The sequence below is a fragment of the Halictus rubicundus genome, chromosome 15 (assembly GCF_050948215.1).
Source record: "Halictus rubicundus isolate RS-2024b chromosome 15, iyHalRubi1_principal, whole genome shotgun sequence".
In the NCBI taxonomy this organism is placed as follows: Eukaryota; Metazoa; Arthropoda; class Insecta; order Hymenoptera; family Halictidae; genus Halictus; species Halictus rubicundus.
Window position 1 is genome coordinate 825,344 of NC_135163.1, and position 141,555 is coordinate 966,898.

General features: G+C 40.1%; 2 protein-coding genes and 1 long non-coding RNA gene across 34 annotated transcripts; 1 reads left to right on the forward strand and 2 right to left on the reverse strand.

Moving 5' to 3' along the window:
- Positions 1-650: 650 nt before the first annotated feature.
- LOC143361798 (fatty acid CoA ligase Acsl3-like) lies at positions 651-37,768 on the reverse strand. 10 transcript variants are annotated; one of them, XM_076801477.1, is made up of 9 exons: positions 30,111-30,545; positions 15,222-15,332; positions 5,236-5,590; positions 4,427-4,795; positions 3,694-4,089; positions 3,248-3,560; positions 2,435-2,698; positions 2,075-2,350; positions 651-1,901 (listed from the first exon to the last, which is right to left on the reverse strand). In XM_076801477.1, the coding sequence occupies exons 2-9, from the start codon at positions 15,239-15,241 to the stop codon at positions 1,747-1,749; spliced, it is 2,148 nt and encodes a 715-aa protein (XP_076657592.1). In that variant the 5' UTR covers positions 15,242-15,332; positions 30,111-30,545; the 3' UTR covers positions 651-1,746. The 10 variants fall into 10 exon arrangements, 9 of the variants coding, with proteins under 9 accessions (XP_076657592.1, XP_076657591.1, XP_076657595.1 ...); XM_076801476.1 differs by lacking the exon at positions 30,111-30,545 and adding an exon at positions 29,455-29,880; XM_076801480.1 differs by lacking the exons at positions 15,222-15,332; positions 30,111-30,545 and adding an exon at positions 32,317-32,455.
- LOC143361804 (uncharacterized) lies at positions 32,028-45,605 on the forward strand. Its single transcript, XR_013083525.1, has 2 exons — positions 32,028-32,227; positions 37,782-45,605. It is a non-coding gene; the product is annotated as an uncharacterized LOC143361804 (long non-coding RNA).
- Positions 39,574-113,140, reverse strand: Para (sodium voltage-gated channel paralytic). Of its 23 annotated transcripts, none has more exons than XM_076801457.1 (31): positions 113,009-113,140; positions 110,109-110,286; positions 104,995-105,027; positions 96,198-96,353; positions 94,675-94,880; positions 89,015-89,143; positions 85,991-86,082; positions 84,100-84,312; positions 83,541-83,601; positions 82,952-83,261; positions 81,691-81,957; positions 78,721-78,777; positions 77,189-77,620; positions 76,154-76,244; positions 75,975-76,043; positions 71,548-71,798; positions 70,955-71,128; positions 69,824-70,174; positions 67,039-67,243; positions 64,554-64,652; positions 63,092-63,218; positions 62,479-62,603; positions 62,116-62,375; positions 61,280-61,453; positions 57,603-57,725; positions 53,356-53,478; positions 52,234-52,428; positions 51,516-51,761; positions 50,856-51,126; positions 49,258-49,562; positions 39,574-48,311 (listed from the first exon to the last, which is right to left on the reverse strand). In XM_076801457.1, exons 2-31 carry the CDS (start codon positions 110,253-110,255, stop codon positions 47,541-47,543), a joined length of 6,063 nt encoding a protein of 2,020 aa, XP_076657572.1. In that variant the 5' UTR covers positions 110,256-110,286; positions 113,009-113,140; the 3' UTR covers positions 39,574-47,540. The 23 variants fall into 23 exon arrangements, with proteins under 23 accessions (XP_076657572.1, XP_076657570.1, XP_076657566.1 ...); XM_076801455.1 differs by having other exon boundaries at positions 63,092-63,221; XM_076801451.1 differs by having other exon boundaries at positions 63,092-63,221; positions 67,009-67,243.
- Between the last annotated feature and the right edge of the window lie 28,415 nt (positions 113,141-141,555).

Here is a 141,555-nt window from a genome sequence, read left to right on the forward strand (position 1 = left end):
GAAATCGCATTAACAGGGTCCGTAACAATTTCAGCCCAGTGCCAAAAACTCCAAACACGATTGGAAAAGGAGCATCAGCTGCTAAATCGATAATCTAACACCCTCTGTTATTTTCCACATAATTCTCCGTCTCCTTATACAGTCGCAAGATACGAGTAAAACCGTTCCAATATGATCGTCCCGCATCCCGTTCTTCTCGGTTTTACTCGCGCGTTCCGAATATCAATACTTAGATACTAACCATCCGGTGGACGCTACCATCGCGGTGCCCTATGATACAAAGTCCCTTGGCGTACAATCTACCATCTTTTGCCACCCACGGAACCGCAAAGAAAAAATCCTAATTCCCATTCCTTCGTTTGATCTTTTTTTGGGGGGTTCAAGGAAGACTACCGGTTGCGAGCAGAGAATTCGTGCAATGGAAACATGTGATTCACGGTGACACAGGGAATCGAAGAAGAAATTGGCTGAACGATCCTCAACTCTGAAACAACGATGAAACTATCAGACAGGTGGGAGAATCGACGAATACAACGAATGGGAAGACTAAAAATTAAAAATTAATCGAACAATCGCTTGGTTTCTTATCTCGTAGACATCGTTTTTTTTTCTTTTCTGTAAGCTCACACGCATTACTTTCTAGTATCCTCTTGTTTTTTTTTTTTTTTTTTTTTTTTGGATACGTATATATACACACGTGTATGTATATGTATTGTTATATACATATATAAGTATGCAAGCATACACAACAATGAAACAAACACCAATGCATACGCGCTCTCGCACACACTTAAAAAATATCGTTCTGCTGCAGTAGTAGAAGGGAAATGATTTCTTTGTAATGTTTTGACTCGGTATACTAGCTTTAAAAAGTAGGCAAAAACGTATTTGACAGATATATTGTACAGTACGTGAAGAAGGGCGAACGAATCGCCGTTATTTCTCTAACAGAAGACGAGGTCGAATTTATACGAGGTCGTAATTAAGAACATATTCTTGTGAATCTAACGTTCCGCGTCGTTAACGTTAACTATTAGTAAAGGCTGACTCGTAGATCGATTTTCTGTATATACATATAATAGCTTAACGTAGAACAGAGCGACTCTCCCTAACCGAAGAGCCGTGCCCTTCTGTCTTTGCGAAAATGGAACTCTACTATCTCGAATAATACTTGAGGTAAGTACACCATACGTGTTGTGAACTTACAAAATTAGCACAATTGCAAAGCTGACGGTCCATTTGTCACAAAGTTACATCAGTAGTTACATTAATTGTTCTTTTTATAGACAGACATAGAAATTTCATAGGAAGAAAAGCGACGACTTTCCTTGCCGACGAGGCATGGTCGTCCCGCACAGTTTTCATTTATACTTCACACTTCCAGATATAATATTGACATCTACGTGACTCATCGATCCTAATCTCGACACACGACCGTAAGCGGAAGTCTCTCCAACCGAAATGAGAAGTCGAATTAGTAACGCGAGTATCCCCGAAAATATACTTGTAATTTTAATATCGAATAGACAATACCGACGTCGACGACCGATACCTGCTACATTCCCACGGTTAATTGAGAAAAGGAAATTGACTTTCGAGTCTGAAGCGTGTTTTCGTAACCGGCCCGCGACCTCGACTCACAAACTTATATATATAAAGGTGGTCGAGTCGTCGTTCTGTTGGATATGGAAATGTAAATTTCGAACCGCTTCATCGATTACATTTCTTGCAGGTTTTGGCGCGGCATCACGAGGCGTACATCCTATTGATTTCGTGCTGGTATCGTTCTTGCACCGATTTCCTCTTCAACTTGAACGCGGCCGTGACTAATCCCATGTCCGGGGTCCATTGCTCTGTGCACAGTTTCACCGCGCCGGGCACCTCGAATCTTTGGAGGTTACCTGAAGAACGGAGACAACGAACATTTAGTTTCGCCAGTTCAGAATAAATAAAATCTCCCATTATCCAAAAAATAATTTCTATTTTTCGTACGAATTATAAAAATATGTTAAGCTAGAAGTTAGTAATTTAATTTTTGTCAAAATAACTGTAAATAAAAGATCTAGATAGTTACATTTCTTAGCTTGTTCCACTAGCTCCTGCAATACCGCTTTCTCGACCTCAGGATTGTTACAGAGTTCATCTATGGTTTTCCCAGTGATACCTATATTCGCGGCAATCTCCTCTAGATAATAATGATTAGGAACCACCAATGCCACTATGTACGTTTTATACGCGTCTCCGTAGACGCAAATGTTTTCCACGACGAGACATGTTTTCAATTCTGCCTCAACCTTGCCCAAAGACACGTATTCACCAAGTTGCAACTTGACCAGATCCTTCTTTCGGTCTAGAATTAATATTAACAAATTAATAGAAGATTGTAGTAGTAATACTTTTTCTGATCAAAATGTTAATATCGTTGCAAACGCACCAATAATTTTGATACACCCATCAGCGTGGCATTCTCCAATATCGCCTGTTCTGAACCATTGCCGCCCATCTTCCTGGAAGAAATCCTCCTCCGTTTTTTCCGGCAATTTGTAGTAACCAGCAGAAACGTTTTGACCTCCAATAAGGATTTCTCCCCGGGGATGAGGAGTGTCTGTAACCCTGTAACCAGCCTCTTCCCAGTTTTCCAAACGAATGTCGCAGATTGTGGTTGGTGCTCCTACTCTTCCTGTACTCCTGTCATAGACTGAAAGAGAGTATTGTTCCTCAATATAAGGTTTACGTTTGTTGATACAGTACTCTCTCCCAGTAGCCGGATACGGGATTGTAGAGAAATATTTTTCCACGAAATGAAGGGAAATATTTTTTCACTAGATGGTTCTCCCAACAGTTCGCGACGAAGGTTCCTCGGACATAAACGTGGTCGTTTGCATTAACCGTTTGATATTTGTTTGTGAGTAAGTAATAAAGAATTTTGTAATGGTGACGTCAACTTATATCAACATCTCTACCGTATTTTAAATATGTAATTAATTAATAATTTGAGTAAAATATGTAAGTACCATAATAAAAGATGCGTATCATTTTCGATGTGTACTGAACGAACTATTACGAGAGTTGCTTTTGAAATACGAACACGAACATGCTTGTTCGGTAGTGACCGTTCGAATGCATTGAAGGAAAAGGTGAACTATTGGGCGAGAGTATTTTTAAAAAACAACAAGAAAAGTTTCTTTCACGGATTAAACAGTTCTGCAGCTATGTGAAGCAGCATAAACTTATAAATGTTACATACCATCCATAACAGTGGCGCACGAAGTTGTTTCTGTGAGACCATAACCCTGGGTCACAGTAACGCACAGGCAATTTTTCACCTGGGTATGTGTGTCAGGAGACAAAGGTGCTCCTCCGCAAAGTATTAGCCTAACTCGTCCACCAAGAACCTGCCTGGCAGCGCCAAAGATGTATTTGTCAAAGAATGGTGTGTCGTATCCTCGCCTTGCCCACTTCAGTTTATACTCGTAAGCAAAATTGAAGATTGCTTGCCTGAACAGACCAGATTTTTTCACTTTCTCGTTGATGCCTTTAGAAATACGGTCGAGAATAAGCTAAAAATGATTTAAAATGATTTAACAGTTGTTCAACTGAAATCGATTATTTTTATTTAACCTTTGTGCACTGTTCATTCGAAGCAGAAAAGAACTCGACAATAAAATATTATGTATGACTTTGTAAACCTACTGGTACTGCAGTTAGGCAAGTTGGATGCAAAACAGAAGCATCCCCCTTAGATCCTCTCTGTATTTTGCTGCTCGAATCAATCATAGTAAGTGGTGAGCTATAGCCAATTGGTACACCGGTAAGAAGACACACGCTCTCGGCAAGTAATTCAAAGACATGAGCCAGGGGCAAAAATCCCAAGAAAACATCGTCTGATTTGATTTCCACGGCATCACAGAAAGCCTTCAAGGTGGAGATGATGTTTTCATGAGACAGAAGTACTCCTTTCGGCACTCCAGTGGAACCAGACGTGTACATTATAATCGCAGTATCGTTCGATTTGGGTGGCGACATCGGTGAATTTGAATTGTTACCCGTGTCAATTACATGGGAGAATGCTATAAGATTGACACCCTCCTGCAAAGAGAAATCAGTGACGAGTTAATTAAATTTTCATTACTTCTTCAATAGTTATCGTATGTTTAAATGCATAATGAACTGAACACATTTGCATATACTTTGAATGCAACAGCTAAATGCCTTCAAATTTGTATAATGTAATTCGTAAGTTGGGCATAATTCATACGTAAACTAATTTTCTGAAAAAAGATACTCAATACTGGCAATACCCCATTTATCGAGCTTTAACATTCATCGATTCTCTCATTAACTCCTCGCAACAGCTATTGATAAGCCATTATGACAGCCAGTAAAACGAACTGAATATCTTGACACCTCGACACCAATAACTTACTTTATAACCGGTGAGATCCGTCATCTTCAGTTGATCTCCCATGAAAACAATCGTCTTAACTAGAGGTACTCTTTCAAGGAGTCGTTTGAACTTTGGCAACAAATCGTGACTAGTTATCACCGTATCCACTTCCGTCTCGTTGATGCCATGCGCTATCGCATCGTCGCCTAACGTCGCGTAGATAGTAACCACGGTCAAGTTCTGCTTGAAACAACCATAAGCTGCGATCATCCATTCCACCCTGGTCTCAGCGAACAGCACTATGTTTTTACAAGCAGTGAGACCCAGGTCTTTTAATCCACGACTAAAGGAGTTGGTGAACCGATCCACCTCTGTATAGGTCTTCCATTGATACTCTCCCATTTTATACTGAAAACGAAAAATGAAAATCACTTAAAAATGTCTGTTCGTTATTCGCCCGAAGAAATTTTTCTATCTCTGTTTACTAATTTTGATAACTCCAATATAAAATCAGCAATTTTTTAAAAATCGATTTTGAAGTCAGAAATTCGGAAAAAATATATGGTTGTGTGTGCTGTCAGGTAGAATGTTAACAAATTTTTTCGCAATTTTTTGGTGGAGCATAAATAATTTGTTAAAACCGTGTTCACCCTATAACTACACTTGTAGTAAGGGTACCGACTTGAAATTTGCCAGGCAAGGTTTTCTTTAGGGGTCGAATGGTATGATAAAAAGTCAATTTGATTTGCGGGGACATTCGACCACTTATCCTGCTATACCGTTTCCAAACAAAGCCTACCAATCCAGAAAACCCTCGTAAAGAATAAGACGATCGTTCGTATCGGCACCTTTTTAAATATTCTGCCATTAGGCTGAACCTCGTCCTCCTCGGCAAGGATTTGTCTAGTTCCAAGGCACTTTTTCTCGCTGTGCATCTTTGTGACCCAGGACAACATTTTCTCGAGCGTGTCGATCTTCTCACGCTCGAGGGCGATGTGCATCCGCTTCGGAGGGTCAACGCTCCTGAAGGTGATAGTGTGCTCATCCGTCGTGACAGCCCGAGCCTTGATCCTCCTCGAGGCCTTCCTCTTCTCCCAGGGCCGTTGCAATATGAGATAGACTGGAAACGTCAGCAGGTCGTACACGTAGGAAAGCGCCTTGATCGCGTAGATCGCGCCGGCAATCCAGAAGCTTTCCATTTCCCTGGAAAAAAAGACGGAGCAGGAAGTTAGAAAAAATCTTGTTTCCCTAATCCCGGGAGCATCCTCGGCTGTTTTGCAAACGTCGCCGTTAACGCCCACCTCAGACCGGGAGGTGAATCGTATTCGAATAAAATCTCAAACAAATTATATCGGCATTTCAAGAGTTAGGCCGTCCGTCCACGATGCGTCGCGTCAGAGACGCGTACGCGTAGCGTCTGAAGCACAATTTCATTTTGCCAAAAATGCGTCGCGCCAGAGACACGTACACGTACGCGTGGTGTAAAAATTGAAACTCAAAGTATATGTATGTCTAGAAATTAATGCAGATCTGTGTGAAAAGGGATATTTATATCCAGTCGGGGACGATATTAAGTGGACACTCTTGATGACTTGAATTTTTTTTTAGATATTAGACCGATTACAATTGGTTGAAATGATAAAAAAATGAAAATATGACGATTTTTCAACTTTTTTATGTGAGCCTTCAACGATAATTTAAGAAATGTGTTTTGTAGATTCCGGTAACTTACATACATACTGAAAATTTCATTGAAATCGGTCAACGTTGCAATGAGCTACAAACGTTTAACCCTTTCGTTACGGCACACAATGCGGACAAATCGCCTGTTTTCGGCACTTCTCGTAGTTCGGTTATTAATGCATATATATAGAGGAAATTTTTTACAAACAATTATATTTACCAATATAGATCATAATATTAACAAAAAAAAATGTATTATTAAAAATTAACAAATGGCAAAATTTTTTACAACCAAATTTGTTTACAAATGTATACTTATTGTTAATTATTCACAGAAAATGAAATTTAACAATATAACTAATACATTTAAAAAGAAAATAACAAATTTTCCACGATAGATCCTAAAGGAAAGGTATGGACACTTCTTAAAAAGTTTATAAAATTGAGAGTCGCAAAAGTGGCAGACAAAACTATGAAATTCTTAAACTATAATAAGTAATGTATCCGAATATGCATAAATCTCAGGACATGTTTTGCCGTTTTTGTTTTATGTTAATTTGAAGTTTTATATGCAATTAAGAAATAAAACCACCGTTGAAAATTTGTACAAAAAATAGATCTACTTTATTAAATGTCTAAAGAATGCATATTCCTTGGTAAGAACTTTCCATTACACAGAATTATTATTGCACACTCATTTACAGTTAATATAACATTTTTCGATTTTTGGCACTTTAGAGAGTGCCTCCATGGCCAAATTTTTTCACAAAAATCTAAATTTGGTTACTAATGCATATGCAATGGTAATTAGACACAAAAAATTAAATTTAACAATAAAATTAATAAGTTGAAAAAAAAATTATTTTTATGCATAAAAAAATTGTTAAATGATTTTTAAATGAATAATAATATGCATTTCCTGCTAATAAAGAGTTCTGCGAAAGGAAATTTTCGTGCATCGTCAAATAAAAATGTAGTGAGATGTGCCCGACTTGTCCGCACTGTACGGCAGTCCGCTCCGCCAGAGTGACGCCACTGAACGGGGCACCGCGCAGAAAAGTGTGCACGATGCACGTCGGTAGCCTTTTCGGTGTTTGCAAGTTGCCGGATATATACGGCAGCCGTACACACAGGTCGTCGCGTGTATGCCGGATATAGACGGCACCCGTAACGAAAGGGTTAAAGATGATTACTAGGGGTGTGCGAGGAACCGAAATTTAGGGAACTCGATTGTCGGGACAAGTCGGGAAGAGGTCGAGTCGGGTCGGGTCGGGTTCCCGAAAATTTCGAGATCCCCGAAGGAATCGGGTTTCCCGAAAATTTCGAGAATATAACATATGACACTCTTGAAAATAATTCGTGATGGACAACATTCTTTCAATTCACAATAAATAATTACACTTATTATTTATTTGTGCCCCATTCCTATTCCACATATTCCGAATTGTATAAATTTATAATGATTAATTAAATAAGTAAAGAGTACAATAATGTAATTTCCCGAAAACACCTACAATAAAAAAATCCAAAATCATGAATGTATTCATTAAAACGAATATAAATGGTTAGTGGGTTCTCGGAATTTTTTGGAAATCACGATTCTTTAGGGAATCCCGAAATTTTCGGGTACCCGTCCCGGACCCAAAAAATTTCGTGTTCTCGACCCGACCCGATATTTCGGGTTCTCGCACATCCCTAATGATCACATAAGGGCGAAATTCCCAAGCAAGGTCGAAGATCTGAGACTTTCACCCTTAAGCTCTCATCTTGAAACGTTTGTAGCTCATTGCAACGTTGACCGATTTCAATGAAATTTATAGTATGTATGTGAGTTACCGGAATCTACAAAACGCATTTTTTAAATTATCGTTATAGACTCAGATAAAGAAGTTGAAAAATCATCATGTTTTCATTTTTTTATCATTCCAACCAATTCCAATCTAAGGAAATTTTTATTTACTCATTGTCTAGCAAACTAGTCGAGTCATTTGGACCAATTTTAAAAAAGTTATGCGATTTTTAAGAGTGTCCATTTAATGTCGTCCCAGACTTTACGCTAGGCGTAATGACGACTGCATGCAGCGACGATTACGTGACAATGACGCGACGATGACGCGACGATGACGCTTCGTGGACTGACGTCTATTATTTTACATGGGTTGCGGCACCGAAGCTTACAGCAAGCGACATTTTGTCGCGTACGCGCCTCTGACGCGACAGAGGGCCGTGGACAGAGGGCCTGCCTTAGTGTTAGTATCGCGTGAGAAAGAGAAATATATTTACAAATAAAACATTTTTGTTTTCAATTATCCTTTTATGAAACATTTTCCAACATATTTGTGACATTTTTCTAATTAAAAAGAGACCAAACACGATACAGTTCGGACGATGTTTGCTTGTTTCATTGACGATTCAATAAAATCTCGAGTATCAGCACCGATGATATCTAAATTCCCTGTTAACCTTTCTTTCTTGCTTATGTTCGCGTGTAAACAGATCGATCTAAAGTGGCTGATATACAACACGATTCGTTAAACAAATCAATGAAGATTTAATCTGTCTAATCAGTTCGGATAATCGTTCCCCTCGATCGTGATTTAAACACGTAAATATGATCCAAATTGCATCGTGTTTGGTGTCCTTTTGGTCAGAAAAGTGTCACATATGTATATCGTAAAGGTGTCACAAAAATATCATTAGAAAGAAGAAAGCTTTGTTACGTAGTTATTCGCATCAGTATAGTAGCACAGTAGAGTCAGTAGCGAAGATTTTTGGCTATTCAAGATCATTCATGGCATCCGAAGCAGTATTCGACGATTAGACTTTGTAAAATACGGGTAAACGTCTACATTAAACAAAATTAATAGCATTCTTATTTTATTGTGATCTATGAAACAAATGAAATTTTTTATTTACTCTGTTGTTTGTAAAATGAAAGCAGTAATTTGCGCGAAGATTCACAATCTGACGATGATAGTATGATATACGCAATTAAAATAGAAAGGAAATGTAAATTGTAAAAACTAGAGAAACGATCTTGAGCGAGCAATAGTCTTCGCTTTTATAACACTGCTTGCATCATTTAATATTGGCGAGTCCTTGAGCATGGTCAATGGTGCTGGCATAGCGTCAGTAAATATTCGAGTATGGAATTACATGCAGAAGACTTGTTATTTTTGTTTGAAACGTAACAACTTTGTATTGCTGTAATTAGTGATGCAATCTCGCGAATCGTCGGACAAATGTTCTAGTTTTAAATAAACAACGATAGTCGCATCGTGCTACTGCGACAAACAGAATCGCAGGGTTAAAGTACGTTGCTAGTCGCGTTCATTAACATTTATTTAACCCTCAACTGGCACGGATCAGGATGACCCACATAGTCATCGCGATACGCCCAGAACGATCAGATGCAGTATCAGCTGCATGAAAACTTTCCGTACTCCATCATTGTCTCACCGTTGATCTTTTCAATGAATTTCCAATAAACAACAATTTGAACGTCTTCTATATCAACTGTCTCCGAATCTTTAAGCAAAAGTAAAAATTGTTTGGTGGACATTTCTATCTGACTTTAATAAGCTGAAACTAATACATTCAAGCTGTTACAGTTTTTTAAACTGTACTCTGCTTTAAATTATATCTACCCATTGTTAATATAAATATTGAGAATGGTCAAGAATGCAAAAGGAAACCTTTCGCATCGATCTGCAGTCTATTTGTTACCGAGCGCGAGTTAACAAATCCGACAGAAATTTTAAAAACATCGACAATAATAATTCATTTTTATCGAGTTACGTTCGCTCCTCGTCGATTCATTTTCAAGTCTTCCAACTTTCGCCAGCTTTCCTTCGAGATGCTCGAAACAGGATTACGCTATCGAGGCATGCATAGTGCAAAAATAATGCGCGTCGGCGGACCCGATCTGCGATCACGCTATTTCGTGATCGTCAGATTTGATAGAATCAACACCGACTGCGTACTTTAACGGTCCTGGCTGCCTGTGGCACGCGTTTCGATAGTCAACCTGGCAGCTGAATGGACCGCATGCGAGCGTGGCATCAAGCGTAAGGACGTGCAAAGAAAACCAGTGATAACAAAGGGAAAGAAGAAAGTGTCTCCAACAGGTCCCCTATTCATGGTGTTTAGTAATGGATACTTTAAATTTATGCAACCAAATGCTGCTCCATTATAAATCTCGTTTCAATGGTTTCAACTTTTTACAATCAAATCTTCTATGTATTATAAACCTCGTTCCACATTTTTAAATTTATTTCATCAAATCTTTCTCTATTATAAACCTCGTTTCAAATTTTTTAATTTATGCAACCAAATATTTCTGTATCATAAACCTCTTTTCAAATGTTTAAATTTTGTACAATCAAATTTTTCTCTATTATAAACCTCGTTTCAAGTTTTTAAATTTCTGCAACCAAATCTTTCTGTATCATAAACCTCTATTCAAATTTTTTAATTTTATAGAATTAAATCTTTCTCTGTTATAAACCTTGTTCCCAATTTAAAAATTTTGTACAATCAAATCTTTCTCTATGCTCAGTACAATTAGTCTCTATATTCGAGAGCCAGTAGTATGCCAAGTGGCTTGTTCAAAAAACAGAGCAATCGGCCATTTAATTTTTGAGACTTTGACTTAAGTTTCGAGAATCAAGGTCAAGTGAGATTGAGCTCCAATTTTGCACGTAGGTAAAAAAAAAACGTTTCGAGAAAAACGCGTTTAAAGTTTTATACCGACACTGCTACTCCGAAGTATCATTCTCCTCGAGGAATCGTCAGAATTTTGTCATTTCAACAAACGTAACCCCTACGTCACCGACCAGCATTTTCTACGATAATCAATGAAAATATCTAAATAAAAATTGAGGATACGATCATAAAGACCAGCCTCGTATCTTAAAATGGTTTTATAATAACCTGCTTTAACAGTGTTTCTTGATCAAAACACGTCATAACATTTGCATTCTAAACTCAGACATTTCATATGCAACTACCCAATGCAATAAAAAGAAAATGGATTTTCTGATTCGTCTACATGAGATTGCTCCGCTGAATGGTGGTTTCCGTCGGTCTCTTGATTATAATAAGGAGCATAGTAATTTACAGGAAATAGTCATTCGTACAATGTTTTCGTTTCACCAGGGGTAAGAGCACATCGTGAGTCAGCATTCCGGAGCATGCGCTCCACAGTCTAGAAAATGTTCATTTGCCGGGTTAAGTATCACTTGCGCGCATAAAGAAATGTTTCTTCCTTAACAGGGCAATTGCACGAGACAGCCGAAGGCCAGTTTTCAATGAAACCGTGCCTCGGTCTGGTTACGATCGGACCCGCGGTTCCTGAATTTCCCGGCTCCAGGAAAGCCTGGAGAGCTTCACACAGTTTTCCGGAAACGTCTCTTGAAACCAGAGAGGAAAAAAAGAAACTGCTTCCCGAGTCCCACCGAATCATGCAATGAGAAGTTATGAATCCCACGTTTCACGTTCCCGTCATTTTTACGCTACGCTACCCGCGGTGGTTACATTATCCCGGGTTCTCCGACACGTACCGGGTGTCCGAGAAAAACAGAACGAACCTTGGACAATTTATTGGTTCATCCACAAAAGAATCGCTACACTTCGTTGCGTTCATTAGCTTCTGTTACAATAAAGAATTAATATTGTCCTAGTGTCAGTCCTTATCAAATAACAAATACAACTTCATATTATGCAGAGCACCAAAAAGAGGGCATTTTTTTATCCGCAAGTTTAGACCAAATTTAAAACACATAACAGTAGCTTTGAATTATAGCAAATTTCAATTGAATGTTCATTATCAGTGAAAGTATACAGGATATTCCAAAAATGCTGTACTTCCTTGAAAGGAGTGATTTCCAAGGTCGTTTGAAGTAACTCTTTCCTTTGAGAAATTGTTCTCCGCGGCTTTGTTAAAGAGTTATTACCGGAAGAACGCGGACCAATCTGAGCGTGGCTACAGCGGACGGATTCCGGCTCGACCAATGCCGACGCCAACGTTCGCTGTAGCGGCGCTCTGATTGGTCCGTGTTTTTCGTTAATAACTTCTTCACGAAATCACGGCGAATATTTCCGCAAAGGAAAAAATTATTTCAAATGGTTTCACGAATCACCCCTTTCAAGTACAACATTTTTGGGACATCCTGCATATGACCCAATGACAACACTTGACAAGAATGATAGATTTGTCTACGAAGACGAACAAGTGTATACGATTCTATAATTTGCTCATAAATCAAATTTTCAAGTGATACTGATTTTAGTCCCACTTTTCAGAAAAATCGACCGCTGTGCGGCACACCTCTGCTTCTTGGTGAAATAAACTCTACTATGGCAGATATGCATTGGGTACACCGGTGTCTTTCGCTGCAGCCGCTGTATCCGATGCGAAGTGCAGGAAGCCATTGTTCGCAGAAATAATTGAAAACGACGAGGCTCGGGCCTAGCGTAGACAGAGACATTGCCTTTCGTTTGGAACCACAGATAGGAGGACATGTGCGTGACACGAGTCGCTCGTTACGCTGCCTTTAACCGCTTACGTTGCGTCTGCCACGCACCTAACACGTTCAAAGTCCGCGGAGATATTCGAGCCTCGTGTTAGCAGGCTGCAATAGCACCATCCTTTGCTCGCGTTCCTCGGTGACCCTACACTGTGTACACTTTTAACGGGTATTCTGGTTTTGAACCTTCAAAAAATTGACTTTTCTTTTTTGCATTTTCTTCAGGTATACCTACAGTTTCAATAGACTCTTTTATCTATAGCGAAACGCTTTTCTTCGCGAAACATAAAAACTATACGATTCAGAAAAAATTATATACTAATTTACATTCGCGTGAATTTTCTTGCAAAATTTTATTTTTACGAACTTCTGTTGGCTACGAATAAACTGGAATTTTGAATTCCTACGTTGTAAACAATGTTACATACGGTAAAACCAAAAGTAAGTTATTTCTGGGAACATAATATTTGTTGAAACGATAAATGTTTTTCAAGGTATTCGATCAAACAAATTTTTCGTCTGTGATTTTAAGAGCTATTTTTACACCGACGTTTCTCTTTGAAATGGATGATTGCAGGCAAAAAAATGCCAAATTCTTATGTGAAGACGTCAAACCGGATCGAGAGAGAATGTCTTTTTCCCAAGGTAATTCTCAGAGTGAAATAAAAATTCGAATCGAGGTTTTGAAAAATTAAATGTTTTCAGCACTTGAAAATAAAAATGTTGCAAATCCAATATCTAAATGTCAGAAGGATTTTCCTAGGAAACAAACACAATTATTTGAATTTAATGTATTTTGTGCGCAGATTAATGATTCGTATTAACGAGATCTAGCTGGATCTAGCCCAATACGTTCACTGCCTCCGAATCAAAATACATTGAGAAAGATTATAAAATACTGTTAATTTAATTTTGTGTATGAGAGGATAAAAATCCACGGTGAAAGGTTTATCGCAGACAGAAAAATAGCCTGAAGAGCAATGTCAGCGAATAAGGCCTTCAATTAAAAAATGCGTTTATCACTGATCACTGCTTAATTACACGGTTCATTCGCAAAGATAAACTGTCCGACGAGTTAGTGATTGAACTTTGCCCTATAATCATGTAGCTGCATTGTTCATCCTTCCAGATAACAACATTTCGGTTTCACAAAGTGCGCGTTCTCTATTTAATTTGAATACAATAGTACTCGTAGAAACCACTTATACAAAAGTCTACATAAAAATAGTAGCGCTGAAAAAACTCGAAGTCATCGTTCTAAAAATACACGGGGAAGAGAGACACACTCATTATCTCATAAATATCTGTTGCGTCATCAGTACGAAAGAGCTCTTTCTTTGATTAATACCGTGAGTTGTCTTCAACTTCTTGGTAAACATACAATAAATATAAATTGGTGAACATAAATAAAATTTCAAACGGACTAAATATGGCTGGTTTCCATCTTTCCAAAATTGAAATCAAATTAAATTCGTTCATTATTCATATTTAAGCATCGATTAAATGTAGATACACAATGAATATAAATTTTCTCTTTCCACGAGAAAATTATTAAAGACAAAAGATAGTCTGCGGATCTTTATGCAAAATTAAAATTTCCTGTCTCAATCGCGATAAACAGGTTTGACATAAGAATTCATTCCACTACTTAATAACTTTAATAGGTTGAAATAAATGTAATAGCTAGACTGCGGATTTGATGCATTTATAATAAAATTGGATAGCTGCAATTAAAGCAGTGGATCAATTTATTAAGATTATTAAAGTAAGATAGAAATTTCTGTTTGGCTCTTTTAGTAGATTGTAATCAAGTTAAACATTTTTTATGTTGGATAAAGGTCCGCAGTCTAGTAATAGCATTTTTAAATTCTTGTAATGTTTTTACTAGGCTGAACTTCACTTTCTGGGACCAAACATTTTGCACTTTTTGTAATACAATCCTGTAGATTTTGAAGAGACAATAAAAAAAATGCAAATTCCTATCAAAAATGCTTGAAATCGCTCAAGTTTACGCGCGTAATAACTTTTGAACGAGTGAACTCCGCGCTTTAAAACTTGTATTTTTGTAGTTTTCTCGTCGAAATCTATAGGATTGTATAAAAAAAGTGCAAAATTTTTGGTTCCAGAAGGTGAAGTTTAACCTTTTTACTATTTTATGTTTCGTCTATTCAGTTTTAACGTAAATGTATAAAATTCGCAGTCTAACAAAAAATTTATAATTATTATAGCTGTGAAGAAAATAATACGGTAAGCGTTTAAAGATGCTAGAAGAAGACATAACGCTGAGAAGAAGAAACATAGGGAACTGTACAGATTGTACACGAAATATCGTGAAGAGGTGTAGCATTCTTTGCGCTCTGAGTATCAAAGCGAACGGTAATTTAAAAATGTACATTAGGTGGAATACATTAGTGCAAAGAACGAGTCGTGAGAAGGTAGGAAGAAAATAAATCTTACAAAATAGTTTTCATTATCAGCGAGATAGCGTTAGCAGTCGCGCAAATGAAGCATTGGAGAAATTGTGCGGCTCCACGCGTAAGACACATGCGAGCATGCAAAAGTTCTGTGCAGCAGTGCTAAGGGGAAATTAGCGTTGTCTACAATCGTTGATGGCTACAACTCACTGTCTGTCCTCCACGATCATGGTGCCAGTATATCCGGTCACCGGTTATTATCCTGAGATACGTACCCTCCGGTACTTTAACGGAGGTCGGCTTTGTTGCGGATTAATGGCACTGCAAGAAAAACCATTGCCAAAACATTCGGACTGGTTAATAAGTTTTCTGGGTGTATGCTCCTCCTCGTCTGTCCGGGGCAGATATTGTTTCCCGATTTCCATCAACAATCATTCGGAATCCGCTCTCGACGCGAATACCAATTCCTTTTCGATTGCAGCCGCGGGCGTAATTTTACCGTGACCTTGATACGCTAAGCGAACCGCGATATCGATCTCGAAATATTGGAGTCGAATGTCATATGTTAAACAACCTTTCTGCGACACTGCATTGCCGTTGATAACAGCTGATCGTACGAGCTCCGTCGGCGCTAAACAACGGAACATTTACATTCAGTATAGTTCAATCCTGTTTGCTTGTTTAGCGAAACTAATTAGCGGAGAAGGACGAACCTGTCGGCTATCGTTCGAAGACAGTATAAAGTCGTAAATCGCACGTTCCGAACATACAGTGGGTGTTAAAAATATTCGTACAAGGTACCGATCAACCGATTTATGTCTTCCATAGAAGTATTTTGTAATGACACAATAATCATTCTACAAAAATGTATTACAAGTTGACAATATGTTTGTCGTTCGAATATTTTTTAAAATCCTTATTGCCCATCATTGACAAGAAGCGAGGGATTCGATCGTTTTACGAAAATTCAATGAGTTTTCAATTGCAGTAATAGTTCTTGGATTCGTCGCTAGAGGCCCGATGCGGGTTCTCGTTGGTAAAAGTTCAACCGTCGATATGTTCCTACGAACCCTTTTACCTGTGCAAGCCTAATCACAGAACGAAACCCGCTAGATATCGCCACCAGCACCTTGCAAGGGACTATTCTCCGCAACATCATCTGGCGATGCACTAAAAATCCCTTCGATGATCTCTGCACAATCCTTTCAAAGTCAAATCGATTAATCTTTCCTTTTAGAAAATTCTAATAATTCGAATCTAGAAATAATCCACTATACCGAGAGCTTCCGAGACCGTGGCGCACTGAGCAAATATTAATCCAAACGAATAAACGATATAATTAGATTAATCCCATACATTTATGAAATTCTAAAAATTCAAATCTCAAACTAAAACAATTTATTATATGGAGAGCTTCCGACGCCTTACCAAAAAAATGGTACTTCCTTACGCAAAAGTTGAAGTATGTGTAGATTTATAACGAGAAGAATACTTTGACGACTCAATTGTTATGCAAGTAGATAAGGTGAGTAATGCATAACCATGTTGGTCGAGCCGTATTCGATGTCAGGCGCACCTGACGCCATGTTGGTCTCATTGGAATCGTAACTTCGCAGTATAATCACCATCACTCTTCCCACACCTTAACACCTGTACGATTCTTAAAACCGTGAACGGTGTATCCATTAAAAAATAGTTAAGTCAACAATAAATAAACATGCTAATCTGGTCGTCTCCCTTATCAGATATCATTTTGGTCTCATAACTTAGCAGTAGATATATGTAATCATTCGATTGCGGATTCTATGCACTTGTGGCAAAGTTTAACAGGTTGAATACAAATCTGTGAAGACATGACAAGAATTTATGAATGTTGTTACATTCTTTGCGACTTAAAAAATGATTAATCAGAAAAAAATACATTTCTAACTGCTGGTCCTTACAATTGACTTCGACAATTTTTATTTTTCATAAAGATCCGCAGACTAATGATCATTCTCCTCGTTCTCCAGTAACCACAGTTCGTTGCCGGCGTATCAAAGAATAGTTAGTTGCGTCGAAAATTATGGTCTCATAATAAATAGTAATGTATGAGGAGCAGAGTTCAACGCCACGGAGGCCCGAATTTGAGCGCGCCGCGGAAGCCCGAACTTGAGCGGACAGCGGAGGCGCCAACTTGTGCGCGCCGCGTGGGCATTTTAGGACGCAAGTTTCGCGAACCAACGTGCTGCATTTGCATTTCGAATGTTATACAATATATAGGTCACGAAAGACTGTTAAGACGACACTCGACTCGACTCGCAGTCTTCCAGAGACCATTGACTGTGCACCGAGTGGTACGGTCAAGTGCACTTTACCCTCGACGTGCAGCCACGCGCCCATTTATCGCAGGACGAACGTGTCGAGCTGAAACATTGCACGAAATGTTAAATGCGAGGAGCGATCATAAAGAAACCGGACTCTGTGTCCGTTTCCTTGCGACGGTAATACATCAAACTAATTTGCATCATAAATTGGACCAAACAACATGAATTTTTTTTTAAGATTGATTTTCTCATGTCATAATTCCTAGGAATCTTGACTCTGCGAACCGGTCCTGCGCGCGTGTTTATGTCTATTCGTCCCGTTGGACGGACTATAGTTAAATATGAAAAAAATAAAAAATAAATAAAATATAACGCGACCTTCGAGCGACGAGCGGCGAATAGCACGTTATGGAAATTGAAAAATGAATACTAAATTGGCCGAGTCGCCTACCTCTGGGAAATTGCATCAGACGCAAACCGCGCATTACATAATACAGGTTGGAAACGAAATGGCCAATTGGACTGCTGGACCCGGATCTTTCAATTGAGCTGTTTAGGCAGATTCCTTCCTACCACATCCTCTCTATTCGAAAATGGTAACCGCGATTGAAATGTGTAACACACGAAATCATCGCTGAAATGCGACTAAGTAAATCAACAAGCCGAACCGGTTTGATATTACGTCTGCGATTCTCGCCTTTTTACCAGTTAATGTGAAGAATAACTTAGCCTTGGACATGAAAGACTGTTTCCGCTGATTGATTGTTAATTTGACATCGAGGGTAAGCGCAATTACCGATTTGTTGCGGGAATTGTAATTGTTAATCGATACAAGGAAATTAATTTACACCTGTCAGAAGTGTTATTCACAGTTTGACTTCTGACTGCGGCTAATTTAACCCTGAAATTTACCATTGCTGCTGTTTTTAAGTTTTGAAATAATTAACATTTAAATAGGCCATGAACAAAAACGGTTGTCAGCGGCGAAGATATTAAATATTTATAGTTTCCTTCTTTCTTGTTGAAATAAATTTTAATTCGTAATGTACTATTGCTACAGTAGCCAAATTGAAATATTTCCTTTCTCATACTTCCATTCATTAGAACCCCCAAAGGAAAAAAACTTTTTGTAAACAGAAAAGTTGAATAAAGATCTATAAAAAAATTTTTTAAAATTACAAGTGTGCATTTAGCAACACTGCGGACAACATTATGTGAACACGGTAATTTGTTAATGTAATTTGTACAATTCAAGGAGTCCTATATTAATTAATTCTCTACTTAATCTATGTTTTCAACTAGCTCAAAACATAAATATATTCACAGCGAAACCTACCATCAAAGCTTGCATATTAATTTTTTCCTCAAAAATGGTAATCTATACACTTAGGTGTATTATACGATGTATTTTCTCACTTTATACTTGTTAAAGTTAAATACATCTATAACTGGTGCTTAATATAAGAAGAAAAACTGCAATATTAACACTAGGTTTACGGAACACTAAAAGTGACTATTTTAAATGGCTTTATAATAATAACAAAAACGTATTTATTTAGATTTTAAGCCATTTTTATCGTAATAGGTGCTCAAAGAAATAAATCTATAAAAAAATGTATTTATTTAGATTTTGTGTCATTTTGATCGTAAGTAATATGTGCTCAAAGAAATAAATTCATAATAAAAACGTATTTATTTAGATTTTAAGCCATTTTTATCTTAAGATGTGCTCAAAGAAATATTCAATAATTCTTCACGAATATACGCTTAACAATTGTAAATTAAAAAATTTAGAACTCGTCATTTTGACAGGTCCCGTAAATATAGTGTTAAAGTAGACGAAAGCTAAATAAATCGACTCCTTCTCTTCCCGTGAATAGTCTCAGTAATTGAACGACATAAAAGTAACAGATCTGTTCCAGTGTTAAAATAATCAATGAAGAGACTCGAGTGTGTCGTAACTTATTTAGAATGACGAAGTCCAACGGCAGTCGGCGATCGAATAGAATAAAGTCCATCCTGGAGCAATTGCGCGATTATCCAGTCATCGAGATAAACTCAGTTTCCGCTAATTCGTGCGAGTAGATTAAACGGAGACGGAAAGAACCGGCGCGTGCAAAGTCTACTCCGAAATTAGATCGATGTTCCACGCTCGTGGAAGAAGAATGCCGCGGTATCGAGACGCGACCGGCAGACCGGTAGCGTAAAAGAAACGACTCAGAAGCTGAGAGGGCCACTCGCGAAACCCTGCCCTCTTTGAAAATAGACAACGGGGTCACCGAGCCGTCGCACCTACTAGGACACGACTATACAGGGTGTTCAACTTGTCGACCACCATTTTTGCCCCGGACAGGTGGTGTTAAGGGAATTGCGGGCCTCGGGTTAGGTCGGGTCAGAATCCCGAAAATTTGCAATATTCGAGTACCCGAAAAGTTAAAATACAAAATTATATTGGAAGGTCATTAAAAAGTATTCCTGAGTTTAACACTAAACCTACCACAATCGATCAAAATGACCGGTTCCAGATTTTTTATTTTACAATTATTGAAATAATAATAATTATTTAATAAGAAATAATTGTATAGATATCTTTAGTAGAACATGTATTACAGTAGGAGTCGCAGCAAGTCTAAATAAAATCAATCTTGTTATTTTTATATGGGAACATGTACCAGTTACTTTTAAGACTCGGTAGGTTTAGTGTTAAACATTTTTGGAAATCTCAAACTTGACTCCACTCGACTTCACCTTCGGGTACACGAACATTGTAAACTTTCGGGATCCCGATGCCAAATTGTCATAGCCGAATAACATGGTCAAATATGCCCTTGGACTATTCGATAGGGCATCGAGGACAAACATGTTGTGTAAACTGTTACCCCTATATCTCGACCGGAAGAGTAGTTATGCGGTGAAATGAAAAAAGAATAGTTTATGTGAAAATTCTGAAAAAATCGAACAGGTGCCAAATACCCAAATACATATACCGCAATTAATTTGGATTTTTAAGTTGAAAATCCTGGTTGTAAAAAATCGAAAACCTCAAAAATATCGGAAAAATGCAAATATTTTTATAGTAGCAGTGTACAGGTATAAGTATTGTTCATGAATTTTTTCAGATTTTTTGGTGAACGTCCCTCTTAAGCTTCAATGCGAAATTTGCATTTTTCCGATTTTTCAGGGGTTTTTGATTTTTTACAACCAGAATTTTGAACCTAAAAATCCGAATTAATTGCGGTGCATGTATCTGGGTATTTGACATCTGTTCAATTTTTTTTCATTCAGTATTAAGCGCTTTCAGAGCGTTTTATGATATTTTAAGATGATAATAGGAAATTGTTAAAGAAACTATGGTAAATGGTCATTCGATTACTAGGATGTCAATGTAAGGGTTAAACCCGTAATAAGTCTGAATAAATACGATTTTATTATCATTGAGAAATAATTTATATCGATCGTATTTAGTGCTTGATGGTTCTGATGTGAAGCCAATATCAATTTTCTGTACAATCAATCAATTACGAAAAGAAATTCAATGTCCTATTAATAGAAATCTATACTTTTAAATTTAATGTGATAACGGCTTTTGCGATAACTCATATTATTTACAGTTGAATCAGTACTATTTCATTTTCGTAAGAACTTCACTATCTTGATTTAACTCTCTGCCTTGTCACTAAATTAATTTTGATTTTATTTCTTAGAAATGTGTACAACTTTAGATAATTCTCGATAGTGAGTCGTTGAAAGGGACTCGAAGCAAGAAATTGAAGATACGATCTACATTCCAGGAAGAACGATAACTAATAGTATTTAGAACGAAATTTTAAATAAAAATGTACACTTACTTGGAAACGATCTACAACTGAAAACTCGATAATTGCGATTTTATTTAGGCCGACAGAGGAATCTAGGAAGCTTCAGATTCCAGAAGTATTTGTCACGAAACGAGGACACCCTATATACAGGGTGTTAAAAAAACAAACCATTCAATTTTTATGTGGTACATAGAACACAATGTACTTACCGAGTGAAAAAGCCTTAATAAACATAGGTCAAAAAGTCAACCGTTTCTGAGATGTAAACATTTTTGTATATCAGCATCAAGATTGACTTACTGGCTTCCATCGCATGCGACGGGATCGAAATCAGAATGACAGAACGACTGACTGCCGATGAAATTTTCTGTAGGAAACTGAATGATAACGTACAGAGCGCGGTTATGCGGAAGCCAATGAGTCAATCTTCATGCTAACATACAAAAGTGTTTATATCTCAGAAATGACATTTCGACCTATGTTTACTAAGGCTTTCTTACTCAGTACAGTGTGTTCTATATACCATATAAATATTGAATGGTTGTTTTTTGATCACCCCGTATATACAATACAGGAAGACATTCAAGCGATTCAACCTTGAGCAGTATTGCACAGTCTGGGATAAAAAATGTCATTTCTTTGTTTTGAAAAGTTCCAAAGATTTCTTGCATGTTCGGCCATCTATGTGGACACTGAAATTAGCATTCGTAAAAAAATGTTCGTGTCTTTTGACATTTAGAAAAGGAAGAAATTCGGAGTTGATTTCTATTTGAATAGCTAAACTTCTTGAAAGCGGAAACAACCAGGTATCTGTGACGTTCAATGTGACTATCTTATCTTTAATCGCGCAGTAGCTGATATTTATCCTGGCATTGTCTATCGACGATATTGTGGCTCTTGGCGTATCAACATTTCAGATAAAAATGTCAAATTATTGTGCTTGCGAAAGGTCAAAATCCCAATGTCAATAGCAGCATACTTCGCGCAAATCCAACCCGAGTCGCCAGATCAAGACTTACTCTCCCACTCTAATTTCTCCTTCTACCGCGCTATTCCCACACTTCCGCCGCGGTTCGGCCATGTGACGCGTTTCGTCTCTGTCGTGCATACTCCGGTACTGGCAGAGAGAGGGTCACTTTTTCCCCTCAATTCGTGCTGCCTCCCCTCATCTGGCGACACTGAATCTTATTTTTCTTTCTCTGTATAGTAACAACGACTGCAGCTAAAGTTACTGTCTGTGCATCAGCCATGTTCTTTGAAAATTGATAAGAAAGTCTATACGGTAAACGTAGTGTGAGCGGGTTCAACTGTGTTCCACTTTCCATTACTTATTTACGATTGCACAAGCATAGAGACTAGGAAATGGATCGTGTGTGGCGGTCTTTAGGAAACAATGGAGAAAAATGTGGATCGTCCCGAACGTTTGACCGTCAGAAGATCTTTAAGCTCTCTGCTTTCCTAGTTTCCACGATGTTGACCGGCTTCTAAGCCGTTTACGCCAAGGCTATGGCCTGACCATTAAAGTATAACGCTACGCGGTATCGGGTCACAACCCTATTTGCTGCTTCAAGGCAGAAAATATTGACCGCTGAAGGTCAGCGTGGCAGTCGTCCTACCGAGAGATATATCTTGCTACCCACATGCATGCTGCGCCTTTGATTCAGGTTTCTGCATAACGAGCTCGCGAAACAGATTCGGTAATTCCCTTTCCTTTCATAAGTTCAATGTTAAAGATTATCGGCCTTGATCCGCAATCGTTTACGTAAGTCCGTCTAACACGAGATGATTACACTTCAAGTTGATAAGTGGGCTCAGAAGCTAGGGGCAATGAGCAACCACCAAGAAATCTCTGAACCGTGGTGCACAGTCCGTTACTTTCGTTTCCGAGTTACTCACGCTTTCCGTCGCTTTCCTCGAGACTGTATACCAGTCCCGTTCAGCTTTCGCATACGCGAGCATACGCGACTTGGCGGACAACGAACCACGTCTCCTTTCGATGGTTCAGTATATTATAATATTTGTCCCGCTGACGTCACATTGTCCTCAGGCATGCCCGCTGACGTCACATTGCCCTCAGGCATGCCCGCGGACGTCGGTGGGCGCCCTTGCCCGCCGAAAGGTTTACCGAACGGGACGGCTGTACTTGTATACATACCGAGTAAAGATGAGTTCATCACGCACACTGATATCTATGGTTCGTAGAACAAAATTAGTTTGTCATCGTATCTTTCGTTATAAGTCTGATTCATCCGAGATCGAAGTCGTCGGGAAAATGATTAAGCATGAAATTAGTAACTGAACTGATTAGCTGCAAAGATGAGTTCATTTAGCAAGCGAACACTTTCACAGGAAACTTTCGATCCAGACTGTACCACACACAGTTATGTATTTACACTAGTATGTAGGTCATTTTAATTGAACCTGAACTGATAAAACACTCGAAGATAACGAACGAAGTGTGTGTGGGTTTGTGTGTGTGATTAACCTGAAAGTCTTTTTTTCGAGCTAACATATGATGCTAAGAATAAATCGCGTTACTCAATTTGTCGCAGTAACTTGCAGTATAAACTACTTTAAATCGTGTTTGATCGCTATTCTGCGGATTTTTATGTGAAATAAAAATAAGAATTTTCTAAGTCAATTCCAATGAACAAAAGATCGATAAAACAATTTTTCGTTGGTTAATGATAATATATCAACAATGATACAATAATATTCTTGAATCATTCTACTATCTTTAGTTGAGAATAGCCTTTGTTGTTTATAAAAAGCCAATTATTTTCCTACAAGTGTAGACATTTGAACAGTGGACAAAATTATTATCAGACTGCGAATTTCGATGAAAGAAATCAAAGTGACCATCAAATTACCGAAACGCCATCATCCATATAAAAAATGTGTCCATCGCAATATGTCCCCCTCTACACCATGCTAAGTTTTCAATATACAATTTTTTTTCATATTATGACAAATAAAGAAAATGTTCAAGATGGACGAAGCTATTGACCCATCCTGTATAGATTCGTCGTGAAAAAGTTCTAACATTTGTCACTTTTCGATTTCGAACTTATTTCCACGTTCTCGGTTGCTCACTCAAGGATTGATAAGGAACTTCTTTTGAATAATTTCCGATAAGCGCCATCGTTTAAGCCCCAGACTATAACGACGTCTCGATTGTACTCTATTATAGATAGGGTGCAGCGATTAGAAAGGGTATAACCAGGTGTCGGAGGTAACCTGACGCGAAGACAGCGGTGTTCTTGAAAATCAAGTGACTGTACAATACAAGGTCTCTGTCTAGTTATCCACAGCATGTACAACAGTGAACTAACTAGTATGTTGCTTTAAGCTTTCAACGTGATTTACCGAACGGATAATAATCACACGGACACCGTGACCAAGCGAACTGTTACACAGAACGCGCCCTGCAATTGGGATGCATTGTACTACCTCCAGTCTGATCGGAGACAGACAATAGTAGAAAGATGCACACTAGTCTATCTTTACCGAATTCGATTCTAAAACCGACTCTTGTATCCAGATACATTCACCGCAATTAATTCGGATTTTTAAGTTAAATATCCTGGTTGTAAAAAATCAAAAACCTCGCATTGAAGTTTAAGAAGGACGTTCACCAAAAAATCTGAAAAAATTCACGAATAATACTTCTACCTGTACACTGTTACTGTCAAAATATAAATGCTGTCGCTCTTAAACTATAATGCAAAATCTGCATTTCTTCGATTTTTTTTTGAGGTTTTTGATTTTTTAAAGCCAGGATTTTCAACTTAAAAATTAGAATTAATTGCGGTGCATGTATCTGGGTATTTGACACCTGTTCAATTTTTTCCAGAATTTTTGCAAGTGACTAATTCGAGAAAATAGGGCAAAAACTAATTTTTTTTATTTCTCCGCATAACTACCCTTCCGGTCGAGATATAGGGGTAAAATTATAGACAACATATTTGTTCTCGATGTCCTATCGAATGTTTCATGCGCCGTTTAATTTGCTCGAAAGAAATTTTTTATCATCTTACACTTTTTGATCATGCCTCGAAGTTCACGGTGCAGTTATTGGCGAGCGATGATGGTACGTGTGCGAAGAGCGGTGGAGCGCGTCAACGGCTCCGTGAAGCCCGGAGATAACGAGTTTTGCAACATTGAACATCGGACCCTGCGTAACTCGTGTTATGCTTAAGTTGTGCCAAGGTGAACGCGGGCTCTGCTCCGAGCGTGTAGAACGCTCGGCCTGTGTTAGGAGTCGACGAGTCGCGTTTTGTTTACAGTAGACTATCGAAATCAATTGAGATGGGACGATGCTTGCGTCCACGCCTGCTGGTCGTGTTAAATTGTCACGTAAATACATGGTTCGTAGCGTGCACGGTGCGGCAGCGAAAGTACATAGCTGATAAAGCGCCGCTCGAACCCTCCGGAACGAGATAATTTCGTAATTCCGGGTGCTCCGGTTTTCAAATTTCTCATGCTTCGACCACTTGACCCGAAAACGACGATCGACAGTGCCTCAACCGTTGAATAAAACAGGACAAGCTTACGGGTACATCCCTGCTGAAAAGTTTTCGATCGAACGAGTCGAGCGTCGGTCACAGTGGTCAATGAATATAGACAAGAAAGAAATTATTTTAGAAATTTAAAATTGTTATTGATTCACTAGAAAATTCGAATGTTCGCGGAAAAGAAGTTTAGTGAAAATGTGCAAAGTATTATTCAAGTATAGATATATTCGCCTGCCCTTTTACGATTTCGAAATTAATAGCACTGTCCAACGCCAATTTTACTTTAAGAATTTTTTCTGATTTGATCGTAACAATTGTAACAATTATTCTTACGTAATAAATATATTTAAAACATGTTTAGACTAGACTGTGTTTTGACTAGAGAGTTTTGACTAGACTGTGGATTTTTATGCAAAATAAACATTTTCTAAGTAAATAGTAGAGAAAACATTAATTTTTGCTTTCAATAATTTTATTAAGTCGGAAATAATGTAACGACATTATTAAATTCTTCTAGCGGTGTCAAAGTTGTGCACTTCACCCTAATTTAACACACTTAACAGGAGCTGCAAATTTATTTATATTCTTAATAATTGTAGTATGATAAAAATTATAGTATTTCGAAATTCTCTAAATTTTACTATTTTGCCTTTGGCTCGCTCATTTTTGTCATAAATGTATAAAACTCTGCAGTCTATTTGTAACTTAATAGTATATTTGATGTGGAAAATATTTTGGATTAATTCCAATTGTTTGCATTTAGCCAACAAAACTAATCGGAGATACTTCAAAATAAATACTTTACTATTGATTTAAGATAAAACAGACTATTTTATCAAGAATAGGATAGTAACGTTAGAAAATAATCTTAAATAAGAGATACATCGATGAATTACTGAAGTAAATCATACAAGTATTTCTTGCTGAATGTTTTAAATGTTTAAAAAATCCGATAGTTCGCTAGAAATCAATCTCAAGGGTACCGGTACAAGAAGTTCGTATTGTAAGTTATTTATGGCGTTACACTCCAGTTTGAACTCGCAAAGTAACAGTACAATGTTTCAAAGACTAAAGACTTCCTTTTGACTTCATTCTTAAAGACAAAAAAATGAAGAACAATACACCTGTTCATAGAACATGCCGCCGACCTAGTAAATATATCATAATATGCCGTTAAATTATTTTCTAATTTTACTGGCATAACCTGGATACACTCCTTGCTATAGATTCCATATTGTTCCATATTGTTGTTCCGTATTGTTGCACAAATTAGTTTAACACATAGACAAAGAATATCCTAAAACTTTTCGTGAGAAATCGTTATTGTATCAATTATAAAATAAATTTAATTTGTTATTAAAAAATATTTTCTGCGATAAGCGTATAAAGCCTTTCTAAACAATATTATTAGACTGCAAAATTACTAGAGGGAGAAGCGATTATTTATTTGGTTCTGGTATCTTGCAATTGATGCAAACCATTTTTATTTTGCGTACAAATCCGCAGTCTAATTATTATGAACGCAACAATAAATATAAAATGGTACCAGGAAGTGTATGCGAAAAATTCAAAGTCACGTCCGCACGACAACGGCCTATAACTGTTAGGTAGAAAAGACACGTGGGTGTAACAGCCGCCGTCAAGTTGTTTACAACGACATCAACCAGCCTCTGAAGAGATTCTACAGGCGTGTTAGGTTGTTTGTAGATGATTGCAAACGAAAGAGCACGACTCGAAAGAGAGCATCGATTTCATGTTACGTTCTCATTACTAATAAATTAGAGAAGCCAGCAGAAAACTATTGCTTTACTATTGTGGCCGGTAATACTGGAAGAATTCAAACGTCGGAACTTTGGATTCTATTGGATAGGGTAAGGGATCCAATCACTGTGCCTATATTAATTATACTTATTTTTAAAGCATAATGAATATTAAATTTTTTTCACTAAAATCAGTCTATATCAGTCTATCTTTTTTAATATTCATTATGCTTTAAAAATAAGTGTAGTTAATATAAGCACAGTAATTAGGTCCCTTATCCTATTTAAAATTACGCCCACCCATTTTTCGCATAAATGCATAAACTCCACAGTCTAGTAATGGAAAACAAATTTCGAATATATTGAAATAATTAGTCAGAAATGACTGTTCGATAGTCCTGTTAAAAATAATATTCAAACTCAAATGAGTTGAACCGTGTGAACTCACAGCTCTACGCTAACATTTAAATCGAGATTATCCAGGCCACTATATTTGAATCAACTTCCATTTTTAGAAAGATAGCTATCCTCTGTAATATCACAAATATATTTGTGAATTTTAAAGTACTATAAAAGAAACCACTCGCACGCCCTTATGTAACAACGAATGCCCACGCGCATCACTGCTACGTATATGTATAATAATAAACTCTGCGGAAGGAAATAGTTAATTATATGTACGACATTATGAGTTTAAGGGATATTCCCGTTAGAGGATCAACGTACAACTCCGTGGCTACTTTAACTAAAACTTTCCCACTTGACATAAATCTATTACGCAAAATTTCATATTTTATCTTTCAACGAACGCCATATTGAAATCTTTCTTTTCACCGTACGTTCAGCAATTCTTGAATTTATTAAGGAAAGCAAATTGATAAATCAAATAATGTAACCTATCCTTTCTTACATTATGATGTCGCTAATAACCCAGCAGTTGATACGACATAAAACCATAAAATAAAAGAAAAAACAAGACTAAATTTGACGGCAGACAAAAGACGGCAACGCCGTCTGCGACGAACGTGTTGTTCAAAAATGAGCCCGAGACAAAATAACAGGAAGATCAGTACGGCAGCGTTGTTTCTTATTCTCTATTCTTAGGCCAAATCACGCGCAGGCCGAATCACGCGCGTGGCGCATTCGCGTGTGAATGCAAATCGACCACGCGAGATGAAGGAACAATTCAAATATTTGAAATTGCTTAGAACACGTGCGCGTAGACAATCTATCCGCCTGCATAATCTATTCATTCTCCGATAGCATCGCCTGCCTAACACCTACATACAGTACGCAATTCGACCGTGAATCTCGCATCCAAGACCAATGACATTTTGCGGCCAAAATGCAGACAATATTTTTATCTCGGAACGAAGAAATCGCTACCAACAGCTACACCTTGCGAACAGCGCGATCCCGGATGTTTGAATCGAGACCGCTGCAAAGTTTCGAACGAATCACCTTTAGTCACTTGTATCGTCGTCAAAAAGATCACAGTGTTTCGACGGAATCGTTCTGGTCACTATAGCCTAGCAATACGGGAGTGCACGCTACGCCGCACGAACTGTGTACATTACTGTTGGGTAATATGTTTCGAATTTTCGCTCTAGCCAAATACGTACAGTCAGTCTCATCAATGATGACACACACATACACTTCAAATCGTAATAACTTCTTTATAAATGGGCTGAACGACTTCAGTTTTACTGCAACGCTAGATGGATTAATTTACTAAATGATATGTGTCAAAAATTTTGGAGTTACGAGAAGCACAGTAAAAATGGCAAAAGCACATTTTTCAAATTTTCCTGACAAATAAAAAAGTTGTGGAAAGCAACTTTTACTATATTTTTTTGCACTTCAAACCAAATGTAATTTTTTTTTAATTTTCATTATCATCTAGTAAACTAATTAACTTGGCGAAAAAACTGAAGTTATTTGGTCGATTTATAAAGAAGTTATTCTAATTTGAAGTGTTTGTGATCAATTAGGAGACTGGCTGTATATAACCTATGCAAAATAGATAGCAAGACCAAGTTGCTTACCTTCTACACTATCAACGTGTGTCCTAGCAGTTTTTGGTCTGTTCCTCTTAACGAGTTCGACGATTCCTGCCGACTAACAGTTTTCCCACCGTGAACAGTAGAGGAAATTATCACTATATGCAATCCAAGGGTCAAGAATGGTGTTAGCGTGTATGGGTGCGTGTACTATCTGGCATGTATGTGTGTGTCTCTCTGTGTGTGTGTGTGTGTGTCCGTGCGTGTATGCGTGTGTATGTGTATAAAAGAATGAGAGACGAGGAAAGGACACGAGGGACAGCGTCGATCACGGCGTGACGTACTCCGTGTAGTGGTCGACGAACGACTGAATTCGTAATGTGGGATAACCCAAGAAATTACACGCTGCTTAAGATTTCTGAATGATCTTTGATCTATGTTTCGAGCGAATCCCAATTCCCCAGGGACTATACGTACCCCCACGGTCGCGAAAGGTAAACTGGATGGACATGTGACCGTCGTACAGCTGTTCGAGTCGTTCGCCTAAGCCGACGTATTTATCTCTCGGTTCTTTTTATCGGTATTACGTCGAGAACGGGATCAGCTTCTCTCCCCCGACAGACATCGTTAGATTAGGGGGGGGGGGCGGGTAATCATTTCAAACATGCACTGCCTCGTCGGACGGTCCTTGTCGTTCTTACATTCGGTCACGGTTATCAATCGTGAAGATCGAACCTCTATGGATCTTCCTTAACCAAGAAATGTTCACTGGTAAGTCGCACAGCCGTTCGATCGGGTAAACGAAGAAAGGACGAAACACCACGTGCTTCTGTACCCGTGAACCGAAAACGAGTCCACAGATTCTACACTTTCGGCGATACGATTTATAGCACGCACACGAGCAGTCGTTGACTCAGTATTCGCGCGAACGAGACGCGAACGATAGCATTTCCTCCTTGACTGAATCACTGGTTTTCGTACACATGTCAAACTCTTAACCTATCACAAGTCGGACTGTCGCGGGTGCTGCGTATATTTCAGGGAAACTGAACATGTACCATCACACGCACTAACGCCAGCGCAGAACACCGACCACTCTATACATGCTCGATTCAGTAGCGGCCATTTTGCCAGTTCGTAGGCTCAAAACCTGAAGGAATCGATGCAGGAACTGTAGCCAAATTCGCAATAATAAATTCAGAAAATGCACTCACTTGCCTTCTCGAGGAATCACCGAATGTATCCGCTCCAAGAAACTAATTTTATTATTTATGTGTTAGGAGGAAATGTTGGTTAAATTTCAGCTCGGATTCTGCTTTGAATTCTCCCGCCACTTTTCGATGTAGTTGACAGGACACAGTTCAACATTCGACCCGTTAAAATATTGCGTTACTAGTTAACATGGCACGAAACAGCGTGAAAGTTATTATAAATTGTCCAATTGTGTATAAACAAGCCTTCACTTTAATGTAAGTCAATCTGTATGTGTATGTAAGGACCCGAGGATTTGACCTGCAAAACCGCGACGGTCATGTTCCTCAATATAGCAAGCCGGCCTGCACGTGAACCAATCAGAAGCCGAGTTTCAATGGGCGGGGATGTGGCGTGATCCGTGATGACGTCATCGTACTTCGCAATCGATAACTACTCGACGTTTAGCAAACCTTCCTAACCCATTACTGTAGTACCACACACGATCAATGTTTGGTTTGAATGCGCTACATGTCAATCAGAGATTGTCTCGTTAAAATGATTTTACAACTTCAATAAAAAAACTCAGGTACTTTAACGTTCGTATCATAATGGGGAAAACGAATGTTTCAAACATTAATATTTATAGTTTTCAGAAGGAAGGATTCAACGCCTTACCATCTTTCCGGCATGTCAAGGAAACGATCTTATCGACCATGCTTGTTATTGTCCATATCGACAGTAAGTTTTGAGATGCAATAAGATAATGTTCTCGTCATGACCTAGGATGGTTCCGAGTTCACTCATTATTAATTTGTCAATTAATTACGACTATCAACGCATTTACCCTATTTTATAATTGGTGCGGATAACGCAATCGATAACACGAATTGTAAACATTCATGTTTCGATGTACTTATCAAGAAACGTAAACAACACTATCATTTTTGCGATACCATAACTGTACTTAAATATCAACTCAATTGCAACATTAAAAGGAAAGTTAAAGAAGTCGAACAAATCAATATTTCATATTTTCCAAAAAAATTGAAACTAAACAATTTAAAGGAACCTTCAGTACAATAAAGCTATATTTTAGGAAATGTGAAGAACAAATTGAAATTTCCCTACATCAAAATAACATTCGCAAATAACTTCGTTAGACAACAATAATGTCTAAAGGTGGAGAAGTATTCGTATCAGAAGAAGAAATACGTGTACCTAGTCAACATTTAAACTTTATTAAAACCAACAACATTAACAAGAACAACAAGAACACACCATTCCGCCTGAAAACAGTCCATAGAAACTCGACTTTAAACAAATTCAATTGTTCCGCCTCAAGTCGGTTGACAACGCCATGTATATCGGTTAGTTTATGCACTCGTCTAGAGCGGTTCGCATCATGAATGATCAAGTGCCAGGAGACCTACGACATTAGTAACATGATTCAAAATAATAATAGCCTCAAAATAGTAACGCCTCTTTGTATCAAACCTTCTATTCACACAATGCGACATTGCCGTTAATGAGCCGATCATGATGCTGCAGCTATGGATGCTAAAAGCAGTGCGAGGAAACAAGCCAACAAAACCATGGAATATGTGGTTATCATAACATTTATGAGGTTAGTGACATACGAAATACGCATTCCAGTCGAGCGAACGATCTCGTTGTTGTGCGGTCCACAAATATTCTCGCATTCTGTGCTCTCACCTTCGTCATGTGGGTCATCTTCATCGGCCCGCGACTTAACATCGGTCGATAATACAGTTTCCTCTTGATCACATTCTAGTTCCCTGTCATCATTTTCTACGGTACAAGTTTTTTCAGCGATCAACAACGGTTTTTCCTCCGCGACTGCAATTGGAGCGATGCAAGGTGGTGCACCGCTCGCATCCTTTTTCCACAACGCTTCCAATTCCTCGATTTCTTTTTCATGCTCGCATAAACTCGCCGCGGCTAACTGTAGATCATGAACTGCTTTGGACAGATCCAATGCCGGATCGATACTCGCGTTATTTTTTATCTCGTTCGACTCAATTTCCTCGTGGTCCCAATCTATGTTCGCCGATGTTGTATTTTCTTTAGGAACTATGTGTACGACGTCGGTGGACTTTGACGAAGAAGACAGGTCGTCGTTCACGTCGTCTAGACTATAGGTGATGGAGCTACGAGTGCTGGTGTTAGGCGCAGTGCTATCGGTTTCTATTTCAGAACGCTGCGACGTCAGCAAATTCTTTTGGCTTAGACGACTATCACGTAAGCGATCCGCCACGCTGCTGAACGCCTCCGCAATTAGTTTAACATTTTCGTCCGCGACACGCAGATAGAAGTCGAAGGCATTATCGTCAGTCTTCTCCGAATCTTCGTTTTTAGAATCACCGATGGATTCTGTCAGTCTTTCTATGTCTTTGTTGTCCTCAATTTCCTTATGGCTCTCCTTGTTGTGCTCCGAATATTGGCTACCCAAAGTTTGAATATGCGGAACCGAGGTGTCATCAGCCTTACCGCTGTCACCTAGTTTGTCTACTTTTGTCGGTTTCTCGGACTCCGCGTCAGGCGTTTCTTTACTCAGCTGCGTGTCCGCATTCTCCTCTCCCTCTATTAAATTAACTAGATCTTGGCACAAATTACTATAAGCGGTGAAGTCCGATTCGGTATCTTGATTGGACGAATCGTTCGATTTCGTCTGCAAGCGATCCTGCCAAAAATCAGTGCTTAGAGCATGAGATAGTATGCCATTCGACGTCGCCGAGTTTTGTGCTCCAGCATTGCTCTCACTTTTCTTGTCGAAATTCTGCATCATCGTCGACGGTGAAACGTAAACACGCAGTTTCCTTCGATTTATATTCGAAACAGCATGATTGCCGTTTATGTCGATTCTCCTATTTTTCAACGAGGCGTCGGCTCGCCATCGAGTGTCGTAATCGGAAAGTTCACCGTCGCTGACCACGCGCCTGAAACAATCAGACCTCACAGGTAATGATGTAACGTCGATCACTGCATCACTGACCCCGACCTTGAGCTCCTGAAGACTAGGTTCTCTTCGAAGGTGTATCCGATCATGATTGATCAGACCGTACAGATTAGCGGACAGAGATCTGACCGCTCGTTTCTTCTTGATACCAAATGTGGTTTCCTGATCTTTCAGAACGCCGCTCTTACCTTCGGCGACATTCTTCGGCATGTTGGCATCCTTCCGCAAGGTTCTATAGGCTAAGTCGTCTGTAACAATGTCAGGCTCGCATTGCGGAATGTACAATGAACGCGGCTGATCCGGCTTGGTTGGCGTGGTGTGCAGGTAGTCGCTCTCTGTGGCGGTAGTTACTGGCCCCAGAGGTATTCCGAACGGTGGTTGCGGATCGGCCACCTTCAATGTGTTGTTCGCATGATGAATGCTACGATAAACGACATCGTCGCGTGTTACATCCGGTTCGTCTTTACGGACTGGGTAATTTGCGGCATACGGGTAATCATCAGTTATGTCTTTGCGTGACAAAACAGGTGAGGCCATTAGATAGCTAATGTTAGAGAGCGCTGATTGTCCGATTACTTCCGACAAGGATGCAGGTCTTTCCTTCGGATTCATTCGTCTATAAGCCATATCGTCTTTAGATCTGTCCGGCGAATCCACCGTATCTAACGCGACACTGCTATCGGTTCTACCGCGACGTAGAGTGAACTCCTCCATGCTACGTCGTTCCGCACGATCAAGGAGATCTTCGTCTCCGAGGCACAAACTGTTGTATATTGCTTCCAGTTCAGACAATGCTTCCTCCAGGTTCTTTGAACTTCTTCGTCTGTCTAGAACATCTTGCTCACTTGCTGTTGTCTGTTTATCGTCCTTCTTCTCCGGTTTCGTGTTCAGCACAAATGTATCGTTCGAATGATCTCGAACGGTTCGTTCAGTAGGAGATTTTGCACCTGGAGAGTTTAAAGTCCTGTTGTTAACAAACGTTGAATTGTATATATTTGGCACAGAAATCGGAGAATATTTTTGTTCGCATTTTTGGACATTGCGATCGTTGAACCTTGAGTTAAGCTGTTCGTTCCGATCGTTTCTTCGTTGACACTTCATCGCTTCTGTCTCATGGTACTTGGATTCGTTTATGTGTCTGCCTGTTGAATTGTGTCTATTGTTTGTGCATTCCGACGAGTTGCACGATTGCATTGGTATCACAGCTAGTGACAATGGACGACGTGGGCATTGTTTGGTTGAACCACACCAACTTATCTCATTGTTCGAGTCATATGGTCTTATACCTTTTAAATGATCCCTTGTTGCTCCATGTACGTTGCTCGCTTTTTCATGTGGAGATTCAGTGTACCTTGGTACTCTATATTTTCCACTAGATGGGAAAGAATTACATCCATAAGCAAATACTTTACAACGTGGATCCCTCGGTGGAGGTTCTGGTGGAGAGGAACTACGATGCACAGTCTGATTATTTCTTACGTAATCATACCGTTTTGCATAGTCACAGTTCAGTGCTGAAGAAGTTGAATCTTCCTGGTTCATGTAATGCTTATCTCTGTACAAAACATTTGGTTTCGCATATGTATTATTTTGATTTAAATCTGTAATATATCGGTTCGGAGGATATCTCGCGAGTTCAGTAGAAGATTTTGTTTGATAACTACATGCAGCAGCCTGTCGTACGTTTTCCACAGATCTTTGTACAGGAAATGTGTAACTATTAGGCTGTGCAATAGAACGAGATTGTACTTGAGGGTAAAATAAGTCAGTTTCATTAATACTTAGAGATTGATTTGCATCCATACAGTCGACACTATTGCGTTTGTTAGTTGTAGTGTTCAATTGTTCTGAAAATTTATGACTTTCATCTTTTGATAAACGTTTTATGTAACGTTCTGTTCGAGCGGCACGACTTTTTCTATTAAAGGAACTACTTTTCTGTATATTTTGTATGCTAGATTCACTCTGAAATCTATTTAATGAATTACAAGACACGCGAGAATCTTCATCAGAACTACTATCTGCACAAATGCGATCCCTTTTTGCTTCTATTTTAGCCTTCAGTACACTTTTCCGTAACTTCTTGTTTAGCCTATCCAATGATCCATCGCTACTACGAAAATGTGTAGAATCCTTTTGTAGACTAGCTGCGTCTACCGAGTTATCAATAGTACCGTTGCTTGAACTGTGTTTACTTAAATGTTGATCCGTATTTCTTTTCACTGGATGAAGAGTAACATTATGAGACTTCTGACTGATCACTGAAAGAGGTCTTGATTGTCTTGTACAATATACCATTTCTTCATCGTTTGAGGAACTGTCATAATCACGTATTGAAGATATTCGCTTCAAGATTCCTCCGATCGACCATTTTTTCTCTTTCTTCTTGTCCGATGAAGTTACTGCATCACAGACAGGCAGCCGCCTTGTTGGTGGCAAAAGACCATCCATTCTTAGGATATCTTTTCCAGTAATACTTCTCTTTTCCATTGTAAATAATTTTTTACTTAAATGAAATGCCTGAAAGAAATATAAAATTATTCAATGCTTGAAATATCAAGTTATTCGTTAAATAATATTATTCAAATTCGTAACTGCATAAACATCTAGAAATTATAGATATACTTACGAATTTACACGTATATAAATGCAGAAAATATATAAATGTGTAAGAATACTTTGCAAAGTTGTTTTGCAGCAGAAATCACCATACAGATTACATCTTATAGTAACGACAAGTTTAATCTTTGATTCCGTTTACGGATATGTTTACACTACGACCACCTTGAAACAGTGCTTCCATTATAAACAATTATACAGTATTACGTGCACGCATATTAATAGAATATTGTCTGCTAACCTCTACGCAAACGTTCAGCCGAACGAGTCAGATATGTATTCGTCGAAGGGCGAATTCCCTGTCCGTTTGCCAAAATGTTAATGTGACTCACACGTATCAGCAACGATCATTCACATCGTGTAACGCCCAAACGAAATATACGTTACGATAACTGAGGTCAGTATACATCAACTGCAGCGTCGATAACGTTGATAAGAATCCCACACCTCTTCCCCAGCCTTTCACAATGTACTGTCTTGCTTGTGTTATCTTGACAGATGATATGCAGGCAAGGGCGTATTATAAACTTCACAATTTTACGGATCACTGTTCCAGAATCGCTATTTTCGTCGTCCCGTCAGATCAAAATTTAAATACATTTAGAATTTGCGGCGGGCTTTCGGTCGTGATGCGAAGACGTTCTACGTTTTACGACCGATATATACCTTGCGTGTATTTAGCGCTGCCATTACATGGACATCAGTGAACGCGTATCACGCGTCGAACGCAAGGATACTGTCGGACTACACGAAACCGACTCGAATCAGCACGAATCAGATATGAGAAGAGAAGGGATTCATCGTTCAAACCCCACCCATTACCAGATTCCCCCTAACTCTCGCGCAGAATCACACACTAAATACTCTACGCATCGACGCGTCTTGCACACCCACCCATCGTGGATATACGTACACGTTTCGGACGTGTCAGAGGGAATATGTTAATGGGGTTAGGTTGCTTAGCAGACGTTCTGTCTTTGGAGCCTGCATGATGCATCGCATAAACGCGTCTACGATAGTTTCGTTAGGAAGCCATTTTTTGGATCGAAGCCGAGGGACATATGAATTGAGATGACAAACATTCGAACATTGTTTTATTTACCTGCAGACTATAATATTTTATGGGAAAGGATTGTAACAGGTTCAAAAATTAAATTTACATTATTCAACGCGGTAATACTCTAAAGATATAGGTTGTGGTAGTACATAAACAATTGTGGGGAGACTTCCTCAATGGTCTAAAACGGCTAATTCATTCTGCGCATACTTTGTGTATCGAATTACTAAATTTAACGCGAATACGATTGATAAGAACATTGGTTGCAGTCACCGGACGAATTATCAACGTGTTGCGTAAGATTTTTCAAGGTAACTTAAAAAAATTCGCGGCCATCGTGTGTAACATAAATATTAGCACCATCCGACTATGTGACATTCTCTCATTTAGAAAGCCAGATCGTGCTCTTTCGGCGGCCACAATCTCACCGAAGTTTTTTATCCGTGACCCGCAATATTATTCATTATACATTACACGAAGTGTTAAAGGCCCGGCAAAAAGATTGTGTTATTCTTTCGAAATTAGGTATTCGGGCTGCATCATTCCATTTCGGGGACCATATACGGACGACCAAAGACACTGGATGATGTATACGTACGTATCTCATGGAGTACCAAGGAGAAAGCCGCTTTCAACATTAATTCAGGACGTACCTTGACTGTATATGGCAAAAACTCCATAAGTAAAATCGACGAGCTGCGATCAATGCCGGAAATATTATGTTTTTCTTGCGTGCCTGGCTGAACCTATTAGTACCTAGGACTCTGTATATGATAACACATAAAAACAACTAAAAATAGTACAAATAAAATAACGTTTATAAATATATAACGGAAAATAATCAAGTACTTTTATATTGTATTCGTATTTATGGTACAGGTGCATTGGTGCAGCGCCGTTTTGAAGTTTCAGGCGTTAATAGTTGATGGATACGTTGGTCCCTAGAAATGGGGTGTCCAAATGTTGTGACAGTGAGAGATATTCAAATCTTACGACTACCTCGTATGCACTAGCTCGTATCCTGTATCCGACCTAATCTAGCACTTGTAAATAAACAGTGGGGGTTTGTTATGGCATGTAGCGGGGAGCAGCCTTGAGCGGACAATCGAATTTGGCGCGACTTGGTACTTTAGTGTCAGTACCGTACTATCGTTACTCTAGTACCCCCGGGGTGACCATTTTTTACTCGGTTCTCAAAAGTGACTGACAAATTGGCGGTAACAATGAATAAGAATTCCGTTGCACAAAAGGGTCAAATGATGGCAAGGACAACAACCGTGTGAGTGTTAAGCTTTTTCGTTTATTGAAAATATCTCTGTAAAACGTGTGTATATTGTGGCCGGGCGAGGTAAGCCGACAAAACCGAATCATTCGACAACGAAACGAAATCGGGTAGCAAACGAAGGAATACGGTGAAGACATTGAAAACAATATAGAGTCGATCGTATTTAGTATCTACATAAGTAAAGGACGAATCAACGATGCATTCGCTTACTTTTTCTTCTTTTTTTTAATCTTAGTATATTAATTATATTATGTATAACAAAGCGGTAACAACTTGTTAATTGTAACTATTACGGTAATAATCGTTTACTTTATATAATTACAATAATGTAATGTAAGGATGATCGTTAACTAATCGATAACAAACGAATCGTTTCCACCTCCATCCTTCCTTCGTCTTGATCATCATGTTCTTGTCACTTTCTTACTTTTCTTTTTTTTTTTTTGAATGCTCTTGTTTTTCCTTTGTGTGTACTCCCCTATATATTTTATTAAGTCCGATATTCGGTTTTTGGTTGAAACTTTTTTTGTATTGTTACATCTTTTTTTTTATATATCGCTCATCCCCTCTTTCGTATTAATTATTTAACAACAGTTTTTTCATCCCTTTTATTATTTGCTTTTTAATTTAATAATCGTAGTAAACATAGTAATTATTTATAATATTGTGCAAATAATCCATATTTTATTCTGTTTAATAGTAATGAATGTCATTCAACGGAGGAGCTCATCTACGTTCTCTTCTCGCTCGCTCTCTCTCTTTCTCTCTCTCACTCACTCACTCACTCTCTCTCTCTCACTCACTCACTCTCTCTCTCTCTCTCTCTCTCTCTTTCTCTCTCTTTCTCTCATCTTCTCACTTTCTCTCTTTCTCTTGTTCTCTCTCAATTTCTCATTTTCGCTCTCTCTCTCTCTCGCTCGTTCTCTTTCAATACCATTATCGCTCCTTATCATTCATGCAAATTCTCACGCTTTCTCTCTCTGTCTGTCTGTCTCTCTCTCTCTCTCTCTCTCTCTCTCTCTCTCTCGCTCCCTCTTTCACTCTTTCACTTTTTCTCACTCATTCTCGTCTTTCGCACTCTCTCGTATTCTCTTTTTCTTACGCGCACTCTCTCCCTCTCTCTCTCCCACACGCACACGGTCTCTCTGTCTCTCTCTGTCATACGCACACAGCCTCACACGCACGTTATCTCGGTGCCTCTCGGTTTGCTAGCTCGCGCGCATCCGCGATACGCGACGGCGCAGGCGCGCAACCGCGACCCGTGGTCACGTGTCACCCGTCACGTGTCCGCGCGCACGTGCAGCCCGCATGCGCATTGGCGCGCGAGCACGCACGGAGCACGCATTTTTTAAATGGACGAACCTTTCGCGTGTAATGTTTTGTTTTTTGGTTTAAATATTTTTTTTATTTTTTCGACAGCTAGCTCGTTAAAATTGGATTTTTTCTTAGCACATTTTTCGTCTATCTATCTTGTTGACCCATGGCAGTTGCTTGTTCATTATACTGGCCGACAGGCTCCGCAGCTTGACACATTTTTTTTTTCTTTATACTTGATTACTTGTGTTTAGTTTATTTTCATTTTTTTTAGACCAGCTCTAGGATCTTCGTGGTTTCGTTATAACATTTTTTTTGCTTTTGTTCTGTACTCATTGTTTATTGTATTATCATGACGACGTTAGGTTAATGAGTTTTTTTCATCGAGAGTTTTTTTCTTCGAGACACTACAAAGCCCTTCTGCTTTTATTTTATGTTTATTTTTTTTTTGTTCACTATCCGTTTAAGAAAATTTTTTTCGTGCATTTACGATTAGTTAACTTAGTTGTCATTCTCTCTTTATACAATGCGTAACGGCAGTATCGTCCACGGAGAAAGTACGTTTAAACCTCGTCTTACCTCGCTTAAACGAAGGAAAGCCCTATATGTATATATGTAAATATATATATATATATATATGTGTGTATGTATATATATATATTTGTTTTTCTTTAATTATCTTACAGCCGTCGTCGCGCAAAAGCTGGTATTTTTTCTTCATCTTTAAATGTACGTCTCGGTAAAACGAACGAAAAAATTAATGAAGCACACCATGCATACTCGTCTACCCCCCGTCCCCCTCGTTTCTTCTCGTTACCGTAGCAATTTGGCCGATCGAACGAACGTCTCCCCTTATTCTCAGATTTTCCTCTATACGATCTCGAGCGTCACGATCAAACGAATTTCCGTGAACGCGTGCTCCCGACATTCTCGCGCGTCCTCTTGCAATTTCTTTATCTACATGCACAGTGGATCCCTGATCTCAATTAGGCGGAGATAGGGCTAGGGCTCTTCGATTAGGTTCTGTTCTTGGTACAGTAGTTTCCGGATACTTGGGGCTGGTCAGGACCAGTGTCCTTTGGCCCTATTAGGCGAAGGGAACAAGGGCTTTTCGATTAGTCCATAGTACTTTGCTGCTATGTCCGTCCCGATTAAACGATGGTTCGAGCAAGCGGAATCCACTGTACAACCTGTTCTCGAGTAATCCCGTCGATGATTCGACGGACCGAATGTTCGAGTTCACCGACGGAATCGGCGAACGCGATTGACGACCGGGGAAGTTGCGTATCAATCAGAATATTCGATCGCGGCGAATCGAACGGTGTTTACTTGTTTAAAAAAGAAAAACAAACTACCGGCTGGCAAAGAACGAAACGAGACTAGCTGAAGAACAGGGGATCTTCGTTTGCCGTATCTCTCGGGGGGAACGACCGATTCCCGAGGACTCGCAAAAGTCTGCGGCGCGGCTCACGAAAGAGGCCAGTGTGTATCGGGACACTTTCTGCGCCGTGCAACAGACAATTACACCTCGTTTCATCTCGTCACGCCCTATTTACGCTCGTCGTATGTGTCTCTCTCTCTCCCTCTCTCTCTCTCTCTCTCTCTCTCTCTCTCTCTCTCTCTCTCTCTCTCTCTCTCTGTCGTTCTTTCTCTCTTTCTCTTTTTCTACTATTTCCTCTTGCCTCTTTCTCGCTTTCTTTCTTTCTTTCTATCTTTCTTGCTCTCTTTTACTTTTTATTGCTTCTAGGAGTTTCGCGGTTTGCCCATTCGACAAAGTAGTATCGAAAATATATGTGTATATTATATGCGTACAAACGATTTGATTATTATCGAATTATTTGCACATATTACAGCACGGTAGGGGGTCGAAACTGAACAAAAGGGGGCGAAAGGGGGTATCGGAGTAATTAGACAGTGAGCCGGACGGACCATCAGATTACGTCGTACTTCTTCGATAGAAAGAAGGATCGACGAGCTTTTGACAAGATGAAAGAATCGTCGATCGATCTCGTGCCTCGATTCGTGTCGTTTCGTCGTCGTCGTTGTCCGTCGTGCTCCGTGTTCACCGGTTGCGCGTTTAATAATGCTGTCGGTTTTCTTTCTTTTTATATATATTTATATATATATATATATTAATCACGATCATGTGTGGTTTTCTGACCTCTGCGAGACAACGATAGAAACTTACGTTTACGTACAACATGCGTCTATAGAAAAATTCGATGAGATTCGTGCACACGCGCGGGCGCGCGCACGCGCGTTCGCTCACACGCGGGAACAGCAACGGTATTATAATAAACACTTTAGTTTCTCGTATATTCATCTTTTTCTTTCTTTCCTTTTTGTTGTTGTTATCATCGTCTTCCTCTTCTTCCTCTTTCATTTTAGGCGTAATCTTTCTCCGTTTCCGTTGCGAGTGGGATTGCCGATATAGTTATATGTGTCGAGCCGATTCACGGTTAATAAATCGATGATCGCGCAGAAAAATCGGAAATCCCCGGATATATTTTGCGTGTAATGTCGGTTTTCGCGAGAGAGATTCAGAGGCGTTAAGAAAGCCGAATCCCGCCGAGAAACGAAGAACGACGACCTTATTCCGAACGAACGAGTCGCGAGGACGCAGCCGCCACGCGTATACGTACGGGCGGTATACGTTGAAGCGTGCTCACGAAAGGATCATCGAATGGCCCGCGACGAGAATCGTGAAATGCAATTTATAATATACGTAGAAAAGGTACGAGGACATTAATATCGGACAGGCGTTTTTCTAAAATACTTTGACAAAGCGGACTCGACACCGATAGTGTGTGAATTATTTGTACGAGTAATTTACAATGGATCCTCACCCTCTTGAGCCTTCGTAGCTTAAAATAATGAACATTTTTTTGTTGCTTGTTGTTGGTTTGCTTGCTTACTTGCTTGCTTGCTTGTTTCATTTTCTCACGTTACATTCCTTATCTCTCGTGTATATATTCCATACGCCGCTATCTTTACCTTTGTCTCGTGTATTACATTTCTATTCCCCTGGTACCTCGTAACGTCCGTAATCGTTGTCCCTAATCATTCTCTACCTGCTACCTTTTGGAATACAGAAATCCTTCGAGCAAGCTGCGAGCTTCTTTCCACGTTACGTCCGTTTTCGACCAGCGAGAACGATCCTACGCCTAATCTTTCACCCCTTCGTTTTACCCGCTATTCCTATGCATCGTGTACCCGTCACGTGTACGTCTCTTTCACGACCTCTACTTCCGGCGTGAACAACGCGTTTACCGATCCCCGTTCCTTCTCCGTTCTACCTTCGGTCCGTGTCTCTATTTCGTTTTTCGTTTCCTCCTTTCGGATGGTGGATGTAAACGTAGAAAAATAACGATCGCACAGTCCGCGTTAATACACACGCATACACACGTACTCGCACACTCACGCGCATCTCTCTCTCTCTCTCTCTCTCTCTCTCTCTCTCTCTCTCTCGCTCTCTTTCTCTCTCTTTCTCTCACTCTCACTCACTCTCTCTCTCTCTCTCTCTCTCTCTCTCTCTCTCTCTTTCTTTCTCTTTCTCTCTCTCTCTCTCTCTCTCTCTCATTTTTTGTCCTATGTCTCGCTTTTATTCGACGCGCACGCGACCTCGAGAACAACGTTCATTCGTTTTCATCGAGTGCACGCGTGAGTACGATATACACATGTCGACCTGTGTTCTTCGTACGTGCGCGGTGACGCCTGGGTCACGCGGTAGCAGCAAAGTAAATCGCGTTTACAATGTTCCATCGATGTGTGTGTGTTTGTTTGTATGTGTGTGTGTGTGTGTGTGTGTGTACATATATGCACTGCAAACCCGTGCATTTTGCCTCGAACGTGTACACATACACACCGGTCAACCGACCGCGCACGAATATGTTCGATTTACTTTGCGCGACACGCAGTGGCGACCACGGACTCACGCATCACCGTTACAAATTTCAGAATGGTAGGAAACGAGTATGTCGGAAGTCAAGCTTACTCAGCGCTTCGGGTGTAAAACGAGCTCGTCGTGGTAGTTTTCGCCACTGAACCGGAAGTGTCTGGTCGGGGTGAATCGTTCGGGGGTCGTGTTTTGCGTTTGTGTCGTTCGATCGAATGGGACCGCGGTCGATGCGTGAACGAATGGTCTCCACTGCACGGTTGCGTACGTTGCGCGATGCGATTTTCGGTAAACTGGCAGAACCCCGTGCCGAGTTGGCCCACCGGCGACCATAAACGCGATCCTGTCGCTTCTACAATGGCGCAGGATATCGTCTGTACTGTCAGACACGTGGTTCTCCGCAATGTTAAGCGCGTAAACCCGTTCGGAACCGACCCGACGAACTGAAACGATTCTCCTTGGAAACGAAGCAGTGTCACTCCTTTCTGCTCTACCCATACCTGAACGTATTGTACTTCGAACGGCGAAAGAAAATACGGCTGCTTCGTCGGCTGCGTCGTTGAATCGTTACCGTTCTCGAACAATGGTGCGGCAGTTCTTCGTCGCAAACGAGGATCGTACGATCTCGACTAAACGCTCTTTCTTCCTCGCGTTTCGCCGTTTCCCTCTCCTTTTGTTCCGCGTCGCCGGGGAAACCGCGAAACGCTCGACAGTTCAACGGAAACTATACAGTAAATATTTGAAGCAACGAACATCAAAGTGGTAAATGCTTTAAAACCTTAACAAACAAACCTCATCGAAAACTTAACGTTTCGTTTTGGCATCCGCGATTTAAGCTAAATCAAAGGAATGGCACAACTTCCTCGAACACTTTTCCTCTATTGGTTTCTTCATTGGCAAGATCGGAGACGTTCTGAAGCGGGACAACATCGATGTCCGATACAAACGGTTATCGAACTGGTTCTCGCTGATCCGGGATGGTCAGCTACCAATCGATACCGGTGGCCCAGCGGAAACGATGCATACTTCACGTTTAATTCCGCTATCGAACTTTAAATAGACCGTTAATATATACTTTGACTATATCTTCATCTTTTTTTATTTTTTGTATGAACAACTTTTTAGTCTTTACTTTATAGTCGAAATCATCGCGTTCAGGTACTTTAGAATCAATTCTGACTTTAGAAGAAACGATCGCTGGTCGTGCAACGAATGCGTACATCAGCCCTCCTAGTCGAGTATTCAGATTTGTCCCTTTCGAAATTCTGCTGCTAGAGATAGTTGTGCCGATCTCCTTGTCAACCGGCCGTACATCTTTAAACATCTTCGCTTGTAAATCCACTTCGCGAGACGGGTTTACGAGCGCACGGTTTATTCTCTCCCTTCCGATTACAATTATTCGAAGTAACGTTACACTATCGTGTATATTCATTTATTCCAAAGCGCATCACTACGTCGTGTTAGACTGTGTGTCCGTGTAAGATTTGCAAATGTGTAAGTATCTAGCTGACGATGATCGCGAGATTTTTATTCGCTACCACCCTCTCCGTCCCTCTTGGCAAGAATCGATAAACGACTATCTCGACAGCGCTAATTCGCGATAGCCCATCGTTCGATACGAAGTAAAAGTAAAAAAGAGAGAAAAACAAAAAAAAACAAAGATCGATTGTTGCACGAGAGAATCGATAGACGAAATCAATACGAGAATATCGCGTTATGAACGTCCGGAGAGAGAGAGACACGCAGCAAAGGTCCTTTCGCTCAGGGTTCAACGTTCGAAAAATTTAAACTACGCTCCCGACTAGCTCGACAGTTACGATGTAAGTTTACTTTGAGTCATAGACAATAGTTGAAACGAACGTCGAAAAGTAAATACAAAGGCACAAGGGTGAGTCCCATCCCGGAAAGTGATCAGAAAAACACGAAAAAAACAGAATTTTCTAGACTAGATTCGCGATCCGAGTTTGGGGGCTTGAGCTACCGGCATTCTTCGCCTCTCTTAGTTTAACGACGATCGGTTTCCTCGAAACTCGAGCGACACGATTGTAAAAAATTCCGTATTGTTGCGAAACGCGAAACGATCGAGAGAGCGGTCATTACGTCAGGAACAGAGAGGGGGAGGGGGGAGAGAGATTTAGCCAGATAAAATAAAGCCGCGCGACCAAACTTTGCCGCGCCGTGTTGCGCAAAATTTTATCAAGCCGAACGAATGTAATTAGCTACGCGTACATTTCACCAATGGGTCCTCTCATTTGTGACATTGTCATCTCGCCAACGTCTCATCGTATCTAATCGTAATCTTAATCTTCCTATGATCATCCTCACTAATATCGCGTCAATTGTGATCAGCGGTGTCTTCGTCAATGTCTTCATGATTTTTTTTCTCCGTTCTTCCGTCGTTTTCCATCTCGTTTCTACTCTCCTCCTGTTTACCGGCGTTGCTCGTTTCCCTCCAGTCTAGTCCTTTGCACACACCACAGCATTACGACCGAAGGTAACCGGTCGAAAATAACAAATAGTCATACGCGAGCTTCGACCGCGAACTTTATAGCGTTAGTTCTCAGCGAGTGTTAGCGGACCGCTGTAAAACCATGTAAAAAATCCAATATCGCGAGATAGAGATTTACGAGAACTGGCCTACGTTGTTTCGCGCGCGTGTGTTTGTGTATGCATGTATTCGTGTATGCGCGCGCGCGCGTGTGTGTGTGTGTGTATGTGTAACTCGGGGATGATCGGTGATTCCGTGGAGGGGTGGGAAATGCGGCGTTCGTTACGCTACTACATATCTCACCGAGCCGAGAGCGTGTCTTCGTTTCATTGCCGTGTTCGTCTTTGTCGTCGTCTTTTGTCCCTTGTCGCCTCTTGCGCGAGAACGCGATTCCGTTTGATGGCCGCGCCATCACCATCCGCGGAACTGCATACGTGCCTGGTTTAACGCAGCCAGCGCGAATCGTCATTGTACATGCAACGGTTGTTCGAGGCAGTCGAGCGCCCACGTTACTACGAAGTCCATCGAAGGCAAGGTCGTTCGTTCGGAGGGTTGCCGCGACCCGACGCGCGACACCCCGAGCCTTTTTTTTGTCTGGGGAAGTTGACTCGAGGATCGCGTTCCGCCGGGTTCGTCGAGGTCCTCTATCTTCTGTACAACCTCCGAGACCATGACGGATCTCGCTCGTTCGCATCGTGTCCAGAGGTCCTCGGCCTTCGATTCCTCTTCGTATGTTTACCCCCCACCCCCATCATTGTCATCGTCGTCGTCGTTCTGGAAAAAAAAACACTTCCTACCTAGAAACAAGACTCGGACCCGAGTCGACGCTACGCGCGTTGTTCCCGGTCACCGCGAGCAGAACAGAGAGAGATTCGGAGCGGATGTGATATAATGTCGGCGCGGTTCTAACACGCGGCGCAGTCTTCTATCGTTCGAACAGCTCCTCGAGCACTCGGTCTGTCGTCCTCGCCTCACCTTCTCGGTTAGCGACGTAAGTCTCCCAACGATCGTGGCGCGTTCAAGAGTCGATTAAAGGCAACTCGTTGGAGGAATTGTAGTATTTTTTTTTTGTTTCTTTTGTTTTGTTTTGTTTTGTTTATACAACTATAAGGCTGTCGATGGAGATCGCGCGCGCGCGCGCGCGAAAGAGGTCCGTGAGGCCGCTGCTCCCCGAGAGCGATGTGTGTCTATCGAACAACGGCTGTCGGTGCATGTGCCTACACGCGACAGCGTTTGCGTCTAGAAGCTCGTCCTCGGCGGCTACGACGACGGTGGCGGTGCTGGAGACGTCAACGTCGCCGATCAGACGTCCGCGGTCCTCGAGGTGACGCTCGGCGAGCGGCCGTGTATCACCACCGTCGTCACGAATCCGTCGCTCTCGACGTGCACCGCCGTTTGCCGAACCGGTGGATCCGTTTCAGCGTCGTCGCTCTCTTCGCTCGGTCCGCCGAGACGTTGCTGTTTGTGCTTCCGCCAAGCGTTCTGAATCAGACGCGCGCAATACTCCTCCCGTTGACGCCACAGCGTCGAGCTGACCGGTTCGTAACCGGACTCGCCCGGACGCGTCTGCACCTCGATGTCGCCCGTTTCCTCGATCGGGTTACCTTTACGCGCGAAAAAGTCTTTCGTCAGGGCGTCCAGGATGTCCACGCAGAACATCAGGTCCCCCTTGCAGATCGGTATGTCCATCGACACGATCTTGTACTTGTTCGGCTTGTGTATCTGTAACGGCGGCTCCAACACGTCCAAGAACGCCGACAACTGATCGTAGCGGATGTACTGTGTCCCGTCCGGATCGAACTGCTGCCAGATCTCGTAGTACATGTCGTAATCGTCGTCCGTCAGTCCCTCCTGCACGTCCTCCGTGGCCTGAGAGTAGTTCTCGAGGATCACCGCGATGTACATGTTGATTACGATCAGAAAGCTGATCACCAGGTACGAGAGGAGATAGGCGATGCCGATCGTCGATGAGCCGCAGTTTCCTGGGTAGCCGATCTCGTTGTTCGGCTCTTGGCAGTCGTCCTCGTTTATTATGCCGTCGAGCACGCCGTCCCAACCGGCAGACGTGGACATCTTCGGAAAATAAACATTTGATTGTTGTTATTGTCTGCTGACTGTGTCAGGTTACTGGATTTACAGTAATGGTATACAGTCCCTCAAAATGAAAATTGTACATAATGTACCGGCGGATATTTTAGCTAACGAGGGAACATAGCCAACTCGGACACACCGATTTTGATAAAATTTACGGGAGAGCTATTTTTCGGAAAAATATTTAACGTGTATTTTTCTTTATCGGCAACCATCCATATTAAAAGGGTGAAAACAGCTCTGAAAGTTGGGGGCCCAAAGTATTGGGTTGGAACGAAAGTTCGTAGCGTTTTTAAATTAAAATTCAAAGATAAAATTAAGATATTTATTTATTCGTAGATTTATTCCATAACATATTTCCCATTTTGTTCTAGTACTTTTTGCCATTTTTTACCATGTTGTTTAATAAGGCTATGAATCTTAATTTCATCTTTGAATTTTAATTTAAAAACGCAACGAGCTTTCGTTCCAACCCAATACGTATTGTATATACCGTCCCGTTTAGCTATCGTCTGTACGGGCAGAGAATTTGGTCCCCCGAGCATAAACGACTTGGCGAGCAACGAACCACGCCTCCTTTCGATGGTTCAGCCTATGACAATATTTTTCCCGCTGACGTCACATTGCCCTCAGCTATGCCCTCAGCCATGCCCTCAGCTTGCTGAACGGGACCGGTATACACAGTCTTTTGCTCATGGCAAAGCTTACGGAGGTCTACTGTATTGCATCTCGTTGCAACTTTGAAGTTGCAAACCGTTTTTCGAAAACGAGACTAATTCTTAAAGTTACAAACAAATAATTTCACTATCGTAGTAACAAAAGATCAGTATGTATTTTCGCTGTGTTCCAATAATTGAAGATAAATATTTAAAAAATCCTCGCCAGCAAAGGGTTAATATCGATTTGTAGAAAATATTTATGTGCTTACCTGGAATAGCAATATCATCGACTGTCCAAACGTTTTAAAATTGTACACATCGTCCAGTCCGCTTTTGTCCTTGACGTGCATGAAGAAAGACATTCCGAAGATCGCGAAGATAAACATCACCAAAAATAGTAATAGGCAAATGTTGAAGAGGGCTGGTAACGACATCGCCAAGGCGAAGAGAAGTGTTCGAATACCCTTAGCACCTTTCACGAGACGAAGCACACGACCGACTTTCGCCACCCTTACTACACGAAGCAACGTCGGCGACACGAAATATTTCTCGATGATGTCGCTGAGTACCAGACCTGAAGAAAACACAATGTACCATTAATACAACAGTATCGTGACAGGTCTCAAATTATTGCTAATTCTATATCGGAGTTCAGAAAGGAAGTGACACGGTGCTGTTTAGGTATTAAGGTGCTTTCTATGTTAATGGATGTTCATCTAATTCTCATGCAGTTCTGTCGGAAGAGGGTGGTTCTTGCAAGAGAATGGGGATATCTACGGTTCTGGCAAGTCTAGAAGATCAGGTTCATTCGTCGATTGAGATATAGGAAAAAAAAGTGGTGCATTCTCAATTTCTTTAGAGTGTAAGCAAAACTGCACTAATGTCTTTTCTACGTAGTTCGATCTATCTCTCTACGAAGATCTCAAAGGTTTTGATGCACGATACTTTGCAGCTCGAGTCGAGGAGAATGAGTGAGTCAACATGCGTCATTGATCTAAGAATCTTTTCGTTTGCAACCTCTAATCTTTGTTCCCGAGCCTATGTGATAGGGGAGAACATGCATTGATATTAGATAAAAAGCTTGATCACTTATCGAATGACCCGCGGTGCTATATAAGTACTCTAGTTTAAGAGACTAATTTGTGATTAGAAAAATGTGGTGGTAAACCTTTGTAATACAGACCCGCTCTTACCGGATGTTTAGACTAATGACCGTCTTTACATCAATTAACATATGCGAATCGAGTTGGACGCAACGTTACATTACCAACACGAAACAGCACAATAAAATTTGATTTTCCTTTGACTGAATATTACAATTGACGTGGCCAGTAAGCAATTCTTAGCATTGCTTATGCTCATTTATGGTTTCGGTGAATGTCGAAGAGGTCCTTGCATATTTCTGCTGATCGATGGAGAATATTTTGGATTGAACTGGTCCCGGTTAATTGGATGGCCAATATAACGTTGTATCGAACGATTCAGCAACAAATTCGTATGTAAATTGTTCGGGATAGGGGAACATGGAGGGTCATGGGAAGAAAGGGGAACAAATACAACATCAATGTAAGGCTACGTAACGTAATAACGCTGATCAGTCGTTTCGGCACACGTGAAATATCGAACCTGTCCGCTTTTATTTTTGTTTTGAAGAGTACAAACTGTAATTGCGTGCATAGTGAGAAATAGATTGAAAATGCGAATGACATGCTCGATATCTACTCCAAGCTTCTAATCGTAGCGATGAATTAGAGAAGTAGAAGAGATAATTGTGTAATGCGGAAAAGCTAACAGGATTCTTTTTTTCATCAACGTTAGTCAATTTCACTTGGGCCATACGACTGAACTAGTCATTACATTACATTACCTAATATTGACAATATAACAACAACAAAATCAAAGAGGTTCCACGGCTCCTTGAAATAGTGATAACGCAGCGCGAAGATCTTCATGAGACACTCGCTGGTGAATATCACAATGAATATCATGTTCAGATAGTCTAGAACGTCGCTGAAAGTCTGGGTCTGTTGATAATGGTCCAACGTCATCGTTAACATGTTCAGTCCGATAAACAACATGATTATCATATCGAACTTTTTGTCCGTCACTATTTCAAACACTATCGCCTGCGGTCTCCACTGGAACAGAGAAAAATAATTCAGTTAATTAAATAATTTCTTATTAAAGGAACGCGTTTCGACAAAAATGTTATGCGAACGATTTTTCAACACGTATAGAGAAGACTTGTTTCATTTTTATGTGGGGGTCATTCTATGTGAAACGGAGATTAAACTTCACCTTAGGAACCCAGAAATTTTTAACTTGTTTTAGGCAATCCTGTAGATTTCGGCGAGAAAATGCCAAAAATCCAAGTTTTAATGTTAGGAATTCACTGGTTCAAAAGTTATGTGAATTTAAAGTATGACGCCGCCATATTGGTCTTTCATAAAGGAGGTGCGTTGCATTTAATAAGGTATTTCAACGATGGTGGCGAAAGTGTTAAGTTGTTCGTGCGTTTTGTGCTTACTCTCGGGCGAGGAATAGCTTTGAGAGGCTTCTTGCTGCCCATTTTCTTCATGGCGTTGTAATATTTCTTCTGGTCTTCCGTCATGAACATCTCGAGGGATCCTCCGGCTTTCTTCTTCTGCTCGTTAAAGTTGTCGATGATAACTCCAATGAATAGATTAAGGGTAAAAAACGATCCGAATATAATGAAGAATACAAAATAGAAATACATGTAGATGTTCGTTTCACGGATTGGTTGTTTGTTGAGCTGCGAACGAATGAGAACAGACCGATGAGAAAAGTGTTGCAGCGGTGAAGAATGAGTGACCCTCGCATGACAACCGATGATCAAAGTCGGATAAAATTAGGGTGGGTTGATTCGAGTCTGACTAAAGTTTAAATATGCATATGATGAAAATCATATTTAACCATTATAGTCATTACCGCATTGACCCGGAACATCAAAATCGTCGTTTAAGTATTCAATTTGTGGAAATTACACTAAATGAGTAGTTGTTTCATTAAAGATATCAGAAAGACTAATCTGTAATTTTTCCGAATGACATCACCTGCTTTGAAAAGTGTTCTTTTCGCAAGATCGAGTAATAACGAGCAAGATGTTTTTGTAGTACACGTAGACTCGTTTGCACAACATCTAGTTTGGGTCACTAGTGACCCAGACGTTGGTTTCGATGGTCTGTCATGCGAGGTTTGAACGTAATTCGTGTCGATGGCCTTACTTCTCTAGAATCGATAGCGTCGTTCATGATTTGAATCCATCCCTTGAATGTGGCCACTTGAAACAAGCACAGATACGCTTTCCCTACGTGGTCGAAGTTCATTGGAGAATTTTCCCAAGTGTAGTTCTCGGCTATACAGGCATTACGATCGGGAATAATTTCGAAGCTCAATGTTGTTTTATTTGCGTCTACACACTGCAAAAATAAGAACGACATTTTGTCAGACTTTCTTGGCTTCTATAATCTTTTCGAGGCTTAACTTCACCTTAGCAACCCAGAAATTTTGATCTGTTTTAAATATAATACTGTAGATCTTGGCGACAAAATGCCAACAATCCAAGTTTGAATGTGAGGAATTCATTGGTTCAAAAGTTATGCGTGTTTAAAGTTGAGCGACTTTAAGCGTTTTTGACAGGCGAGGGCGCCGCCATAAGCTTTCCGTTCAGGCGGCATCGATCTCCAAGGACCGACACGAGGCTTTTCGTTTAGGCGACGCGGCGCAGTGATCGACTCGAAGAGGTGACTTCTGTTTAGACACAATCTTGCGATTACTCGCAGCGTGAATGGAAAGTCGCATAGATTCAACGTATTAAATCGCTCAACTTTAAACACGCATAACTTTTGGATCAGTGAATTCCTCGCATCAAAACTTGGATTTTTGGCATTTTCTCGTCAAGATCTACAGGGTTATATAAAACAAGTTAAAAATTTCTGGGTTCCCAAGGTGAAGTTTAACCCTTTTCGATTCTAAGAGTAACGGGTTGCAATAAGAAGGCAGCTTTACTTTTGAATCATTTCAGCGAAGCAATTCAATTAAATATGACATTTTTTTACTGGTCCTAAATACAATTTCAATATTCTAACGTACAAAGAAGTATAAGTTTTCTGGTTTTAGTCTACCATATAGCCACATTTCATTTGAATGGTATTGAGGCTTTGCAAGCTGGTTGGAGATTGTTAATCAATGAATCCTTAGTGCAGTTCTTCCGTGCACCCTAAGTTAACATTACTTCGAGATAGAATAGAGATCCAATGGTTTGTATAGAATCAGAATTCTCGGTGAAATGTTTTCAATGAATCTTCCTTGGAGAAAGATTGAGGTCGAGGAAGCTTTTTACGAACCTTGTAGTATTTGCCGGCGAAAAGCTGCACACCCATAATGGCGAAGATCAGCCAGAAGATAAGACACACCAGTAACACGTTGAAAATGGATGGAATGGCTTGAACCAAGGCGTTGACGACTACCTGCGAGACGAGACGAGTCGTTAGAACGTGCAGGTGTTCTCCGACGGTGAAAATTTTGTTTCATTTTTTTTTTCTCTATGCGTTTAGGTATGCGTTTATATGCGGCTATATGCGTCTCTATGTGACTACGCTATGTGTACGCATTATCGTATGTGCAATGTAAATTTCAACTCCTTCTGTTTTCAGAGAAAATAAAAAGAAAAAAAGAATCAAGATAAGATCGTCGTTCGAAGAAATTGGGAATTTCCGAAATCGATTGGAAAACATCAAGCTTTCGTTAACAATCGCCGAGATTTAATACCGAATTCCCAGTTTCTCGCTGCGACGTCAATTACACAAGATCAAATCAGAAAATAGAAAAATCAGAACACCATCTCGAATTTCGTCGAACTTTTTCCGATCGAAAAAGCGACGACTATCTTCGCTTCGAGAAGCAAACCGAGGCAAATTTCGTATACTTACTGCTGGCAATTTTTTTGTCAGTTTCCAATAATCATAGTTCCAGCTGGTATACGAGTACACCGAAAAGAAAAAAAAGAATCGACGATATCGAACAAATCAGAGAACTGAAGAGTTCGTTTTGACGAATTCTCGACGGAAAAAAGGAAACCAAGAAGAAAGAATAAATAGAGAAGTTAAAGAAGGAACAAAATTGTACAAAGTTTGCCTGAACGTTGATCGATGTGACGTGTTACAGAATAATATTGCATCGCGGGGCACGACGCATGCAAAAGTCTGTACAGAAAACGAAAGGAAACGATAATATTACAGAAAAGAAAAAGATAGCAGAAAACGGCAGCACATCAAGCGAACATCGAAACAAAATGCAAAGGTGGGGCGGCCATGGCAGCTCCAATAAGAATAAACGTACTCATGCAGAAAAATGAAAGTACCAAAAGAAACCATTCTAAGTACATCGACAATTTGCTGAAAGTCAGTAGCTTCGAACTATTATAAAGACAGGATGAGATAGTGTCAGGGTGTGGGCATGACAGTAACGCTACGCCCAGTATCTCAGCGACCTTGTAATTACAGTAATGTAGAATCAATTTTAAGTCTGTAATGAGACACAAACTGTTAATTAACCCATCGCGGGGCTGTAACAAATGACAAGTTACTAAAATGTATGTAGGTACGTGTGTTGATATGTATCTAGCTGTATCTAGAGTAAAAGGCACGTTATCCAAAGATTGATCTAAGTACTACTTATCCATAAGTTTGGGGTCACGCGTTCGTTTACTATTTTACAGCATGTAAAACACGGTGAACACAATCATCATTTTTAACACAGGATCCAATGATCTTTTCACTGAATTGTTAGACCTTTTAACCGGGGGCGACGAATTGGCTCGTTGTTCGTTTCGCTACCTTCCAGAATCCTTTCATTTTTTTTCTAAATCACTAATTCACTACAATATAGTGCATTGTATTCAACTGCAGCAGATTTTTTGTTGTACAGTAGAACCTCGCTCGTTGCAACCTCGTTTGCTGCACTGAATCCTCATTCGTTGCATACCAGCGACTCCTACCACGGTTGCTTGTGGAACTCGCGATGGTGATTGTGGTGGTAACATAGGAGAAATACGGAGTGGAGAATCTCGATTTTTGCACGCACTTCGGTCCCGGTTTGTGCAACGAGCGAAGTTCTACCGTATCAACTCTATTTGTCTTCGTAAGTATTTGTAATTGAAAAGTCGCCCGGTTGAAAGGTTAAAATACACAAAAATCTAAAGACGTTTAAAATAAACTAACGTAGATGTGCCTTATTTCAACCCTTACCCAATAGTCAGCCTTCCTGAAAACAAATCGCTGAACAATAAATATCTATTAACAAATTATCATACACTTCGAATGTGCAGCCTCATGTCCCCACATTATATAGTAAAACATTTAGAAAACAGCACATTAATAATATAATAACGCTTAAGATGGCTGACTACTGGCTTTAAATGACCGACTACTAGAACGATCGCTCGGCAATACTACTTTTCTCTATCATTTCTCTTGCCGTGAACGATAAAAGCGTAAATTGGTTTTCGAAACGCACGTTGATGAAACCGGGACTCGATTGGCTAGAAATTTGACAAAGTTTAGTTATTTAATCGAGTGGAAGGCATGGGAACCAAAAAGTTTCGGAATTTGAATTTCGTGAGTATACTACGCTAAAAGGGCACTATGATTCTAATGGCAGGCGGTGACCTCGAACTTACGGACAACAGTGTACGTGTATCCTCTAAAGTGCATATTTCGCAAAAATTGTTCGCGAAGAACAAGTCTACGTGCCGATCAAACATTCGCAGTTTTAAGCTCAAGTGCATTCGCGATTTTCCTACGCATGTTCACGTGCAAAAGGAGATTCTGCCGAGTCTCTGACACCGCGAGGCCGAAGAATTACACTTTTCTTTTCAAGTTTCTAATCACTGCTATGCGAATTTTTGTTTGCAACAATTTCTTTGTTTCTGGTGGAATAAAATTACTCTACTTTTTTCGTTTTTTTTTTTGTTTAAATACATAAAAAAAAGTCTCACGACGGAGAAAAAATGTGTGATCACTGTCACAGGTTCCTATCGGCCTCTTTGTCGAGTCTCGCGACGGAAAATAGAAAAACGGTTCCGCCGTTGGCCGACGGCACCGAAACAGTCTAAACTGAAAACATATGAACGAACCGAAGATTGTCGACAAAGTTGGACGTCAACGTATCAATTATACTGTTCGAAAGTTTCGTCGTTCGATGCTACGGAAAATTTCACGCGGTTCTTCGAACGCGAGTTACTGTTAGAGTAATTATCGTAACATTCACGATACGTGCACGCACATTCAACACGTCGACTACCACGTCATTGATCAAGACTCTCAAAACTTAATTCATCGAATGAAATCTTCATTGATCGACATTTGATAAATACCAGGGATGTGCGGGTACCCGAGCCTAGGATCGGGTCGGGATCCCGAAATTTTGCAATGTTCGAGTACCCGAAAAGTTACAATGCAAAATTCATTTGAAAGGTTATGAAAAACCGCCATACTCGTGCGGGTACAAATTTTTTGGAACTTGACACCAGTCGACGGTTCGGGCACTTCGGGATCCCGACCCGACCCGACAATTTCGGGTACCTGAACTTTATAAACTTTCGGGATTCCGACCTCATCTCGAGTAAACTTCCCGACCCGACCCGAACCCGAAATTTTGGGTACCCCGCACATCCTTAATAATTACGATTAGGCTAGTGAACATCTTCTCTTAGCAAACATTAGAATATCTCGCGGAACATTTCCCAATACAGAGATAGTGCACAATGTTTCGAGCAGTACATACTAACTGGACGGAACCTGAAGTTCTGATTAGAGAAAAGGGTGCTGGCGGTATGTTCTCGTTTGTAAACAATAGGCTGCAGATCTTATGCATTTATGACAAAACTGAATCAGTAACATACAAAACTGTGAAGACATTAGAAGAATTTAATAGCACTATTTTAGATTTATTGAAATCATGAAGAGAGGAAGTACATTTTTATATAGTTTCTGTGTCTTACAGTTGTCTTCGACAATTTTTATTTTGCATGAGAGTCCGCAGTCTAGAAGAAACTTATATAGCAACGTAATACAACACCTTCTTGATACAAAACCATAAAAATTATAGGACGTTTTGAACTGTTTCTTTTTAAATTACTTTCTAATACAACATTTTCGTGAAATAATGTTCATAGCCACATAGTTTGTTCAACGATTGACATCACTGACCAATCAGATCAAGATCAAACAGCAACAAGCTCGATTTTTTTCCACAGTATGCCGTGTTGAGACTCTTAAAAGTACGGTTTCATCCAGCTAGATCTTACGTCTCGGAACATGGTGCGTCTCCGTTTACTTTTTGGCAGTCGCAAGTGTTAGCAATGGCGTCTGAGTAAAGCTTCCGCGTGTCCGAGCCACCCGGTGGACAAGAAACACCAGCAATTTCGAGAAAACAAGACGACAAAGTTAGCAGAATTTGAAAGAAGTCGCGTCTAATGCCCAACTCTGGCTGTCGATTCGTCCAAACAGACTCCTATTCTAAAAGTAATAACTGATCCGGATGGGATACATGGAGTAATCGGCAAGGTCCGCTGAGACTGTGGGCTACATACCCGCATTCCCTGCATTCTAGACATCGCCCTGAGTGGCCTTAGGGCCCTTAGGGTCCTCATTGTTTTGAAGGCTTGGATCCCGCCAGCGCCACAGAGCGACGCTACGAAGTTAATGAGTGACACCTGCGAGCGAGAAACGAGAGCGAATCACAGCAACAGGTAGACAGGCTACATATAAGACAAAAAAAAATAAAGAAAAAGAAAAACCATTTTTTCATCGTTTCCAAACTCTGGAGTTGCGAGAGAACTGGGGGTGGGGGTAAGGGGAGGGGGTAGAATAGGTGACAGAGAAAATGAAGAGAGAGAGAGAGAGAGAGAGAGAAGAGAAGAGAAAAGGGGAACAAAGGAGGGTAGAAAGAGAATAAGAAAGAGAGAGAGAGAGAGAGAAAGAAATAGAAATAGAGAGAAAGAGAACGTAGATATGTCACTTCGTTTTGATCTCGTGTTCGATGGATTCGAGGATTCTCATATCGAAGCGGCATTTATCACACACAGGCGGCCGTCCTATCTGTGGAGAGCTCAGATATCCATTTATATAGTGTATATACACGTTCGTAGATACGGTACAACAAATATCCAGAGCAGGGGGTTGAAGACACAGATAGAAACCAGGTAATGGCACACGTAGCGGTTAACAATGAACAGAGATGTACAGTTGGAGAACGAAGCACTCGTGCACAACCTTCCCTTTCTTGTTTCGATAGACCTCACTATTTCTGACGCGTGTCGGCTACGCTATGAATTATTCATTACAAGTACACGACAATCTTCACTGTTGAAACGTACAGTTAGCAGTGCACGGATATTTCTTTCCCAGACTGTTCCTGACTGGACGCTCGTTTGCGTGTAATTATGCGTATGCAAAACACAAGTAGCACTTGTGCAATCAATTTCAATGCAATCCAATAGACTTGTTTTTAAATTAATCATTTCCGGGCACTTCTACCTGTTAGGCCAGTTTACAAGTAATCCACTATAAATGAAAAAAATGGCAGAGCTTGTTTTTAAAAATGTATCGAATGGATCACGAAATAATGGTTCACCGTTACTGAAATTTGGTTGGACACAGAGGATTACTCGCGCGCCTAACAGATATCGACGCGTCGATCGATTATTTGGAATTATTCCCTTTTTCGAATTACACGCACACGCGCGTGTACAGTCGACAAGGCAGAGAGCTGTACGGCTTGACAAGAATCATTATCAATTACGAGCATGATAGTCGGCTTCGTCCTGAAACAGATGAAAATGTTCGTCATACTCGCGGTCGCGACGCACGGTTCTCATTCAAGTTTCATTTCTCAAGTTCTTCGACGAACCACGATGTTTATAAGGGGTTCTCGTCAACGTCACAATTCGATGACATTTACATTATATCAATAATACAAGTAACTTGGTTATAAACTTGATTCGATTAAATACAATCATTTACTTTTTGATTGGTAAACATTAGGGTGTCCCAAACGTTTCTTTCGCAATTTTTATGTTTCATAGCGTTAAATAACAAAATACATTCTACAAACAACCTGATCATCTGTTCGTTAATGTTGGAATAATTCCCAAGTTTCCTCTCGCGTAGTCATACGATTTGCTTTCTTCAAAAACAAGGTTAAATTTCCTTAGTGTGCATTAATCGAAAACGAAACGAAAGGGACAACCTAATACAAAGATCTTGAAAGAAGAATCAGCAACACAATTTTGATGAGCGTTCGATCAGTTTGCGAATCGATTTATTATATTATACCTAACCTAAAAATGATTTTCGAAAAATATGACCGTGCGTTGCGTCGCGAACAACCAAGATCCTGGTAAACATTTTACAATGTATACGCATAGACGTGCGTAGTACACACAAGGAAGATCAGTAACATTACACACAAAGCATTTTATGTATATATATGCGCATATATGTATGTATATATATATATATATATATAGTATGTAATATATAATATATATATATAGATACAGTATACGTTGCACAACGATCACTGTGCCAAAAAAGACTGTTAGGAGAGGCGTACATAGACAATAGCTAGTACGACAAAAATTCCAAGATATCAGTGCAGACATCAAGTAGAAACGCCAGTGTACCTCTGCACACTGGAAAGCATAGAACAGGCTACAATCACTGTAGCGATCTTTCGTCATATTTCCTCGGTTTTGTTTATGTCCCTTTTCATACACATTGCACTTTGTTCCTTTATACAGATCGACTGTCAACAGAACCTGACGGCAAATGTGACGAATCATCGAGTGAAGCTTAACATACTTTTAATTCAGAGATGTTTACTCATGAAATGTTGCTCTTTATCCACTACAAGAAAATCATCGACTCTGCAGCAAGTCTTTCGATTGCCTATCTTGAAACCGAGTTCTCAACGAGCTTACTTTGACTTTCGCTATTAGACAGTTAAGCATCGACTCGATTAAACTCGAATGAAAACAAAAACATTGAAAGAATTCGGAAGTACTGTTGCGTTGTTCTCGACTCGATAAAATGATCAAAACAAGGGCTAAATTTCCGAAAATCGGTCAAGTCGGATTGAGCTCATATTTTGCACATAGCCTCGTTTTGCATTAAAAACATATTTGCCAAAAGGACTTTTGGAGACTTGAAAAAATATTTTGTATAATATTAGTATCATTTTCTACCATGGCAACACAACATTTTGTACTTTACCGGCATAACGTTTGGATTAGGTGCCGTTTGGATTAGGGAAATAGTTTCTTAATATAGAACGTGATTACGCTGAATTAAAAATGTTCAAAAACGGCGTAGAAATCTGTTTATAGAGGAATAACATTTCATGAGCACCGCGATGATTTAATGTTGGAATTTGTTAAATCAATTCTGGTAGACTCGCATGACCAGATAGACAGTCGTCACATCGCCGGATCAGGCTTACGGTATTTTCTTTGTTTGATTTTTAGTTCCCTCGACCAATATGACTTACTCTCATGCCCTCCCATCGTGATACTGCTCGTAAAGGCCTCAAGGCCCTCAGTGTTCGCATGGAACGGAAGGCCGGGATGTCGGCAGCGCCGGCCCAGATTGCGCCCAAGTTGATCAGTGACAGCTATTATCATCAAATATTGATCAGATGGAAGATGATTTTCACGATAGTTAAGAGTTAACGGGTAGACGAGTCTATCAGAGAACTCCGCTGGAAGTTTCCATGCTGCGCTCCCGCTTTGCAGGCAGATTTTCGGGTAATTAGAAGGAGAATGGGGCACAAGATGGCGGACGTCTTGCGTTAAAGAGTTCAGATAGGACAAGTCGGTTCTTTCTACGAATGTTCTGCGACAAGCTTGCAACACTTCTCTCGCCGTCACTCGACAAATCTATTCTGAAATCGGTTTCTCTATCGAACGAATCGGAACATCCTCGTCAGGGATTTTTTTTCATGTCTTTCGAGACACTCTCGAGAGGAGCAGATTGCAAGCTTGTACTAAGGAGAGAAAACGAAGGTGCGGCTGTGTAAACCAAATTATTTAGTCACATTAGAAATATTCATTAAACATTCTACTGGTTTGTCATGTGCGTAATCGCTTGCCTTGTCTATTGAATTCGAAGTCGTTCATGTTAGTTGAATAGTTTCTACAAGATATTACCCACATTTCGGTTAAGATAACTAGGAGGTGCTACGGAATCTTTTCGTGTAAATAAAACTCACCATGACAATGACGAAATCGAGCCAGCACCAAGCGTTCGTGAAGTACTTTTTGAAGCCGAGAGCCAACCATTTAATTAACATTTCGATGAAGAAAATCACAGTGAAGATTCGGTCCATGTAATATAAGATGTCTTGCAGAATGGGTCGTGATTGAAGATGCACATCTTCCAAGGCCTGGCGATACACCGTAATCATGTATTCGTGGGCCGATCGCCAAATAATGTACCATCTAACACTTTGAGCCGGACAACGTACTCTCATACTAACAATTTATACTTATTATACCGTACAGTTACGTACCGTATACACGGTACAGTTCGCTAAAAAGTATTTACTGCTGTACTTGCTTAACTTTCATATTACTAATTCAGCTTGCCGTCAAGTGAAAGGCATAAATAATACTATAAAAATAGTTTCATCTGCTTAAAAGAGTACAGTCTAGCACTTTTTGAAAATTAAGCCAAACGACTTGAATTTTTTTGAGACATTAGAAGAATTGATTTACTAAGTGCGTGAAAAAATTTTGTTAAAATTGTAAATACTCCAAATTTCGAAGAAAAAAGTGGACGTCACGATCTATAATTCTTTTATCTGTATCTGTAATGACAATTTAAAATATGTCTTTTGTAGATCTAAGTAAGTTATATACATGAACAAAGTTTCATTGAAGTCGGTTGACGCGAAAAATGCCATAACTATTGGAAGATGTAAGAATTTTCGAATTTTGAGCTTAGGATTTATCTAGTCAAATAGTTTCATATCTTGAAGATTGAATAGAAATTCCGTGTCAGGCTCACAGTGGGAAGAAATAAGTGAAGAAGACGGCGTATACTCACGAGAGCCATACTACTCAAAAGAATCATCAAAATGACGGCAGTCTCAAAATACTTGTTCTCAATTAGTTGGAAGGTCTTCAGTCTCAAGTTCGCCCAACCCTGCCAGAACGGTGCGTCGTCGTCGCCGGCCAAAAACGGAAACCTTTTATAACAATTTTCCGGGCAACAATCAGCTGGATAATCGGGTTCGATTGGGTCCTCGTCCGCCTGGATGATGGCGTCGTCTAAAGCACCTTCTTCGTCTCCCTCTTTCCCAAGTTCTTGTAAAACATAACGCAATTTCAGTACAATTCGTGTTCCATGAACCCGCGGCTCAGTTTATCAAAGTAATATGCTATTTTATGAACGAAAAAAATTAAGTACCATCGTCTTGCTCGAGATCCTCTTTGCTAGCATCTTTCTTTTCTTCGCCATCGAATGAGTCCATGCTGCTCTTGTGACTTTCGTCCTTGAACGCCATGTTCTTGTGGCTGCCGTACGACTTGATACTATTTCGCATACCGAAAAGAATCGTTTTCAAAATATTTCGATCTGCATCCTGTTAACCGCTGGATAACTATTCGATTGCACCAAAAGATTGTTTCGAGCATATACAACCAACGCGATTATCCATTCACTAGTGTATATTCTTTTCTAAGTTTCCTTTACTTAACCATGACATATACTTTTTTAAAAAATTGCTTTAAACTTTGAATGTGCGCGTCAGTCGAAAACGAAACGTACTTTCGGGACAACCTAATGCAATAGAAGTACTGTGCACGTCTCACGAGGAGTCCCGTGAAAGGAATAAAAGGGATAAAGCCCATGCCTAAATTACATTTATGTAGAATCTATGACTTAAAAGAAATCTCCCAATTAGGCAACTTTGCTCTACATTGATCGTTTTTGTCTGTTTCCACAGATTTTGGAAGACACTATGAATAATGCTATCTTAGTAGTGAGAAAATATCATCAGAACTAATCAGAAGCAACTGACCTGATCGTGTCATCCTCGTTCTGATTAATGTAATCGTGGTCCAACCTGTAGTCACGATGGTTTATCGAGTTGCCTATGATCTTGCTGTTGTTCATACACAGTCTGCCGCTCAACTTGTTCTCTACATCTCCTTCGAGAAAATCAAAATTGACTCCATTTAAATCATCGACGAGGACATTTAAGGGGGGAGCCCTTTTAAGGATGCAAAAGTATGGTGATTTTAAAACTACGAAGCGATTCTTTTTTAAATTTTTAGGACAATTCGTCTGACAGTCAAGGAACATGCAATCATTTTTTCGTTGAAAAATGTGTGGTAGAAATGGATATGCGGGGTAGGGCGGAAGTCGAAGTATAACCGAACAGATGATTGTACATAAAAAAAGTAAGATAAAAATTGTGGTGTAACATTTTTTCATCCGAAGCTTCCTTTCCGAGAAAATTGAGTTTGAAAATGCAGGGAATACACGTGCTATTAGTTAGGAACCGTCTGGCGCGTCTGATCATGACCAACTAATTTTACTTCCCGTATATACTAAAGCATGTGAAGTCGACGGATCTTTAAACTCGATTTTCTGGAAAACGAGGCGTCCAACGAAAAAATGTTATTCCTTTTTTCCGACTTATTTCTAGATGTAGAATCACCCCCTCTCCGGTTGTAACAATTTCCGCCCCACCCTGTATATTAACATTTGTGCAGGGTCTCATCACCCGGGGTAGAAATTGGCAGGCATTCTACAGACTTTAACTTTTGTCAAAAACAAAAAACTCGACGCACTTTGAAGTTAATATGCCAATCGAAATTCACATAATAATTCCTTCGCTGCCTCGTTGAACACATTTTGTTCGACCATTAAGGTTTATGATGACTATTTATGAGCACATAAACAAAGGTGTTCTACGACTTCATTCTTCTCAAAGTAACTAACTTAATAACTTCATAACTTTCATTAAGAACACTGACATCAACGAAAGAGACAATTTCAATGGTTATATTTTGTGAATATCTACTCGGTTTTAACTACTTCGAAATTGCTACATGCGCTATATCTATATTACAATCTGTATTTGTGCTTTTGATTAACCCCCGCAAGGCGGACGCTTTTGAAAATTTCATGGCAACCAGAATTAGGTACATTTATATCTTTATGTATCAATATTTGTTGCATATTTGTGAACATCTTTGAGATCAATGTTGATCTTTTCATTGGCCCTGGTACGAAGTACGAACAGATAATTATTTGATCTGGCCACTGGAAAACTAGAATTTGTAATGTTTGTAAGTCTAGGTGCAAATAGACCCGCCGTTTGAGGGTTAAAACAGAAACAAATCGGTTTTTTGGTCAATCGGGCTGCCCCCTTAAAGCAATAACAATGATTTCGAAGCACGATGAGATCTGGACTTCGCTTTGGAAAAAAATGGATGGCACCGATGATATTTAACGGAATTCATCGACACGCTTACCGTGAATAGTGAATTCCATTCCATCTCCGATCGCAACTTCGAGTTGGTTTATCTCCTTGGCACTCTTTTTATCTAGGTCCCCGTCGCGATCAATTCCATCTGCACAGTCATATAAAATCTCTAATCCGCCCTTATTAGGACCATTTTCTCAAAAATATATCCGAGTACGGTTAAGTGACCGATAATCTTGCTTGTCTGTTAAGTTTTCTCATCGAAAGTATATCGAGAAAGAAAATAATAAAGCTGTAGAAGCTAGAGAAAGACGTTCTTCCCGTCTTCGATCGAATTTTCATCTAATCAGTGTGTATCATGCAATCTTTTTCGCAATTTTTTATTTTTTCTCTACCACTAATTTTGTTCGCCGCGACACGTAAATCTCGTTCGTCGTAAATCAAAACAAAGATGACTAGCCGAGCGTGGTGCATAATGGATTGCGTATTCTTCCGATTGTCATTTAGAGAATTTTGCTCGATCATCGAAATACGAGACGTCTGAATGCTTGATGAGTTCAGATTGGACGGTATTGAAACGAGCACTTGAGACGACATTTTTAACAAACATGATGGAACCCACGGTTAATTAACCCTCAAATGGTATACCGTTTCCTCGGACTGCGATTTGTCACGCTAGAACAGTTCCGTTCAGCAATCGCCCGTGCGGGCTGAGAATTTGGTTGCCCGGGCATAGTCGACCGGGTGGGCACATTGCCCTCAGCTATGCCCGCGGGTATCGTCGGACGTCCTTGCCCGCCACTTGCTGAACGGGACTGTGCTAGAATCTTCTAAAAATTCCGTAAAAATCTACTGAGATACTTCGACCTGTATGTATAGTCTAGGGTTAAACTTCACCTTGGCAACCCAGAAGTTTTTAACTTTTTTAAATATAATCCTGTAGATTTTTACGAAAATGTGCCAAAACCCCAAGTTTTAGTGTGAGAAATTCACTGGTTCAAAAGTTATATCTGTTTAACGTTCAGTGACTTTAAGCGTTTTGACAGGCAAGGGCGCCGCCATGTTGGTATCCAATCAGCGTCCCGCATTATGTAACGAGCGAAGCCGCTAGATGGCAGCACAAACACACGGTGATGTCGATAACGTAGATTTGCAAGCGTAAGCGGCTCCGCTCGTTGGACGATATCTGAGTACATATGAATATGGCGGCGCCCTTGCCTGTCCCAAACGGTTAAAATCGCTCAACTTTAAACACGCATAACTTTTGAACCGTTCCTCACATCAAAACTTGGATTTTTGACATTTTCTTGTTAAAATCTATAGGATTATATTAAAAAAGTTAAAAATTTCTATGTTGCCACGGTGAATACCATTTCTATGTTCCTCAGTGAAAAACCGTGTACACAACATTTTTAGGGGTCGCGACCCCAGGGTACCATTCGAGGGTTAAATGACATTGCAAAAAGTGATTCATTGCAAACAATTTACGATTTTAACTTAATCAACGCGTCCCGTGCTGCGTGGTTCGAACACATAGTGTGCATCGTAAGTTACGTTTTCCACATAATCGTATTTCAACTTAAAATCACAACGACATACGAAAAAAGAGGAAAAGGCAAAATTAGCGAAACAGTGCATTTAGTTTGAATTTCATGCGGCACGGAACATGTTGAAAAGTTGAGCTGCCGACTGGTGCAACTTCGTTGGCAGACTTCTATGTAATTTCTATTTGACTGCAGCTTTCGGTAGAAATTTCTAACAGGATAATAGAATTTAGTATTTGTTCATTGAACAATTTACAACGACGAAGTTGCGCCATTACGCTCGCGAGCTTTTCGTGTTCGAACGCAAATCCACATGTACGACGCACCAATCTACATAGAATTCGAACGACCGATAATATTATTCAAAACGATCATATCCTTCAACGTCAAAAGTAATAGATAAAGCAACGTATAACTGCCAGGCTAATCAGCGAAGCAAAATTTAATCCTCGTCTCTCTCTCTCTCTCTCTCTCTCACTCTCTCTCTCTCTCTCTCTCTCTCTCTCTTTCTCTCTCACTCTCTCTCGCTCTCGTGTAATCGCCGTCGATCATCGTAATCTCAGATCGTTATCCAGTGAACGAAGATAAATAGCAAACTGATCAAAAAGTTTGCGTAAAAAATCGAACATGCCAGTCAACGTATTAGGTCATTAAATGAAAAAAAATCCAAAATAAAGTATATTTATAATACGTATACATTATATCGGACAAGTACAGAAGGTACATCGTTAAACTGAATACAAGTGAACTGGTTTCGAGTAGATGTTATCGGGCGCTGTATCATACGCGTCGCAAAATAATTGTTCGATCGTCGACTGGCACCGAAAGAAAAAACTCAACGGAAAAAATAGGTAACATAACGATAGAGAAAACAGTTCGAAAAAGTAGTGAAAAGCAGAACTGAAAACAGTGCCACGAACTACACAGCGCACACAGCAAGCGATCTGATTGGATATAAACCTTCTTTCCAACTGTTGGACGGTCCCTCACCTGGCGCCTGATCGGATATCTGATTGGTGAATTTGGCTCGCATCATTTTAGTCAGAAATAGGACGTTTCGCTTGATCCAATCAACGAAACGTGCTATTCGTTTGATCGCCTCTGCGATCTTGTTCGTTTCGTTGTCCGCGGTCGGCGCCGAAAGATTCGACGAGCCGAAGTTGCTCAGCAACAAGGCCAAGAAGAGATTCAGCACCTATTTCGTCACAGACACAACGCAAACATTCGTTCGTAATTTCCGTGTCAATGCTGCCGCTCGGCTGATTCGTTCAATACACTTGGTATATAATTGGTATAGGACGTTAAAGGCTGTATCAGGATCGTTCGGGAGAGTTCGGGGATTCATCTTTTGTCTTTTCTCGTTGGCTATGGAGTCTGTGTTGTTGTCAACTGTTGTATGACATTGTGAACATTTCTATGATCTCCCAAAGTCATTCTTTACCTTGCGCTACACTCATTCTACACAGGATGTTCATCCTAAGCGCTCCGAATTTGTTGTTCGTCTTTAGCACGACCATCTGTTTGATCTTGCAACAGAATTTTCATTTTTTAACCTCTACGATCGAATTCTTTTCAAGTCTGAACGAACCGTATGCAACGTGAAAACGATTCAAGAAGTATATACAGTTCTCTTTCGATATAAGACGATGGCTTGGGGGCCGGTTTCGCTGTATTGCGGATGAGGCTATTCGGCTTGATATTTTTTCTTGAGTAGGACGAGACGTTTACGAGTTCCATGATGTTGTCCGGCTGATCATAAAGTAGTCGGTGATATCTTTCGTTGGAAAAGGATAGAATATCGTGCTGTGAGCGGACAACTTCAACAAGGGGATAAAGATTTTCTTGTTGCGAAAGAAACATCGTCGTCCTATATCGAACGAAAACTTTAGTACGATTGCAGCTGAAGGAATGTCGAAATTGTGTAAAAAGATTCTTTGATGGCAGAGACGGTGATACGATGAAATTCTAGCGATAAAATGCAACAGGACTTGAAAAATGATTGCGTAGCCTCAAAGTTATTGCAGAGGGTTGAACGAGTGCAGCATTACATACTTCTTCATTAATATTTCGTGGCCTGAACGAAGTGTGAGCGTTTGAATGAGGTCGTATTTTTAAACATGCTCGCATAATCATTTTAGTAGCTTCAACATCATTGGAATGAACATCCTGCAAGGATGCAGGCTTTCGAATTGAATGTAATGTGAATAAAATGTAAATCGTGGGTATTTCGATCGAGTGAGTTGAATAATGATGGTACAACTTAAGAAATTGTACAGTGTAAAGAAATGTTTAGTCTTAGCTGCCATAGGCGTATTCTACATCTTCGGATCGATGAAGATCTGAAAGAAACAGTTGTCGCTAAATTGTCCTTGACCTTGAATTTCAAGGTAAACATTTTTTTGCGTTGCATTCTACACGTCATATCCATAAAAAAATGTTGACCGTGAAATTCAAGGTCAAGGAGGTTCTTGCGGCAACTTTTTTTACGGATCTCCATCGATCGGAAGATGCAGAACGCCTATGCAGGACGCCTATGGCAGCCAAGATTTCTTGACGCCCTGTACTGTGGATGTTGAGAGTAGTTCCAGAAAATTTCTATACGCGAATTACATTCGTTGGAGTGCGGATTTTTATGAAACGCGATGAGAATTTCGTGTTTCAATAATTTCGACAAATCGAAAATATTGTATTTACAATTTTGTTTTCCGCTCGTCCATTTTTGCCATAAACGCATGAAACCCGCACTCTCATAATATTTCGCCAAAGTAACGTTTCGCTAACGATATACAAATTTCGCAAGCCCGTCAAGATGGCGTTCGGAAACTCTCTAGAACCACTACGCCTTATATCGATCACGAAAATGTATGTGCAGCTACCAATTTTCGAATATTTGTAACAAGGAAGCAACGAAATAAAAAATTGAAATTTGTGAGCATTAAACAAATGAGAATTAAACAAATTCTGAAAAAATCACAATGTTTACGCTGTTTGTGAAAGTTACATTGTTGGGTGAAGAACTGTAACACCAGCGTGCTTTCAGAATTTTAACTAATAACTTTAGACAGAGTGATTAAAAAATAACCATTCAATATTTATACGGTACATAGGATACTGTGTAAAGAAACCTTAGTAAACATAGGTCGAAAAGTCAACCGTTTTTGAGATGTACATGGTGACCGAAAAATGTTGTACTTCCGTGAAAAGGGCGATTGCTGAGATCATTTGAAGTAATTTTTTCCTTTGCAAAAACGTTCTCCGCGGCTTTGTTTTTAACGAAAAATGCGGGCCAATCGCAGCTCGGCTGCAGCGGACGGATTTCGGCTCGACGACAGGTCTCGCAGGTGACGTTGCCATTGGTCGAGCTGAAATCCGTCCGCCGTAGCTGCGCTCTCATTGGTCCGTGGTTTTCGTTAATAACTCGAATACGAGGCGTTGCGGCGCAAATTTGAATGAAAAAGATGCTTAGTCACCTTTTCAATTCTGCGACACTCTTTCGGAGACACCTTGTATAAAATATTGAATGGTTTGTTTGGGACACCTTGTATAAGACAGGTACAAAATGTGCGAAATCTCAGCCCTTTTTTGGAACGTTTGAAACGTGGAAATTATAAACTTTTGCGATCGACGTGTGCTTGGATCTTTGATGTCTGTGTGGCCGGGTGAGTGTGTATACATTTATCTGTTGAAGTTTATCCTATGGTTTTGGAGGAAATCTGAATACAATTAATAAATATACCGTAGTCTATTACTTGATTCCCTGCTTGCGTATACTTACAACCAAATTACCGATGACGACCGTGGCCAGGAAGAATGGTATGCAAGAGACATCGCCCACAAGCATGCAGTCCCACATGGACTCGATCCATTCTCCGCACAACACGCGAAAAACGATCATGAAAGAGTGCATGAAATCGGTGAAATTCCATCTGGGTAGATCGCCATCCGGGAATCGATCGACGTTGTCCGTGTAATTCTTGCCGAACAGTTGCATACCCATCACGGCGAATATGAAAATGATGATGCACAACACGAACGTCAGATTACCCAACGCACCCACCGTTCTGCCCATGATGGAGATTAGCAGATTCAACGTGGGCCACGATTTCGCTAGTTTGAACACTCTTAGCTGCGGAAGAATTATTCTTAGTAAATGGACACGACGGCAGCAACATCATTTTTTTAAAAATAAATACGCTACCACGATAATCGCTCGACAGCGATTCGTTTAACTCTGCCACGGTTCAGCCGTGCGTAAACGCCAGAATAAAAATAGTTACAGCAATTTTTGGGTAGAGAAAATCATAATTAACTAAGGCTAAAGTTCCAGACCTGACCCAACTCGTGTACAGCAATAACAAGTTCAGAAACGACAGCTAATCGAAGCGTTGTGCCGGTAAGGTAGAAAATGATACTAATATGATACAAATTTTTTTTCGAGCCGCCAAACATCCTTTCGGGAAACATGTTTTTAATGCAAAATGAGGCTACGTGCAAAATTTGAGCTCAATCCAATTTAACCGATTTTCGGAACTTTAGCCTTAACTAGCAAGCTAGCTTGGTACTTCGAATGGGTCGTGTGTCACCATTTTTGGATTCGAAATTTGATTTCTTCTTTCAAAGGAAAACAAACATGAAGATATTGTTATTGAGAACTGGCTCGATTAAGCTGGCGTGGCAGCGTTAAAAATTGATCGTTAAACAAACTTTCGTAGTGAAACAATAGCTTGTAAAAAGGTATGCATAGTGTGACGAGTTTGAAAAGATGTTCCGAGCTCGAAACAAGTGCCAGTTTTCTAATGAAAGGAACGAGTAAGCTGGCAAATTAAATTTTTTTTTATTCGCGTTCGCGGATATCTTTTCAAACCAATCGGACTTGTAATTGTTAATTAAGAAAGTGGTGACTTACTAATCTGAACGATCGTAACACGGAAAGACCTTGCACACCTTCTAAGCCTAACTCCAGCAGCGAGAGGGCGACGATGATAAAATCGAAAATATTCCATCCTTCTTGAAAGTAGTACTTGGGACTCATTGCAATTAGCTTCATCGTTGCTTCGATACCGAATGTCGCAGTGAAGAACTGAAATTTCAATAAAAACATTCAGTGGAGCCACTCGGAAAATGTTCATTTATTCACTGAACAGTGTTACATTGGCGTACAAAAATTTACAGACGTAAAGTTCGACCAATTTTTTGGGCTTTTAAATTAAATCTGTGCCTCAATAGCAATAATTCTTTACCCTTCTAATAAGTAACCCGGTAATTACTTATTTTTATTGTACAGAATCAGAAGAATTGAACTAAGAAGAAAGACACTTGTACTTCAAGACTTTACATCCTGAAAGGACCTAGTTGCATATATCCGATAGTTATTGTAAAAAAGATTCTTAAAAATCACTTCTTTTCTCCGTCGTTATGCGAGAAGCCCCCCTTAAGTTGTTGACCATTTTTGTACGCCGTGTATGGTTGTTCGGACAAGTAGGTTTCGGTGTCACTTACGTAATTTCCGGTCTTGAGCACCCGTTCCATGTCCTTGTCCATGTCGTGATGATCCAGTGCCATGAAGAGTGTGTTGACGACGATACAAAGGGTGATGAAAAGCTCTACGAATGGATCGAACACCAAAAGAGACACGTATTTTTGAAATTCAAGCCACAACCAGCAGCAGTCCCAGACGCAAAAGATATCGATGCAGCGCAGCACCGCGGCCAACAGTTTGTCCTTGAACGTGGGCCCCTCTTCATCGTCGTCTGTCGGAAATCGATAGATCGAAGCTGTAACGCGTGTTAGTGATTTTTTCTGGTACCACTCTTTTTGGGGAAAGAGATTTTAGTTTTTTTCCAATATTCTCGTTTCTCAAGCTTGTTCTTTGTCTCAGACCACAGATTATATACGAACAGGCAGGTGCATGTAGCAGAAACTAAAGGGAAAGAAAAGTGGAAAGGTCACAGTGCCTACGAAGCAACTCGGAGAGACACGATTGCTCACAGAGATTCACAGCTCCAATTAAACAATTAATAGACTGCGGATTTTCATGCAAAATAAAAATTGTCTGCGTCGATTTTAACGAATAGGGACCAAGCAGAATATTCTTTCTTTCTCTAATAAGTTTAATTTTCCAGCTATTCGAAATTTCACCTACCCAATTTTGTCATAAACCCATAAAATCTGCTGTCTAATAATCTTCCATCGAAACTACCAGAGAGCCTAGTGTATTTTCTAGCGTAATTTCGACATCGAAATTTTTCGAAGTAAAATTCAGTTTTCGTGAAACGGATAATCACGAACTAATCGGTGAGATAATCGACGAATATAAGATAAGGCAGAAGATCATAAATGAGTCGCTAACTATTATCGCCGAATTGTAAATATCGAGGCGAGATTACACTGTCACATATTTATTTATACACAGTGAAAGTGTAATTTCTCTACCGGGGACTGTATTAACTAGTAAGTCAAGATAAAGTTAACGAAATTCAATAGTTAAAGTCGACTATCTCGCGTAAGTTGATACTATTGGCTCTGCGAATAACCGTGTTTATGAAATGCAAGCAGGATAATCGTGAGCTCTACCAGGGGACTGGCGAAACTAAATTAGCAGACGTATAATGCTGTAGAGGCTAGTTCTGGTCGAACGCAGAAGTTAAAAAGTGTGCTTCTCGAAGAAACGAAAGCAAAGAAACCGGAAACCAAACGAACCGAAAAGAATAATTAGATTAATCCTCAACTGGCGTAATGTTACTCGAAAAAGCAACCTTAAAGCGATCTGTTGGAAAAGTTTCAGTCCTTCATTCTTCTCTGCCGGTTAAGGATTAACGTTCGAAAAGTGATCGCATGACAAACTTCATCTATAATCATTCTAAGAAATAAATAATAGTCAACGTAACGAAAGAGATCTGTAAATAATGAAACACTGAATCTACCCTTCGACGGCCGTCATATTGTGCGCTGCAGTAGCAAAAATTTCCCCGTCGAAGCAGCTGAGGTGCGACTATGTTTGCGTGCGTTTTTAATCCTCGCTAACTCGGAGCTAGAAAGCTCTAATCGCGCGATATCTAGAGCGTTTAGCCGACGTGTGACGTATCCTTGCTCGGAACGAAGCTTCTCTTTGGATCCTACTTTCTTGTTGTGCAGCTTAGGCGAACGCGGCGGTGCCCTCGACACGGCGAAGCGAGTGCCGTTAACTCATTGTTTATAAACAAACTACAATCCGCTGCAGTTACGGTGGCGATCAAGAGACAGTTCGGCATTGCTAAAATTACGTTTCGATACTGATTTCAATTCGATAGACTCGATTTATTTCGAAAGAACGAAAATTTATTGATAAATATATAGGGATTTGTTTCTCTCTCTCTCTCTCTCTCTCTCTCTCTCTCTCTCTCTCTCTCTCTCTCTCTCTCTCGTAGTTTTATTACAAGTCCGAACAAAAAAGTTATAAAAATCAACTTCTACTTTTTTCGTAATTCAGACTAAACGCAATTTTTCCAAAATTTTCTATTAAATTGATAGCTTGACAGAAAAACTGAAGTCGTTTGGTCCATTTACAAAAATGTTCTTCTGCCTTAAAGCGTGTGCCATCAACTATTCGACCGACTGCATATGAATGCACCGTTACTGCATAGTGAAACTTGTCTTTGTCGGATCAAATTTTTATGTACGTGTCCCTCATTTCTCTTTCATTGCCACCTGACATTTCCATCGTTTAGACGATATAATTTCGACGATGATACGTAAACTGTCTCTTAGCCGCGACCGTGGGTCGAAGATGAAACAGAAAGCGGAATCCAGGCTCGAAGCGACCAGGATGTCGTGCAGCTGCAGCGAGGATGTTAATCTGTGTCATTGTACCAGGAAACAAACTCTGTTTCCCCCAAAAGAAAACCACTACAAACTGTTCTCGGCCCGTCCAAACGGTTCGAGGGCTTACACACGTCGCAGTGAATCGCATTCGTTTAATCACGGAAAAAAGTGAACGTCGTCGGCGACTTCCCTCTTCCGTTCTCTGTGACAGTAGACACGAGAGCCTAACCCTGGAAACTCGATACGTCTCAAAAAACCCGCAAATTGATATTGTACGTTCGACACCGGTAACGCACGGAAAGATCGCAAGCATCGCACGTGTTCCTATTTCGTTCTCGTCGCAATCCCGGAAATCAAATCGAAGGAATCGAACAGAAAAAAAAAATGAAAAGAACAGTATCGAAAAGAAAAGATATTCAGTCTACTATGTACAAGGCGCTCAGACACAAAAGTAGAGGGTGTTCCAAAAATGTTCCAATTCCTCGAAAGGGGCGGTTCCTATTCTAAGAAGCTTTTTGTTAACGAAAAAGACAGGCCAATCACAGCTGACGGATCCTGGTTACTGGAGCAGTAACTTATGTAAATATAGGTAACTCGCATATTCAGCTGTGAATGCATGTGCCACTTGGAATTCTCTTATACGGCAATACCGAATTATTTTTATCCCGGAACCATAACTGCTATAACCACAAAGGAAAAAAGTGATGGAACAACAAGTATTTCATCGACTAAAATCGTATTGGTTACAAATAAGGATTATAAGTAACCGAAAATTTTTTCTTTTGTTAGTAAATGTTATCGTTGAGAGAAATTCATTTCGATCACTTATAACAGTTATCAATGAAAGGAATTTATTTCGATCGCTAATAACAGTTATCGATGGGACAAGTTTATTTCTGTCGTTCATAACAGTTGTCGACGAGAGAAACTTATTTCGATCGCTAATAACAGTTATCGATGGGACAAGTTTATTTCGATCGCTCATAATAGTTATTGATGAAAGTAATTTGTAATAGTTACTATTAAATAGTACAACTTTCAACTGGTAGAATGTTACAATCAAAATTTAATGTGACAAACATGAGTTTTTCCACATTTTCTCTTGATAAATTACACCGAAAACCATCTAACGTTAATTTTAGAGCAGAAAAGGTTCGTTCAACGCTAACCTGAGTTGCGGGCACAGCGTGAATTATGCACGCTAGTTTTGATAAATACGGGAGTCTATATTTCTGATTTTCCCTGTTGAAAAAATTTTGAAAAATCTTTTTTCAGATTTTGTGTTGTTCTTATGGTCTTTTGATTCGTCTTGTTGTACGAAACCTTCTCAATGAATTTCACAGGCTTGCTCCTTCCGAAAAAGAGTAGACAACTCAATAATTAAATAAACACAAGAAATTAATTTTCTCATCAATAATTATTATGAACAAGTGGAAAGAAATTCGATCATCGATAACTGTTATGAGCGATCGAAATAAATTTCTCTCATCGATAACTGTTATGAGTGATCGAAATGAACTTCTCTCATCGATAACTGCTTTGAGCAAACGAAACAGTTTTTCCTCATCGATAACAGTTATCGAGGAGGATTCAATTTTTTGGACACTAATAACTGTTATTTGTAATCAAAAAGTATAAAAATCGATATTTTGTAATCATTTTGTTCTTCGATTTTTTTTCTTTATTTTGTGTAGATTATCTTAAAGTTCAATAATAATCAACTTTTTATTGATGATTTTTATCCTAGGAAATTTTAGAATAACTGTTCTTTGTTGGACCCTGTTTTTATCTAATACCGAACAAGAATTATAAGCATGTTAACTCGATTGTACAATCAAATTATTATTCACGACTCGAGCAGGGCGCGACAGGAAAGGAGCGCAAAGGAAAAAGCTTCTTAGAATATCCCCAGGAATCACCCCTTTCAAGGAGTTCGAACATTTTTGGGACACTCTGTATATCTTCGGCACTGAATATCAACGGATAGAAGAGGAGCAGAAGAGTCTCAACAACGGTGTACATCGAAAAAATAGGATGCTCATCACACAAGAGATACACATCTGTGATAAGGGTGATAAACTGGAAGAAATAACGCGAGCCAGATATGAATAGGGTCTCGACATTACCTCCTTGCTCGGGAGTACGGCTTTGACGGCCGGCGGCTTGCTCTATAATATTGTTCAGTACCATCACATCTGAAATAAAAAAACCATTTGATTTGTTTAACGTTTCATAGCCCGTGGACGTTGTAATTAAACGAAAGCACCGATGACATTTGTACGTGTTGCACACGTTAATAGCGTACCTTCCATATCGACGGCGTGTCGTTGAGAAGGCCCTATAAACGGATTGTCTTGTTGCTTTGGCTTGCCCATGGGATCATCCAGATCACTCTCCTGAGGATCAATTATCCAACGTTAATTACATTCGCGAGTAATCCAATTTGCAAGCCTCGGCGGAATCGACGCGTCGCGTGTCGAAAGTTGTTATTACAAAATGGGAACAACAGCGTGCGATTTATCATTAATCCCTTGCGCACGAGAATTTTTTTTAATACTAAGAATCTTTTCATCAAAAAAGAAATAACTAGATTCTATATGAAAGTCTCAAATAATGAAAAAAATGAACAATTCAAGGATGAAAGGGGTTGAATCCTGCTTTGCAAACTCGCGCGAACAACGCCTCTTCTGGAGGCAACAAAAAAAAAACAATGTGCTGCCATCTTTCAGTAAAGAATGAAGTTCTACATACGCGAATGAATACTGTAAATCAGTATCAACTGAAATGTTCCGAATTTGGACTTACACCGATAGTCGCCAGATAAGGGGAGGGAGCACGAATTTCTCTCTGCCGATACCGGGTTAGTCACGTGACATTGTGACACAAAAACGACAAAGCGTGGGGGAATAGTGCGGTAGAAGGGAAAATTAGGGTGAGGGAACAAGTCTTGATCTGGCGACTATTCCACCACTATGATTCTTTACCCGCCGATTAGATCAGCCAGAGCAGGCCTGGGCAACTTCTTCCCCGCCGTCGCTTCACGACCCCCACTATCAGTGTGCAGGTTCCCCCACCACGGGACACTTCGTGTTACCCTACTGTGCTTTTATCTCTCCCAGAGGCAACCTCTTATATTGGTTCCTGGCTTCCTGTCCCTTCTCCCACACTCCATCGGAGTATGGTTAGAGTGGGGGGGGGGGGTCTCAGAAGTGGGAAGAGGACTCGCATGTGGCTCGCGAGTCACCAGTTGCCCGGGCCTGGGCCAGAGGATCGGATCACGTTTGTCAACTGTCCCCTTGACATTGTACATTCCCAGGTTGCGTTTGTCCGCGATACTCACGTAATGGTACTTCTGATTAGAATCTGTGAAATGTCCATTGACCGAGGGTGGTCTGACCGATCTGGTCCTCAGCTGGCTCTCCTTGGTCATCGGTTTGCCGGCGTTGGCCAGGCCGCTGAACAGGTCGCCGTGGGACGTGTACGAGAACCGGGAGGTGTGCGACGTGTACGACGAGTGCCTAGAGCCAAGATTCGCATAGTAACCGGACACCACGATGATACCGTTCTCCTCGGACATCGGGGTGACCGCGTTCGAGTCGTCCGCGAACGGCAGGTGTTCCACCGCGTCCAGGTAAGTCGAGAGGACCAACGGCTTCCGGTCACCGCCCGGAGGCGTGACAAACCGTCCGCGGCCGTTCCTAATCGCGAACTGATGGCTACCGCGACTGCTCCGACGGATATTGAACGGTGAGCCAGGTAGACTAAGGCTCGCCTGAAATTACAACAAGGCGGACCACCACTTTTCTCTATCGCCGTTCTGGTCGTCGTCGTCGTCGTCGTCGATCGCCGGAGGATGGGCGCGTGGAAATCAGGATCTGGGGATGGCGGTGGCAGGGTGTAAAACGATCGACTCTCTTTCCCTCTACATGATACACCACTTCGAGCAACAGTCGCGACGAGCGACTGTTCTCCATCGTCAGGTCAGCTATATCAAACACTCAACGAAACGAATATTGCTCGAAAGCGCAGCCGTCTTCAGCGACTCGATCGCACTCCCTAGATCACGGGGGAAATCAGAAACCGTGGGCGCTAGTCAAGCTGGCTATAAGGGTAACATCGTGTGAATGCCTCCCCGCATCACGATGCAGTAATTCTCTGTATTATGTACAGTGGTGGTTGCGAAAGGCTTCTTACGAACACTCCCGTACAGACAACATCGGCGGAGTCGAGGGGGAATCGAGCTTGTCGTGGTTTCGTTCTATACTCGTTCGGTTCAGTGTTCATCGTTGAGGATCTGTGGGGTATTTGAAAGCGGACCCGAGCCACGGACTTGTTAGTAGCTACGACTCGGTTACGATCGGGAACCGGTCTTTGTTTCGAATGATTCCGAGTATGCTAATGGGTCGAGAGACTATCTACCGCGATCTTGTTGCGAATGGTGGGGTGTATGAGCGAGGCGTGATCGGAAAGAAACCGGACTCTGTCAGTTTCCTTGCGACGACGGTATCAAAATAAGTATTTGCTCGTGTCATTTTTCTTCTTTATGCCAATTTTTTCTTTTTTTTTTTTTAGGAAATCTCCTCTGTCAATTTTCGCAAGGTAACTGACAGAGTCCGGTATCTCCTCGATCAGACCTCGCGTGTATAATATGTATGTCGATTCGCGCGGACTGTAAGCTACGGTGAAGAAGAATCTACGATGTCTCTCGCTGATGGATTTCGAGTTCGAGATTGACTGCTGATCATCTATCCACCATACCGACACGTCAGACAACGGACGTATTGACATGATATACGGATCGTGGACGCTGTTGTGTACAGCTATTTAAGTACGTACGCTCGGCGCTGACAGACACGGTCGTGACACACGTACCTTCCGCGGGCTTTCCTGGTAGGCATAAGTAAACTGGCCATTAGCGGCGCGAGAGACCTTCAGAAAAAAAGAAGAAAAGACATCTCCTACCAAACGGCTCGTAACGGTGGTCTAATTGTGTACACCAAGGAGGCACTCGATACGGATATAATAATATACAATAAGATGTTCATGTAGATGCTAGCAAAAAGCGTACATAGCACAGAAGAGCAAGATGTCGTTCACGCAGAAATGATTACAGCTGGTCGCGACAGACTGGACTACAGAGATGTTTCTCTACCTCGTGATGATTCAGAACGGGAGACACGAAGATCGGTGGTGGTATCCTCCGATTGGCGATCGGGTGATTCGTTCTCAAAAAGGATTCTGACCGACGCGACGCACAGTTCGCTGATTCATCCATTAATTGTGCTAGCATGTTTGTTTTATGAAAGTACTTTTCATTATCTCCACATAGGGTGCTTTACTGAAGGTATGTACTTGTTATTTTGAGGTTACTTTGTTTCTTTTTTCTACTTTCTCGGGATCACATTAATAATGCAAATCTAAACGCAAACATACAATTTTACTATTGACTTTCATTAAAGTTTTCAAAAATACTCCTCTATGATTTTTGGCGGGAATACGCGTAGATATATGCTGCAAAAAATTATGCGAGATTTAGCTTCCCTAATAATTTTTGTATGTATGCTAAACTCGAAAATTCTCTGAAATCTGGTACTTTCATCAACTGTTTATAGAAGAAGGTTACAAGGCATGGAGGAGAATTGAACAACTTCGCGATGTACACTGCATAATGTCGGCGCATCAACTTCCAACGCTTATATATCGATAATTTATGAAAAAACAAAAGTACTCTAATGTTTTGAAAACGTCTTGGTGTCACGTTCAAGAATACCTGATCAAAAACGTAGATTTTCACTCGAACTTTCAATTGTAATCTCTACAGAGCTTTTCAAGGTTACTTCAATGTCAAACGAATGCAAGCATCATATATTCTCTTCTATATCCTACAACTTTCGTCTCGGATCACCTATAATTTTCGAGTAATGGAAAATTGTCCAGTAAAATGGGTTTTCAACGCACTGTGCGACGCGATGGCTGCGTCGGAAGCCTGTAGACGCGGAATTCCCTCTTTACGGTCGCAATGGTAGAGATCTATTGTCCTTTGTGTTTTACCATCCTTTCGTTGGTTAGTCCTCCCTTATCTGCTCTTGTTCGTTTACAATGTGTATTTATTGTTTAACGAACCTTCTTTACGTGCTCCAATGTCAATGTGATAAGCTATCATTTGACACAAGAATTAGAGTTCAATTCTAGGGACCAAAAAGGGGCGAAAAAACGTTCGTTTCGAGCGTGTTCAGGTTTCCGACGAATATTAATAGCTATCTGTCCGGTCGTTTTTTTATTTGCTATTTTGTCGTTGTTCACCCTTTCGTTACGGCAATACGCTCCGCCGGAGAACCGTCACTGAACGCGACACCGCGCCAAAAAGTGTGCACATAATCGATGCTCGTACACACAGGTCGTCGCGTTGGTGCCGATTATAGTCGGCGCTCGTACACACGGGTCGTCGCGTGAATGCCGATCGTAATCGGCGCTCGTAACGAAAGGGTTAAAGTTCCCGAACGATTGCGGTCCCGACAGTTCGTATCTCCTTTCTCTATAAGAACACATGCGTTCGCATGCAAGACATCACAATGACGATCAAGACGACTGTTCACGTGGATGTAGCGTCGATCTGGATACTCTTACACGCAGAGCCGCGAGCGACACGTAAACTTAAACGACCCTTAAGCTCAGCGTTACAACTGAAAAACAAGATGTCTGAAAGCGTCCTAAACGATGTACCGTACGGCAAGCATGCTACAGAGCGACAGACTTTAATGGAAGGGCTCGACTCGTCGAGATCAGCCAAACGATCCGTTTCTTATCTTTTTCGCAAAACACTGGCTATTGTTTATTCGAAATTATTCGGAACCTTCTCAGCAATATCTTCCCTCCTTTCAAAGCTCACAAGCCCGCCATAAATTATCGTCAAGCTCTTTCCACACCCTAAGAATTGGATGCCATTCTTCATCTATCCTCTGTCCTCCTAACCTTACTTGCCTCCTCGATCATACCAAACTCATTCTGTGAAACCGTTCATTGACCATCCAGTCCTCGAACCGTCAAAATTCTATAGCTTCAACAGTCAAAGTTTGTCTTCGGTGTTTCGTAAACGGAGAGAAGTTTATGCGAACACTTATTATATAGTCTTCTTTGACGGTATCGATACTGTTTCTTTCGCAATTATTAAAACGATGAAACTGTTTTCACACGAAATTTTTTACATCACAAATAAAAAAGAGAATTTGTATCGTAAGAAACACCGGGTCTTTTCCAAACTTTAACAAGCACTTACGACTACTCGAAAGTACGAAATATGTAATTGTTTACATGGATATATGGAGGAAAGTCCCCTCCATCTTTCGACTCAAACGTGGACTTTCTCGCTTGTTTAGTTTTCACGTAACCCCTCATTTTTCAAATCATGCAAATTTACCAAATCCGTTGTTTCTCAACGATTTTAGAATGAGAAACACTATAAGAATCGCCTAGTGAATATTGCAGATCAAAGGTGCATAACTTTCGAACCAGTGCCAAGTCCTAACGTTAAAACTTGGATTTTTGGCATTTTCTCGTCAAAATCTACGGGATTGTATAAGAAAAGTCTAAAATTTGTGGTCCCCTAAGTCAAAGTTTAGTCGAAAGATGAGTTGTAGAGGAAGGAATGTTTAACGATAAAATTCTCTCCGTTTATCGAACACCCCGAGTCGAATGTACCGACGAGTCGAGTCGAGATCGAGACAGCCTCGCGTGAACTGCTCTCGTGGAAGCGAGGTCGGGGGAATAAGTTAATAGGGACCACGTACATTACGTCAAGGGGTACGATAAATCGATGGTGACCATCGCCGGTCAGATACTTACGGCGCTGACTTTTCTAACTTTAGTGGTGGTCGTGTGGTTGTTGATCTGTGTCACCCTGTCCGATTGTATCTCCTTGTTGTTGTCGTCGTTCCCTCTGTCCTGGCCAACGTACAGCTCGTAGCTCTGGCACGAGAAATTCGACGGCGATTTGACTATTTGATCCGCGGCATGGGCGGCAGCGCAGGCTGCTTGCGCTGCCGCTTTCCTCGCAGCAGCCTCCCTCGCAATCGCCTTGTTTTCCCTCGCCAGAGCCTGCTTTTCGGCTTGCTGGTTTCACAAAATCAAACAAAATCACAGTCATTTCACTGCAAACCTCTAGAACTTATCAGGGGTAGGGGCATGATGGGGTAGCGAAGTGGGGTAGAAAAGTAGAAAACATTATAGTTCCTCACGATTTCCAACTTGTAACGTTATTATCCCGCAATTGATACCTATATAGCAAAATTCCTGGCTCTACTATGATATCGAATAAAATATTATACTTCATTGAGCTTTTTCATTCTTTCAGCTTCTTCCAAAAGCATGTTCTTTATTATCCTGCGGAATCACTTTTTAAAATTTACCAACTCAGAGTATGCTGCATTTTTAAATTTTTATCTGTATAATCTTTAGATGTAGTTTTCCATGATCTCAAAGGATATAGCCGGATAAGATGGTCAAAAATATCCCCAAACCAAATTGGTTTTTGGCCGATAGAGCTCTCAAAGAAAAGAAAAGAAAAAATTGATTTTGATTTTTTAAAATGACTAAAATGACTTAAAATGATTAAATTTGACTTAAAATGAATTTTGCTGAAATCGGTAATTTTGTGCTTCCGAATTTTTTTAAAAATCGATTTTGCAAGCAAAACTTCTGAAATAATTCACTGTCGTGTGTTCTATTAGGTAGAATGTTCACGAACTTTTTCGTAATTTTTTGTTAAGCCGAACAGAAGAAATGGAGCATAATTCATTAAACCTGCTCACCCTATAACTACCCTCGTGGTAGGGGTACCGACTTGGAACTGATCACAGAGGGGTTTCTTTGGGAGCGCTATCGAATGGCGTGACCAAAAATCAATTTGGGTTGGGGGCACTTTTGACCATCTTATCCAACTATACCCTTCGTCACGTTTGTTTGAAGCCACAGCCTACACGATCCGTTTCGCTAAGCAACACATCGAAGAATGCGCGACGGATCCTGTGTGTTGCGGCCTTGAGAAGTGTCGATGGATGTTGTTCGTTGTAAAATGTTCAATGAAATCGGTTAAGAGGTATCGTACCCTTGTGGCTTCCTCTTGGGCAGCCTCCTCTTCCTCGGCTTTCTTTTGCAATTCGTCGTAAGACATCGCGACAATAGCGAGAATCAAGTTCACGAGATAGAACGAGCCAAGAAAAATGATGACGATGAAGAACAGCATGTGCCACGGCCCGGCCGATCTTAGTACCAACTGATACAAGTTTTCCCAGTAGTCTTGAGTCATCAGACGAAAAGCAGAGAGTAAAGCCCAGCCAAAGGTGTCGAAACTCGTGTAACCGTAATTCGGATTGTCGCCGTATCCTTGTAAACACGTGTAGCCAGGAAGGCACTGCCTGCAAGATCGAAGCAAAATCATCAAAGTTCAACTCGAAATATCGTCTCCTATCACTTTACCGTTGTTTATCGTTGTTCGAGACAATCACCTTGAAGATCAAGTGATTTACCGTTGATTTTAGAGTTCTGAAATTTCTAATTTCGCAACAGATCTTTCATACACAGTCTAGTTTTTGCTAGGAATTGCTCTTATATTCGATTCTAATAAGAATAATGCATTCTTAAACGTTGGATCTTTGCGTCGATAAAAATGATAAATGGTAAAAAGTGATAATTACCCTGCTCCAGATGAATTTCCACACAAGGGCATGTTTTTCGCTTCGTCCACGTACCAATTAGCTAGAGGAAAGAGACAAACGAAATTATTTTGACAGGAAAAATTACGTCGCGTCAATGGAGCGTTATAAATCGACGAAAGGAAGAATACAGGTTACGTACTCCAAATTTACTTTTTTTTTTAGATCATATTCACCTTTTTGAAAACAAAATTCATCTTTTTGCACACCAAATTCACCCTTTTGCAAATCAATTTTTCCTGAATTTATCGTAATAGGAATAGTTAAGAAAGAATAAAATGTTTCAATTCCTACGAAGACAAAGTTGTTATTGGCTCCTAATGCAAAAGCAGTCTCTCCTACGTTTACCCCATCTTCAGAGTTCAAGTAGGATCGTTAATTCGCTTTCGAGTCAGTCACAGGGCGAGTTTGATTTGTAAAAGGGTGAATTGGATTCGTAAAAACGAAAGGCGAATTTGGTTATTATAGAAAGATGAATTTTGATCTGTGCAAGGGAGAATTTCGAGCGCGAAACCTGTAGGAATAGAGCAGGACTACGTACTTTCGTTACTAACGAATCGCTCCCAGTTTTCGGCGGTGAGATTACCCCAGGAGCCGTCCTCAGGAAAGTTTTTTATACACTTTTGCGTGAGAACCCCCATGTAAATCTGGAGGCCCATCAGCGCAAAGACGGAAAGAGAGAACATCGTCAGGATTATCACATCGCGCAGGTTCTTCACGGATTCTATCACAGCGCCGACAATGGTTTTCAGACCTAGACAACGAGAGAAAAGGACAGTGGGCTCAGTCGGGCATTCCGTCAGCTTCAGCCGTCGACTTTGACAGACCGCTTTCGGCTGAAGTTCCGAAAATCGGACAGATCGGTTTGAGGTCAAATTTTGCACATAGCCTCGTGTTGCATTAAAAAAACATGTTTCCCAAAAGGATTTTTGCCGGCACGAAAAAAAGATTTTTGTCACATTAGCATTATTTTCTACCTTACAAACGAATTTTTGTTAGATCTGGGTTGGGTTTAGAGCGGTGGCGGGTGCAGGGGCGGGGGGCTCCATCCTAAAATACGTGTTCCATCAATTAAGAAGGGCAGCATTCGCTGTAATGAGTGCCCAATAAGGTAGGAAATGATAGTAGTATGATAAAAAAATTTTTTCGAGTCGCCAAAAATCCTTTTGGGAAACATGATTATAATGCAAAATGAACATATTTACCAAATTTCGGCTCAATCGAATTTGACCGCTTTTCGGAACTTCAGCCCCGCTTTCATTTCAGCGCGTTGGAACTGGATGATGGGCTGACAAGAGTCGAAAATGATGATTTGGGACGTCGACAGAAAACATGGAGATCAAGAGCATTCAGGGAAACGTTCGGACACGCGGCAACAGGAACAGATTGGTGGCAGTAAAGGCTTGGGATAACAGTGATCGATGATCAACAGTGAAACATTGATCGACGTATCGGACTTTTGGGAAGATTCTGTCGCTTTTCCGAATACTGTTCGTTCGATAAAGAGATTTTTCTCGGTTTTCTTGGACACCGTCTAGGCTACGTTCGCTGTTACGTTCGATTCTGCTGGGAAAACATTGCAAATTGTACACACATTTCGAGATAATCAACAGTTGACACGAATGGATTGTACGGATTCAACAAACTTGGATCCTATTGAACGAATCTAGGATGTCCCCGAATATGCATCGTATTCGTTTCTTTCAAAGAACAGTCGGAACAAAAATAAATTAGTGTTTCGTTGCTCGCCCTTTCCGTGTGGATTATTTAATCAGTGTCATACAAAAAGCAAAATTGTGCAATAATACGTTAAAGATACCAACAGTATACGTTCTAAAGATGGCGAAGCGTAAGCTGTAACAACAGAAATGAGGGTTATGTCGTGAATAGAACAAGACAGAAAAGAGTGAAAAAGAAACAAAACTGTTTTCCGCAAGATACATTGTCGGCAAGCAAGACAAATTAAACGATACACAATCGCAATGAAAATTCCGTTTTGAGGGAAACGGAAGTGTCCAATATGGGGGCTTCCGATGGCCAGCGTCCTCCATGTTTCGCAGACGCGGCGCAGTGAATCTACGATCGATTTTGTAAATAATAAAGCGTTTTGCGATTATAGTCGACGGAAACGAGGCACGAAATAAAGCGACAGAACTCTCCCACGGAACCCGATAACTCGATAAATGACTCCGGTACCGATGAAAATGAGCGCGACAGATGGAAGGCTGATGAGACAAAATGGCGGCGTGACAGAACGAAACAAATAATTATCGGAACAGATCGAAAGTATTCTAGAACAGGCGTTATTATCGGTGATGAGTTTGCGAGAGATGTGTACAGCGACCGCGACAATATTGTGTTCTATGACTTTTTCTAATTAGTATATATAGATATCTGCGTCTACGATACCAATTCTATTTCACTAAGCATACCTGGTACAATAGCGACAGTCTTCAAGGCTCGGAGGACTCGAAATGTCCTGAGAGCGGCAAGGTTGCCTAGATCTATGCCCATCGTCACATAACTGCAATACACCCGAACATCACACACATTACAGTGATACAAACAAAAAAACAAAACGTTAGAAAAGAGAGTTCAGGATAATTAACGTTACTCAAAGGGTTACTCGCTACTGTTTCCTATGGCCTACCAAAAGTCTGCTCGGAACTGCGTGTATCGTAAAGGTAGCTATTACTGCATGCACGATGGTAATTTAATGTCGACGGCAACACGAGAACCACCGTTTTCTAGTTTCTCCTTTCCGAATGACATATCCGTTTCATCGAATCTTACCGACTTGTGCTTGTCGAATTGACAATAATTGCACGTTGCGTTTCGTAATCACAATATCAGAAATTAAACTGCGGATTTTTATGCAATATAAATCAATGTCTGTATTAAAGGTCAGCTACATAGGTCTTCATTTCTTTTATTGGTAACTTCACAGTGCTGAAAACGACACAGCAGTATTTTAAAATTCTTTAAATGTTTTTCTTTTACTGTTTTGCATTTAACTTGTTTTTTCTTATAAATGCATAAAATCCGCTGTCTAGTCGTCTTGCTTTGTTTCGCTTTCTATTGAATAATATAGAACGCAGATGACTACAAGAAGTTTACAAAAAAAAAACTCTTCCCAGTCAGCAATTCCATAAATTCTTAACGTTGACTCTTTTCATTTTTATGTTCCCTTACTGTCGCGCTTGTGATGTACAAATGAAGACAAAAATGTAAGCCCAGACATTTTTTTTTCAGAAAAGTTTACAGTACGTGTGTTAATCCATTAGCTGCCACGAAATTTCATTGTATTTATGATTCATGGTGAATCGATTGTTGCTGGTCGTGTTCGGTGTTTTTATAGAGAGGCAATGACATAATTAATACTGTAACCATTTCGTTCGAAAACTAATGTTCGAAATCATTTTTGGAATATATTTGATTATGGTAACACAGATTTTATAAGCTTTTACTCGTTTGGGTAAGAAAGGTTCTAGCTCAGGGCTGTTCAACGTCTGCCCGTACGGACAGCGATTTTCTTGCCATGGGCGTACACAGTACGGGGGGCACAAAGCCACACCCCTGCGGGTAAGACTGCATGTGTTTGTCACACGCATTGTCACAGGTACGGGGACAGCCACATCACTTGCTCGTAGCTTTGACCAGTGTCGCCAGATGAGGGTAGGGAGCACGAATTGAGGAGAAAAGGCTATCCTCTCTCTACCAATACCGGGTTAGTCATGTGAGATTGTGACACAGACACGACAGAGACGGAACGCGTTACGTGTCCGGGACTTGGTGGAAGCATGGGGGAATACCGCGGTAAAAGGGGAAATTAGAGTGGGGGAACAAGTCTTGATCTGGCGACTCTGGCTAATAGGCATGTTGAGCAGCTCTGCTAGAATCTAGCTGTACGTACGTAAGCGTTATCAGGCCTCTTATCAATCAAAATAGTTAATTGATAAAAGGTTGAGAATGGAATTTCTAATATCCATACCTCTCTTATGTATTGGTACTAATAAAGAAGCTAAAAGACAAATTGGCAGCTAATGGATTAAGAATGAAAAGATAGAATCACGAGTATCAGAGCCAAAATTGGCAAGAATCATCGAAACGATAGAGTCAATTCTCGTCGGGTATTCTCGCGCTGCCGGTCACAATAATCGAGTACTCGTTACACCGAATAAATACACGTATTGGCCAATATCTATCAACAATTACTTAATAATATATGTTATAGAAGGTATATAATATGTATAATAGTCTAAACTACAACAATTAATAAGAGTGATTGAATCGAATCGACTTATAGGACTAGTCTAAACCAACATTACGATGATTAATCAAAAATGGTATACTCTTCGGTCCGAGGTAACTAGACATAATAATTCAAAGTCTCTAAGTCCCCTATCTAGGTGAACTAATACTCGTATAATACCTGTTACGTATTCGTGTGACTATTACGTGTGGTTAGAATGTCGAAGAATGCTTCATGTATTTACAGAATACAATCGGCCAAAGTATGTGTGTAACATGAGACAGAGAGATAGAGATAGATAGATAGATAGAGAGAGAGAGAGAGAGAGAGAGAGAGAGAGAGAGAAGAGAAATAGATAGATAGACAAGAATAGAGAAGAAAGAAAAGAGAGAGAGAGAGAGAGAGAGAGAGAGAGAGAGAGAGAGAGAGAAGAGAGTACTGAATTACGGTGGTGTAGTATAATTACTCGATGCTACACGAATCTCCATAGCGTACTCAAGGTATCTAGCGAATGTCTACGGTTCACAACCTTTGATTCACTAAATTCGAATACTAAGTATTCTCTCTTCGGCGAACCGGCGATATCTTTCCTCTCGAAATCGGTCCTGACCGCTCGCCTAAGATCGCCGTCTCGTTTGTTCGGATCTAGCTCGTGGGCCTCTCGGAATGTCAAACAACAGTAATCAACAGTTTTCACAGGCAATCGGACGGAACTGGAATTTATGCGAGTCCTAGGCGACCGCGGATCATACCGATTCAACGAGCGTCACATCTTGAGTCAACTATTAGGTACATATATCGTCAACGTGAGTCGATCGGACAGAATCTATGCGTGTTTCTCGCTCGTATTTCCGTATTACGCGAGACCGTCGACTTATTAGCCTAAACGGATTGTCCTATGGACATCGATGGTCAAACACTGTTACACTGTAACTTTGCAAGGGACAAAAGAACAAACTGATTAAGTTCAAAGGACACGTTCAATCTAGTCGATCTCTCTTTTCGAAAACATATCTTATGCACCTTCTCCGGATTTTCTATTCTCTTTTCGTCACACGCTGTGTACTCTACCATTTGTCGTTCTTTTCATTTTCCGTTTAACGTTCGGGTTTCGCTTTTCTTTTTTTTTTTTTGTTTTGGTCTTTGTGTTCATCTTTCTTTTCTTTTTTTTCGGTTATTAAAGAATAAGTTTTTAACTACTCACGCTAAAGCTATAACTACGAAGTCGAGCCAATTCCATGCATCTCTAAGATAGGTAAAAGGCTGCAGAATGAAACCCCTCGCCATCACCTTAACGGCGGACTCAAATGTGTAGATGCCCGTAAATATCACTCTGAAAACAACAAACACACCACTCAGCTTTAAAATGCAATTCGTTGCGCGCGTCGACGAGTTCTCTACTGCCTAATCACAATCACTGTTCCGTCGTGCTTGCGCTCGAGGTTGCATCGGCGATACTACTCACGTCGCCGAAAGGATCCTACGCCTACCTCGTGGTCAATCATTTTCTCCCGAATTCGGATCTACTGTCTCGATCATTTATAGACTGTGGATCTTTGTGCATTCGTTACATTTTCTTTAGCCTACAGAGGATAGTCTCGATCATTTCATTGAAAGTGACCTCAGCGTCTTGATCAAACTTGATCTTTCATTTAAAAAAGAAATTTCGAACTAACCATAGTTTTAGTAACTGTGGACAACAATGTAGTCGTCGACCGTCTGAAGTTGCATGAAAATCTGCAGTCTGTTTCTCACATTTTCTAATGGATCCTTGTTCTTCCGGGAAGTAGCGATGGGTTCGAGTTCGGACGTGTTCCACAGCATTTCCCAATTTGCTCGGATCATTTGTCTGATCGTTACTTTCTTTTACTTTCATTCATTTGGTATGCTTTGTCGCTTATTCCATCTATTTAGTTCACTCAAATTATTCGTTTTTCGCTTAATACATTAGATCAACCAAAAAGTTCGTTCTAGAAAAACTGGACGAACTTTCTGGCCGGCCCAATACCATTATATTTTATTTATTTTGCATATCTTCTCTATTCAATCGTATTTGTCATGATTAGTTTGCGGGCATTTATGCAAAATTAATTTTTTGAAACTCGTGAAGTTAAAAATAGATGGTGCCATTTGAAAAAAACATCGATGACCTTCAAAAGACCTCGAAGACAACGAACAAAAATCGGAAATTACATCATCATATTTGCCTCCTCGAACAGTAGAATTCCAACTATAAGTTATAATAAAAACAAATGGGGTGACGAATTTTGGGACAGCCGGTAAATGCACCAACTTCTTCGTCTCTTTAAAGCTTTTTGTTGCTTTTCACGCAGATTATTGAAACCTATCTGTCGAACAGGCTTCGTTACTTGTCACATCCGTTCGAACCCATCGCTACTCGCCGACACAGGTAATTGTCGATCTACGATCTAGATCCTTTCCGGTGAGCGGTGTCGCTTCTGCGAAACTAGACGATAGTGTCCGATCGGTTGTCGGTGTCTGATCGATCTCGGATCGCCGCCGTGGACGATGAATTCAATTGAGAGCACGACCCGAGCGAACAATGATTACCTCGGCAAGCTATTTAGCGTACGAGACAGATACGTTATCATCGACACCGTTTGTTTCCATGGATCATCGCTTACGGATTATTCGCACAGAGCGGTCATGTACTACGTCTACCTCTAAGAGAGACTAGAACAAAACTTACCAACGGATATACAATTTATCGCATCTCTCTACTCATATATTTAGAGCTATAACACGTAGAACATCGCTTCAAAAGTATTCTATTCGTTGCAAAAAAAAAAACGTGTACTCGCCGTAAGCTTTCGATGGCTTTCCTATCTAAACAAACGTTAATCAAAGGCTCCGAGAAAATCGAGGAACGAAAGAAACAGGGACGGGGAGAATTCGGACTGGGTAAAAACCATTAAAACGGGTGCCTCGTCATCTCCGGCTTAGGCTCGTAAGCACGCTAAAGCTACGTCGATTCACAGTCACTGCAGAGCAAGCGGAAATACAGGGTGTCATGTAGCTGACGGTACAACCTGACAGGGGCTGATACTACGTGGACAAACGAATCGGAAATATCGAATGAAATTTGTTCATTTGAGACTTCGTGTTCGAGAAAATCGACTTCAAAAATTCGATCGGTACGCGTCCAATACGTGGAAGCTGAAAAGAAGTCTTCTGAGACGGCACAAGGACAAGAACTATTGATGTGTCCTTCCCGCATTCCTTCCAAGAGACTTCTTTTAGCTCCCAATAATACCGTGGTGAGATGAGAACGGAACGGCACAAGGGCAAGAGGGTCCTAACGCTTCCGTAGTCCCAACGATTAGGATTTGACGTCACACACTACGTCAGTGCTGGGCACATTTGCCTCAATTGAGGCCAAACCGTCCCCATCGTAGCGCCCACTGTCCCCTTCCAGTAAGCGCTGTTACCATGAAGAAAAAGGTACGGTGGGGCAACGAAAACACGAGACACCGGCGAACGCGACGAAGGCGCGCGCTGCAAGAAAGGTTGATGGGGGATGCAAGCGTTTGAGGGGCCCTGATCGTGCCCAGCACTGCGCTATACAGGGTGTCCCGAATTTAAATGGCAAAACTTCAGGAGCATGTAGGGGACCGAAAAACTAAGACAAAAAGTCTTTTAGAGTTTTGCTCGTTTTTGCTTCGTTTTGGAGAAAATCACAAAAATTCAATATCTCGTTGTCCGTTGCTCTCTTGAGTTGTTGTATACACTTGTATTTGTGATTGTTTTGACATTGTTGTGTGGGTTGTGACAGTCAGATATGTAAACACTTCATGTTATCCTTTACATTCTTTCGTTTGTTTACATTCTTGCTTTCTTCTATGATTTCTTAATCAGTCTTTAGTCAGTTACTCAGATATTTTGGAGTGAATAGCTTCAGCTACAATGCCGAGTACCTATTCTAATGTTGAATACGCTGATATAGTTTTAACTGATATAATTTATCAAGTCAGTGCTAGATGTAATGCTTGCATTCCTGCAATAAATAGATGATAACGTAAGTAAAATGTAAATAAATAAGTACAAAAATGAAAACTTGTTTTGTTTCTTTTTTTGCAATTTTCTCCAAAACAAAGAAAAACGAGCAAATCTCTAAAAGACTTTTTGTCTTAGTTTTTCGGTCCCGAAGTTTTGCCATTTAAACTCGGGACACCCTGTATATACAGTGAATTCTCGTTACGAGTCAGTTGCGCCGTTCTGGTGACTGACTCTTATTGTTAGACGAAATCTGAGGTTGTCGCCGAGCGTCGCATTTGAAACACACAGGGCACGCTGGAAACCTAAGAGTCATATCTGTCTACAAGTCATAAAAGTCTATGACTACTAAGCGATAGTGACAAGAAGATTGAGAAAATGTCTTTCTCCGATACAATGTTGCACGTAGCTCGAGAGACGGCTCTCGAACTTCGGCCCCTCACCGCGGTGGTGTGGGTAGTTCCACTGACTCCAAATTGTGAGGTTGGCACTGTCTCGTAATGAGAATTCACTGTACTCTGTGCCATGTAAGAAGAAACCTGGCGAAAAACGAATTTAAGTCTTTTTCTGTACGTACGACACCAACAAGACTCGTTCATTGGCTAATTCCCTACTCGCGCTCTTACGACCGCGCATCTTTTCTGCGTCGAAATGCTAGTTGTTGATAATCCCGTATGTTCGTAGCGTTCAGAGAGATATGGTTGGAGGAGTTAAGACGAGACAAATTACAAATTAGTTGTCTCTCGGTATATGAATATTCATGACGTAGTGGGCGATCGAGTGGGGAGCTGAGACTTTACAACGAGGCTAAGCCACAACGACATGCGCGAAATAGGTTCCTTCTTACGTGGCACCAAGTATAGTATGTGTGACCGCTTTAGTCGATAATTCGCCAGAGCCGAAAATGCGTGCGAAACGCGGCGTGCCCTTTCCACTATGACCAATCAGCCCCGCATTCTTTTCACGGGACTTCTTGTGAGGCACGCAAATTACACTGTAAACCGTTTTCATATGTAAAACCAGTGGCGTATTTGTAAACACCGCCAAATTTTATTCGATATTTTCGATTTATTTTTTCACGTAGAATCAGGCCTTATCCGGTTGCACCGTCAGTTCCATGACACCCTGTATATATATATATTTGATGAGAGAAGAAAATTTGTTGGACATATATAAAGGATGTTCTGCGACGCACAGTAGTGGTAAACAATGAATAATTCTTTGCGAAAAGTCCGTAGTCAAGTGAAAATTGTAAACATTGTAAACAAACACTTCTTCCGTTATTTGCTTTCATAGATATTAAGAAAGACATTTTGTTATATTATACAGGGTGATTCAAAAATATACTTCTTTGAAAGACGTGATTTCTGAGGTCATTTTATCCTTTGCGAAAATGTTCTCCGCGGCTTTGTTAGGAGTTACTAGTGAAAATCACCGACCAATCGGAACGCGGTCCCACTAAGCATGGCGTTGGCATTCGCCGAGCCGGAATCTCTCCTCTATAGACGTATTCTGATTGGTCCGTGTTTTTTGTTAATAACTTCTCAATAGAGCCACGTAGGACATTTTTGCGAAGGACAAAGTTACTTCAAATGACCTCAGGAATCATGCCTTTCAAATACAACATTTTTGAGATACCCTGTATACAAAAACAAGTACAAGTTGTCTCGTGTAAGATTCAATTTTCTGAAAAACGAAGCCCTGAATAAGAGAACAAGATCTTGTGTTTTCATACAGAATTATTCTTCGTTCGTTAATACTGTACAATAATGAACACCTTCTGGATTTTAGAAATATCAAAGCCCAACTTTCATTGACACTGTGTCGATTCTTTTGTTTTTTTTTCCGTAAACAGTAAAATTTCAAGCCGCTTTTAATACACTATCTTGATCGATCTCGTATCGATTAATCAAATAATCGTTAAAACAAAACACCTGTTCGTGTACATTTAGTTATTCGCTTCTATCCAACCGAGAATCATTCGAGTTGTCTCTTTAGTTTAAATTCTTTGGCTCCTGTACGAGTATCGTTCTTCCAATGTAAATTAAATTACAATATCAAGGAACTCCTTATGCTTGATCGTTGGACGATTAACAAAAAACTAATTGGATAATTTACTGGTTAAGATTACTATAATATGTATGTAGGATACCATCGAACATTTTGTGGATACTAATTTATTAGTCACCATTAGACACAGGAAACGTAAATAAACTGAAAAATCTGTTACCATTAAAATAAGTAAAAATCATTGTTTTTTTTTTTAATTTGCAGTAGTTGTTCTAATAGTAGTCAATTTGTATAAGTTATGCATTTTATAATTTTATCTTCTTTATATACTTATGTTGTTAAATAAACTGGTCTAGTTCTGTCTAAGGAATCAATAAATTTTCCAAAAATATGTCAAATTTCTCGTTTTAACCTCACGCAGTACGAATTTCCCCACAATATCTGCAATTAGAATCTTTTCGTCGTTAATCATTCTCTAAAAGACAAGCAAAATTTATGTTTACCGCATAAATGTAAATTATAGACAGAACACCTACATAGACTGTATTAGATAAATATTCGCAACAACAAGATAGAATTTTATTTAAATTAAAGAGAAGTGAAGTTCAACAAGTGCATCGTAATAGCACTTCGGTCGAAACAAAATGGCCACCGTTGGCCGTAATCGGTGAGCGTTTGAAAATGAAGCCGATGCTCGTACAGGTCTCAGAAATAAATGATTATTAAAAAAAAAAAAGGAAACAGAGAAACGGTGAAAGTAGGCAAAGAGATAAATCGAGGTCTCGCCTTTGTTTCGAAGTTATCGAACGTGCGAGGCGAGGACGTATGAACGATACTCACTCCGTAGACTCGATGGTGGGCGTAGTGGGCATGATCATGAGTATGCAGTTAACCAATATTGTAGTGATAATGAAGAGGGAGAACAGTGGGTGAACCAATATGTAAATGGCCACGCGTCGTATCGGGTTGAACGGGTCGAGGATCCACATCGCGTCTGTCGCTGAGAACCTGAATATGTCCTTTCCCTTGCTGATGACGACGAAGGTCTAAAACATACAATATTCCTCAAGGTAAAACCAGCCGAAAACCATAATCCTCTTAACACTAGGTTTACGGAGCACCATAAATGCGATTATTTTGTATTACTTTATAAAAATGACAATGATGCATCTATCCAAATTTTTATCCATTTTTTAGAATATATATCCAAAGAAATAAGTTTGTCGAATAATGCCTGCATCTTTAGAATCTTAATAATCGTACGTTAAAAATATTAGAACCCGTAAACCTGGTGCTAATAATGCAACTTGGATCATTGCAACACCGATTAGATAATTTTTGTGTTTAACACCAGAAAATGGTATCAAGATTTCAAGATCATTTTGCCAGTCACCCAATAAACGTTGATGTATAATATGTGCACAGATACGAAACGGTTCCGCGCAGCACCAATCAGACAAACATTTTTTAATGCATTTGAACATAGGTGTTCATACTATTTGACCGTATCAGCACAGACATGTATCGGAAACTAAACAAAAGAAATATCATTAAAGTATTACAGTATTATCTCCGTAACTGTCGCAAAGATCTCTACCGTAACTGTCAAAATTTTACCCCCACCACTGGGTGATCCCCCTTGGAACCTAACAAGAGGTAAACTCGACGACCGAGCCAGCGAAGGATCGAGAATCGGTGCAACTTTTGAAAGATTGCAATTTTTTTAATTTGTTATTTCTTTTTATGAAACTTTTACCATCGTATTCGGCTTGTTTTTCTAATTGAAATAACTCCGAACACGATATAATTTCGATTATAATTACTCGTGTAATAAGCAATTAAAGTTTCGGACATTTGCGGTAGAGGTACACGTATTCTGTAAACGTCGGGTCTAAAACTTGAATGGCTTGTTACACAAGTAATTATGATCGTAATTATATCGTGTTTGAAGTAATTTTAATTAGGAAAACGATACGAATAGGATGGTAAAAGTTTCATTGTCGAAAAACTGAAAATGGGGAATTCTGATTTTTTAATTTAAAGGCTGAGCTGGCACGAGTCCTTTGATATTTGTCGAACGCCTTAACCCCATTTCTTCTTTTAATCGCTATCCTTCTCTACGTTCGGCACAATACAAAAAAATGTAGTATCTCTGCTAGAACTGTCGCTCGGCAGACCCGACGATGCGACAGTTACGCAGATATTACTGTATTTTACTGAACGAAACCGTTCCGCGTCTGTGCGAATAGTACAACTCAGTCTTGGCTCATCGAATGTCGGTCATTTTTCAGCCAAGATTTGACGATCGTTTAGAATCGATCGTTGGCGTGGTAACGCGTTGATGTTTGCGATAAAGCAGTTACCCTTTGGTTATGATAGAAAGTATCGATATCCTCGAGAGGTGTGGAGGCCAGCTCGGGTGGAAATTCGTTGTGCAGTCGGACCGGGATCGGTGCTCCTTGCTCGAGCAGCGGATCCGCCTGAGGACCCTCGTCCTCGTCCTCGTCGTCATACCGTACCTGTGAAATCGAGAACAGGTGTAAGTCCCGGCCGGCCCCGGCGAATGCCGAACTATCTATGTAGAAAAAAAGTATATAGAGCTTTTTTATACGTTGCAATAAATCATCGTTACCGTAATAGACGTGCCTTAGATCGAATTATATACAAAATATACGCGCGTTATAATCGTCGCCCATGTGTTCACCTCTCCGTGATTCAACAAGGATTCGTCGAGTGACTGAGAGGAAAAGGGTGAAACAAATATTTCCAATACAACGATCCCGACAGAGATCGCTTCGCATTTATCCTCGATCGACGAAAAAGAGAGAGAGAGAGCATCTCTGATCCTCTAAATACTTGACGGTCCGCTAGAAACAGGTCGCCGTGATATCTTCCGTTGAGCGTTTGTTAATGAACAATTTATCAGCGAAACGATTCGAAATTGTGTTTATCAATCGGTATTCTGTAGCGCTGTCAAAGTAAATAACGTTTACGCGAATCGTGTTAGAGTCTAATAAAGTTGTATGTATTTATTGAGTACACCGATGAAATGTGTCTAATTGAATTTCATTCATTTTTAATAACGGTTCATGGCAATGCTGTTATATGCGATACATATGGAGGTACATACGGCAACAGGAAAAGTCTAGATACATAATGGCAACAGAATTCGACGTCTAAACACTTTGCATTAAGTACACGTAATTACTGAAAGACAAATAAAATTGAACTGAATACGTTTTATCTTTGCATAGTAAAAAAGTAATATACACATCGATAGCACCAAGAATACCAAAGAAACAACTGCATAGTGTAGCGTTCGCTCGTTTCTGAGGTTATGCTCAGTCAGGGAACCGAAAAGAATGACTTTTCGGAATTTTTCTCAATATCTACACTACTCGATACAGAAAAATCTTTTTAAATTTAAAATCGTTTATTTTAGAAAGTATTTCACAATGTAAAAATGTTTATTGGTCACAAAATTATGGCTGACTTCCCGCAGGTTCTGTACAAAATGACGGTTTGGGTGCTGGTACATCTAAAATGGAAAGATCCATAAAATTTCTAAAATATTATTTACTTTTAAACGAAGGACTTTTTGAAATATTTGTTCGTGACGAAATGGTGAACGTTTCAGGGTACAATTGCGATTTTTAACGACAAAATCGTGCAACGAAAAAAGATCCTTCGTATGGAGACCAGGTAATAATTATCCTATTTTTCTTTAATAGGACCTTCGGGAGGTAAGCCACAGCTTTGAGATTTATAAATATTTTTGCGTAAGAAAAATTACAAGGTACTCTCTACAATAAGCCATTTTGAATAAAATCGTACAACTTCTGAACGGTTCCCAGAAGTGACTTTTTGCGGTCCACTGACTGAGAGTGAGATTTCGGAATTGTTCGTGATCGGTGCGTATGTATATTTTTCGAACAAAACCCAGCAGACGCTACCAAGGGGGCCTATTTCCATCGGGTCAGCCAGTATATGCAGGTTGATAAGCGGGCTTGGAAATATTCATTTGTATCGTCTTCTATGTGTGCACCGGTTATTCATAACCCGCTTCTAGATGAGCTCTATGCGTCGTATCGTTCGTATTGCGTTCAGTTGTGCATCGCAAGACAACGTCCCGAGCTTCAAGGCAGGCGACTTTGGTTCGAACAATCGTACAAAATGGTGGCCGACGATGGTTTTCAATACGGGTCCATCAATCGTGCGAGAGTCTCGCGTATCGGAAGTGAAGCGATCGCCGTCTTTCCGCAACATTGATCGTCGCGCGCACCACGAGTGTCAATTTATTTTCGTTACCCGATCCCGGCCCGTTAATTACTAATACGCGACGAGCTTTTATCGCGGTTAGGAAGCGAAACGAAATGAAGAGAGAAAAAAAAACAACGCCGTCTTTTTAAGCGAACGGGACGATTCACGAGCGCGTACGTGTCAATGTTACAGAAACGGCGACGAGTGTCACACCGTTTTTGCACGTACATACGTGTACTTTACCGATAGTACGACGTTGCCCCACATTTTTTCTTTTCCTACTTTGGAAGCATCGGGAACATCTATTCCGCGTCTAGTCTGAAAAGCAGCTACGGCGACTAGTCGTATAGAAGCCGGTCTATATACGTGTGTACAGTACGGAATTGGTGCTAAAAGCGGGTCGTGAACATACGAACCTGGTGGAGATCCACGTGATCCCTGCTCGTTTCCGCTCCCTCTCACCCGAATTTCTCTCGAGAGTCATTATTAGAAATTCGAGGTATGCCCACCTGGTTCTTTCTCGGTTTCGTTTTCGTTTCTTTTTTTTTTCTTTTTCTCTCTTTCTTTCTCTTGCGTTTCATTCCTCAACGCTATCCTCGCACGGCGAGGACGCTCACCGAATCGAACGCGACAACTCTCCGCGGTCGCAAGACGAAACGCACACGGGCAAACTGCTTTCCGACGCAAGCGTCCCCTTCTTAATTCTCGTCTCCCGCGATCTCAATTTCAAATTTCAATTAAACCCTCGCCACGAACTTGACGTCTTCAACTTTCCATCGTAAGCTAACATACGTAACGGCACCTTAACAATTTTACATTGATTCCGAAGCAATGCAAATTAGTTTACTTTCTAAATTGAATTTTACGTTTCAGCTTGAAATCTCCGAATTAAATTTCTAAGCTAAAAGGTTAAACTCGATCGACAACTTCTGACTTTCACTGGAACAGAATTGAACAACGCGCGGTCTCGCCGATTCGCCTTGCAACCAGAGGACTCGCTGTCCCGTCGAGAGAAACAAAATAATAACAATTCTCCCTTCTCGGCGTGAAATGCCAATCACCTTCGACTCGCAGAGCTTCTTGTTAACGAAGAAGCGTTGTTTTGTTCTTTCTTTCTCCGAGGAGACTGATTGCAATCGTTGCACCTAGTCTACGTACCGAAGACTAACTAGAAGCGTTTGACATTAAAGAATGAAAGATCGTTCGCCGAGTTGGATGCACATACACGAACTTCCTACGCCTAATAATGATCTATGACTAAGGTTGTATCATACGTACAGTCTACCTAGATCTAATTTACGCAAGCGAGACGTGTCTGTCGATGAATATTCAGGCCGAGCATTACTGGGCAGAGCGGAGCACACGATGCGGCAGGACACGTTCGTCGTCGATTGGTTCGTTCTTTTTTCTTTTTTTTTTCTTTTCTCGCTCGAGACGTTGAATAGAGAGAAGCAAGAGCGATCCGTGAGTAGCCTCGTCTCGGATCAATCAGGATAAAAATTGCCTCCGTCTGTCAAAAATCCGTCTATTGTTTCGGAAACGCGAGCCTCCTCGAAGTACAGGGCGAGCGAGACACTAAACGAACGCTGTTTGCAATATACCTATTACTTAACGCTTCGATTTTTCCATTCTCGCCCGAAATAGCAGAATCGTCTTTCGCTTGCTCAATTTTTCCCCATTCGATTCCTCGAATACGAAGCAAATTGCCCGAAAATTTCTAAAAAGAATCACTTCGGTGTTCCTTAAAAACGAAACTGCAAAAATCAGATTCTACTTCACATATGAAGGGTATAGCCGGATAAGGAGGTCGAAAGTATCCCTAAACTATATTGAATTTGCAATAGGCCATTCGATGGCTTGTAGAAAGAAAAGTGCCAATTTTCAACCTTATATCGCCATTTAGGAATTTTTTCAGATTTTTTAGCTTTGAAACCGAATTTTAAATGACAAATAAAATTTTTGAAATGCCGATTTCTTGAAAATTATATGTCAACAGCCAAAACTGTAAAAATATAAACTTAGTATTTCGTATCTTCTACAAGAAATCGGCAATTTAAAATTTTATTTACCTTTTAAAATTCGGTTACGAAGCTGAAAATTCTGAAAAAATTCATAGATGTGCATTCTAATAGCTCGAATATGCCTGATTTTTTCAGAATTTTCATTTGAACAGGGTAAGAGAAATGACGGGAATACCTGATTTTATTCGTCACCCCATTACTACCCTCCATGTCGACATATAGGGTTGAAAATTAGCACAAAGTATTTTCGTTGGATAAGCTATCGAACGGCCTACTGCGAATTCAATGTAGTTTAGGGCACTTTTAAACTCCTTATCCGGCTATAACATTTACTCGAATTTCGAGGAAAATACTGTTCCTGGTCCGATTAGTTGGCCAATGTATTCTAAATGGAACAAATCGAATTTCAGAGATAGTCCTGTTTGTTGTTCGCCCTGCATTTCCAGAGCCGGGTTGAGAATGGAGTTTTCCGGAGCGTTTCTCTCGTCCGTTGAGAGCGGTAGTTTTCTCGTCCATTCGAGGGGTAGAAAAATTCATTTCCGAAAAGCATCGCGGACGGATCGAATTTGCGGTGGCCGAGAGGTTATACAACGGGTGGTCGCGGGATTTCCCGCGATCGATGTCTTTTGATGCGGAGGAGCATCGTTTCGGCCGAGTGACTGTATTGCGACGTGGTTGGCGATAAATCAATACGATCCCAGAGGAGAGTGAGAGAGAGAGAGAGAGAGAGAGAGAGAGAGAGAGAGAAAGGGTACGCCACTGCGATCGTGTGTAAATTTCGCGCATCTTTCGCCACGGTTCTGCTTGCTTTCCGAGCCGCGCGCGATTAATGAATAGAAGAGAAAGAGAGAGACAAAAAGAAGAAAAAAAAAATAACGAAGATTATTGTATAGCACGTACATAGTATACAGAGTCTCAGCGGCAAGCATTGCGGATATGGCATACGATCTACATATACATATATAGAAGCGTTTTTATTTCTCAGGCGGCGGGCGGCTGCGATCTCTAACGCCAGACGTACGACACTCGAGAAGAAAAGAAAACGGACGCTGCAATTGTTTTCTCTCGTTACGGTTGTTCTTCCCTTCGGTCGCGGGACCTGATTAAATTTCTCCGTGTCGCTGAAGGATAATTGCAGGCTGAATTCTGTTGCTTCGTAAATCTAATTCGACTGCGACGACTGCGCATAATTAAATGACAACGGTGCTCGAGTAAATGTTCCTGTCGCGATCGCGTCCCTGTTAACAATCTACAAATTTCTCCGCGTCGTTGTCGGTTTTAAAAGAAATTTTCATTTTAATTTCTTTGTTATCGGTTCGGCGTACTTCCCTTGCACTGCGATCTATTTTCCGGTGATTAGATCATCTTTGTCGTTCACAATTTCCTAGAAGAAGAAGAAAATTCGAAGCTATGCGTAGGTAGGTATTCTCCAATGGTTGTATATTAACAACGACAAAATAGAATTGTATTTCAAAGAAAATTAATAACAGCCACATTTAGACGATTCTGTTCGAAATCTTCATCAACAGTCTTACTCGTTGTTGTAGCGCAAGGTAGAAAATGTAGTGTCGGTAAAGTAGAAAATGATACTACTATGAAAACATGTTTTTAATGCAAATTGAGGCTATGTGCAAAATTTGAGTTGAATCCGATTTGACCGATTTTCGGAACTTCAGCCGGCGAACAATGAATAGAAATTTCCCTCTTCTTCTAAGGAATTATGAACGACAAAGAAATTCTGATCACTGGAACAGTAAAATATATCGCAGTCCAAAAGGTTAACGAAATCGATAAGAATAAGAAATAAGGTGTTCGCGTAATCGATTCACCGTAATTCGAATGGAGTCAGCGTGTCCGATTTTTCTCGTCGTGCGTCGTGCTCGCTCGGCGAAGCGAATGCGAATGCGTGTGTGCGTCGCAGAAGCGAACGGCCGCGACCGAATCGCTTCGATCCCGCTTCGATCTCGATTTCGATCGCGTTGAGCCGACTCGGTCCCGTCCGATCGGCCGATCGCTGTATTATCATCGAGACTTTTTAGATAGTTACCTGACCCAGTACACGCAAAAGCATATACATACACGATCCGACGTGTTTAGTGCGAGTATATCGAACACGTGGATTCGAATACCGTCTAGATACACGGGAATTTTTGAGGAAGCACACAGGCGGGTCTCGCTTTACGATCGTGTCGGTAAGACGTCAAGACACTTGCGACGGCGCGTATACAATGTACAGGATGATCCATTATCAATGACACGACCCACGATAGAATAATCTTCGTGGACGAAATGGTCGAAAAATTCCCTCGCTGTAGACTTCGTTTTTCGCAAAACTTCAAAGATGTTCAAACAAAAAGCTTCATAGGTTTAAGAAATTTTACACGGTTCCTTGGCAGAAATTTACTCATTTTCTATTCCAGATAACCACCATTGAATTTGTTATTTATCGCAGTGTCGCAATTTGATATATTTATTTAAAATATAAATTTACGAATAAAACACAATAGGTAGAATTAAAAATTAGAATCTTTTGTACCACTATCTTGGAGGAATGTACAAGGGGTAACTACCCTTTGTGAATTTATATTTGAACAATACGAAAATCAATTTTTGTGTTTTCACGTTATTGAATGTCGCTATTTTATTACTGTATTCCTGTCCTATCTAAAATAGAAAAATGGCTGCTAACATGTGAATAAATAGTTACAGTAACATAACATATTACGTGCAATAAATATAATTATTAACACGTTGACTGCTACGTTGATCGCATACCTATAAATAACGAAATCGTTTATCCAGATTTAAAAATGAACTTTTAAGCTGATGAATTTTATATGATTTATATATTTTAAGCTGATGTATTTATATGCGTTATACCCGAGTTGACAGTTAAAGCTTAAATTCAGTATTGTATATGGTTCAGTGTTGACGAACTAAAATCATGGCATATATTCTTCCTCAATTTTCCAGTATCCGTAAATTGTAGCAAAAAGAACATTTGTATTTTGAGTGTAAATTATACCAAGGAGGACGTGCTTTGCTCGAAAAATTATACCAAGAAATTTGTTTTGTAGAAACGAAGTCTCGTTTGCAAACTGTTTATTTTGGAATTTCGCCCAAAGTTTCCACGAGAAATCATCCTGTCGAGAATCGTACCACTAACAACGAACCACCCCGTTTACGTGGACAGCAGTAGAATATGAGAAGCGTATATAGGTGGTACCCTGTGGTGATGTTCGCGTGACATGTGTGTGAAGCGGGCACGCCCAACCGAAGCTCCGAGGGGCAAGAGCAGGCTCGCGAGCAGAGCCAGGATCAAGGGCTGAAAAATATGGCACCGAGCTCGGTTCACGGGGTACCAGCCAGTGTCGTCAGATCAAGACTTTTCTCCCACTCTACCTTACCCCTTCTACGACGCCATTCCCCCATTCCCCGGCGGCGAGCATCCCCACGCTTCCGTCACGGACCGGTCACGTGACCTGATGAGCGCACCCAATTCGCGTTGCGTCTGCGTCTGCGCCGTGACTAACCCGAAAATGCCAGAGAGAGGGTAACCGTATTCCCCTAAATTTACCCTAGGGACACCGACACAAACTCCCTCGAAGGGATCACATAACGTCATGTTTCGAGAATTTTCCCGCCAACGTGCCAATAGTAGTTAGTGACGTCACCATCTGGGCTTTGGACTACACTATAGCTTCCTGACGTCGTCGCTTAGGTTCTTTTTTATAGCAATTCCCTCACTATTTATCCTTCAAAAGCCTCGATCCGAAGACGCTGGTTCACTGGTTCCTGATTTTGCGGCCATTGCCCCTAGGAGCACGGTTTGCGAGCTCTTTGCTCCTGCCCTTGCACAGAGCATTTCGTACGAGCAACGCGTTGGACGTGCGTGAATCAAGCGTGTTCCTTTTCGACCACGATGTATCTTCGATTCAGATCACTTACCACGAAAGAGTCTCTATAATTTCCACAATTTTGAAATAAAAAATCTGAGACCGCTTATTTGTTAGGCTCGATAAAATATCAACGTCGATCAGAACAAACTAGTCTCGGAAACAGGTGAAAAACAATTGATACGCAAGAATTTAAACCATGGTTTCCATGGAATCGCCGAAAGCATCCGCCTTGCGAGGGTTCACGTATTCGGCACACGCGATCAAGACACACCGTGCGTATCAAATCCGAGCAAAGACGAGGCGAAAATCGATATCGCGAGGTGAATCGTTCATGAATCCGAGGACGGTTTTCCGATCGATCGTCGAGCACGCAGCGCCGACGTATTATTGGGATCGTCTAATTAATACCTTCGCTTCGGTATTGACGCGAGTCGGATCGGATCGAACCGAATTGAATTGAATTGAATCGAATCAGATTCAATCAGACCGAATCGAATCGATGTACACCGTGGCGTTGGTGGTAGTTTCGTGTGTCACGTGTGAAGAAAAATCACGGGACATCGTCAGCCGGTGTGCCCCGATCGGCGATCGGATTATGTTAATGAAGAGAATCGTGTGACAAGAGGCATTGTGCGTCGATGCGTGTACATTTTTGATCGTGCACGATCGAGAGTGGAGAGAGTTTGAATAATGTCGGAGAGAAAGAGACGGTGCTCGCGTAACCTGTGTATTGTGTGATTGTGTGATTGTGTGCGTGGATGTGTCTTCACGTGTGTATGCATGTATGTATTCCATGTTTTTTGTGTGTATGGATCTATGTATCTAGATATCTATGTATGTATGTATGTGTATGTGTGTGTATATATATATATGTGTATGGATGTATGCTTATGTGTATGTATATGTGTATGTATGCATGTGTGTATAGTGTAAATCTCTATGTCATGTGTGTTATTACTTAGCGTGACGTAACGTCTTACTTCTTTTTTCTTTTTCTTCCGTCCAAAACCTCCCTGAAATTGGAGAAATGGAGAAACAGTCGTTACACACAGAAACAACACAGAATAGTGGGAGGGGGGGTGTTAAGGGTTGGGGGTGTGAATTTGGGGAGTGTGAGAGAAACAAGGTTTTCGCTAATGTGCAGTCAGGGGAACAGTAAATAGGTGGTACACGATTAGGTGTGTGTCAGAGAGGGGTGGGGGTAGGGGGTGAAAGGACCGTAGAGGATCGATTCAAAAAGCTTCAGAGGTAGAGGCTAGAAGAGATAGAGAGATAGAGGAACACGGGAAGAGACGTAGTGGGGAGACAAAGAGATGTTGAGAGTTTTATATATATATATACACATTCTATTTATGTATGTATATAGTATTATACATGTTAATATCGGGATGTCCGCGATATATGGGATATTGAAGCAAGAAAATCAGTTACGGGGAAGAAAGGAGGGAGAGGTCGAAGGGTATCAATTGATAGCATCTCGACTTTTTCTTTCTCTCTCTGTTCATCGTCAAGTTTGCTACACTCGGACCGGCTGTATCGTCGAGATGGCGGAAGGAGATTCTTTTAATTAATACCAAATCCGAGGCTCGGTGTAACGGGATGATAGGTGGAGGCTGATCCGGTCTGAATAGCGACGACTTCATGATGTAATCGAGACGTTCTACTTGATGTGCCAAGCATCCCGTAATAGGCGGCGGAATATGTAAGTAGAGATGCAAGTTTTTTAGATAGAGGTATATAGTCACTCATCGTGGAATCGTATCACACTGTTGTGATATTTGAACGAAGAGGTTAATGCTTCCGATAAACATTGAATTACCAACTTCTAGTTCAATATGTTTTCATAACTTGTGCAGAAACCGAAGAATTAGAAACTATTTTTTATTATAAAAATGTGGCTGGAATTGGTCTTACAGAAAGAATGTAAAATTTTAATTTTCCCATCAGAATATACCAGAATATATTCAGACCCAAACAGACCTGGGCAAAATTTCGAGAAAAAAAATTTTAGATACTATTTTAAATAGTATAATTTAATATGGTTCAAATAAAATACTACTTTAAACAGAACGAAAAATTTCAGCAAATAAAATATTTTTATTTTGATAACCAGATACATAAAATAAAATATTTTACTGTTGTATTGCAAATATGTATTTCAAATATTTCCTTACAATGAAGATAGGTTGAGCACATAGTTAATATTATAAATTATAATTTTTAACGTAAGAATCTATAATAGTTAACAAAGTATTATTTGTAGCTTAATTACGAATATTTGCATGTAACATGTTGATAAACAGAAATATCAGAAAAGTATAAGTTACTATCAACTATTTGAAATACTATTTTACACAGTCCTACAAAATGAGTCTCACTATTTTCAATATTTTCCAAATAAAATACTATTTTTAAATAGTATTTCAAAAACTTTTTCTTATAAATAAAATAATTTATTTGCATGATTATAGGAATGCTTTAAAAATAAAATTAACTATTTACTATTTTCTATTCCAAATACTATTTTGCCCAGCACTGGACCCAAACACATTCATTTTGCTTTTATCCGCGACAATAACGTTCTTCCAAAAGTTATACTCTTTATTGACATACTCCTTCGGGAATTTTAATTTTTTTTCTCTATTTTATGGCGTTCGCGTGCGGTTTTCGTAGTGCAACACGATCATTGCAATTACGCTCTCTGAATGCTCTTTGAAGAGAATGATTCTACATGAGAAAATATGTCGAAGGCTCCCAGATTTGAGAACGAACAAATTGTTACTTGAAGACAGACCCTGCTAAGTCAAAAAATGAGCTTGCAAAACAATCGGGGATAGGCAAAGTTACTATTTGTAACCGATTCAAGTAATTAGGCAAGATGTGCTTTTGTTTCACAAGAAATCCGCAGAGCTTTCTGAACGACCTAATAAAATGAAAATGGCGATTCAGAAACTTGAGATTTTGGCTTATTCGATAGAAAACACGGTGGAAGACTCTCAGTTTTTGAAAACAAATGAATTGTTACTTCGGAAGAGGAATTGTTACTTTTCTTGAAGAGAGACCCTGCTAAGTCAAAAAATGAGCTTGCAAAACAATCGGGGATAGGCAAAGTTACTATTTGCAACCGATTCAAGTAATTGGGCAAGATGTGCTTTTGTTTCACAAGAAATCCGCAGAGCTTTCTGAACGACCTAATAAAATGAAAATGGCGATTCAGAAACTTGAGGTTTCGGCTTATTCGATAGAAAACACGGTGGAAGACTCTCAATTTTTGAAAACAAATGAATTGTTACATCGGAAGAGGAATTGTTACTTTTGTTGAAGAGAGACCCTGCTAAGTCAAAAAATGAGCTTGCAAAACAATCGGGGATAGGCAAAGTTACTATTTGCAACCGATTCAAGTAATTGGGCAAGAAGCGGTTTTGTTTCACAAGAAATCCGCAGAGCTTTCTGAACGATCTATGCGGCGTACGATTTAGGCTGTGACGAAACAGCGGACTAAGTTAGTTAAGGTTAGTTGAAGAATCCTGATTCCAGCGAACACCTCGTATACAGCCAGTGGTAGTCTCCTTGGCTATGCAGTGGTACGTGCGTAAGGATGGTTTGCTATACATTGAAGAGCACAGAGGAGGGAGAGAGAAAGACAGAGATAGTGAGGGAGACAGAGAGAGAGAGAGAGAGAGAGAGAGAGAGAGAGAGAGAGAGAGAGAAATATATATATATATAGGAGGAGACAGAGACAGAGAGAGAGAGAGAGAAGTATAGGACACAGCGGTATTTATGTACGTATAGTAACAGACACAGATAGTGACACTGCAGACATCGAGCTCGTACGCGAACATATCTTTAGGTAACACAAAAACAATACATTACTCTGGCGACAGTCGTGTTATACACATATATATATGTATATATATATATACATATATGGATAGATAGATAGACAGATGTAGGTGTACAAAAGTCGTCAACAGGATAGGCATGTATCATCACTACGTTAGCAGTAAAAGTCAAGCAAACAATTAACGCGACGGGTAGCGACAATCGGTTTGTTACAACGGGGTTTAAAGGTTCAGAACACCGCAGCTTGACGAATAATAATCATGTATATATGAGACTGGTGTACATGAAGAAACAGATCTCGCAAAAAACGGCACTGCAGCTACGCACAAGAAAGAATAACAATTACGGGGTATGAAGAAAGAAAAAAATAAAATAAAATATGTACGAAAAGAACAAGAGAGATAGTAAATGTCCACATCGAGCGTCACGGACAACACCGTGAAACAGTGCACTAAACGCCGATCAATCCGACCCCGACAACTCCGACACGGTCAGTTCTCCGTTCCTTCATTGAAAGAAGGCTTCTCTCCGAAAGGGAGATTGTCTCTCGAAAAAGGTTCGAGGATTACAAAGGAGGGGGGGGGGGGGAGAAGATTGATCGGTGTTCAAGTACTGGTCACAATCAGTGGAAACATATGCAACGCACTGTAGTAGCGATGCTTTGTACGTTCGACGACTCGCTAACATAACATCTGCAAAAGTAGAACAACCTGTGTATCGATGTTAACACGAGCACGTACGACAATCGTTGGCGTCTTCTTGGGGGGACTTCCGTTTACTGGAAACGCGCACCGGTCGATTCGTAATTTGCCGGACGTAGGGGGCGGGGGAAGCGGGGAGGGGGGCGGGGAAGTAATTTAACCACGCCCATCGTTTCGTTACACACGAAATGAAAATTCTCGGTTCTGTTACAGTGTCAATGGTCGAGTTTCTTCTCATTTCTGGTATGCACGTACGTGGATACAACGTTATAGGACATGTGGTCGTATGGGAGATTGAGTGGATGCTAAAACCAAGCGCGGGGATAGCCGACCAAATTCGTCAACCTCCTTTCAAGAACTCGCAATTCTTATATTTCTTTTTTTACTATCCATAAATTTTCACATATTTTTTTATTCGCTATTCATTTCTCCTGTCGATCCGTTTCGATCATTCGCGATTTGAATACGAACGGTTAACACGCTGACTGCCGAACGACCGGCCCAAAAATGTCTACCTGTAATTTATTCTACAAAATTATACTTGAAAGGTTCGCTTGGAACGGTGATTAATCAATTCTTTAGTTCATTTGGATCCTAATAAATGATTCTACGTGTTTAAAACGACTGGAAGAATTCCAGAGCATCGATACATTATCTTCCGATTACTTGAATTACTGTACAGGGTATCCCAAAAATGTTGTACTCTCTTGAAGGCGGTGTTTACTGAGGTCATTCGAAACAACTTTTCTCTTTTGCAAAAATGTTCTCCGCGGCTTCGTTAAGGAGTTATTAACTAAAAACGCGGACCAATCAGAGCACGTCTATAGAGGAGAGATTCCGGCACGGCGACAAGTCCCGTTGACCGTAGCGTCGGCATTGGTCCAGCCGGAATCCGTCTGCTGTTGCCGCGCTCTGATTGGTCCGCGTTTTTCGTTAATAACTCCTTAATAAAGCAGTGGAGAACATTTCCGCAAAGGAAAAAGTTACTTCGAATTACCTCCGGAATCATCCTTTCCAAGGAAGCACATAATTTTTGGGACACTCTGCAGATAGAAACAAATTTCTATCTGGATCCCGTTTCTTGCGATTGGAGTAGACAATTCTGCTAATCAAATTCAGTTTCAACGAATACACTGAAATTAATTTCTGTAGAGAATTGTGTCATTCGATTGTAATCGACGCTCCAGTCAACGTGTTAAGGAGATCAACTTTGGAAACAAACTTGAACCTGCGTTCGGGATTGAGTTTAAGGTTCAGACTAGATTGAGGCTCAACTTCGAATTCAGCTTTTCAATGCGATGGTGTTCGAACATTTTTAGCCGATCGCGTTCGAATATATCGGTGTAAGGATAACAAATGGAGGAAGAGGAATTCGAGAGGACACGTTTGGTCGATTAAGCCCGTGCAAAAACGAAAATAAGAACAGAGCGAAAAAATCGTCTGGTAATTGAAATCAGAACTGAAATGTGATCCTACTAGCCAGCCACGATCGCTTGGATCGATGATGGCTGTTCTATCGTAGACGAGAGAAGGTACGTCCGCGTCCCTACCTCGGTTTGCGCTCTCTTCTTCTCGAGCTCCTTCTGCTTGGCATGTTCTTCGGCAATGCGAGCCTCGATCGCTGCCAGGGACTCCCGCGTGAACGGACGGAACAAAAATCTTTCTTCCTCTGATACAGAGTCAGAATCTTCGGACATTGTCTAAGCTGCACACAGCTGAGCCACCTTCCTGCACAAAGAAACGAACGTGAGTCTCTGTGAATCGCGAACAGAATCGTGATGGTCGGGAATGATGGTCAGCATTATCGTTACTAAATGACACGTCTCGAGTTTTTAATTTTAATTTCGAGTTTTAATCTTGTTTACGTCTCGCTATACCGTTCGCCGCACATGCGCACTAGGGTGGTCCTTAGCTATAGGGGTGTACATTTTTTGAAACAAAGAAAGGGGATCTTTTTGGTCTTAAATTATGAGACTTGGTAAGAAAATGATGCGTGCAAAGTTTGGAACCAATCGGGTCAGACTTGGGCATTATTCAAATAAACTATTTGAAAAATAATAGTTTAAGATAAACTATAATAATTAATAATAGAATAACAATTAAGTCTATTGCAGTCTTTCTGTACCACACATTAATGTACACTTTATTCTGCAATGGACACTATAATCTGTAATGTACTCCACTATGTTGTAATAAATCTCACAGAAGATTTCCTAATAAAAAAATATATTAATTCATTTGGTTATATATTATTTGGAACAATCATGTGCTAATTTATTTAAATACACAAATGATTTTCTTTCAGATCCTTCCGCTATTTGGAATTTATTTAAAAAATAATTCTTCGTTTTATTTTTTATTTGATCAAATACTATTTTCGAATAAAATCTCGAGTAATGTTTAATTCTATCTTGTCAGTATCGTCAACTGCGTCTACAATACAGACAACATGTATGTTCATAAGTTATACAATTCGGTTAATTCATTAATTTAATTCAACATAATCCAAACAAAATAATCCATTTGAATTGAATACAAAATTACTTTCTTTTAGTGTTATGAACTAAAAATAATAAAGTATTTGATATAGTTCATTATTTATTATTTGGTGTCTTATTCCAAATGCCCAAACTTGATATAAAATAATCATGGAACTGAATAAATTCTAGAATGGAGTACCTACGTACATGTCCCATAAATTGTCGAATAATCGGTAATCAAAAATATGAGGAACGTTTGAGGAAATAACTCTTCCGTTCGTCAATTCTCAGAACACCTAAAGTTTGTTTTAAATAAGTGAAACACTCCGGAAATAGAGAAACTATTGTCTAGCTCCTGAGGACGCTTTTAAGCGGAACTAGAAACCGCATTACCTATGCATGAGATTTATCGAACATTCAACTTTCACGCTACACAGTCTCCTCAAAATGGTGTTTCAAGGGTCCCTTGGCCACGGATCTATTAAGTAACAGCTGCTTTGGGTTTCTGCCGTCGATAATACATACAATGAAATGTCCACAAAATGGCTACATCTGCACCAAACAATCGATTCCTCCAGCAAGTAAACACTCAATTCACTACATACTCGCCAATAACTAGACCGACTAACTAGATTTTTATGCATTTATTTCGAAAATGGGTGAATGCAATTACTACATAGACTGACAATTTTATGCATATATTTCAAAAATAGGGAATGCAGTTACTAGACCAAGGATTTTTATGCATTTATGAAGAAATTGTCTGGTGAAATATAAAACAGCAAAAGATTAGAAAAAATTCAGAATATTGTAATGTTGTTTTAAATGTAACAAAGCCATTAAGGGATGAAATCAATTTTTATTTTACTTCTGCTGCCTACAATCGATGCAGAACATTTTTATATTGCGTAAAGATCCGCAGTCTAGCAATTACAAACAGAGGAAAAATGCAAAACACTTGAGAATATCGACGGGTTTATTACACGTTTTATAACAATAAAACGCTTGTATCGAACTTTAATTTGTTGAAGAAACGATGAGCTTCGAAGCAATTAAAGTTGTTCGGATTAATCAAATGTATTATTTTCTTCGCGCAAGAACGGAACATCTATAAACGCAAATATTACGTTCACTTCCATTTTGGATAATCTGTAAATAAATGATCAAATCAAGAATACGTTAACCTCGTCAAGGTTCCTCAATTATTTAAGAAGATTTCTCGGAAGTACTGGTAGTAACCAAACGAATAGGGGAGACAAAATTGGACGAGCGATTTACTATCCACAAACGTCGATTAAACTAAGGCTAATTCTCGATCAAACACTCGGGGGTATTACCGCAATAACCGAACGCCTCTCGAAACTCGAAAACGTTTCGAACTTCGTAAATGCACTGCCGAGTCGTACTTTGACGAGCGTTACATTATTCGTCCTACCATCCAAACTTGTTGCGTCGGGCCAACATGTGCAACGACACCAGGTGCGTTCGTATCGGCCGAGAAAAAAAAATACGGCGCGCAAAGTTTGCCAACAATAACTTTTCCGGGAGCATTTCCGAGCATGTGTTTACCGAAACTTTTTTGCTCGCGCGAAATCTTTCTCGGAACGAAGTCTCAGATTTCAATGAAACTTTTCCAGATACGTACAAACCATGCGTTGACAAGACCTGTAAGATTTTTGTCTAGCACTAGATTATTCGCAATACGTCGAAAGCCGTCCCGAGGAATCGTCTTGTATCGAAAGAAAACTGTAGTAGCAACCTATTGAGCGAATAGCGAGAATGCGTGCGACTCAACTGTACAAGTGTGTGTGCCTGACCAATCGGACCATCATTAGGGTGGCCCTTTTTGGTCTCCCCCTACATTGTGAGACTTGTAAAATATTTCAAATGATTATTTACAATCTAATTTGAGTTACTTGAAATGAAATGTGCCGATCCCTATTTTAAACAGGCTGAAAAGCGGGACTTACTTTTGATCGGTGCTAACAGTTTCTGAATTGTAATGTGCGCGTGTCCCACGATGCGGGGGGGTAATAGAGTGACTGCGGCTGCGGTGGCTGCGGCTGCGGCTGCGGTGGCTGCGGCTGCGGCTGCGGCTGCGGCTGCGGCTGGCGAGGACGATACCGGTGCTGAGAACCGCACGACTTGCCGGCTAGAGGCCGGTGTCTGGGCGTCGATTCGGAACGCGTCGTGCCGTCGTCGATGCGATTCGACGACGCCGTTACGTACGATCGGACGGATAAATGCGCCTCGTGCAGGTACAGCACGTCGATTGCCGATCTACCGATCCTCCTTCTGTCCCTCTTCTTGTTGATCGCCGTGACGGCCTCGATCACGCGAATACCTCCGCCAATACTTTCGATACCGTTGCTGCCACTATCGCTACTTCTAACGTTAGTTCTTCTGCTTTTGATGCTAATGCTGCTATTATGGCTGCTCTTGCTATTTCCTCTGCTGCTTCCGATGCTGCTGACGCTATTGCTGTTGCTATCTGAATATCGTTCCGACGAAATGGCGATGAGAAATGACGAACGCGCTGCGGCAGTGCGTGCTATGTCGGGGACCGTCCAACGCGAACCAAGATTTTTCATGTCCGACCTGAACAATCAACGAGAACGATTAACCAACGTCCGCGACCAGCGGACTGCATAGAGGAACCGCGGCGGATCGTCGCGTCGTGTGCAACTTTCTTGGCGTCTGGACACTCTACGAGGATCGCGGGTCAAATGCTACTTGTTGATTTCGGAATTACTTTTCCGTGAGTTACTCCTGATAGTAAAAGTCAGCGAACGAAGATCCGAGGCTAACTCTTGAGTACTTGCTTTCGGGGTTTATAAATGAAAGGAGCAAAGTTGTATCCGGTGTCGAAGGACTTGGTCAACTGGGATTGTTCTTCGTTATCTGTCGCCTTCTACCGTCAAGATTGCAACTCGCCCGAATGTATCTTACTCTCGTGCAATTGTGTAGGTACACAGAAGAAATATAAATATACAAGGTGTCCCAAAAGTGTTGTACCTGAAAGGGGTGATTCCTGAGGTCATTTCAAGTAACTTTTTCCTTTGCCAAAATGTCCTCCGCGGCTTCGCTAACGAGTTATTAACGAAAAACACGGACCAATCAGAACGCGGCTACGGCGGACGGATTCCTACCACGGCCAAAATGGCCGGTTTTCTATTTCACAATTATTGAAATTATAAAAACGTTTTTGCGGGAAATTACTGAATTGACTTCTTTATTTAAGCACATATTATAATGAAAATCGTACAAAGTTTAAGTGAATTCAATCTTCTCCCTTCTGTAAAACGTTTCAGTTTTATGTTTTATGCTTGGTAAGTTTAGCGTTAACGAAGCCGCGGAGAACATTTTCGCAAAGGAAAAAGTTACTTCACTTGACCTCAGGAATCGCTTTCGGGATCTTTCAAGGAAGTAGAACCTTATGAGGACACTCTATACATAAAATGTGGTACTAAAAAGTATGTGATAATTGAAACTGATTGTCCGCGAGTAGAATAATTTATAATAAAAACGTTTGATATGTTGGAAAATTTAGGCACTTGCTTTTTGAACACCTTGCGCGTTGAAAGAATTTAGAAAGAATTTAGTATTTATTGCTGTAATTCTGAGATTAAACCAAGATCCATTTCAGATCACATTTCTTGTTTATTTAACATTTATACAACCTGTTTGGTGTAATTGCAAAACAGGAGTTTTTTAATCAAAAGTTGCTTTTACTCTTTCAAATAACTCCACATGATTTCATTTACACAGTGAAAGTAGTTTCACCAAACAGAATAATTTGTTACATTCGTAGAATAATAAATTGAGAAAATCATGTAAACACAGTCAAATTTTTGCACAATTGCAGTATTTTCACAAAAATAGAAAAAGAACAGGTAAAGAAAGTATGGATACAACACCCGGATATCTGATTGCTCACATAAAGGTGCAAATAAAAATTGGAACGGGTTAAATATTCGTATTTCCGAAATTTGCAATCGTCTTACTAAAATCTGTAGGCTATCGAAGAATAATTAGGTTACTTGTAATATTTTATGAATTGTATACTGTGTCGTAATTGCAACGAGAGATTGTAAATTTCGAGATCAGAGGGTACTGATATATATATATATATATTAGGGTGGACCTTAGTTGCTCTTGTGCAAAATTTTTTTTTAAATTCATTTGATGCGACCCTTGCAATCTGTTCTACTCGGTAAAAAACTAATTCCCTCCAAATTTCAAGTCGATCGGACAAAGGGAAGACGTGTCGCAACGAGTTTGTTTATGCAAAAAATTTTAATTTTGCGAAAAATGAAAAAGTACACATTTTTTCAATCCCACTGGTCATTAAACACTATTTTAATGTAATATTCTTATTATATCAAAGCAAAAATTAAATTGTTTAATGAATTTGTTTAAGCAAAATTTTTAATATTTATTTTTTAAATATAAAATTTGATCTCACATTAATATAAGGAAAAGTGGAAAAAGACAGTTAAATACTTATAATTGAATATTTTGTTTATAGGCCTAATTATAATAAGAGTATAAATAATTTTTAAAAATCTGTACTTAATGTTGTTTTATCAATTTTTGGGTATTTTTCCCTATAATCGGTTACAATTTGTAATATGAATTGTTTTTCTTCTTCGTTTTTGCATAACGTTAAATTATAATCTTTCATTAATTTTACTGCTCTTTCTGCAACGTCATTCACAACTTCTAATTTTGTTATAATACCTATCGCTTCGATATAATTATTATTAGTTTCCCATAGTGCTGGATCAATTAAAAGAAAATCTGAATTTATATTGAACCGTTTGAAAAAATTATTTGATTCAGATGATACGAAATGTTGTATTTCCAAATTCGCAAGATTTTTAATTTCTATAGTCGTTCTCATGTATCTCTTATAATTATTATTATTGTTTACATTTTGTGGTGCTTGCACCATCGATCTTTTTGTTTCTACTGAAACTTTTTTATCAAAAAACGATAGCGCCGCATTCTCCGGTGACAAGTACCATAAATGGTTCACAATTTTTTTTAATGCCACATCGCTTATTTCTTCGTTAATATTTTTGTAATGAATTATATTTTTGATGAATTCTAGATCTACACGTGGCGCCATAGCAGCCATTGGGGTCAAAATCCACGGCTCAATATAAATGTCAATTAGAAATACACATGTATCTCTAATGCTACTATACTCTTCCTGGTTGAGAGGAAATTCGTTTCGAAAAATAAATATTTTTAAAGTGTATATTATTTTAGCCATCCACCTCGCATGGTGAAATGCGCCAGGCATTTTGAATGAAATGCCACCCAAAGGAATCCCCCCAAGAAAAATTATTGCTAATTCTAAAAGTTCTTTGTAGTCATCTCTTGGGTGACTCATTTTTGTGTAATTTTTAAAAATTTCGATTTTTTTTTGTATATCATTAATATGTTTCAGAACGTAATCGTCGTGCGTTCCCGGGATGTAATTATTTTTATTAATTTCAGGCCAACTATTTTGAAATTTTTTAAAAAGTTGAATATTCGGTCCTGTTGGCGACCGTTTGGCGCGCTCATAGCTCTACTCCGTAATGTAATAAATCAAAATATTGACAATATTGTTGAAACTTTCAAGTAAAATTTCTTATTATACAACCAAAAGATGATATTTTTATGTTATAACAGTAACTCTTATCATTAAAACATAAAATTTGAGTTGCATGTAAAATTAAAGGGAAATTACTGAAATTTTCAAACTTCAAACCGATTGCGACACCCTTTCCTGTTGTCCAATTGAGTTCTTCTTCTGCAGAACTTATTTTTTTTTTGGATCTGGAACAGATCTAGGGGGTCGCATAAAAAAAATCAGATGGTCGAAAAATAAGGTCCACCCTAATATATATATGTATGTACATATGAAAAAAAAATATCGTTGGTAAAATGCTTCATTGAAAAAGTGTCGCGCGATTCTTCAATGACTTTCGTACTGAACAGTCAACAACACTCGGCTTCACACAAGAAGGAGCACTTTATCAGCCTTTGTTGATTAAAAATGAATAGACCTCCCAGGGACACACGAACACAGAAACAAAAAGAATCAGACGATCGGATTTCTTAGACGGGGATTTCAATAAGGATCCCTCGTTTCCTAGCAATTGTTCCAGAAATCGAACTATCCAGGTCATCAACAGATTCTTTCCTCCTTGTGCTTGGTGTTAGAAAATGACTACCGCGTGCGAGAAGTTCTTAGAAACCTTAATCCCTACCGAAGAATCAGACATAGTGATCCTTGTTTAATCCCTGTTTACCCCCGAAAAATTTATCCGACATATTAATCTATCGAATCCTAAATCAGACGTTGCAATATACTGTCAAATGGTTTTCTATTTCGCAATTATTGAAATTGAATAAATAAAAAATATCTGAATATTGTATAATACAAATTCAATCTTCTCACTCTTATGAAGCAACACGCCATTTTTAGTGCACGGTAGGTGTAGTGATAATAGATGAACAATTTGGATAATTAAAAAACAAAATTTGGGAGAATTTTGGTACGAAAAATGAAGATTGAAATTTTTCTTAGCTACTGAACCGTGTATATAAATTTAATGTGTACAGGCTTTCTGAAATCAACATTTTTGCAGTGTACTGAAAAAGTTCGACAAATCTAGATTTTTAGGGACTTCCAGAAAAGGCAGAATCAAACAAATATCTAAATAGTTTATCGATCGAGTGCGGATTTCAAGCGTTTACCTGATATAAGAATTTTTAGTATCTTGCAGAAAATCTGGTCAATTTTAACGAGCTATTTCTTCAGTTTCAAACAAATATACTGTATTTAAAAAAATTTTAATAATTTCTTAAATAACAGTCCTCAGAGAAATGATTAGGCTATGTTACTGTAGAAAACTTGTTGGTTTACGAATAAAAACACTGTAGCTACTGAAAAATCGATTAACTCGTAAGTACAGACACTGAAATATTGTGACGTCATCGCAGACGCGCGGTCTCGAAGACTGTTGTATTAATTTCATACAAATAAAACAGAAAACACAATATTAGGTTAATTTTTTATATTAATCGTAACTCCTGGAACTATAATTTTGAAATATCACAACAAATTTTGTATTGCTTAATTACAAAACAAACAAGAATAAAATAAAAAAGCCGAAGAATCACAAAAAAAAAATAATTTGCATTCTATGCCAGACAAATTGAGAACAGTTATAAACAATACGGAATTACGCTCTAAATATTGGCTGTATGAAATAAATAATAATGTAGTACAAACTTATACGTAAGTGAGCCGATCCTTTCGTTTCAATGAAAACTTCTTTTAATGTCCCTTTGTTTTGTTTCACAATTAACCAATATAAAATTTGTTGTAATATTCCAAAATTATAGATCCAGTAGTTACGAATAACCCGTTAAGTGACACTAGCCCGTGACAATAACGCATGTCGGTAAATGTTTAATACCTGAGAATTTTATAAAAAAATGTAACAAATGACATTCATATATTTTGCACGGCATATTTTATATTTTAAAAATTAAAGCTATTATTCCCGAACAATATCGACTTTACGAACTGCCTACTTTCGCAAATCACTCAGGGGGTTGATAAAAGAACAATTAACCGAATATCGTGTTTTTCCTTCCATTTGTAAGCGTCTGTACAATTAAAAGCCAGGTGTGCCGATACTTTTGCTCCTCGCCGTATAAACACAGAAAATCCGCAATCCCCCGATAACCACACCAAAAACAAACAGACAAACAAACAACGGTAAACCAACGATAAAAACCCATCCAGCGTCAACCAGATATAAAACACAACATCGGTATTATACTCACGTGTGAATGAAGCGACGGGTGCGATCAATCCGTTATCCGAAATAACATAGTCTGATTCCCAAGTCGATCGATACTTATCTACAACAGTAACAAACAGAAATCTACATGAGTCGAAAGCGAAACCCCGGATTCGTGAATACATTAAAAAGGCTCCGCGTACTCCGGGATCGATTCTGGTATGGAAACGAAGGGAAATAATTTCCACCGACATCGAATGTTTCTAGAGAGAGAGAGAGAGAGAGAGAGAGAGAGAAAGAAAGAGGGAATGAGAGAGTGAGAGAGAGGGAAAGGGGAGGGGGTGAGACTTGGGTGAAGAAGGGGAGGGGAGAGATCCCGAAGGATCGAATATCCTGCGGCGATTAGGGATACGGGCCCTCGGGGTTCTCTTAGCGGGCGTGTTCACGCATATTCACGACAACAAAAATTTACACGGAGCATGCGATATAGGGGCGGCCCGCGGAAGGGTGTCGGTGGTCTTTGACCGAGTTTCGCGCGGTCGATCATATTCCGCCGGAACTCGGTCACGCGCTTATGCATCGGTGTCGTCGTCGTCGTCGGCGGCGTCGTCGTGGTCGTCGTCGACGTGGTCGGTCGTTTGTCGATGTGGTGGTCGTCGTCGCCGCGGCGCCAACGGGGAACGCGCGCGCGGGCGCCCATACGCAGACTAGGAAAAGTAAGAATGAAGGGTTGATTGCCAGTGGAGCGAGTATACGCAGGATCAGACTAGCCGAGCTGGCCCTCCCGAGAAAGAACGAAGACGCCCGAGCCAATCTACCGGACTGTCTTCCGAGACAGCTGGACACCTCCCTACCGAGGTCGATCCGCGCCAGTCTCTCCAATCAGGTCTCTCGACCAGTGTTCGCTGAAATACTACCCCTGGCAAAAATGATTCGACTAACAAGGGAAATTACCCAAGTGTAACACGCCGATTTTAATGAAATTTATATGGGATATAGTTTGTAGGAAAATATTTCACAGGTATTTTTTTTTATCTACAATGAAAACCCCACTTTTGCTAATATCTCGGGAACTAGAGGGTCTAGGACAATGATGTTTTTCTTAAATTTGTGTGTTATCGATCGAGAAATGTAATCATATAAAATGATTTCGGAAACAAATATGAATTTTTTAATTATTGTTTGAACATATTATTTTTTCTAAAAATGCTTAAAAATAATCTTAAAATGCTGTCTTTATAGAAAAATTCTTAAAATTCGCATTAATTTTGGTATTACGTGTACCCATAAGTAACGTCGATTCTTGATATTTATGTAGAATTTTATTTTGCTTAACATTTAGTATTGACTAAATGGTGATTATTATTACGTAGTCCACGAATGAGGTGACAATGTTTACGCAATCAGTAAAAACGACATCACCGTTTTCACCGGAATCCCCCCTTAAGCAGATCAAGCGTCTACCATCCTATTAAGTTGTTGCGCATGAAATGTCAGATTTACAACAGTAACGTTTCACCCGGAATTTGTAAATAAAACACGAACTACTTATTTATTCATCGAAATTTATTTGTTGCCCCGTCTGAGGCAATCCACATACGCCAACGCGTCTCCCAGTCTTCGAAACATTTTTCAAACGCTGAAGAAGGTATAGACTTCGGCTCCTTCTGCGAATTCCCTTTTACGGCTTCATTCGACTCGGAACACCATCCCCGAAGTGGATGAAATAGGAAAAAGTCACACGGAGCCATATCTGGCGAATAAGGTGCTTGATCGATAACATTTCTCGAGTACTTGGCCAAAAAATTTGCGCACCAGGATCGATGCGTGCTTTGCTCGAAAGCTATTTTCCATTGTATAAATCGCAGAACATGCTTGAGGTCGATTGACATACGCAGCTGCCGGAAACACACTAGTTGATAGATCGCGATCGAACATCACCCAAGTGTAACACGCCGATTTTAATGAAATTTATACAAGGTGTATAGTTTGTTATAAAAATAGTTGACACGTACTTTTTCATCTGCAATGATACATACCTAGGGGGTGAAAGTAGCCCTCAAATTTGAGAGTGAAAACCCTGTTTTTGCTAATATCTCGGGAACTGGAGAGTCTAGGACAACGATTTTTCTTTTAAATTTGTGTGTTTTCGATCGAGGAATGTAGTCATATAAAAAGATTTCAGAAAGAAGATGAATTTTTTAAATGTCGATTAAACAAATAATTTTTTTCTTCATAAATGCGTACAATCAGCCTAGCGTTTCCTGCATTAACAGCAAAAGACAGCAGTCAAATAAAAATATCTTTCACACTTTAACCTGTTAACGATGTTGCTTCATATTAAGAACGTCCACTTGTGTGCTTAATTATGTTTTAGCTAGCATTATTTTTGTGCTTCCTTTCATACTACCCCGCGCACTCACTTAAATTTTATTCAACAGCAAATGTAATTTGTTTTCCTACGTGACAAGTATACTCGTCACACAAAAATATCAACTTTTCATGACGCGTATACTCGACATAAGCAGCTAACAGATTAATCATTTTTTAATAGGCCGAAAATGATACAGTCAAGCACAAAATTAAGTGAACACCCATTAAAAACTTTTTTCAAATTCGACTTGAATTTTGCTTTTAGATGTTAGAAAGATTAGTTTACTAGGTAATGTATGAAAAGATTAATCAATGATGAAAGTGCGAGGAAAACAGTAAAGATCACGATTTTTATTTTTTAGCTATGCGTATGATAAAAATTTAATATATGTTTTTTTTAGATCTAAGTAAGTTTCATACACGCACAAAGTTTCATCAAAATATGTTAAGGTTGCTATAAGCTATGAATAATGTAAAATGGCAAAAACTGTAGGAAACTGCGATTTCAATAAAAAATTTTGATTTTTTTTAGATCAAATTTTTTTGGGCTCTGCGTAAACCCAAAATTCAAAGATTCTTACATCTCTCAAGTTTGTACATGTACAGAACATACCCAGATTTATTGACTTTTACTTTTTTTAAACATACCGAGGTAATTGCAAATACCAACTTTGTTTAACCTCTTTAGAACACACTGTTAAACACTGTACCACTTAAGGGTTAATATTAATCATAATAACTTTTTTCGTCCCTAGTTATTAACCGAAACATTAGCAAATATGCGACAAATAATTCTGAGATTGCGCTAACAAATCTTGCCTTTACGTTAATCCGATGTTAAGTTACCGAATATGATACAGAATACTACCTGATGAGCATGAATCATAAGAGACTATATCTAGTACGGTGTTCAGTCATGATGGTCTATTAAGGGCCTTGATGAATATTGCCTGGGGATCAACAAAGTTCAGCAGACTATATTTAAGTTAATATGAAGTTCGTTTTAGTTGTTGAAAATCCTGAAGGGTATCAAAACTCAACGTATCGTATAGGGTAAGGGACCTAATTACTGTGTTGGTGCCAATTACTATGCCTATATTAATTATACTTATTTCTAAAGCATAATGAATATCAAAAAAGATATATAATATTAACTGATTTTAATGAAAAAAATTTAATATCGCTTTTTTAATATTCATTATGCTTTAAAAATAAGTAGGCACCCCCACAGTCATTAGGTCCCTTACCCTCCTACACTCCCGTAGGAGTGTCGTTTGATCCCGTATCAAAGCGATTCACTATTTCAATGGTGTCGGATTTTTCTTTCACCACACTAGTTTGTGAATCTCTCGATTACCAAAACCATAATCTTAATGCTTCGCCTGCCAAACTATTTTAGGTTTTCGTAAAACGACATTGCACAAAACATTCCATACAGCAAGAGAAATAGAAATATTCCAATAGTTTGTCCAGAAATCTGATAAAAAAGACGAGAGGAACTATCGAAGAAAGATACTCAAATGAAAAAGATGAACTCGCATGTACTCCGAATAAAGTTATGCAGATCGTTTCCAATTCTATTTGAAAAAGAATTAAATAAAGCTTTTCCAGCGTTATCATTGGAGAACTCACTTTCCTTTAAACGAAGACTAGAAATGGTATAGCCGGATAAGATGGTCAGAAATTGATTTTCGGTCACACCATTCGATAGGGCTCAAGTCGGTACGTCTACCACAAGGGTAGTTATAGGGTGAGCACAGTTTAATGAATTATGCTCTATTTCTTCTTTTCGACTCAACAAAAAATTACGAAAAAATTCATGAACATTCTACCTAATATAACACACATGACAGTGAATTATTTCAGAATTTTCGGTTGCAAAATCGATTGTTAAAAAAAGTCGGAAGCATAAAATTGCCGATTTTATATTGATTTTTAGAGTACCACATTTGTATTATTATGTTAGTAGTTTTTCATTGTGATTATTAATGTGTATTTTTTTCAAATTTTTTCGGATTATGCAAATATGTTTTAAAAAATTAGAAATTTCTAACAATTCGAATAAAATGCATATTTCGTAATAAAGAATTGGATATACCAGTTTTATAAAAATTCAGTAATGAGATATTGTTGAAACCATTGCTCTTAATTTTTCCAGAATTTTTTATAAATTGCATCGTTATTTAAAAAAATCAAAATCAATTTTTTCCGTGCTCTCCCGATAACCACCCTTGTGATAGGGGTACCGAGTTGAAGCTTGTCACAGAGGGATTTCTTTGTGAGCTCTATAGAATGGTGTGACCAAAAATCAATTTTGTTTGGGGGTACTTTTGTCCATCTTATCCGGCTATACCCTTTATTCCTTGCTTCCAATGATTACAGGTCCTGACACTTTTTCTTGCTACACTGATTTTCTGCTACTGCAGTACCGAACGCACTATAGGTGTCCAAACTCGTTGACTAATGTCCTGCAATGCATCGTGTTGCCAATCGACTCGTGTTGCTAGACTTGGTAATCGCCCGAAAATTCGATTTATTCCCGTAAATGATGCTCCACTAGTAGCAAAATTGATTTTAATCGCGTCTATACAAATTGAATTATCGAGCAGTCCAAAAAGCAGTGTCGGAGTTCATTACTGACCTCTCTTTTGTTTTTTAATACAAATCACTGTCTCTAAAATTGTATCTAAAGTTAATACAAATCTGAAAATTACTGCTTTCTGTTAAGTCGAAATAAAATTCTGTTGGTTTACTATCGATATTTAAGGAATAAAGTAAATTTAGACATAGTGTCCCAGTATTGCTGGTACAACCGTGGAGAGGGTGATTCTACATGAGAAAATAAATCGAAAATATGGAATAAATTTTTTTCGTTTGAGGTTTTGTTTTCGAGAAAATCGAGTTTAAACATACGTCAGACTCGCGTGCATTAGTATACAGGAAGTAGAATTGGTCGGTCATGATCAGACGCGGCAGATGATTTCTATCAAATAACATTTGTTGAATTTTCAAACTCGATTTTCTCGAAAACGAAACTTCGGATGAACAAATGTTATTTTGTATTTTCAGTTGTACCATCAATACCGGAGCACCCAGTTTTTGTTGCCATTGTTTCTAGAAGCTTAGAGCTTTGTTTACGCAATGCTATTGTGGCTATATTACACACAACTAGTGAAGCAAAAATTCATTGGGGAATTTCAGGATGATTTAAAGAAAATTAAAACAATAAATGTTATCTGAAAAGTGACAGAAAGTAGTAGAACAGATGGAAAGTATATTATTGAATAAATCTATAAATCTTAATTTTATCTTTAAATTTTAATTTAAAGACGCTACGAACATTCGTTCCGACCCGATATAAAAGCATTTTCACTGAAGTCTGAGGAACGCACGGTGCTTATTTATTCCAGAATATCTAATCTGTAACAAAGAAAACAAAAAATAGGAGCCACAGAATATGAACATAGGGTCAGGGAATCAATTACGGTCAGGGTACCAATTACTGTGCGTATACACACAGTAATATACACTTGTTTTTAAAGCATAATGAATATTAAAAAAGAGATATTAAATATTTTTCATTGAAATCGACAGTGCGAAGGAAATCATTTCAAATTTTTGTTACATAACCTAGGGTAATTTCCTAATAGAGTAAAAATAAGGCACGGTAATATAGACACAGTAATTGGGTCCCTTACCCTAGGCCGGTAGATTTTACTATGAGCAATCCGCAGAATTTTCCGAACGACCTAAAATAGAATACACACGCTCCAATTGTTTGAACGCGCGACTTGAAAGGGAACATTAGAGAACTAGGAGGAGTCGTAGTTTCTGAAAGCTATTCCCTTTTATTTCCGGATGAGGAAAAGTACGATACAAACGACGAAAGTGATTTGTTATGTACACAGTCCTGTCGGTGCTGTGAACGAACGAGTGGTGTAAAGGCGATATAAAAAGTTTTGCGAAGAAGACTTTAGTTTAACCGACGACGGTAAACGCTCTGGTAAGCCTATTGGGATTGAGGTCATGCTATGAGTATGGTGGGGTCGGAACGGAGTGCTCCACTATAAGCTTCTGCCACCTAATTAAACTATTAATTCCACGAGCTATTATAACCGATACCAATCCCACAGAAATACCCAGCGAAAATGGTCATAACTAATAAAACAAAAGTAACGCTCATGCGTTCCTGATAAATAATCGCACTAGAGGATCTAGGATAATCACCAATTTTCAGTTTACATTGAACATTAACAAATCTTACTTCATTTATAACTTCACGTTCTACAGAAACACACGCACAACCTGGATTATTCAGACACCCGATGTGCAAAACCCCTAGAATCTTAACATGCTTCAAATTTGAATAGCTCAATCTAAAGCTGTGCCCACGCTGAAACAACGTCGAGCGACTTTTTGTTGCCTTCTTCTTTTATTCAGTAAAAGTGGCGACTTCTTCAAGATAGGGTAAGCAATTACTGTGCCTATTTTAATTACACTTATGTTTAAAGCATAATGAATGTTAAAGAAGGGATATATAACACATGTATTATCTGTTTTTAATGAAAAAAATTTAATATCTCTTGTTTAATATTCATTACGCTTAAAAAATAAGTATAATTAATATAGGCACAGTAGTTGACACTCCCACAGTAATTGGGTCTCTTACCATACTTGCAATATTAACTAAAAGTTGCTCGTTGTTGCTTCTGTTTGGACATAGCTTAAAATGATCCACGAGCAATACTATTCATTGCACAAATCAATCAAGATGGAATCTAACATTGTAATTAAATGATAATGTAATTAAATAAATTGAAATATTATTTCGAATAACATGTTATTTCATTTTGTACCTACTATCAGGCCTGTGATCACTTTTGAAATAACATGTTATTTTATTTTATTTTATAATTGTTTGGGATAGCTATAACATTGTTCGTCGAAATTATGTCTGATAACCTGATTATCAGGTTTGAGTCAGGTTTGTACATCCTTTGTTGTATATTAGTTTGATTATCTCTGTTGTCAAATTTGAAATTAAAAAGATTAAAAAAAAATATTATTTTTATTTTCAAATAACAGTAGTGAAGATAATTGTACGAAATAAATTATTTAAAATAGTTGTTTCTTCATTTCAAACAGAATTTGCCCAGGTATGTGATTAAGTAATTGTTCTATTGTAGGAAATTTTATGTTGTGGCAGTTTAGTTCGGATATTCTAGGTTCTACCATACAGTACAGAATGAAATTAAACATTCTACAGCATATAGAAGGTAAAAAATAGGCGAAGTTTCAGTCCGAAGAACATTTTTATGCGCAGGTTCGACAATTAAACGAACCGAATTGGAATGTTTCCATCACAGTCGCCAGATGAGAGGAGGGAGCATGAATTAAAGGGAAAAAGTTACCCTCTCTCTGCCACTGCCGGGTTAGTCACGTGACATTTTGACACAAGCACGACAGAGATAAAACGCGTCACGTGACCGGGCCGTGGCGGAAGCGTGGGGGAATAGCGCGGTAGAACGGGAAATCAGAGTGGGGGAGAAAGTCTTGATTTTTTCCTGAGGAACGAGACAAATTGTGGCTAATGAAATTATGCAATTACGCGCGAGACGGTAGAAGATCATAGGAAAGGTGGTCAGTATCTCATTCGATAAAATGTTACGTGTATAAAAAAAACTACCAATTCATACAAAAACTCCATGCAAGAAAAGTACTATTACTTATTACACTTACTCAAATACAGCAAAAGTTATGTTTTCTTAATCCTCCGTTTTTTAAACATCATTCTAGTCGATTAAATACGGAGGATGTATTTAGTAACTGGGTCGAATAATAACTCGACCGTTATTGCAGACGGAAAAAAAATGTAGAGAAAAATTTTGCACAGTCTAACAAGCTGTTTCATCCTGTAAAGAAGAAATTTCGAAAAAATTGCAACTGCTCGGAGTTGCAGAGAAAATACTAAAAGTTGTTTTTTCCAACTTCTTTATGAAGGCATATATTGAAAATTTAAAAAGTACATTTTACAGATTAACTATATACAATATGAAAATTTCGTCGAAATTGGCTGTGCAAGAAAAAAACAACAGGCACTGGAAGATGTAATCGTTATTGTTAGATTTGTTACACTTGGAAGTCGAAAATCATGAAAAACCGCAATTTTTAACATCTTCGCCTGATGAAATGTTCAGAATATGTATAATTGACACAGATCTACATAAACGTATTTTTTAGATTTTCAATGTAGGCCCACATAAAAAAGTTGTAATTTGTTTTGTCTGCAATTCCGATCAATTGTAATTTGTTCGAAACTTTTTTGCTCACGCAATGTAGTAAACTGATTATTTTAACTTTTCAAAAATATCCAGCTCGTATGGTGCAATATTAAAAAAGTTATCGACCTTTTCAGATTATCCGAATATTAATTGCTGTTTCAACACCGAGTTGAGTAAGAACTGGAACCTGTAGGAGTCTAAATATTTTCCATGTAACCATTGTCACGTATTGGCAGCCACATAAAAAGAAAAAGATCTCGTAGATTTATTTCGATTTAGGGTAACGGACCGAATTACTGTGGGGGTACCAATTAGAGTGCCTGTATTAATTATACTTATTTTTAAAGCATAATGAATATTTTAAAAGAGATATATAACATATACAGTGACTCCCACTAATATTCGGACGCTCTTAAAATTCGCACAACTTTGTCAATATTGGACTATACTACTTGAATTTTTTTGAAAAGTTAGAACAATTGGTTCGCTACATAACAAGAAAAAAATGTTTCATTAAAATTACAATTGGTCGAAATTGCAGACAAAGTGCTAACAGTTGTATTTTGCAACTTTTTTATGCGGGCTTATATTAAAAATTTAAAAAGTACGTTTTGTACATCTGTATCAATTATACATATTCTGAATATTTCATCTAAATCGGTCAACGTTGCAACGAGCTACAAACGTTTAACGATGACAGCTTAAGGGTGAAAGTCGCAGAATTTTGGCCTTGTCAGGGAATTTCGCCCTTACTCGATCATTTTGGAACATCTGTAGCTCATTGCAAAATTGACCGATTTCGATGAAATTCTCAGAATATGTATAATTCATACAGATCTACAAATCTTACTTTTTAACTTTTCATTGTAAGTCCACATAAAAAAGATGACAAACAGAAGTTTTAGTATTTTCTCTGCAATTTCGACCAATTGCAATTTTTGTAAAAAATTTGTTTCACTTTATGTAGCAAACCAATTGTGCTAACTTCTTTAAAAAAATCCAAGTCGTATGGTCCAAGATTAACAAAGTTATACGATTTTTAAAAGCGTCCGAATATTAATGGGAGTCACTGTATATGTATTAACTGATTTTAATGAAAGAAATTTAATATCTCTTTTTTAATATTCTTTATGCTGTAAAAGTAAGTATAATTAATGTAGGCACAGTGATTGGCAACCCCACGGTAATTGGGTCCGTTAACCTATACTTTAAAAAGTCAAACGCCATTTTTCAAGACCACATTAGTCCGAGCGGTCGAACGTTATTTCGGTGAATCGATAAAATGGCGAATCTACATAAACGCGCGGTGCATTTATTAACGAAATTGTAGTATGTCTGGGAGCGACGATTTGTCCCATAGGCGTCGAAGGGTCGAAGTTTTGAGTGTTCTCCGATATTCGAAGTCCCCGGAGCTCGATAAACCGGGCGCCGGAGGGGGAAATGTACGGACGAATATTAGAGAAACACATAATTCAACGATTATGGAGTACGACGAAGCTCAATTTAATTGCCTATTGCAGCTTTTATCCTGCGGATATATGACTACAATAAAAACGGCACTCTGCCAACACGCAGGCTGGAGAGAAACGGGGTCAGGTATGTCTATGGTAAATTAGCCTTCATCGGGAAATCAACAAAAGCATTCGACGTTACGAGAGGGCTCCGGCTAAAAGGACTAAGAACCCGCTTTCTTCTTTTTTCTTGTTTTTTTTTTTTAGTTCATTCTTTCGTCAACGATACGAATGTTTTTCCCCTTGTCGCCGGGACGCTCGAAAATACGATTAACCGGGAGCCCGCCATTTTACGCGCCCTCGTCGGATCGCTAACGGGACTGAAAGAAAATCTACTCAAACGAATTGAGAATTGGATTTTTTCAGTTTTTTCGGGATAATCAAAACGTTTGCCATTCAAAACAAATCTCCCAATTTCTTGCAATCGAAGTGGACAATTTTTATTTTGCATGAAGAACCGCAGTCTAGTTCTGTAGTTGCGATTATCACGAAAAATTGTACATGGATTTTCTATTCTCTGCAGTTGAATTCTAGTTTTCCGGAAATGAAAAATTCTTTTTTTAATTGTTCATTTATACAGGTTGCATCAACAGCTAGGCCATTAGCGATAACAACAGTTTATGCGAAGGCGTACGTAAGCATGGTTACGAACGTGTTATGACATTAACAGAAAGCAATTTACTACTACTGCGAAGCTTATTATAAACATTGATTGATCTTGCAAGTGGGAGAACTTGGTTGACGCTCTTAATATTGTTGAGGCAAATGAAAAAATTGAATAGGTAATAAAGAAATTGATAATCAAATGATTAAGATTTCAGAACAAGTACACAACATTTTGAAACACTTGATCCATAATAATGTAGGCATTTTTGGTCTCAAAAATTGTTTGAAATTGACTGCTCTGAATGGAAATATCCCCTTCAAGTAACAAGAGAAACAGCATTGGTTAAGATTAAAGACCGTATTACGGAGGATCATCGAATGTTCCACTATTATAATACCGTAACACGATATAACAATATGTAGAAGAAAAAAAAATTCTTTAGTTGCATAGGTGTAGGAGAGTATTCATCACCGACTACGTATTATCGAACTTGTGCTACTTATTACGGGCTATGTAAAGCACGGTTTCCATCGACTTCCGAGCGTTACGGAAATATCGGGAGAAGACGGTCCAAAGGACTTCTTGAAAGCCCGAATCACGGATCAATAAATAGTCGTAATTCATACAGCGGTCTCTAATACGAAATGAGTGCATAATCTGCCTCGAGTGCTCTCGAAACCCTCTCACATCGCAAATTCTCGACGAATTTTTCAATATCATTATTTTGAATCTACATCTTTTTCTATATTCCACGTCCATTTGGTGAACCTACGTTCTAAACAATTTGTTGCGACACGTTCCGTGAAACATTCATTTTCTGATACATTTAGAACTTTATTGTTCATCGATGAAACCGAATGTACACGTTTTTCTATATTCTGCATGGCGTAATAATTAGACTGCGGATGTTTATGCAACATAGAAATTGTCTACGTCAATTGTAAGAATTTGGAGATTAATGAAAATGTATGTTTTCCTTCAGTTATCTTAAAAATTCGAAAATAACATAACAGTATCCTTAAATGTTTCTAATGTCTTTTCTGTTTCGTATTTGACTTATTCATTTTTGTTATAAATGCATAAAATCCGCAGTCTGGTAATAAACATTCATTCGTTGGTACGTTTTAACACGAACTTTGTTGTTCACCGATGAAACTGATCTTGTTATTATTTTCCTCTGTTGGACAGAAAAATTTTTTATTCGACAATGTTTATATCGCTAAAAAATCCGTGGTCTAGTTGCGAGAGATACGCGAATATTGACCTCCGTCAGGTATCAGAAGATTAAACCAAAAATGTAGACGGTATTATTGTTTATGTCTATTTTTTGTTGTATGGTGTTATAAAACACTAGAACTATAGAACACTAGAACCACAAATAGTTTGTCTAAAAGTCCACGAATAGTTTGTCGTGCAGGGTCCGGAAATCCGAAATTCGAATGAAAAATAAGACGACAGAATAAGCGAGCAGCTGTGCATTCGAATTCAACCATAGCATTTAACCCTACGCCTAAGTGTACAACAAAATTCAGTAGATTCACCTAGAAAAGATTATCATCACGTTTCAGAGGCCGAAATACGGTGCGAATTCGTAAGAACGGAACGTCCGAATTATAAAATGGCGATGGCTATTGTCGGCGAATGCGATGGCCATTCTTAATTATTGTTGTGGAACGCGTACCGCGAGAACGCGATGTATTTTCGAATTTTCCGAAGCGAGTTGGAACGATTATGCCGGGGGAAACAGAACGATTCCGATTATCGGAGCTCGATCGGGTATAAAAAGGCGCGAGGTGCGTTCGTGGTGGTCTACTGCATTCCCCGTAATTGCAAGTCTGCCATCTTGATGAAGCGTCGTGCGCGCCCAGTGGCGCCACCAGAAACCACCGACGACGGAAAACCGTTTTCTCCGCGTCGTGATGTGGCATAGCAGCGACCCGACGCCGACACCGCTGCCGACGTTGCGTGACGTCACGAACCAGGCCGGGTACGTTGCGGAAAAACGTTGTCATGACGACGACCGCTGACGCTACCGTCGCCGCACCGTCGTTACCACCACCATCCGCGATCCCACTAGCTTCGTCCACCAATGCCAAGGATTAAAAATGGCCAAAAACCAACCCGGGGGATCCGATTTTCTTCGATTCGCCCATTCCTCCCCTTCCTCCCATTCCCCCAACCCCTCTCTCTCTCTCTCTCTCTCTCTCTCTCTCTTTCTCGTCTGTATTTTTTTCGCACACGGTCCCTTTTTAAACCGTACCGAACGGGTGTCCGTTAACCGTCGCGAGGGTCACGAAGACGATTGAAAAGAGTGGAAGTCGTGGCCCATGTAGGTCACCCCGTTTGAAGTGGAACTACCAGCACGAAATTCAAAATGGTTCGGGGAAAAGGGTTACATGATTGAAAACTGCTCTTGGGAACGTTTAAAACTTTTTTTCTTTTTTCCAGCTTAGTAGGTTGAATGAAATTGATGATAACGTCGGGGATCGGTGTAACGGTAACGACCACCGGCGACGCTAGAGCCGCGACTGAATGGAGCCACAGGAACAATTAATCTGCGCTCGGACCTAGTAACTTGACCGTAGCTTGAATCTTTCATGATTTCGAACGGAATCGAAACGCGAGACGCGCGTAAACCGATCCGATCGGAACGAAGCGACACACGATTCGAATCGTCGCAAATATTTCAGTGATCGAACAAGATTCTGAAATACTTTGCGTTCTACCGATTTTAATTTTCGATAAATTATGCGATCGAAGTCATATAGACGACTACCGACACACGAAGAGCATTCAAATATGCAGAATGTACACCGCGGAGTAATGTCAGGAGCACGAAGTAGTATAAGAGGTTAAGAGTCAGACACAATAGATAAATTCTACCGCGTACTAAAATATGCGATATAAATGTTTCAGTGAGGACAACAGTGTATTTATACCCAACCAAACACAATATAATTCTTTCTCAATGGTTTGTAGGGAATTCGAAGTAGTATAAGATGGCGAGTGTCAGACGTACCAGAAGAAATGCGATACCAATCTTTTGAAAACGCAAAAAGATGCATTTATGGTTAAGTAGGTGTGAAATACGCATTAAATACTATCGAAAGCCGTAGTATCGGAAGACGAAAGTCGGACGAGCCAAATTTATTCACTATCTAGAAGAAATTACGATATCGATCTTCTGAAACGAGAATGTTGCGTTTATGCTTGAGCAGCTCTACTCTATACATGAACACAGTACTATTTTGTAACAATGTAATGACATTTAAGTAGTATAAGATGCCGACAGGCAGACAAATTAGATAAATTTACTATTTAGAACAAATTGCGATATCGATCTTTTACAACGAGAATGTTGCGTTTATGCTTGAGCAGGTCTACTCTATACATGAAAACAGTACTATCTTGCCTAACTGAGTTTTAAGTATTATAAGATGCCGACAGTCGGACAAATTAGATAAATCCACTATTCAGAACAAATTACGATATCGATCTTATGAAACGAGAGTGTTGAATTCACCCTTAACCAAGTCTGAACCACGCATGACTGTACTACTATCTTACGGGAATGTAGAGTTTGAAGTAGTACAAGACGCCGATTGTCGGACGTACCAGATAAATTCGCTATTTAGGAGAAATTGTGATATCGATCCTCTATAACGAAAATACTGCGTTTACACATTGGTAGGTCTGAACTATGCATGACTACACTACTGTCGCGTCGGATTGTAAGGAGTCCAAAGTAGTATAAGATGGCGAAAGTCAGACGTACCAGATAAATTCACTATTTCAAACGAAACGCTATATCGATCCTCTGAAAGAAGAAAACGATTCGTTTATGCTGAAGCAGGTCTGAATTATACAGAGTGTCCCAGTATTGATGGTACAAACGTGGAGGGGGTGATTCTACATGAAAAAATAAGTCGAAAATGTAGAATAAAAGTTCATCCGAAGCTTCGTTTTCGAGAAAATCGAGTTTGAAAATGCACCGAATCCACATATTATTCGGTAGGAATCGTCTGGCACGTCTGATCACGACCAACCAATTCTACTTCCTGCATGCGCTAAAGCACACCAATCCGACGGATTTATAAACTCGACTTTCTCGAAACCAAAGCGTGAAACGAATAATATTTATTCCATACTTTCGACTTATTTTCCCACATAGAATCACCCTCTCCACGGTTGTACAATCAATACCTGGACACCCTGTGTATGAAGTAGTACAAGATAGCGATAGTCAGACATAGCAGGTAAATCCATTCTTTTTGACGAAATGCGTCATCGATGTACCAAAAGGAGAAACCTGCTGCATTTGTGCTTAAGCTGTTCAACAGTTCCGTAAGAATGTAGAGTTCGCAGTAGTAGAAGATGACGAGAGTCAGACACACTAGGACCAAACTACTTCGCCAAGTCTAAGAAGTTTAACCGCAGGCTGCATCCGATATCTCGAACTAGAGATCATTGCTTCGGACTCTTTCCTGATAGTAACGAACCACCAACCCATTTGAGCATTTAAAAAATTACTCTGTTTTCACAATTTCGATTCTTTAAACTTGAATTATGTACTAAGAATTACAACAATCTAAAAACGGATTAAATTTGTCAAGGGAAAATGAATACACTGACAATTACTTAATGAATTCAGCTACCGGACGAAATTATTAGTTGCAAAACTGGACGACATAAATAGAAAATAATAACTAAAAAATAGAGAGCAGATCAAGTTTCAGACTTGATGTTTTCAAGGGAAATCGCTAGACTGCGTCTCTTTGAGTAAAATAAAAAATGTTTTCACAGGAAACAAATAAAAATTTCTTTCTTCTTTGAATTATCTTATTAAGCTGAAACCGATACATTGATGTACTTAAATCTTTTTAAATTGTACGCACCCATTTTCATCATAATAAAAACTGCAGGAATTTTTCATAAAAATTCAGGCAGTCAATAGTACGAAACCACGAACCACCCTGTATATTGCGGCTCTGCTGAACATTTCCCATTGTAATGGAATCATGCTCCGAAACGATCGACGTCGAGCACGATGTTTGATGAAGATTAAAGCGGTAGATACATAATACGGATTGTTGCTCTCGCGGCATCAGCTGCAACGGCACGACCCACAAAAGACAAAGTATATCCGAAGCTAAAGTATAGCGCAGAACAGGGCCATGCGTTCTTGCGAGGACAATCGATCGATTGTCCGTTTGCCTGCCTGCCTGCCTAACGCCCGACTCCTCTTACGAGTCTAACTCGCCATTGCGCTTCGGGAGACCAGTCAACCGCCAGATGCGATCTCGATCAAGTGTTCTTCATCAATCGATAGAACCTTGAACCCTCTTATTATTTTCCCTATACTTCATCCGTGCACTGCCTCTCCATCGAATGTCTCTCCCCGCGTGCTCCCACGATCCGCGCCGGTCTAATATTAAATGTCCCCTTGTTGCTACCCTTCAGAATTTTATTCGGATCATTTGCAATTACAATCGAATCCAATCGAAGTATCGAAACACCGTACTTGGAAATGCGGATCGGAAATATCGAACGAAACTTTCTTTCTCCAGGCAGCTTCCGCTTTGATCGGTGTGCAGCGGTTGTTAAAAAATATCCTGCACACCAAAGAACGATTCAAAAGTTTCGAATAAACTTTCTTCATCGAGGGGTCCGCCTTCCGGATAAATCTCCTTCGAACATTTTTCATTATTTTGTAGAAAATAACAAAGTTTCGAATATGATTCGAAGTTTAAGAATCAACTTGAAAGGTATAATAACTGAACCATGGTAAGTTAACTTATTCAACGGTGCTTATGTGCATTCGGTAATTAGTTCAAGTCAGTTTCATTGAAAACAATCCCTACTGGCAGACGTTTTAATCTTATTTTAATTTTTTTTTAAATCCCCTCTTTTACACCGCCATGATTCTTTATGCGAGACCATGTGACATTTCCAGAAATTTTTCCAGAAAATTTCAATTTTTGAACTCGGATTACCCACTTGCGCTACTAGTTACTTTGTGGTTATAAAGATTAAAAATTCTTCGTCGTTCAAATTTCATAAAGAGAAAAGAAAGTTTATTCTATGTTTTCTCCAAAGGCTGTATATCGACTACAACAAAATAAAGATTTATTTCAGTTCGAAGGAAATTAATAACTGTTCAGAATGTTCATCACGAGTCTGACTCGACATTGTAAGGCAAAGGGGTAATAATAAGTTTAAGAATGAAATATTGTAAATCGAATGATACTTGAATTGTGCACAATGTTATCTTCTCAACTGGTTCCGAGATAGACCGACACAGAGGAAGCAGGCTTAAGCCCCAGCAATTCCTATCGATTCCAGCTGCCTACAAGTAGAAGCTAGACAGAGTCTCCAGAAAAATAACAAAAATCCCCTAAAGCTGGACGAGAATCGACGGAACAATAAAGTCGATCGAAAGTCGGTGGACACCTACAGCTTTCGGAGCATTTGTACTTCGAACGTTGTGCAAGGCATATCACACCTGTTGCATTTGCTCACCCATCGTTTGCCCTGCAAAATCTCCCTCCTTCTTTCACCCTCGCCGTTTCTGGTGCGCGCGCGGTTTTTGTGCCACCGTTCCTCGACATGGCGCATTCGAAATTAGAAAGAATCGAACCCTCTTCGAGCGAGGTTGCATCCCCTCTGAAACCCCAGCCCTCGAGCCGTTGCGGCCGACAGTTTCGAGATCGCGAAAAGAATCGCCCAACATTCGCTTCTTTTGGGTCCCTTGATTTTGCAACTTTTTTCTGCCAAACAATAGTTTATACCAAGACACGAATCGGTGGAAATTTTCAAGTTGAGTTGACAATCGGTTTCCGAGATATGAAAAGTTCGTTAACAACCTAAATGGTGCGGACTTTTAGGTAATTTTAATAACTTTTTTTAACTTTTCGTTGTTATTGTAAATATAGTACGTATATCTGGGTTCGGTACCTGTATCCCATGATATATTGACCATACACAAGGTATCACACAATTGTCACAATATGGCTGCAACCGCCAACTGAGCATCACTTTCACATGTACAATAATATACTGTAATTGCTTCTCATCCAACTTTACCTTTATCAAAAACTACAAAAATATGATGATGTTTGCGGTCTCGAAAATTCACATATACTTTTACTTTTTAATGGATTTTCAACTGAATTTGCTATAATCCAAAGCTGCTGTTCCGTGTTCAGAATTTGATCTACTCGTGTGAACAAGAAAAACTCGAATGAATGATGTGAGAAAATGTTTTAGGTAAGAATTCCATAATATTTGTGTGTGTTACGAGTACTTATAATCAATGTTTCATAAACATAGAAATGTCGGTCTTTGTGAATTTTGAAAATCCTTATTTAAATTCGTTATTAAAAATTTGAGTTATTGAATGCGTTCTAAATAGCGTCAACAGGACGCATGCGTGATCTGATTGTTAACAAAAAAAAATTGGAAAGATTCATGTGTTGACATAAACTGTCATTTGCCAGAAAAATTAGAGCGAAATTCGAGGGACCCGAAAGGGGCGGAGAAAGAGATTTTTGGATTGATCTTTGTGAACGGCCGTACCGATAAGAAAAATTCAAGAATCGCCGGTGACCGACGACGCCACATGCTCTTAACCATAATCTACTGCGCAAACGGAAATCATTTCATTTCCACTTGTAATGCAATCGGGAGATTGCAAATTACGAAGCCAAAACTAAGACAGTCTAAATTCGTGGGAATCGTCAACGCCGAAATTTCTTGATATTTTGTTCAAGAATAAATTATCGGGAACTGCAATGATTAAGCCTCGCAAGGCTTTTGGCAATTTCATGGGAACCATGGGTGCACATTAAAATTGTTACTTACCAATTTTGTTGTACATATTTCTGAAGAATATACTTCTTTGGCATTGATTTTCTCATTGAAAAAAGAGAAAATTTTTGATCAAGTACGAATAGCCAACTTCTAGAAAATTAGAATTCTGTGTCAAAGTAGACCCAAGCTCCGCCGTTCGAAGTTCGGAGAAATAAACATATGTATTTTCAGTATTCGAGTATATTTGGTAATTTGCGTTGATCGGGGAGCCTCTAATCGGAGAGCGTCTAATGAGTCGATAATTTAAAAAAATAATAATTAACCGGGGAAACTTTTCCACGCCAAACGCCAACAAGTAAACCTCGACGATTTTCCGCAACGATTTTCCTGAATTAAACATTGTACGCCCGAGGTGGCAGCAACAGGGACGAAGTCTAAGGAATCAGCTTTGACGTCACGCTTTTCTCGCGCCGAATGGATGGGAAAATACGTTTCCTTTTAGCACAGACAATGTAGCTTTGATACGACCTTTGACATTACACGGCTATAGTATCGATCTTTTATTTATTAAGGAAAATAGTTCATCAAATTTTAAACGGCAAAGACGTGCGCGATGGTGGGACGGCTGTTTCCTTTCCGATGTCCCGCATTAATTAACCGACCGCGATTTTTAATTAACGATAACGGAGGGTTACCGCGATCAATCAAATCGCCGCGCCGCGCCGATAACGAGGAGAAGGATTCATTCCGAAACGATTTCTACGTTCGTTACCGATAAGAATCGTCGGGGGTTTAATGTAGCCACCGGTGACTCGACCTACAAACCTAACGCTCCTTTTTTTCTCCGAGCGAAAAAGGGACACGGCCGAACGATCGAACGGCTCGGAATGTTCGAGCGAGAACGAGATCAGGATGAATCGGAACAACCGGAGTATCGTATCGTTGGTGCCAAAGAGAGAGAGAGAGAGAGAGAGACAGAGAGAGAGAGAGAGAGAGAGAGAAAGAGAGAGAGAGAGGCGGTTTTCACACGCGTTTGCCCACGATAGAAAGTCTCCGAGAACGACGGTGTGCACGATAGTCCCGGTGATCGATATCATCGCACGACTCTTAAGCGGATCGTGCACGTCGTATTGACCGGCAATTTTCGCGCGGAGGAAGGTCATCACGAGACACAAGAATACAAGCCATACGGGCATACAGAGGAACACGATATAACTCGCTGTCACGAGCGCTTGCGAACACGACCTTCGCGGTGGCACATAAAGCTCTCTCTCTCTCTCTCTCTCCCTCTCTCCCTCCCTCTCTCTCTCTCTCTCTCTCTATCTATCTATCTATCTCTCTTTCTCTCTCTCTCTCTCTCTCTCTCTCTGGTCCGAAAGGCTATTTCACGTGCGAGCTGATCTCGCGAGATGAGTCCGCGAGACCGAACGCCCCGAACAACAAGCAGAGGAAGACGAAGAAGAGGCATGAGAAAGAGAAGAAGGTGGAGAAGATAGGAAGGGTAAAAGGAACAAAAGGAAGAGCCGAAGCGGTTATCGCTAGTGAACCCCTGACTGATCCCTGACCGAGGCGGTATCGATCGATATATCGGGAATGGAACAGCGGTCGCGCGTCACGCTATAAGTAGATATATGTCACCCGCGCGCTTGTGTATGTGTGTGTGTGTGTGTTGGTGTACGTGTAAGTATATACGCGTGTGTGTGTCACCTTACAGATTCGATTCGTGTGCTATCCTTTCCGAGCTAATCGAAATAGGCATAGGTGGTCGCACGATAATTGATTAGCGGAGGGAAACGTTTTACGTCATCGTCGAGGACGAGCCGTGTGTCCGCCCGTGTGCGCTCGAAATCCTAGCGTCTCCGATGCGACGACGACAGGAGAGAACGATTATGAAACACGGGGGTCTATAGAGAGAAGGATCCGCGCGAGAAGAGCGCCATTATAGCGCACCCAGCAGAGAACACACGCGGTCCCTCGATCTCTATAAACTGTGTGTATGTGTGTGCGCTAGAATCGCGAAACGACTGCGACAAGCGAGGGGGGTGGAATGGGGTTGAGGGAGAGGAGAGGGCCCGTGCACCACACGCACCCCCGTGTGTTTATACGTGCCGTGTGTCGGGGAACGTTTCCACTGGCGGCCAGGCCGCGGTTTACTTATGAGCACCGGGGGGAGGATCGATCCCTTGGTCAATGTTTGCCCCGATATACCCGAACCGAGAGAGACATATATGTGTATGGGGGGTGCAACACTTACGGTCGAGGAGTTTCTCCGGCAGCAGTAGATAGTCGCGGTTTGAACGAAAAAGAAACACGACGTAGCGATATGGAGAAGAGGCACTGCGACGTCGAGGAGGGGCGGGTTCTGAGATACCTCCGCGGGCCTTGCTTGTTCAGCCTCAGCAAGGGTAGCACACTACCAAGCAACGTACACTGTAAACTTTTAACACCGTACCACGACAAACTTTTTATTTCTTGTCTCTCTGTCTGTCTATCTATCTTTCTATCTGTCTCTCTTTCTCTCTATATCTCTCTCTCTCTCTCTCGCCCGTTGGTTCTGTCTAGCTCCGCTGGTCTAGCCTCGTTCCTCCGGCGATGCAGATAACGAGAGTTCGGGTATCTTCGAGATATTAGTCCGAGAATCTTCTTGATCTTGATCGTGTATCCGTCTTCTTGTTCTTGTCCGTTTGTTCTGCTCGCACACCTTCCACCGCCTCTTTCTCTCTCTCTCTCTGTCTCTCGCTCTCTTTTTCTCTCTCCCTCTCTTTCTCTCTTTCTTTCTCTCCCTCTCTCACACTTCCTAGGTGTCTGTTCTTCACCGCAGCGGCAAGGACCCGCCCCGTGTCGCGCTACACAAATGTGTAGTGGATAAAGAGAGCGTAAAATTTGCTCTGCGACAACATTATCTGGCCGGTTATCGGTATCTCGCTGCAGTCGTCATTTCTTCGTTTCCTCGAGTCTCGCCGCCCGCGTCGCAACGAAAATTGATCGCGTTGCGCGCGACGGTCCCTTTCTGGGGGACAGACCCGACGCGTTCTACCTCGGTCACCGCTGTCACCCCCGTATTGCTGGTTTCTCTGGCTACTAACACGATTCCTTCCCGTCTTTCCTGCCTTCCTACCGTTCTTCGTACCCTTAACTACCCTGACCAACTGGATCCTCTCCACTTCCTTTCTCTGTTGGTTCCTCCTGGCACATAGACGCGCGCGCGCGCGCCCTTTCTCTTACTCTCTCTCTCTCTCTCTCTCTCTCTCTCTCTCTCTATATATATATATATATATATATATATATATATATATATATATATTACGCTCTCTCCGTCCCTCCTCCTCTAGATTCCGCGGTCTTTCTATCTCTCTCTCTCTCTCTCTCTCTCTCTCTCCACCGTCTTCAACCCGACTACCCCTGCTCTCCTCTTTCTACGTTGAGCCGTGCTCGCTCGGTCTGCGTTTCTCTCACTGCCTCCCACCTACTAGCGCACACTTTCTCACTCTCTTTCGCATCCAATCCCCCCCGATTTCCTACCCCTCGTACACTTGGTCGCCACTAGCACACTCTCTTTCTCTCGGTTTCCCTCGACGTTTTCCTACGTCCGCGCGGCTACGTCCCGCTGCCTTTTTCCTCTCCCGTAATCCGGCGAGCCCGGTCCGCGAAAAACTTCACCTCGTACACCAGTTCGAAAACCCACCGACAATGTCTGTTAACCACCCTCTTCGTCTGGCGCGCCGTTTTCCTCCCCAGAAAAAGCTTCTCTCGCGGACTGTCGCGATTAGACAACCCCGACGCGGACGTTATTGCACCGCCACGCGCCAACCTCGCGCAGCGGACTCAACTCGAACTAGTTTCGAGGCACCCCGCTCTACCCGCACCATTCGCAACCCGCTCTACGCGAATCACCCCCTGTCCGACCACCCACCGGACTCGACTACCCTGCGCGAGAGACTGTCGCAACTACAAATCCGTACCCGACCAATCACGATTGCGGTATATGGATCCTCTCTCCAGCGCTAACATCCACCGAAGAATCCCTCCACTCCCCCCACCCCCTCCCGCCCCCCCAAACGGAAACCTTTTGCACGGGATGATTCTCTTCGACGATCGTACGGGGTCCAAGATCCCACGCAACGGCAG

Bases quoted from the DNA above. Each gene is read 5' to 3' on its own strand.
- LOC143361798 (XM_076801474.1), bottom strand. From the start codon at position 36,070: ATGGAAAAGAGAAGTATTACTGGAAAAGATATCCTAAGAATGGATGGT. The intron at 5,591-32,316 runs GTGAGAGCACAG...CTTTTTTTCCAG, and splicing joins AGATGACCCACATGACGAAG to GGAAATGGAAAGCTTCTGGA.
- Para (XM_076801450.1), bottom strand. From the start codon at position 110,255: ATGTCCGAAGATTCTGACTCTGTATCAGAGGAAGAAAGATTTTTGTTC. The intron at 83,602-84,099 runs GTACGTAGTCCT...TCTTTCCTCTAG, and splicing joins GCGATTCGTTAGTAACGAAA to CTAATTGGTACGTGGACGAA. The intron at 63,222-64,553 runs GTAAGCGTGTCG...ATTTTCTCGAAG, and splicing joins AATGGAATTCACTATTCACG to GAGATGTAGAGAACAAGTTG.